At 38.4% G+C, this 144,179-nt stretch overlaps 2 protein-coding genes and 1 non-coding gene across 5 annotated transcripts; 1 reads left to right on the top strand and 2 right to left on the bottom strand.

Moving 5' to 3' along the window:
• The first annotated feature begins 35,976 nt into the window (after positions 1–35,976).
• LOC113926705 (cytochrome P450 2J2) lies at positions 35,977–69,839 on the top strand. Its single transcript, XM_027601999.2, has 8 exons — positions 35,977–36,211; positions 49,042–49,191; positions 49,592–49,752; positions 52,248–52,424; positions 54,464–54,605; positions 56,991–57,178; positions 63,192–63,330; positions 69,348–69,839. Exons 1-8 carry the CDS (start codon positions 35,986–35,988, stop codon positions 69,524–69,526), a joined length of 1,362 nt encoding a protein of 453 aa, XP_027457800.2. The 5' UTR covers positions 35,977–35,985; the 3' UTR covers positions 69,527–69,839.
• Positions 69,840–84,242: 14,403 nt separating this feature from the next.
• HOOK1 (hook microtubule tethering protein 1) lies at positions 84,243–143,929 on the bottom strand. Of its 3 annotated transcripts, none has more exons than XM_027613439.2 (23): positions 143,819–143,929; positions 143,285–143,428; positions 136,169–136,254; positions 129,594–129,666; positions 124,353–124,403; positions 123,030–123,162; positions 115,780–115,847; positions 114,553–114,615; positions 112,591–112,674; positions 107,839–108,005; positions 101,753–101,893; positions 100,224–100,425; positions 99,550–99,660; positions 98,859–98,946; positions 98,720–98,780; positions 96,586–96,726; positions 94,703–94,796; positions 93,005–93,039; positions 92,150–92,232; positions 91,427–91,527; positions 88,306–88,407; positions 86,872–86,940; positions 84,263–84,433 (listed from the first exon to the last, which is right to left on the bottom strand). In XM_027613439.2, exons 2-23 carry the CDS (start codon positions 143,345–143,347, stop codon positions 84,263–84,265), a joined length of 2,187 nt encoding a protein of 728 aa, XP_027469240.2. In that variant the 5' UTR covers positions 143,348–143,428; positions 143,819–143,929. The 3 variants fall into 3 exon arrangements, with proteins under 3 accessions (XP_027469247.2, XP_027469240.2, XP_027469231.2); XM_027613430.2 differs by lacking the exon at positions 143,819–143,929 and adding an exon at positions 143,682–143,756; XM_027613446.2 differs by lacking the exon at positions 143,819–143,929 and having other exon boundaries at positions 84,243–84,433; positions 143,285–143,400.
• On the bottom strand, positions 113,722–113,852 carry LOC113917731. The gene has a single exon (XR_003518338.1). It is a non-coding gene; the product is annotated as a U6atac minor spliceosomal RNA (small nuclear RNA).
• Positions 143,930–144,179: the final 250 nt, after the last annotated feature.

The raw sequence follows: 144,179 nt of genomic DNA, 5'->3' as shown, positions 1-144,179 counted from the left end.
ACTTCATTATGTACTTCTGTCATTCACTCTGTCTCAAGCACAGTCTCATCAGGGACCAGGGTGGGCCCGGTTCAGGGCACCAGTTAGTTCAAAATACATAATACTTTTTAGAACTTTGTGCTGTGTAGTGAGTCAATGGTGAGCAAAACAGACACTGTCCCTGTTCTCATGGAGATTATAATGGAGTCATCGAAACCAAGGTTTCAATGACAGACATGGGAAACAAGGTAGGAGATCCAATCCAAAGTGGTTCTCAGAGGTCATTAAAGGTCAAGACCAAGAATGTCAAAACCATCACTTAAAAAATGAGCCAAAGCTAAGATACTAAGCTGAAGGCGAGATATTAGCTGGATATGGCACAGGAGAAGAGCGAGATTAGGGGAGAAGCCAAGAGTGTCCTGAATGACTAAGAAGAGTAGGGCCCAGGCTCTTAGAGCTTACTCCTAATGACTAAACATTTCCCAATGCACCCAGAATGGTGTTTAAGAAACAGGGTGGGCTCATTCACATGTTTCTTCATTCAGTATTGTTAATTAATTATGATACACTAGACCTCATGCTATATGATCCAGGAGATAGAGAGGCAAAGAAGAACCAAGCCCAGCCACAGGGTTCTTTCAGGTTTAAGTAAGAACTAAAGACACTAAAGTATTGAGACACTCAGAAGTTTCTGATTTAGTTATCTGAAATAGAGACTGGTTTTTTGCTTTATCTTTTTAATGAGAAGGACCTGAAAAGAAAGTCTGTCAAGGCTGTGTATTTATAATACACACTAAAAAAAATATGGCTGGGGGGGCATGCAAAGATGTTATCCAAGAACCAAATGAGGAAGAAATTGATTCTATTTATTTCAAGGTTAGAATAATAGATAAGATCGCATTTTTTTTTCTGGGCCTTGAAAGCCCCATGGAAATTGGACACACAAACACATAGTCAGGAAAAGGGAACTTGTAAGGCAGTATTGTATAATGTATAAAAGGGAACTTGTAAGGCAGTATTGTATAATGGTAAAGAACACAAACATGGGAGTCAAACTGATCAAGGTCAAATCTTGGCCCTGCCACTTCCAGTTGAGTGACCTTGGGCCAGTTATTTAACCTCTCTATGTCTCAGGTTTCTCAGCTAGTGTGGAGATTGTTTTCAAATGTGGCTGTAACATTCCCTCCCCTACTCCCTATAAAGTGTCTTTGCCACTCTTCCCTTCTTAAGGAGCCAATAGAATGTGGCAAAAGTGATGCTGTGCCAATCAAGGCTTAGGCTTTAAGAAGACTTGTGACTTCTGCTTTCTCCTCTTGGAAGCCAACCATCAGGGAAAGAAACTCAATCTGGACTACTGAGTGGTGGCAGACCATGTGGAGAGAGAGGCCATGTGGATGAGAATCTAGGTGCCCCAGCCGACAGCCAGCATCCAGGCCTCTGGTATTAAATGGCCCCATTTGGATCTTCCAGTCTCAATCAAGCCCAGGCAGCACCACATGGAATTGAGATGAACATCCTCATTGAGCTTGGAAAGTGCAAAATCCTGACCCACAGAATTGGGAATGATGAAACGCTGTTGTTCTAAACCCCTGTGTTTTGGGGTGATTTAGATGCCTGCTATGGCTGGTCAACAGCCCAACTATCTAACTCATTCTATATATCGCACTACCACAAGAGGTGGGAGAGTTTGGTCATTAAAACAGAAACAACTCCATGTATTCCAGCTATAAGGAATTCGATATGGGAGTCAGGACGTATACATCCACTGGAACAGCTAGAGGAGCAAATGTTACTGAAGACTCAGCCTTGGGAATTGTAGGGGTGGTTCTAAAGAGCTTGCCATAAAGTTGATAAAGATCTCTGGGAATTTCCCACTAACTGTGTCAGCCTGTAGCAGTATAGCAAATGGTGCCAAGAGCTTGCCCGAAAACCTCTAAGAATCCCTTATCTGCCCTTGCTTATGGCCGCAGCTGACCCTTGCTTCTCCTTTTGCTTCTCCTTCTCTTCCATCTTCCAAATCGCCTGCTAGTGCCACTCATTGGTCAGTTCTGATCAGAAACCCCCTAGGAAGAGGATTCCAGCAAATGGAGTCCATAGCTTCTTAGAGTCCTTCGATGGAGTGCTGGTGACATCAAGTTGACAACAGTACATGCAGCCCAAGATGCAGTTCCTTAATTGTTAGAAAGTCTTAATTCTCCTGTTTGGTTTCTTGAATTCGACCATGTACCTACCCTCTCCCTTCAAATCCTCTCAGGTTAGATGATAGAAAACAGGATGAAAGAAAGAGAAAGAAAGAAAGCAAGAAAGAAAGAAAGAGAGAGAGAGAGGGAAAGAAAGAAAGAGAGAGGAAGGTAGGGAGGGAGAGAGGGAGGAAGGAGGAAGGAAAGAAGGAAGGAAGAAGGAAGGAAGGAAGGAAGGAAGGAAGAAGGAAGGAAGGAAGGGAAATGAAGGGAGTAGGGAAGGGGGGAGAGAGGAAAGGAGGGAGGGAAAGAGGGAATGAGAGAGGTAGGGGGAGAGAGAGGGAGAGAGAGAGAAAGGAATACAGCACAGATAATAGCAGCAGTCCTAGGGCAGAACATAGACAATGGAGCAGAATAATCCTGGTGACTAGGGCCACTGTGAAAAGTCCTTAACAGGAAATCTCCTGCAAAGGAACAGTAATGAAGGCTTTTGGCCATGGGAGATCAAGGTATCCCACTACAGAGATTAGGACCTGCCTCCCTCGTGATTGGAGGTGACTGAAGTTTATTCATGATGGAATTATTTGGGAGACATAGGCAGTCTGCAGACTTCATGGTAGTTATTGGCATTCACTCGTTCACTATAAAACCATTTTCTGAACTCCTCCCATGAACTAGGAAGGTTGTCAAAGATAAACAGTTTCTTCCCTCGTCTTGCAGAAAATTGGGCACATAAATCAAATATCTATAATACACACTAAAAAAATATGACTGGGGGGGCATGTAAAGATGTTATCCAAGCACCAAACAAGGAAGCAATTGATTCTAGGCTTTAGGGAATTTGGAATTTGGAAAAGCTCAAAGACAAATGACTTTTCCATGCATACTTTTGAAAGACGTCTAGAAATTCACCACAGACAAAAGAGGTCAAGGGCACTTCATGCATATGCAAAAGCACAGAAATGTGCAAGTGTACAGTGCCGCTTGGGACCCATAAGTTGTCCAGAAGGTCTGAGATCAAGTATTTCAGAGGAGACAATGCTCAGAGCCAGGGCAGAAGAGTGGGTTGTGTCAAGCTTTAAAGACTCCGGAAAGCCATTTGGGAGAGTTCGGATCCCATTCTTTAGGTCAGTAGTTTCCAAGTGGATTTTCATTTGTACCAAGTGTTGCGCAAGGCTCTCCACTGGGATATTGAAAAAACTGTTTGAACTTCTATTATTTTGCTAACAATAGCCATGAAATGGAGTACCCAAATAAACCAAAACAGAATAATGGTGTTGAGTAAAAAAATTTCAAAAATAATCAAGTACATTCAATCATATTGCTCTCACAATAAAATGTGATTAATACAGTAAGAAGCCTTATACTGCTAATTAAAACATTGTAAGAAGTGTTCTTATTTTAAAATTTTATTTTTATGTGTTTTATAACATACATGATTTATGACTGTAGTTGTACCTAATAGGATTTATAAATATGTAAATAAATCTATGTTTTGGGTGCACACTGAAAAGCATTTTACTAATAAATGTGCATAATCAGCACATTCGAAGGGCACTCCAGCAAGTAACGGAAAGCCAGCAGAGAGTTTCATGTAACTTAGTAGCCTATTAATGTCAATTTTTGGACATTTCACTCTGGCTGAAGGAGAAAAAGAAAAGAAACAGGGAAACCATTTAAGAGGATATTTCAGTAGTCGAGGGGGAAAGTAAGGGTGGCTGAATTATTCTTTTTCCATGGTTTAAAACTCTTAGGATAAAATGCAGTTAAGAATATTTGAAAGTGAGGGCACCAATTTGCTTAGTGGGTTATGTGGCACTAGGGTCTAGGGTATGCAAGGTCAAAGAAGTACTCCATCCCTTAAAAATAACTCAGGCTCTTGGTAACAGGGACATAGGGGTCCCATGGAATTTTTTAGCTGGGTTTTTAAAGGTTATGGAGACTTCCTCTAGTATAAAGGGAGGCAAAGGGCATTCCAGGCCCTGGGATCATACATTTAAAAGCCCAGAGTGAGGAGTATGCCTGGCATGGGCAGAGAACACAGAGAAATACCCTTAGATGGAACCGAGGATAGAAAGGTTAGCTGGCCTCAGATCACAAAAGGCTAGGAATACTAAGCTCCCTAAGGAAGTTTTATCCTTAAACTTTACCCTTAAACAAGGGACGTTCTCTGAAAGAATACTGGCATGGCTAGATTCTCACCAATAGCCTTAGATCAGGGGACTTGGTGGTTGGAAGGAGACAAGGACAGAGCAAGAGTTCTCCCAGCAACTAAGCTTCTGTAATTTCACCTTATGACCACATGGGGGCGGACTCCACCCATTGCATGTCAGAAGTGCTCTGGCTCAGCTCAGAAGTTCGATGAGATTTCACCTGAGCTCCCCAATAATCACACACTCTGGTGCTGTTCTGTGTTGCCTGTCTTTGGGAGAATGCACTTTTCAGAAATTATGGGTGTTTTAGGATTTTCGTTAATAGTCCCTGGGATTCCCCAGGTCAAATTCTTATCTGTTCTTTTAATGTTCGAAGTGCACAGATGGCATCCCGTAAGACTAGACAGTGTGGCCACGGACAGACCTCGTAAACACCACTTGCTTTACAAGATTCAGGACACCATGTAACCTCACCCCATTCCCTCCACCTTATAGATAAGAAAGTTAAGTCCCAAGCAGGTCCATGGCCAGAGAAAACAGTACAGTTGGGAAATGCAAGTACCTGGAGAGGCAGAGCAATAAGAAAGATAAAGGGCACAGGTCATCTGGGTCCAATCCTGTCTTCACCTCTTACGGATGAATAACCTTAGACAAGCTGCTTCTCCTCTGTGCCTCAGCCTCCCCATCTCACCTTCCTCGGATTAAATTAGTTTTGACAACTCTTTTTAAAATGCTTCCAATGATGCCAGTACTTAACAAGTACCACGTGTATTAGATGTTACTAAGTCAAAGATTATGTTTTTGTATTTAGAAATTCTGCAGGTGCTAAGGTAAATATAACTGTTATTTTATTTTGCTATGTATGAGAAATCTTATTTCTACGTTATGAGAGCTAGTCTTTTCACCATCTTTTTGAATATTTGACCTACCTACCTTAATGTCTCCTTCAGATTGCTTTATTTTCTCTACTTCCAAGAATGTGAATTCCTCTTCTTCTTCTTCACTACCACCAGCTCCTCCTCCTTCTTCTTCTTCTTCCTCATCTGCTGACGCAGTCAACACATACTCATTGAGCATCTACTATGTGCTTGTCACTGGTGATATCACAGTGAATGAAACAAACTAACATTCTAGTTGGGAGGAGAGGGAGAGAGAATAAGCACAAATCAGAGCATGTAGCACACAGAATGAGAATTTGTGCTTTAAAGAAAAATGAAACAGGAAGGAGAGAAGTTGTCATTTTACATAGGGTGGTCAGAAAAATCTTTTTTGAAATAGTCTCTGAGCAAAGACCAGAAGGATGTTAGGGACAGAGCCATGCAGGTATCTTGGGGAAGAGCTTTGCAGGCAGAGAAAAGAGCAGGTGCAAAGGCCCTGAGTCAGGAGTGTGCCTGGCACATTCACAGATGTTAGCATGACTGCAGCAGAATGAAAGAAGGGGTGTAACAGAGAAGGTCAGGGAGATGACAAGACCCGGATGACACTGGGCCTTTCAGGACATCATGAGACTTGAAGCCAGTCAGCAGCTATCTGAGCAGCGGATTGACATGACCTGATCTTGTTTTTTAAAGAACCACTCTGGGCAGACAGTCTCTCCCTTGCTGTCCCGCCCACTACTCCCTTGCGGTGTATTCAAAAAACTTCCATCTCCTTTGCTCTGCCCTGAGTGAGTTATTTCGCTGCCCACACCACGGGCCTCCACCCAATCAGGTCCCCCCACATTTGGTGGCCCTCACAGGGAACTTCTGCCTTGCCCCAGACTGTGGGGATTCGCCAGGAATTTCTCAGGACTTTCCCTCAGTGGACCGGCTCTAGGATTCCTTGGGGAACTGACTCCCTCCTGCCAAGCTTACTCTTCGGTGAGGATCTAAAGCCCCAGGGGGGAACAGCCTGACCACCCTTGCTGGAAAGGGTGAGGGATTTCACCTCTTGCCCTTCAGAGGGATCCTTCCCTCCTTCTCCTTTCTGTTTTCGGCCCTTTAGAGGCCTAACCCTAGTACTCTGCAGACAATTGAAGATCTCTGGCCAGGGTGGCTCCCTGGTGTGGTCAGAAGCTCTGAGGACCAACAGGCCAGACTGCCCGTGCCTATGAGGGCGAAGGACCCCTTTCCTCTCCTCTCACACTCTGTCCCCACTGAGGCCTCCATTCCCAATGTGCAGCACAATTGGCAGTAGAAACTCATCCAGGGTGAATCTGCACACGTTATGGACTTGACTGGGACCTTTTCCTGACCCTGGCTGACTCCCAGCCCCCTTGCTTCTTGCACAACCCTCCCTTTTTACTTTGTGCCTTTGGATCCAGTGGCCACCTTGATCTGCAGCCAAAATGCGTTTCTACACATTTGAGCAGCTTCCTTCTCTGGGACCATGCAACACAGCAATGGTTTTCCTGGAAAGAAACCTGGTCGTGTGTCTCCTGGCTTCTTCCCTTCTTAGGACCCCTGGCCTCAATACTCCTGCTCCTAGTTATTAGTCCCCTTCTCTCCAATCTCTCTGTTAAATCTGTCTCTTCCAGAGTCTAACAATTCCATATACAAATGATGGTTCAATAAGGATCCAAGCCCATAACATTGGAGGGTCCCTTCCCCCAAATCCCTTGGACCTGGCCACCAGGGAATTTCACTCAAATCACCTATGGGCATGTTAATACAATACCATGCTCTGGTCTGCAACTGCACAGAACCCCTGATGGGCCGACAGGTCTAGGCAGGGACAGCACACTGCACCCTGCCTGCATGAAGTGGTTACTAAAGATGAGACTTCCATCCAAATGCCAAAGAAATGTCATTATGGATCTGTCAGGGGGGAACACAGAGGCCACTCTTAGGCAACAGGCTTGAGCCATGGAAACCTGAGTAAGGTAGAAGGGTCCACAGCGACCGTGGAGCTGAATGCAAACAGGCTTCTTAGGTGATCCACCTCAAAATAGCCATAAGCCCCAGCTGACCAAGGGGCTGCTTAAAACCAGGCATGGGTACCAAAGAAGGAAAATTCCATGCATCCTCATACCTCCTCATCCCCCCCCTTTAACTACAGCCCCCCACCACTGCCTCCTGGCAGTCTCTCCTTTGCTCTCCTGCTTGCTGCTCCTTTGCGTTGTATTCAATAAACTTCTAGCTCCTTAAAAAAAAAAAAAAAACCTTTCTGAAAGGATGTTAGCAGTGGAGGCACCGAGAAATGGTTGCATTCTGGATGTATTGTGAAGATTGACTCAACTGGATATCCTGATTTACATCTGAAGCATAAGAAAGAGAGAAAATAAGTATTATTCAAAAGCTCTTTGCCTGAGAACCTGGAAGGATGGACTTCTCACTCCTGAGAGTCAGGAAGACTATAAGAGGTGTGGCTCAATATGTAACCGGCTAGGTCAGCTGACTCCCAAGTCCATAATCAAAATCAAAATGAAAATAATAGCCAGAAAAATAAGAAATAAAGGAAAGTTTGTGGAGTAGGGGGAATAAGACTAAAACTTTATTGAAGAAAATAAATAAGCTTCCATAATTTCAAAAACAAAGGCTTCCATTAGCACGTGAGTGCTAATTCTATCATTCTATCATGAGTGATCATTCTATCTAGAATGAACAACAGATGGAGGGCCCACATAGTCTTAGATAGTCACAGGTAGACACAGAAATAAAAGAGAGGGAGGGAGAAACAGTATTTTACTTTTTTAAAAAAAGAGTATTTCAAATTGGTAGGAAGAAGATAAATTAATTAGCAAATTGGATAGCCATTCCAGGGAAACATGAAGTGAGAGCTACACCTCCTTCTCATAGCAAAATAAGTGTAAGATGGATCAAAAATGTTAAAGTAAAAATCAAACCACAGCAGAATTCAAAGAAAAAGTGGGGAAATTATATTATATTATTGCAGTTGGGATGGTTTTTCTAAGAATGACATGAAGCTGTGAAGCCCTGAAAAAAAAGATTGGTAATTCTGACTGTGTACATTAAAAAAACAAACATTTCTATATGATAAAAAAAAAAAAAATACTATAACCAAAATCAAAAGACCAGGAAAAATGTGAGGAAAATATTAACAATGAAAATAAGAGATAAAAGTCTACTTCCCTTACTGCATTTTGGTATATACAAGTTAGTTAGAACCAACTAACCAATAAGAAAAAAAACTGGGTGAAGGTCATGATTTCAGAGAAAAATTAAGGTAAATGTCTCTTACAAAGATAGGTACATCACTTTCAAGGTTAAAAATAATAAATAATAGGGGTGCCTGGGTGGCTCAGTCTGTTGAGCATCTGACTCTTGATTTCGGCTCAGGTCATGACCTCGGGGTCATGAGATCAAGTCCCGCATCAGTGTGGAGTCTTCTTGAGGATTCTCTCTCTCTTCCTCTGCCTCTGCCCCTCCCACCCTATGCTCTCCTTCTCTCTCTCTCTCTGTCTAAAATAAAATAAAATCTTTAAAAAATAATAAATAATAAAATTGAAGTCAAATGCAATCATTCCTCATTAATTCAATTAGCAAATAACAATTAGCTCCACGTTGGCAAGTCAATAGGTAAACTGACACCCTTGTACAAAGGTGGAGGAGACTGGAAAAACTGGTCTTATCAGTATTTAAATGAACATACTCTGATCCAATTAGTTTACTTTTACGAGTTTATCCCCTAGACATATTCACACAAGAATGTTTAAAACGCAACCACAAGCACCTTCCCTGAAGCATTGTTTATAATTAAACTGCTAGAAACAACACCAATGTTCATTGGAGTAATTTTTAAAAACTACTTAGATCTACACATACTTAGATTAAATGATTGCTGAGACATGTTAGTACCTGAAAATTACAAGTACTGTCTATGGTAAGCGACAATATGTACATTAAAAGGAGACAAGTATGCACCAGGAACACAGATGCATGGACATATGCAACTTCACTCTGAACACTGAACACTGCCTCCTCTCCTCCAGCTCCACCATAATCAGGCTTTCTTGCCCCTCCCCGGGGACACGCTGCAATGAGCAATGATTTCCACAATGACTACTCCAAGTATCACTTCTCTGTTGACCTCCATGGATTCAATACACTGACAATTCCCTCCTTATGGAAAATCTTTCCTCTCAGGTCCTCTTGAGGCCAATCTCCTCTTCCTCCTCCCACCTCTTGTGTAGGTTTAGGATCTCTGCTGCCACACATTGGCAGAAGCCTACAAACTTTTCATGCTAAACCTGAAATCATGGAATGAAGTCCAGACTTGCTGACACACTGTCTGGCTACTTACTAAACTTCACCTTCTGCATGTGCTTTCCCAGATTTGTTTACCCTACTTCTAAGAATTACTAGCTCCCCTCTCTATTGCCCCAATCTCGTATCCCTCTTCCTCCATGCCTATTTTCTCATGACCAGCCTATGGGCTGGTAAAATATCTCTTAACCACCATTTGCACTTTCAGACTTTCCCTCATGCTAGCAATTATGAAAGCCTTTCTCTGTTTCTCCACGTGGCTGGTCTTTACTCTGGGACGCTGGTTTGCTCCTTCTCTCTTCCACTCCTAAGCATTGGCATCCCCAAGACTCTCTCTTGGGACCTCTTAATTCCTCCAGAGATATTCTTCCTCAGTGATATCATCCAATCCCACAATTTAAATACACTTCTTCACAGAACACCAGACCTGAACATTCAACTGTCTATTTGACATGTCTACTTGGATAGTCAATGAATACATCAAATTTAACATGACCAAAAGGGAACTCTTTATAAACCTGTTCTTCCTTGAGTTTTCCCCATCTTAACAAATAATACCACTACCTACAATCAAAACATTAAGCTAGTTTTACTTAATTGTTAAAAATTAGATATTTTACCTTTCTGTGTCTCCATCTCTTCATTTGTAAAATGGGGTTCATAACAGCATGTATTTCAGGGTGTGGCAATGTGGACTGAGGACCGAGTAAAATACCAAAAGATATTGTCATCATTATTTTGGATTATTCTTTTTCCACCACCAAGCTCATCTTATCAACTCTACTTCCAGAAAATATACCCTGGATCCTAAGTGCTTCTCTTCATCCCCTCTACAACTCCATGCTAAGCCATTATCCCCCAGTTTGCTTACCACAATGATTTCCGAGCCAGTCTCCCTTCTTCTCTCTTACACTTACAACCCATTTTCTTCAAGGGTTAGTATAGGGTCATTTAACAGGAAAAAAAAATCAGATCACGTCACTTTTTTTTTATGTTATGATAATCACTATACATCATTAGTTTTTGATGTAGTGTTCCATGATTCATGGTTTGCATATAACACCCAGGGCTCCGTGCAGAATGTGCCCTCTTTAATACCCATCACCAGGCTAACCCATCCTCCCACACCCCGCCTCTCTAGAACCCTGTTTGTTTTTCAGAGTCCATCGTCTCTCATGGTTCATCTCCCCCTCCGATTTCCCCACCTTCGTTCTTCCCCTCCTGCTATCTTCTCCTTTTTCTTTTTATTTTAAAATATAATGTATTATTTGCTTCAGAGGCACTGTGTGATTCAACAGTCTTGCACACTTCACAGCACTCACCATAGCACATACCCTCCCCAATGTCTATCACCCAGCCACCCCCTCCCTCCCACCCCCCACCAATCCAGCAAAACTCAGTTTGTTTCCTGAGATTAAGAATTCCTCATATCATTGAGGTCATATGATACATGTCTTTCTCTGATTGACTTATTTCACTCAGCATAATACCCTCCAGTTCCATCCACATCGTTGCAAATGGCAAGATTTCATTCTTTTTGATGGCTGCATAATATTCCACTGTGTGTGTCTGTGTGTGTGTGTGTATACATACATACATATATATATATATATATATACCACTCTTCTTTATGCATTCTTCTGTCAATGGACATCTTGGCTCTCCACAGTTTGGCTATTGTGGACGTTGCTGCTATAAACGTTGGGGTGCACGTACCCCTTCGGATCCCTACATTTGTATCTTTGGGGTAAATAGCCAGTAATGCAATTGCTGGATCGTATGGTAGCTCTATTTTCAACTTTTTGAAGAACCTCTGTACTGTTTCCCAGAGTGGCTGCACCAGCTTGCATTCCCACCAACAGTGTAGGAGGGTTCCCCTTTCTCCGCATCCCCGCCAACATCTGTCGTTTCCTGACTTGTTCATTTTAGCCATTCTGACTGGTGTGAGGTGATATCTCATTGAGGTTTTGATTTGGATTTCCTTGGTGCCGAGTGATGTTGAGCACTTTTTCACGTGTCTGTTGGCCATTTGAATGTCTTCTTTGGAAAAATGTCTGTTCATGTCTTCTGCCCATTTCTTGATTGGATCAGTTGTTCTTTGGGTGTTGAGTTTAAGAAGTTTTTATAGATTTTGGATACTAGCCCTTTATCTGATATGTCATTTGCAAATATCTTCTCCCATTCTGTCAGTTGTCTTTTGGTTTTGTGGACTGTTTCTTTTGCTGTGCAAAAGCTTTTTATCTTGATGAGGTCCCAATAGTTCATTTTTGCCCTTGCTTCCCTTGCCTTTGGCGATGTTTCTAGGAAGAAGTTGCCGTGGCTGAGGTCGAAGAGGTTGCTGCCTGTGTTCTGCTTTAGGATGTTGATGGACTCCTGTCTCACATTTAGGTCTTTAATCCATTTTGAGTCTATTTTTGTGTGTGGTGTAAGGAAATGGTCCAGTTTCATTCTTCTACATGTGGCTATCCAATTTTCCCAACACCATTTGTTGAAGAGACTGTCTTTTTTCCATTGGACATTCTTTCCTGCTTTGTCGAAGATTAGTTAACCATAGAGTTGAGGGTCCATTTCTGGGCTCTCGATTCTGTTCCATTGATCCATGTGTCTGTTTTTGTGCCAGTACCATACTGTCTTGATGATGACAGCTTTGTAATAGAACTGGAAGTCCGGAATTGTGACACCACCAGCTTTGCTTTTCTTTTGCAACATCCCTCTGGCTATTTGAGGTCTTTCCTGGTTCCATACAAATTTTAGGGTTATTTGTTCCATGTCTTTGAAAAAAGTGGATGGTATTTTGATGGGGACTGCATTGAATGTGTAGATTGCTCTGGGTAGCATGGACATCTTCACAATATTTGTTCTTCCAATCCATGAGCATGGAACGTTTTTCCATTTCTTTGTGTCTTCCTCAATTTCTTTCATGAGTATTTTATAGTTTTCTGAGTACAGATCCTTTGCCTCTTTGGTTAGATTTATTCCTAGGTATCTTATGGTTTTGGGTGCAATTGTAAATGGGATCGACTCCTTGATTTCTCTTTTTTCTGTCTTGTTGTTGGTGTATAGGAATGCCACTGATTTCTGTGCATTGACTTTGTATCCTGCCACTTTATTGAATTCCTGTATGAGTTCTAGCAGTTTTGGGGTGGAGTATTTTGGGTTTTCCACATAGAGTATCATATCATCTGCAAACAGTGAGAGTTTGACTTCTTCTTTGCCGATTTGGATGCCTTTGATTTCTTTTTGTTGTCTGATTGCTGTGGCTAGGACTTCTCATACTGTGTTGAATAGCAGTGGTGATAGTGGACATCCCTGCCGCATTCCTGACCTTAGGGGGAAAGCTCTCAGCTTTTCCCCATTGAGAATGATATTCGCCATGAGTTTTTCATAGATGGCTTTTATGATATTGAGGTATGTACCCTCTACGCCTATACTCTGAAGAGTTTTGATCAAGAAAGGATGCAGTACTTTGTCAAATGCTTTTTCTGCATCTATTGAGAGGGTCATATGGTTCTTGTTCTTTCTTTTATTAACGTATTGTATCACGTTGATTGATTTGCAAATATTGAACCAGCCTTGCAGCCCAGGGATAAATCCCACGTGGTCATGGTGAATAATCCTTTTAATGTACTGTTGGATCCTATTGGCTAGTATTTTGGTGAGAATTTTTGCATCTGTGTTCATCAAGGGTATTGGTCTGTAATTCTTTTTGTTGGGGTCTTTGGTGTGGGGATCAAGGTAATAGTGGTGTCATAAAACGAGTTTGGAAGTTTTCCTTCCATTTCTATTTTTTGGAACAGTGTCAAGAGAATAGGTATTAATTCTTCTTTAAATGTTTGGTAGAATTCCCCTGGGAAGCCATCTGGCCTTGGGCTTTTGTTTGTTGGAAGATTTTTGATGACTGCTTCAATTTCCTTGGTGGTTATAGGTCTGTTCAGGTTTTCATTTCTTCCTGGTTCAGTTTTGGTAGTTGATACATCTCTAGGAATGCATCCATTCCTTCCAGATTATCTAATTTGCTGGCATAGAGTTGCTCATAATATATTCTTATAATTGTTTGTATTTCTTTGGTGTTGGTTGTGATCTCTCCTCTTTCATTCATGATTTTGTTGATTTGGGTCATTTATCTTTTTGATAAGTCTGGCTAGGGGTTTATCAATCTTGTTAATTCTTTCAAAGAACCAGCTCCTTGTTTCGTTGATCTGTTCTACTGTTCTTTTGGTTTCTAGTTCATTAATTTCTGCTCTGATCTTTATTATTTCTCTTCTCCTGCTGGGTTTAGGCTATATTTGCTGTTTTCTCTCCAGCTCCTTTAGGTGTAGGGTTAGGTTGTGTATTTGAGACCTTTCTTGTTTCTTGAGAAAGGCTTGTATTGCTATATACTTGCCTCTCAGGACTTCCTTTGTTGTATCCCAAAGATTTTGAACAGTTGTGTTTTCATTTTCATTGGTTTCCATGAATTTTTTAAATTCTTCTTTAATTTCCTGGTTGACCCATTCATTCTTTTTTAAAATTTTTTATTGTTATGTTAATCACCATATATTACATCATTAGTTTTTCTATTTTTATTGTTATGTTAATCACCATATATTACATCATTAGTTTTTGATGTAGTGTTCCATGATTCATTGTTTGTGCATAACACCCAGTGCTCCATGCAGAATGAGCCCTCTTTAATACCCATCACCAGGCTAACCCATCCCCCTACCCTCCTCCCCTCTAGAACCCTCAGTTTGTTTTTCAGAGTCCATCGTCTCTCATGGTTTGTCTCCCCCTCCGACTTACTCCCCTTCATTCTTCCCCTCCTGCTATATTCTTTTCTTTTTTCTTAACGTATGTTGCATTATTTGTTTCAGAAGTACACATCTGTGATTCAACAGTCTTGCACACTTCACAGCGCTCACCATAGCACATACCCTACCCAATGTCTATCACCCAGACACCCCATCCTTCCCACCCCCCACCAATCCAGCAACACTCGTTTGTTTCCTGAGATTAAGAATTCCTCCTATCAGTGAGGTCATATGATACATGTCTTTCTCTGATTGACTTATTTCACTCAGCATAACAACCCCCAGTTCCATCCACATCGTTGCAAATGGCAAGATCTCATTCCTTTTGATGGCTGCATAATATTCCATTGTGTATATATACCACTTCTTCTTTATCCATTCATCTGTCGATGGACATCTTGGCTCTTTCCATAGTTTGGCTATTGTGGACGTTGCTGCTATAAACGTTGGGATGCACGTACCCCTTCGGATCCCTACATTTGTATCTTTGGGGTAAACACCCAGTAGTGCAATTGCTGGATCGTATGGTAGCTCTATTTTCAACTGTTTGAGGAACCTCCATCCTGTTTTCCAGAGTGGTTGCACCAGCTTGCATTCCCACCAACAGTGTAGGAGGGTTCCCCTTTCTCCACATCCCCGCCAACAGCTGTCGTTTCCTGACTTGTTCATTTTAGCCATTCTGACGGGTGTGAGGTGGTATCTCATTGAGGTTTTGATTTGGATTTCCCTGATGCCGAGCGATGTTGAGCACTTTTTCACGTGTCTGTTGGCCATTTGGATGTCTTCTTTGGAAAAATGTCTGTTCATGTCTTCTACCCATTCCTTGATTGGGTTATTTGTTCTTTGGGTGTTGAGTTTGAGAAGTTCTTTATAGATTTTGGATACTAGCCCTTTATCTGATATGTCATTTGCAAATATCTTCTCCCATTCTGTCAGTTGTCTTTTGGTTTTGTGGACTGTTTCTTTTGCTGTGCAAAAGCTTTTTATCTTGATGAAATCCCAATAGTTCATTTTTGCCCTGGCTTCCCGTGCCTTTGTTGATGTTACTAGGAAGAAGTTGCTGTGGCTGAGGTCGAAGAGGTTGCTGCCTGTGTTCTGCTTTAGGATGTTGATGGACTCCTGTCTCACATTTAGGTCTTTCAACCATTTGGAGTCTATTTTTTGTGTGTGGTGTAAGGAAATGGTCCAGTTTCATTCTTCTGCATGTGGCTGTCCAATTTTCCCAACACCATTTGTTGAAGAGACTGTCTTTTTTCCATTGGACATTCTTTCCTGCTTTGTCAAAGATGAGTTGACCATAGAGTTGAGGGTCCATTTCTGGGCTCTCGATTCTGTTCCATTGATCCATGTGTCTGTTTTTGTGCCAGTACCATACTGTCTTGATGATGACAGCTTTGTAATAGAGCTGGAAGTCCGGAATTGTGGTGCCACCAGCTTTGCTTTTCATTTTCAATATTCCTCTGGCTATTCGGGGTCTCTTCTGGTTCCATACAAATTTTAGGATTATTTCTTTCATTTCTTTGAAAAAGGTGGATGGTATTTTGATGGGGATTGCATTGAACGTGTAGATTGCTCTAGGTAGCATTGACATCTTCATAATGTTGGTTCTCCCAATCCATGAGCATGGAATGTTTTTCCATTTCTTTGTGTCTTCTTCAATTTCTTTCATGAGTATTTTATAATTTTCTGAGTACAGATCCTTTGCCTCTTTGGTTAGATTTATTCCTAGGTATCTTATGGTTTTGGGTGCAATTGTAAATGGCATCAACTCCTTGATTTGTCTCTCTTCCGTCTTGTTGTTGGTGTATAGGAATGCCACTGATTTCTGTGCTTTGATTTTATATCCTGCTACTTTACTGAATTCCTGGATGAGTTGTACCAGTTTTGGGGTGGAGTGTTTTGGGTTTTCCACATAGAGTATCATATCATCTGCAAACAGTGAGAGTTTGGCTTCTTCTTTGCCGATTTGGATGCCTTTGACTACTTTTTGTTGTCTGATTGCTGTGGTTAGGACTTCTAATACTATGTTGAATAGCAGTGGTGATAGTGGACATCCTGCCGCATTCCTGACCTTAGGGGGAAAGCTCTGTTTTTCCCCATTGAGAATGATATTCGCTGTAGGTTTTTCATAGATGGCTTTTATGATATTGAGGTATGTACCCTCTATCCCTGTACTCTGAAGAGTTTTGATCAAGAAAGGATGCTGTACTTTGTCAAATGCTTTTTCTGCATCTATTGAGAGGATCATATGATTCTTGTTGTTTCTTTTGTTAATGTATTGTATCACGTTGATTTATTTGCAGATGTTGAACCATCCTTGTAGCCCAGGGATAAATCCCACTTGGTCGTGGTGAATAATCCTTTTAATGTACTGTTGGATCCTATTGGCTAGTATTTTGGTGAGAATTTTTGCATCCATGTTCATCAAGGCTATTGGTCTGTAATTCTCCTTTTTGATGGGGTCTTTTTCTGGTTTTGGGATCAAGGTAATGCTGCCCTCATAAAATGAGTTTTGAAATTTTCCTTCCATTTCTATTTTTTGGAGCAGTTTCAGGAGAATAGGTATTAATTCTTCTTTAAATGTCCGATTGAATTCCCCTGGGAAGGCTTCTGGCCCTGGGCTTTTGTTTCTTGGGAGATTTTTGATGACTGCTTCAATTTCCATTGTGGCTATAGGTGTGTTCAGGTTTTCTATTTCTTCCTGGTTCCATTTTGGTAGTTGATACATCTCTAGGAATGCATTCATTTCTTCCAGGTTATCTAATTTGCTGGCATATTGTTGCTCATGATATGTTCTCATAATTATTTGTATTTCTTTGGTGTTGGTTGTGATCTCTCCTCTTTCATTCATGATTTTGTTGATTTGGGTCCTTTCTCTTTTCTTTTGGATAAGTCTGGCCTGGGGCTTATCAATCTTGTTAATTCAAAGAACCAGCTCCTAGTTTCGTTGCTCTGTTCTACTGTTCTTTTGGTTTCTAGTTCATTGATTTCTGCTCTGATCTTTATTATATCTCTTCTCCTGCTGGGTTTAGGCTTTATTTGCTGTTCTTTCTCCAGCTCCTTTAAGTGTAGGGTTAGGTTGTGTATTTGAGACCTTTCTTGTTTCTTGAGAAAGGCTTGTATTGCTATATACTTTCCTCTCAGGACTGCCTTTGCTGTATCCCAAAGATTTTGAACAGTTGTGTTTTCATTTTCATTGGTTTCCATGAATTTTTTAAATTCTTCTTTAATTTCCTGGTTGACGCATTCATTCTTCAGTAGGATGCTCTTTAGCCTCCGTGTATTTGAGTTCTTTCTGACTTTCCTCTTGTGATTGAGTTCTAGTTTCAAAGCATTGTGGTCTGAAAATATGCAGGGAATTATCCCAATCTTTTGGTACCGGTTGAGACCTGATTTGTGACCTAGGATGTGATCTATTCTGGAGAATGTTCTATGGGCACTAGAGAAGAATGTGTATTCCGTTGCTTTGGGATGGAATGTTCTGAATATGTCTGTGAAGTCCATTTGGTCCAGTGTGTCAGTTAAAGTCTTTATTTCCTTGTTGATCTTTTGCTTAGATGATCTGTCCATTTCAGTGAGGGGGGGTGTTAAAGTCCCCCACTATTATTGTATTGTTGTCAATGTGTTTCTTTGCTTTTGTTATTAATTGCCTTATATAATTGGCTGCTCCCACGTTAGGGGCATAGATATTTACAATTGTTAGATCTTCTTGTTGGATAGACCTTTTAAGTAGGATATAGTGTCCTTCCTCATCTCTTATTACACTCTTTGATTTAAAATCTAATTTGTCTGATATAAGGATTGCCACCCCAGCTTTCTTTTGGTGTCCATGAGCATGGTAAATGGTTTTCCACCCCCTCACTTTCAACCTGGGGGTGTCTTTGGGTCTAAAATGAGTCTCTTGCAGACAGCATATCGATGGGTCTTGTTTTTTAATCCCATCTGATAGCCTGTGTCTTTGGATTGGGGCATTGAGCCCATTTACATGCAGGATAACTATTGAAAGGTATGAATTTAGTACCATTGTATTGCCTGTAAGGTGACTGTTACTGTATATTGTCTGTGTTCCTTTCTGATCTATGCTGCTTTTAGGCTCTCTCTTTGCTTAGGGGACCCCTTTCAATATTTCTTGGAGGGCTGGTTTCATGTTTGCAAATTCCTTTAGTTTTTGTTTGTCCTGGCAGCTTTTTATCTCTCCTTCTATTTTCAATGACAGCCTAGCTGGGTATGGTATTCTTGGCTGCATATTTTTCTCGTTTAGTGCTCTGAAGATATCTTGCCAGTCCTTTCTGGCCTGCCAGGTCTGTGGATAGTTCTGTTGCCAATCTAATGTTTCCACCATTGTAGGTTACCTATCTCTTCTCCCGAGCTGCTTTCGGGATTTTCTCTTTGTCTCTGGGACTCATAAGTTTTACTATTAGATGTCAGGTTGTTGACCTATTTTTAGTGATTTTGAGAGGGGTTCTCTGTGCTGTCTCTTTCCCCAAATTAGGGAAGTTCTCTGCTATAATTTACTCCAATATACCTTCTGCCCCTCATTCTCTTTCTTCTTCTTCTGGGATCCCAATTATTCTAATGTTGTTTTGTCTTATGGTATCACTTATCTCTCCAATTCTACCCTAGTGATCAGTAGTTGTTTATCTTTTCCTCAGCTTCTTTATTTTCCATCATTTGTTCTTCTCTATCGCTAATTCTCTGTTCTGCCTCATTTATCCTAGCAGTTAGAGCCCCCATTTTTTATTGCACCTCATTAATAGTCTTTTTGATTTCGACTTGGTTAGATTTTAGTTCTTTTTTTCTCCAGAAAGCGTTTCTCTAATAACTTCTATGCTTTTTTCAAGCCCAGCTAGTATCTTTAAAATCATTGTTCTGAACTCTAGTTCTGACATCGTACTAATGTCTGTATTGAGTAGGTCCCTGGCAGTCGGTACTGCCTCTTGTTCTTTTTGTTGAGGTGATTTTTTCCATCTTGTCATTATGTCCAGAGGAGAACAGATGAATGAGAGAAAAAATGCTAACTGGGTAACAATGTCCCCAGAAAATATACTCTAAACAAATCAGATAAGACCTAAAACTGGGGGAAAAGAAAGGGAAAGAAAGGAAAAAGAAAAAGATAAAAACAAACAAAACAGAACAAAACAAAACAAAAAAAACAGAATATGATCAAATATGATCAGGCTGTGCATAGATCAGTGCCACACATTAGATTTTGGGTGTATTTTGGTCTGTTAGAAGAAAGTGCCTCCCAAAATTTTAAAGAAAGAAAGACTTATATATGTACAAAAATAAGGGTTAATACAATGAAGGGATGGAATATGATTGTAAAGATGAAAATTATAAGATTTTATAAAAGGAATTGATAAGAAGTTGTTTGAAAATGAAAGAGGAGGTTTAAAAAAAAAAGGAGAGAATGTGATCAGGCAGGAGACTAGAACAAAGCCATACACTAGAGATTTAGGGTATATTTTGATCTGTTAGAAGGAACTATCTCAAAATTTTAAAGAGAGAACAACTTACATGTATGTGCCAAAAATAAGGGTAATTACTATGAAGGGATAGAATATGACTCTAAAAATGAAAAACAAAAGTGTTCTTTAAAAAAGGGATTGATAAGATGTTGGTTGAAAAAGGGAAAAAGAAAAATTCAAAAAAAAAAAGACAGTTAAAAAAATTAACCTTGAAAGACTAGAGAATCATTGTAAAAAAGGCATGAATTCTATGTGCAGTATTCCCCTAGCGCTGGAGTTCTGCCATTCTCATGGATCAGTAAACCTGGGCTTGGCTTGCTGGCTGTTCTTGCTGATCTTCTGGGGGAGGGGCCTGTTGCCATGGTTCCCAAATGTCTTTGCTGGAGGTGGAATTGCCCCGCCCTTGCCAGTCCGGGCTAAGGAATCTGCTCGGGTTTGCTCTCGGGAGCTTTTGTTCCCTGCAAGCTTTCCATTCGGCTTTGGAGGACAAGAGTGAAAATGGCGGCCTCCCAATCTCCGCCCGGAGGAGCTGAGAACTCGGGGCCTGCTCCTCAGTGCGCCCCCAGAGAAAAGCAGTCAATCACTCCCATCTCCCCGGTCTCCGGCCGCACTCCGTGCTCACCCGGCCTGTGACTGAGCGTTTCTATTTCTGGCACCTGACCCCGTGTGGAGTCTCCAAACCCAGCAGATCCCTGCGGTGCGCTCCCGCGCCGCTCCTCCCAGGGGAGGAAGGGGAGTCTCCCCGGCTCTGCCACTTGTTGGGTCCCTGCTGGAGGAGCAGTGGCCCGACTGGGCCGCGGATCACAGTTTATGGCAACCCCGAGCTGAGAGCCTGCGCCTCGGCTCCGTCTCTGCAGCCGGCTTCCCCGCTCCGATACCTGGGAGCTCTGCCGCACTCAGGCACCCCCGGTCTTTCTGTGACCCCGAGGGTCCTGAGACCACACTGTCCCAGCAAGGGTTCCACCCCCTGCTTAGCCACTGGAGCGACGTCCCTCAGCGGAGCCGACTTCTAAAAGTTCCGATTGTGTGCTCCGCGGCTCTATCACTTGCCAGAAGTGGCCAACGGAGGCCCCCTCCCCCGCCATCTATCCTCCCGAATACTGCCTCGGATTCACTTCTCCGCACGTCCTACCTTCCAGAAAGTGGTCGCTTTTCTGTTCAGAGAGTTGAGTTGTTGCTATTCTTTTCTTCGATCTCCTGTTGAGTTCGTAGGTGTTCAGAATGGTTTGATCCCCGTTCAGCTGAATTCCTGAGACAAGACGAAATCCAGGTCTCCTACTCCTCCGCCATCTTGCTCCGCCCCCTATCACGTCACTTTTTGATTAAAAAACTCCAATGCAGGGCGCCTGGGCGGCTCAAATGGTTAAGTGTCTGCCTTCAGCTCAAATCATGATCCCACAGTCATGGGATCAAGCCCTATGTCGGGTTCCCAGCTCCGCAGTGAGTCTCCTTCTCCTTCTCCCTCTGCCTCTGCCTCTCCCTCTGCTTGTGCTCTCTCTCTCTCTCAAATAAAATCTTTAGGAAAAAAAAAACTCCAATGCCTTCTAATCAAAACTAACATAAAATCCAAACCTCTTACCCTGACAAATTCCTTGCCTGACATAATCTCCCTCCTCCTCCCTTCCCTACCCCCTCTTTCTTCTTCAGCCTCTTCACTCTGCTCTGGACACACAAATATACCAAGATTCTTCCCATCATAGAGTCATTAGTCCTTCTACATGGATTCTGCTCCTGTCCTCAACAACACTAGCATTTTGGGCTCCTTCTTATCATTCAGATATAAGCTCCCTGCTCAGGGAGATCTTCCTAGACCACCAAGCCTCAGGGAACCACTAGTCCTGTTCTTCCGCATCATTGTATCTTATTTTTTCTGAATTTTGCTTCAGGCTATCTGATTTTTTTTTTATTGGCTTATTATCAGCTGCCTTCAACCAGAATATAACATCCATGTGAGCTGGGGTCTTGTCTGTCTTCTTCCCCCATTGTATCTCCAGTGCCCAGAATAGATACTAACCCATGATAAATGTTCAATAAATGGTTGTTGAGCAATAAATGAATAAAATTCCTCAGCACCTGCAGGGCTCACACGCATCACCTCACCATGCTCAGCAGTCTGGGGCAGGTTTAAGGGTCCCTAGTACCTGATCACTGTCTGTGGTTTCTAACAAGTTTCATCAGCAGCCATCTTGTCAGACCTCACCTTGTCGATCTTCCAGAAAGCGTACAAATTAAGCCAGATCAGCAAATTAGTATTAAGAGTTCATTGTGCACATAATAACAGTTCACAGATGGGGAGCTTTCCAACCCAAAGCTGATGTGAAGCTCAGAAACATGTCTTTTGAGAACGGTTTATAAAGTCAAAATGAGGAGGCCGTTTAACCATTACAAATGATCGGGTACTGCAGTGGGGGTTTGCAGACAGTAGGGATCAGTAAAGGGGTTTATCTTATAGCATTTCAGGAAGATGACTTAAGTTTCTTTTAGGAGTATCAGAGGCATTTACAAAGAATAATCCAAGTAAACTTTTGCTTACGTTCATGAAATAAGCTAGATTTTGTGTTGCTCACATGGCTCGAATGGTATTGTCTGCTCAGGGAGTTTTCAAGTTTGGGCTTCATTTTGTATTTTACTTTAACAACCTTTGAATGTAACTCCTAACCTTTTCTGGACCAACATTAGGGTAAAATTGGCATCAGACACTGATGCCAATCCTCTAATCACACCCACCTGTGTCATTTTATCCATCCCATTTTGCCATCTCTTGTTGATTCTTATCACCTGTAAACATTTGTCATATGTTGCATGATGCAATGTGTGTACAGTAATATGTATGTATAGATACATGTGTATGTCAATGTGAATATGTGTGTATATTTATATACCTTTTATATATACTACACATATAATGTGTATATATGTATATATGTGTATATGTATATGTAAATCATTATATACATATCTCTCTTATATAGATAACACATATATCTTTGGACCTTTTAGCATCCATTAACACTTATATCTTAATAGCACCTGATTTTCTTTCAGGAAATTACAGCTTCCCCACTATGCGGCATCATAATAGGATTATAAATCAAGGCACGTGATCTCCTAGATGAGGAGCAAGCTCAGGATCTAAACCAGGCCAGCAGGACTCTCCAATTTTGAAGCACTGAAAGATTAGGGGGAAAGGAGGTAGAGCTCATTCTTTCCAGTAGTAGCACTAAATGGGATGGTGGAATGATTCCTGCATCCTAGATGCCTCGAGATGTCTTAATGGGGTTCAGTCAGGATGGGCTGCCCTAAAGTGGGCCACTTTGTTATATTGATTATTTTGAATTAAAATTACTTAAGAAACAGCCAGTGCAAGAAGGACACTCTGACTCTCCTTTGGCCTCCTGAAAGCAGGAAATAAATTTCCCATGTGAAGGGTACTCTCCCTGCACCTGGAGGGTAGAAGGCATTCTTAGTGCCAGCCATAGGAAATTCAGGACAAAGAAGGCTGTATAAATAAACTTTGTAACCTCTTCATTAATTTGCTATCCCAAATGCAAACACTTTTGCTTTGTCAATTCTTCACAAATTATTGTTTCTTTGTCTAAAAGGTATAAAAGCTGCCTGCTTTGGTCACTTCTTTGAGCTTCATATCTTTGGGGTTCTCCTGTGTACAAAATTAAATTTGCTTTTCTCCTGTTAATCTGTCTTCTGTCAATTTAATTATGAGGCCAGCCAAAGAAACTGAAAGGGAAGAAGGGACATATTTTCTTCCCCTAGAGGCTTTAATCGACTCCCAGATCTTGTCCTGTTTTGAAGCCTCCTCTCTGAATCTTCAATTAGTTCTCCAATCCTGTCCCTTTGTAAGTTTTCTAGAATTGATTTTTGGGTTTTTGTTTTTGTTTTTTGCTTCCATGATTGTTTCTTTACTCTTAAGGATCAAATATTTTATTATATTTATATATGCAATACACATAGTTTTTTATCATTTCAGTTTTTATCTCCAATAGCTACTGAAATAATACATTTATCATATTAGCACTGCCATCCTGCCCCCCAACTCTTCTGTATTTATCAGATACAGTGGATTAATAATATTTGTAAGTCATTTCAGAACTAAGTGGAACAAAGCAAAGAACCCTAAAATAATAAAGCAAAGGTAGGCAACAACCTAAAAGTGCATGCAATCAATAATATCATTCACATGTGCACGCGCGTGTGTTTGTGTAACGGGATGAATTGGTACGGTTGTTCTGGAGCATAGCAGTAGTCGAATTTATGAAAGTTTCAAATTGCATAATTTTAATATATACAGAATGTCAACTAAGTGATGCAGAAAGTAAATGCTAAAGAGAGAAACTTTCTAAAGAATGTAGGATTGTAAGATAAAATAATAAAGATACTTCACAGGTCATCTTCACCCTCTTTATCTCACTGGAGTTGCCCTACAATTTCAAGGAAGATGATTAAGAATTGCTGGTCTCCCTTTTAGTACGAAAGAAAGTACAGTTCAGAAAGGCTAAAGGATTTCCTGGAAACCCTAGAGTCCTTAACCTCTCACCTAATTCTCTTTTCTTTACATTATAGTCTCCTTTTATTTTTCTCCAAAAAATTTCAATCTTACGGAAGAATCGTTCATAATCCTCCCTTAGAATCTTCGCTAGTTTTTCACTTCTTACTGCGTTTGTGTTCCTGCTTTCTCCCCTGCTCCACCTCCCCCCTCCCCTCTCCATACCCCCCTCCCCCTCCCCCCTCCCTCCCACCATTTCTTTTCCTCTGAACCTTTTGAGAGTTAATTACAGGCATCATAATATCGAAACCTTAAACACTTTGGCATGTATGTACTAAAAAGAAAGATGTTCCTACATAATCATAATAAATTATCACATTTAGAAAATTTAGCACTGACACAGTGAAAAGGTCTGCATTTTGAAAAGACTGTTTTCTTAGAGCAGTTTTAAGTTTACAGAAAACTGAGTAGATACTACAGAGTTTCCTTATATCCCTTCTCTCCCTCACTCAGTGTCCCCTATTACTAACATCTTCACATCTTGAATTAGTGTGGTTCATTTGTTATAGTTGATGAACCAGTATTGATACATTATGATTAGCTGAAGTCCAAAGTTTACATTAGGGTTTACTCCTTGTGTTGTATAGTTCTATGGGTTTTGACAAATACACAATATCATGTATCCACCATGACAATATCATACAGAATAATTTCACTGCCCTAAATCCCCTGCACTCCACCTGTTCATTTCCCACTTCTATCCCCACAAACTCCTGGGAAACTTTGATCTTGTTACTGTCTCCATACTTTTGCCTTTTCCAGAATGTCATGCAGTATCTAGCCTTTCAGACTGGCTTCTTTCACCAAGCAAATTTAAGTTTCTTCCATGTCTTCTTTGGCTTGATAGCTAATTTCTTTTTATTGCTGAATAATACTTCATTGTATCCATGTATCACAATTTGCTTATCATTCACCTTCGAAAGACATTTTAGTTGCTTTTTGTGTTTGGCAATTATGATAAGGATGCTATAAACATGTGTGGACAGGCTTTTGTGTTCACATAAGTTTTCAGCTCATGTGGACAGATACCTAGGAGTATAACTGCTGGATCGTATGGTAAGACTATCTTTAGCTTTGTAAGAAACTGCCAAATTGTCTTCCACAGTGGCTGTACTATTTTGTACTACCACCAGCAATGAATGAGTGTTCCTGTTGCTCCACATCCTTCCCACCACTTGGTATTGTAGTTTTTTGTTTTAGTGGGGGTTTTTTTGTTTCGTTTGTTTGTTTTTTTGTTTTGGGGGATTTGTTTTGTTTGCTTTGCAGTAGGTTTGTGGTGGTGTCTTTTGTTTGTTTTTTTTAAGATTTATTTATTTGAGAGAGAGAGAGAGAGTGTGTGTGTGTGTGCGCGCTTGGGGGGAGGGGCAGAGGGAGAAAGAGAGAATCTCAAGCCGACTCTGCAGGGCTTGATCCCACAACCCTGAGATCACCACCTGAGCCGAAACCAAGAGTTGGATGCCTAACTGACTGAACCACTCAGGTGCCCTGATATCTTATTGTTTAAATGTGCAATTCCCTCATGTACTATACAGTGGCTAACTGAACATAATAAAAAAATAATAAAACCAACTCATCCAGAAAAAAAATGTGCAATTCCCTAGTGACATATAATGTTAAGGATCTTTTCATAAGCTTATTTGCAAACTGTATATCTTCTTTGGTGACGGGTCTATTCAGATCTTTTGCCCATTTTGTAATTGGGTTGTATTGTTAAGTTTTATGAATTCTTTTGTATATTTTGGATACATTTGGATATATTTGGATATACATTTGGGTATGTTTTGTGCAAATATTTTCTCCAAGTCTGTGGCTTGCCTTTCCATTCTCTTAAGAATATCTATCACAGTGCTGTTTTTAAGTTTTAATGAAGTACAACTTAGTTTTCTTTCATGGATTGTGCTTTTGCTGTTGTATCTAAAACAGCATCGCCTTTGGTAGCTACAGGATGATTAGGTTTCCACACCCACCTGCCAAATCTTAAAAGTATATATAGAGGCCTTAACTAGTTTCAGTCATGTATACCATCCAGATAATCTCAGCACCACATTTCTTTTAAGGTTGTCTTCTTGGGGCAGCTGCTGGGAACAGGGAAGGCAATCAGGGTGTATATTCCAAGGACAGGGGAGGAGACATAGAATCTCCAATTGCCTGGATCGATCCAGCTCCAGGGTCAACCGACACTCACATCTTCTTGATGACCTACCCCAAAAATCCTTGAGGGAAGATTTAATCCCATGTCCTGAAACAATTGCTCTTTGGCCTGGCCCTTGATGTTAGGGCAGAATTTCAGTATATATTCCAGGCAGAGAAATTGGCAAAAAAATACAAAAGTAAATGGTAGGGTAGAGCATGATACAAAAATATAGAAAGTCACGGAGCAAGTAGGACTTAAATTGAGCCTTGAAAGATGAACAGGGTGTTTAGAAGAAGTAGGTAGGGCACTCCAGGCAGGAGGTAAGGAGTGAGTGTGTCCAAAGGTGAAAATAAATACGGTTTGTCAAGGAAAGTGTGAAGCCAGGCTTGCTTGGAACCAAAGTGCATTTTTGCAGATAACTGGACACTAAATCAGATGGCTTAGGTTGGAGAGGAAGGAGGCTGGCAAGAAGTTTGGAGGCTTTGGAAGCTGAGAAAGAGTGTTTACAGGTGACACAGGGAAGAGGAACTCCATCCTGACTTACAGTTCAGGATAACAGCACTCATTTTGCTCTCAAGCAGAGCTGGGTTTGATTTTTTGCTTTGCTACGCACTGGCATTTTGAACTTGAACAAGCAATTTCACATCGATAAACTTCAGTTTCCTAATCTGAAAAGTTGGACAATAGCACCTACATCTCAAGTCTGTTAGAAGGATTCAATAAAATTATAATGTAAAATGTCCTAGTAAGGTGCTTTGCATATAGGAAACTGGAGTATTAAAATTCTCATCTCATCTCAACTATAAGGAGAGTTAAATGCCAAGGGTATGCTGTGCTCCTTTACTCCAATCACAAGATTGGAGTCACCATGTTGTTGTTGTTGTTGTTGTTGTTGTTGTGTGTGTGTGTGTGTGTGTGTGTGTGTGTGTGTGTGAAGGTGTTTAATATTCTCAGGCCCTGCCAGTGAGGAGTGAAGGAGCCAAGCTGAACATCCAGAGTCGGAAGGAATTATGTGAAAAGTGACAAGGAGGCAGACACTGAAGATGATATAGTTAGTAAGATGATCAAAAGTAAGAACAAAACTAGATCCAAAAACAGCTATCTAAATCTTTCTTGGAATTCTCATTCCTGAGTAAGGCCATGAAGAGTGCAGCTTGGTTCAAAACGCATTAGACAATCCAGAGTTTTATAAACCAGGGCAATATTTACCCCTGGATAAGGGATAATGTCTGGAAAGTGGCAGAGGACAGATTGCTGGTAATATTTTATTTCCTGTTTTATGTGTTAATTATACTGGATGTGTTAACTTTATGCAAATTCATTGATGCACTTTTCTGTGTGTATGATAGACTTCAAAAAGTAGTTTAAATGCTTTTTACACTATAATCTTAGGGCAAAAGGGTCTACTCACCACACATTTACATAAATAAGAGAGGCATTTTAACTGTGCCTTACTGTAGAAAAATGATCAGTTTTTCTGGAATTAAAAAATTGAACTTCAATGCATTAGAAAGTTGTGTGTAAATTAGAATATCATGTAATCCTGGATGGTTTTATCTTTTATGAAATGGAAACTACCCATCACCTGCAAAGAACAGAAAATAAGAACAATTTTTTAAATAGTATGTATCTATATTCCTAACCCTGTGTTTTCCTTGGAGGACCCATAAAATCATAGAATCTCAGAGCTGGAGAGTCTGAAAGCCCTTTTTAATCCAGCATTCCACCTGACATTTATATTTCCTCTCCAGCAATCCTATTCTAATTCTCTTTGAATGACTCCCGTGAAAAACAACTCATTAGTCCCTGTTCCATAGTTACTATAGTCTATTTTCTTATAGGTTATATTCGAAAATAATGAGTACAGGTCTTATGAATAAAGACTAGGGTTCTTATTTCGACTGTGTCACTTATTCTGCCTTTGTAAGCTCTGGCAAAACACTTCACTGCTCTAAACTTACTGGACCATCTGTAAAAAGGGAATAATAATTTCACTTTATTTTTTTAAAGATTTTATTTATTTATTTGAGAGAGAGAGAGAGAGCACAAACAAGGGGGAGCTGCAGGCAGAGGGAGAAGCAGACTCCCTGCTGAGCAGGGAGCCCAATGCAGGGCTCGATCCCAGGACCCTGGGATCATAACTTGAGCCAAAGGCAGATGCTTAAACAACTGAGCCACCCAGGTGTCCCATAATTTCACTTTATATAGAGAGGGTTGTGAAAATTAAGTCCGATTCAGCCACAAGTTTCCAAATATCTAATACCTACCAGGTTTTCAGTAAAAGTGTGGAATTTTATCTGTACTGATCAGTCTCCTCTGGACACATTCCATTGAAGTTCTTAACTATAATTATCTGAACACCAACAATGTGAAAGGAATATTTCATGCATTTTTTCTAATTCTCAAAAGTGCACTTTCAGGTGAGTATGAAGATTTCCCACCTGTTTTCTCCTAGAAGTTTTATAGTTTCAGGTCTTATGTTTAATTCTTTAGTACATTTTGGGTTGATTTTTGTATATGATGTCAGATAAGGGTCCAATTTCATTCTTTTACAGGTAGATCGTTTTCCCAATGCCATTTATTGAAGAACTGAAGAGACTATCCTTTTCCTCATTGTGTAATCTTGGCACCCCTGTTGAAGATCATTTGAACATATGCATGTGGGTTTGTTCTGGGCTATGATGTGCCATTGGGCAATATGTCCTGTTTCTATGCCACTAGCATACTATTTTGATTACTTCGTAATATGTTTTTAAAATCAAGAAATGTGACAGGCCACCAGCCTTTGCTCTTCTTTCTCAAGATTGTTTTGGCTACTTGGGGTCCATATGAACTGTGGTATTGTATTTTCTGTTTCTGTAAAAAAAGATTATTGGGATTTTGATAAGAATTGCATTGAATCACTTTAGGTATTATGAACATTTTAACAATATTAAGTCTTCCCATCCATAAACATGGGATGTCTTTCATTTATTTGTGTCTTTCTTTAATTTCTTTCAACAGTGTTTTATAGTCCTTAGTGTATAAGTCTTTTGCTTCCTTGCTTTATTCCTGTTTTATTCTTTTTTAAGCAAAACTAATATATCTCTGTTCATGATGGTGTAATCTTATGTATAGAACACCCTAAAGATTCCACACAAAAAACTCTTAGAACTAATAAATGAATTCTTTTTTTTTTTCAGCAAAGTTGCAGGATACAAAATCAACATACAAAAATCAGTTTCATTTCCATACACTGACAAGAACAATCTAAAAGAGGTCTTTTTTTTTAATCCACTCTGACACTCTATTGATTAATGCATTTAGACCATTGACATTTAAAGTGGTTATTGATACAGTTGGATCAATATCTATCATATTTATTACTGTTTTCTACTCATTGCTCTTGTTTCTTTTATCTTCAACTCTCTTTCTGCCTTTTCTGTTTTTTTTAATAATTTTTATTATGTTAATCACCATACATTACATCATTAGTTTTTGATGTAGTGTTCCGTGATTCGTTGTTTGTGCATGACACCCAGTGCTCCACGCAGAATGAGCCCTCTTTAATACCCATCACCAGGCTAACCCATCCCCCACCCCCCTCCCCTCTAGAACCCTCAGTTTGTTTTTCAGAGTCCATCGTCTCTCATGGTTCGTCTCCCCCTCCGACTTACTCCCCTTCATTCTTCCCCTCCTGCTATCTTCTTCTTTTTCTTTTTTCTTAACATATGTTGCATTATTTGTTTCAGAAGTACAGATCTGTGATTCAACAGTCTTGCACACTTCACAGCGCTCACCATAGCACATATCCTCCCCAATGCCTATCACCCAGCCACCCCATCCTTCCCACCCCCCACCACTCCAGCAACCCTCAGTTTGTTTCCTGAGATTAAGAATTCCTCATATCAGTGAGGTCATATGATACATGTCTTTCTCTCATTGACTTATTTCACTCAGCATAACACCCTCCAGTTCCATCCACGTCATGGCAAATGGCAAGATCTCATTTCTTTTGATGGCTGCATAATATTCCATTGTGTATATATACCACTTCTTCTTTATCCATTCATCTGTCGATGGACATCTTGGCTCTTTCCACAGTTTGGCTATTGTGGACATTGCTGCTATAAACATTGGGATGCACGTACCCCTTTGGGTCCCTACATTTGTATCTTTGGGGTAAACACCCAGTAGTGCAATTGCTGGATCGTATGGTAGCTCTATTTTCAACTGTTTGAGGAACCTCCATCCTGTTTCCCAGAGTGGTTGCACCATCTTGCATTCCCACCAACAGTGTAGGAGGGTTCCCCTTTCTCCGCATCCCCGCCAACATCTGTCGTTTCCTGACTTGTTCATTTTAGCCATTCTGACGGGTGTGAGGTGGTATCTCATTGAGGTTTTGATTTGGATTTCCCTGATGCCGAGCGATGTTGAGCACTTTTTCACGTGTCTGTTGGCCATTTGGATGTCTTCTTTGGAAAAATGTCTGTTCATGTCTTCTACCCATTTCTTGATTGGATTATTTGTTCTTTGGGTGTTGAGTTTGATAAGTTCTTTATAGATTTTGGATACTAGCCCTTTATCTGATATGTCATTTGCAAATATTTTCTCCCATTCTGTCGGTTGTCTTTTGGTTTTGTGGACTGTTTCTTTTGCTATGCAAAAGCTTTTTATCTTGATGAAATCCCAAGAGTTCATTTTTGCCCTGGCTTCCCTTGCCTTTGGTGATGTTTCTAGGAAGAAGTTGCTGTGGCTGAGGTCGAAGAGGTTGCTGCCTGTGTTCTGCTTTAGGATTTTGATGGACTCCTGTCTCACGTTTAGGTCTTTCAACCATTTGGAGTCTATTTTTGTGTGTGGTGTAAGGAAATGGTCCAGTTTCATTCTTCTGCATGTGGCTGTCCAATTTTCCCAACACCATTTGTTGAAGAGACTGTCTTTTTTCCATTGGACATTCTTTCCTGCTTTGTCAAAGATGAGTTGACCCTAGAGTTGAGGGTCCATCTCTGGGGTCTCGATTCTGTTCCATTGATCCATGTGTCTGTTTTTGTGCCAGTACCATACTGTCTTGATGATGACAGCTTTGTAATAGAGCTGGAAGTCCGGAATTGTGGTGCCGCCAGCTTTGCTTTTCTTTTTCAATATTCTTCTGGCTATTCGGGGTCTCTTCTGGTTCCATAGAAATTTTAGGATTATTTGTTCCATTTCTTTGAAAAAGGTGGATGGTATTTTGATGGGGATTGCATTGAATGTGTAAATTGCTCTAGGTAGCACTGACATCCTCACAATGTTTGTTCTTCCAATCCATGAGCATGGAATGTTTTTCCATTTCTTTGTGTCTTCTTCAATTTCTTTCATGAGTATTTAATAGTTTTCTGAGTACAGATCCTTTGCCTCTTTGGTTAGATTTATTCCTAGGTATCTTATCGTTTTGGGTGCAATTGTAAATGGGATCGACTCCTTGATTTTTCTCTCTTCCATCTTGTTGTTGGTGTATAGGAATGCCACTGATTTCTGTGCATTGATTTTATAGCCTGCTACTTGACTGAATTCCTGGATGAGTTCTAGCAGTTTTGGGGTGGAGTCTTTTGGGTTTTCTGCCTTTTCTGTTTTTAATTGATCATTTTATATAATTCCATTTTCTCTTTCATTTTAGCATATCAATTATAGTTTTTTATTAATTGGCTGCTCTAGAGTTTACAATATACATGTCCAACTGATCCAAACCCACTTTTAAACACTGCACTTGCTTCATTTAATAGTTTTCTTACTTCCTTCCCTTACAACATTTCATTATTCATATCACTTACTTATAAGCTATAATCACTGAATACATTGTTATTTTTATTTTGATCTGTTATTAGATCAATTAAGAATAAGAAAAACAAAAGTGTTATTTTACCTTCATTTATTTCTTCCCTGATGCTCTTCCTTTCTTTATGTAGACCTGAGTTTCTGACCTCTATCTTTTCCCTTTTTACTAGAGAATTTATTTTAACATTTCTTGTAAGGCTGTTCTAAAGATTTTTTATTTATTTATTTTTGAGAGAGAGAGAATGAGAGAGAGAGAAAGCACATGGGGGGGAGGGTCAGAGGGAGAAGCAGACTCCCCGCCGAGCAGGGAGCCCGATGCGGGACTCGATCCAGGGACTCCAGGATCATGACCTGAGCCGAAGGCAGTCGCTTAACCAACTGAGCCACCCAGGCGCCCTCTTGTAAGGCTGTTCTATTGGCAGCAAATTCCTTCAATTTTTTTTTGAAAAAATCATTACTTCTTCACTAGAAAAGCTTAATAATTTAGGATTCACTTTCAAAAAAGCATATTAGCAAATATTAAAATGTTATACTTATAATTTGAATACTATAATATAAACACAAGACACAAACTATCCAATGTTAAATACTGATCTCCTTTGCTTGACTCTATGTAAATATTGAGTATTTTGTATTTTATAGAAAGGAATTTCTAGAGTTTTATCAATACTTATATTATGTACTATTATTCCTCATCAAAATCTCCATGAAATCTAAAAGGCTGGTATTAAGGTAGTTATTTTTTTCTTCTTGAATATTCTAAAACATGCCAGTTTATATTAGCCTTCAGATTTCCAGGGCGCTACAGATATACTAATACAGGACACACGAGTTTTGTTTTTGTTTTTTTTTTTGCGCATTTAAGTTTGCTTTCAGTATGACAGAAATGCCTTCAACTTTCAGATAATAGGAAAAAACATCCTAAGTAAATAAAAAAGATAAGATGGGTCAAGTTATTTCTTAGTAAAACAATGCATCACATGAATCAATTTTTAAACTAAATCCTTAAAAGCATTTGAAAAACATTTGTGTCTTCTAATTGTCAATGTAATCATGTAGTGGAAGAAGATATAAGAAAAGTAATAGAAATTGTAAAAATCTCAAACCATTCTAATTCCTAAAATAAGGAATTTGCAAATTAAGAAATTATCATTGTTGTTAAAAACTAAGCCTTACTCAATCTCAAATGCACTTTAAATGCTTGACATGTAATTTAATATCTAAAAATTCTCTAGCTAAATTATTTGTTAATGCTCATAGAGTGTTACTTCTCTGGATAGACAGGATTCAACAACAGTTTTCAACTAAATGCTGAAAAAATCACTTGATAGCTGTTATCATAATTACTGATTAACTTATTAGTGGCTTACCACTTAATTCAGGAATTTATTGGCATAGGTCCAATGAAGGGAATAACTTGATAATTTCTCATTGTGCAATTCTGCCCATTAGTAAAATTAAGAATTTGATATATATTCCACTTAGTTGCTTTACATGTTTCCATGTGTGTGATTTGACCAACTAAAAAAATGATTTGATCAATAACAACAAAAACCACATGTCAAGCTTTTTCCTTTTTCTTGCTTTCTTTCCTTTTCTTTTTTTTAAGAGCAACTCAATGATTTGGGAGACTGGTTAGTACAAGACAGAGAACATAGGAGAAAAGCACAAAGTGACACTGAACACCAAAGTCCAATATTTATCTCATATGGTTAAAACTAAGGATATTAATAATGTTTGTGCTATTCACTATTCTTTAGAACAAAATCAAAGCCATTAACTTGAGCCTGAGGTATACACAACCTTATGCAAAATACTTTTCACAAGTCATGTTATATATATATATATATATATATATATATATTAAAGATTTTATTTATTTATTTGACAGAGAGAGACACAGCGAGAGAGGGAACACAAGCAGGGGGAGTGGGAGAGGGAGAAGCAGGCTTCCCGCCGAGCAGGGAGCCCGATGCGGGGCTCGATCCCAGGACCCCGGGATCATGACCTGAGCCAAAGGCAGACGCCTAATGGCTGAGCCACCCAGGCGCCCAGTCATGTTATATTTTAAAATAGTAGGAACCAAATACCTGTACTGATTTGTGTTTTGACTTAATGGAACAAGAAGAGAACAATATTCAGCTAGGGAAGGTTATATTAATAGTGATAAGTTCTTAAAGTAAAAAAAAAGTCTTCCTTTTCCTTTATACTTGCCACATGCTACACAATGCCCTGGAAGTATTCATGATGGGAAAACAATGTCAATCACAGCATTTAAACTTTGCTTTGGAAGGGACTAATGAGAAGCAAATTAGAAGGTGAGGCTTCATTGTTGTTTTTGAATAAGTGGTCTTCATTTTTCTTCTTTATAGAAGTTTAAATCAGCTTATTATAAATATAACTAAACATCAATTTTTGTGGCTTTCAGGTAAAGTCCAACACACTTCATTTATACAGTTTGTGAGAAGAGGTCCTGATTTTGGAAAGACAGAAAAGAGACTTCAATTCTGTTCTGTTCTATTTTTATTTTATGTAGACTGTGTATTTGTATGTTAAGCACATAAGTGTGTGCTATGCTACCTCAAAACGATGCTTCATGATTTGAGTATCTCACAAATGGGGAGACACAGGATGGCATGGAAGGCTGGAACCTGGGGCCCGAACCCTGTCTTGGGGCTTCAAAGGAGGAATCTCGCACAGCAAACCAAAAAGGAGAAGGACTAAGACATCTCCTTTCAATGTTAATTAAGCACCTGCTAAAGACTAGGCTCAGTGCTAGGGGCTTTGATGTCATGCTTTTTTTTTTAATTAAAATTTTTTTACATTATTATTATTATTTTAGAGGGCAGGGGCAGAGGAAGAGGGAGGGAGGGACTCTTAAGCAGGCTCCACGCCCAGCCCTGATATCAGGACCTGAGGGGAAATCAAGAGTCAGTGGTTTAACCGACTGAGCCACCCAAGCGCCCCTTGATGTAAATAATGCCTTTCAATCTTCAAAAAGTTACAAACACAGAATCTTGTTAAGATGTGTTGCAGACTGGTGGATTTATTTATTCACCACCTACTTGCCACTTAACCTCTAGGTCTCAGTTTCCTCAACTGCGAGATGGAGCTAAGAAGAGCATTTCCTGCATAATTTTATCAGAATGAAATGATTCATGCACAGAGGCGAGTTTAGGTAAGGGCCTGAGAAACACCTGGCGCTGCTGCTAGCATCACTGTTTACCTGGCAAGATTCCAACTGTTGGATGAGAGGGTGATTGAAAAACACAGAGCTCCAATGCTTGTGGTGCTCTCGGAGATGCACCGAAACCATAAACCCAAGAGCCCCAGTGGCCTCAGAGACAAGCTTTCTAAACAGAAAAGAACAACGCTTCTAGCCTGGCCTTTTCCAAGACCCGTACGGGCCCTCCCAAGAATTCAGAGCCAGGCTTCTGGAGGGCAGCCTGGCTGGCGTGGGGTTTGGGGTCCAGGAAAGGAAGGAGGGAAAAGGGAGGCTCACTCGGCGCTGCGAGAGGCGGGCGGGGCGAACAGCTGGGACAGAGTTCCCACCCGGTGTGCAGTGGGGAAGGCGGCAGGGGCGGGGCGGAGTGGGGACTACAGGGGCGGGGCGAGTTGGGCGGGGCAGGTGGGCGGTCCTGCGAGCTCAGCTGCAGGGACAGGCAGGGACAGGCAGGGACGTCGCCCACTCAGAGCACAGCCGAGGAAGAGGACCGAAGAGCCATGCCTGCGGCGGTGGGCTCCCTGACGGCCGCCGTCTGGGCAGTGCTCCATCTCCGCACCCTTCTGCTGGGTGCCGTCGCCTTTCTGTTCTTTGCTGATTTCCTCAAAAGACGGCGCCCAAAGAACTACCCGCCAGGTCCCCTACCCCTGCCCTTCGTGGGCAACTTCTTCCATCTGGACTTTGAGCAGTCGCACCTGACGATTCAGAGGGTAGGAGCGGGCGAAGGTGCAGGGCTGTGCCCTGACCCTGACCTGCAGGACAGGGGCCATCCCGGGGATCGAGGGCCGGAGGCTGGGTGGCTGTGCAGCTAACGCAGGTTCCTTGATAAACCCTGGATTGAGCCTCAGTTTTTCACTGTCAACTGGCATGATTACACCCGCCCTTTCTAGAAGTGAAATATTATTCACTATTTACTATTTAAGGGTGCCAGACATGTTACATTCTTTAACCCATTTAATTGTGTATCTTGTTAAATGTTATTGGAACATCCTATTGATAATATGATCACTTTGTCCTCTTTAATATTTTTGTCGGGGGGGGGGTTGTTGGGAAGCTGTACTTACCTTCTCGGCTGTATTTCCTGAGTGTAAAATGGTTAACAGTACTACCCAAATCCTCACCACTTTTCAGTAGCTGAGCCCCTCCCTTTCAGTCTCCTCTCCCTGCTATCTGCTCTCACTAAAGTAATTTGTTTTAAAAGTCCCTCTTCTTAAATTTTCTTAGTGCTTTCCCACTGCCTTCCAGAGTTAGGGATCCACTTGGAATTCTTCTTAACTCAGCCTCTTTCCACCTTTTTATAATCATGTCCCACCAGGGTTTCCCAACTCTGGCCCCTCTGATTTTCTTAAAATTCCCTCCAACATCCAACCCTCTCTTAAAAATCCTCAGCTGGCTTCCTGTCACTCAGCTAGGTACCTCTGCTACCTGTCACTACCTAGCTGAGTGACAACACGGTGGTAGGTGTCTGTGAAGGTTAAATAAAACCATCAATGGTCAAACATGGCTTTTAGTGGGTGCGCAACAAATATTAGTTCCCCTTTTCCTAGACGTACCTAGAGCACTTTAAAAACATGCTTCTATACTCAAGTACAGATGGAGAAGGTTTTATCACTTGTTTGGAGAAACCCCCAGTTGGTAACACTAAATGACAGGATTAGTCACAGAATTTTAAAGCTAGGCTCCTAAACCTATACCCTTGTTTAAGAAATATGTTGTTTAGGGGCTTCTGGCTGGCTCTGTTGGGGGAGTGTGCGACTCTTGATGTCGGGGTTGTGAGTTCGAGCCCCAGGTTGGGTGTAGAGATTACTTAAAAATAAAATCTTTAAAAAAAAAGAAAGAAATATGTTGTTTAATTTCCAAGTATTTGGAAATTTTCCTGCATTCCTTCAATTAATGATTTCCAGTTTGATGTCGCTGTGGTGAAACGACATATTCTGTATAATTTCAGGTCTTTGAAATTTGTTAAGGTTTGTTTTATGACCCAGGATACAGTTCCATGCATACTTGAAAAAATGTATGTGTTCTGCTATTGTTGGGCTGAGTGTTCTATATATATCAATTAGATCTCATTGGATGATCCTGCTGTTTTGGTTCTATACCCTTCTATATCTGACCTCTTATCTGTTGATTCTGTCAATCACTAGGAGAGGCATGTTGAAATCTCCAACTGTAATTGCAGGTTTGTCTATTTCTCAATTCAGTTCTGGTAGTTTTTCCTTTGTGTATTTGTCATCTCTGTTATTTGGAAGATACACATTAAAATTATTATATCATCTTGGTGAATTGACTCTTTTGTTACTACATATTGTCTCTCCTTATCCCTGGTGATTTTCATTGCCTGAACTTTAGCTGATGTGATACAGCCACACCAGCTCTTCTTTGATGATTATCTGCATGGTATATACTTTATTCTTTCACTTTTAACCTATTTTTATCATTATATTTGAAACAAAATTCTTGCAGACAGCATATAGGTGGATCATGTATTTTTATTTTTATTATTTATTTATTTTTAAGATTTTATTTATTTATTTGAGAGAGAGAATGAGAGATAGAGAGCACGAGAGGGAAGAGGGTCAGAGGAAGAAGCAGGCTCCCTGCTCAGCAGGGAGCCCAATGTGGGACTCGATCCCGGGACTCCAGGATCATGACCCGAGCCGAAAGCAGTCGCTCAACCAACTGAGCCACCCAGGCGCCCCAGGATCATTTTTTTTTTAATTCTGCCAATCTCTTTTATTTTTTTAAGATTTTATTTATTTATTTGAAAGAGAGAGAGAGAGAGAACAAGCAAGGAGAGCAGTAGGTGGAGGAAGAGGCACGCTCCCCACTGAGCAAGTCTCAATGTGGGACTCGATCCCCAGACCCCAGGATCATGACCCGAGCTGAAGGCAGATGCTTAACCGACTGAGCCACCCTGACATCCCAATCTCTGTCTTTTAATTGGTGGATTTAGATCATTATATTTAATGTAATTATCAATAAGTTAATACTTAAGTCTGCCATTTTATTATTTATTTTCTATTTTTCTCCTCTGTTTTTTATTCTCCTATTTCTCCTTTTCTGTCTTCCTGTGGGTCACTTGAACATTTTTTTAAGAATTCCATTTTATTTATAATGTTTTTTAGTATATCTCTCCATTGTGTTTAAGTGTCTGCCTAAGGATTATAAGAGGCACACATAGCTTAACGCAATCTACTAGTATCACCATTTTACCATGTCAAGTACAATATAGATACTTTACAACCATTACGTACTTTTATCCTCTCCTCCCTGCTTAAATATCATGTCTACATATATTGAGAACCACATCAGACAATATTATAAACTTGCTTTTAACTGTTAAACACTTTTTTTAATTCAAGAGGAAAATAATCTATTGTATTTATCCATTTACCCTTTATGTTGCTCTTCCTTCATGCCCAAAGTTCCACATTTTCTACCAATATCACTTCCTTTCTACCTGAGGAACTTTCTTTAGCCCTTCTTTTAGAGCTGGTCTGCTGGCAAAAACTTTTCTTAACTTTCCTTTACCTAAGAATGTCTTTATTTTGCCTTCATTTCTGAAGTATATTTTCACTTAATATAGAATTCTAGATTGACAGTTTCTTTCATTCAACATTTTAAAATGTTGTACCACTTCTTTCTGGCCTCTGTAGTTTCAAATGAGAAATTTGCTGTGATTTGAATTGTTGCTCCCCATAAGTAATAAGTTGTTTTTCTCTGCCTGATGTCAAGACTTTTTTGCCTTTTTTTTTTTTTTTAGATTTTATTTAGTTATTTGAAAGAGAGAGAGAGAATCTGAAGCAGAAACGTGCTGAGTGCAGAGTCTGACCTGGGGCTTGATATCATGACCAAGAAATCATGACCTGGGCTGAAACCAAGAGTCGGACACTTAACGGACTGAGCCACCCAGGTGCCCCAGGTTTTTTTAGTTTTCAAAGATTTGATTATGGTATGTCTTGGTGTTGATTTCTTTGAGCTTATTGGGTTATTAGATCTGTAGTTTGATCTCTTACCAAATTTGAGAAGTTTTCAGCCGTTATTTCTTCAAATATTTTTTCAATTCCACATCCTTTTTCCTCTCTTTCTGGGACTCTTGTTCAGTGATGGTGCAAATGTTGGATCTTTTGTTATTCTAATATAGATCCCTGAGGCTCAGTTTTGTTTTTTTCAATCTATTTTCTCTGTGTTGTTCAGATTGGATACAGTCTATTGATCTGTCTTCAGTTTCATTGGTTCCTTTGTCATTCCTATTCTGCTGTTGAGTTGCTCCATTAAGTTTTTTCTTTGGGTTATTATATTTTTAAGTTTTAATTTTTCCCTTTGGTTCTTATATATATTTTTATTTCTTTGGTAAGATTTTCTATTTTTTTTAATTTTTTAAAGATTTATTTTATTTATTTGAGAGTGGGGAGAAGCAGAGGGAGCAGAGAGCGGGGGGAGAGAGAGAGAGAGAGAATCCTAAGCAGACTCTGCGGTGAGTGTGGAACTTACTGCAGGGCTCAATCTCATGACTCTGAGATCATGACCTGAGCAGAAATCAAGAGTCAGATGCTTAACCAACTGAGCCACCAAGGTGCCCCCAACTATTTTCAAATTTTTTGAGAATATTTGTAATTGTTTATTGAAACATGTTATAGCTGATTTAAAATCTTATTCCTATAATCCCAAATCTGTGTCATCTCAGTATTGGTATCAACTCATTCAAACTGAGATTTTCTTGGCTCCTGGTAAGGTGAGTAATTCTGGAATATATCCTGGACATTTTGTGTTTTATATGACTTGGGACATATAAATTCTTCCATTTTGGCAGAGAGTCAACCTGTTTGTGGTCAGAAGCTTACTTTTGTGGATAGTGGTTCAAATGTCAGTTTAAGTTATAAAGCCTCTGTAGCACTTCTGGTCTTCCCCACTTATGTGTTATCCAGCCACGGAGGACTCCATCCTGCATTCTCATCAGTGCAGGCTGGGGAGAATGAGAATGGGGACAAAAGACAACTCCCACCAGCCCTGGGTACAGTAGCCTCTTCCTTACTGCAGGGAGGATGGAAGTCAGAGATCTATCCATATCTGCTCCATGGGGAAGAAACGTCTCCTTATTTCTGTAGAAGGGTAGAAATTAGAATTGCCCCTCTTAACTCCTCCAGTTTGGGGGTGATGGTTACAGTTCAGCTCACAGACTGGGCAGGCAAGGGGCATCACCTTGTTGCTACAAAGGTAAGGTAAAGACAAGTTCCCACCCATGTTTTCCACTGATGCAGCCCCCATTAGGGTGGGGGAGAATCATCTTTTTTCACGGTGTTGCCTCCAGAACAGGGAAGTAGAAAGGTTAAAAAGTCTCTGTCCTATTAGGCCAGGCTTTTTCTGGCACTTCAGCTAGAGAAAACAGGACTTTCTTGTTATTTTTGCCTGTGCTAATTAGGGTCGTGATTAGTAGAAGGAGTAAGATGGAAATGCTTTTACTCAATCTTGTCTGGAATCAGAAATTTGATCTGTGCCTTTGTTTTACCATTAAGATAGAGCTAATTAGAAAGGGTAAATGATTTGCCTGTCATAAAACTGGCTAGTAATGAAACTGAGGCTAGGATCTTCTCTGTGGCCTGATGTTTTCTCAAGTCAGACTGTTAAATTTTGCTCCGTATAGGTTTGCATTTTTTAAATTTTTGGTTGTAAAACAAATGGAGTCAAATGGTTCATTCAGTTATAATGAAATTTATATTCTAGCAATTTGGAAACATTAAGTACCAACTATTTGCTAGGTCTTGTATCAGGATTTATATGTTCATTTTCATCTAATCTTCACAAAGGACACAGAAGCTAGGTATTATCTGGTGGTGGTTCCATTTTGCCACTGAGGAAACTGGCTGAAAACAATAAAGTCATTTGCTTGAGTTACTCAGCATAGACAATAGCAAAAGAAGGACTGGAATCCGGGACTCTTTGACTCTTAGACCTATTCTCTACTTATGCCACTTGACTTTTCATGATAGAGGATAATTGATTTCTTCATGAATTCATTTATTTAACACACATTTATGAAGTGTTTACCACAGGACAGTCACAGTGCAAAACAGTGTATGATGAAATGTGTGGTGTAGACTCATGGTAACTAAATGAGGTATCAGGAGATAGGATCATGGAGAATGGGAAGCCCTCGAGATAACCTCTTGTAGAATATTGGAATAAATTGGACTGAGCTTTAAATGACTGTTAGGCAAGTGGCTAAGTGGAGTTAAGGGAACAGGATATTTTAAATTTTTTATTTTAAATACTTTAAATACCCACGCACAAGTGGCATGACTACAACACGGCAGCAGCACAGTGAAGAACCGAGCGTGTTTAAATGGCATGAAGGGAACGTTCTTGTGTTATTTCCCCTATTTTCTAAACTCTCTCTATCATAGCTATATGACCTATTTATCTAAGTAAGAGAAAACTTTATGGGACCGAAGTGGGAAAATGGTAGATAAGGTGGAGAAATGTATTAGTTAGGATACACATTAAGCGCTTATAACAGAGACCCCAAAATGCAATGGTGTAAAAAACTGTTGAAATTTACCTTTCTCCCACAAATGAGCTCAGACGTAGGCAGGAAGTCCAGGACCGAGAAGCTGCTTTATACCTTGAGGTCATCCAAAAACTCCAGTTCTTTCTATGTTGGAGCTCTGGTCCTGCAACACCTTCGTGTGTGAGTTCTGCTCCACAGAAAGAGCAATAGGGAAGGTGGTGAGCAAGCAGCTTACATTTAAGGCTGAGACCCAGAAGGTGCACACATCGCCACTACTCCTGTACCATTGGCTACACCTGGAGAAGCTGGGAATGAGGTTTTTTTTTTTTGATTGGGAAGTCATGTGGCTCGTTAATATTTAGGGAGTGCTGTCAGAAGAAGAGCGAGTATCTTCATCCTTTCATTTAAGGATGAAACCTAAAGAGTTAGAAAGAGCCCAAACTTTATGTGCCCAAGCTATGTGCTAAATCTCTGTGCCTCCTTTTCTGAAAACTGAAAATGCTTTCAGGATTGTTAAAAGAATCAAATAACCCCATGAATATCAATTTGTTGCCAGGATGCCTAGCACATATTTGATGCTTATTTCTATATCTATACCACTCTTCCCTCTTCTTTAAAAGTTGATAGCAAGAAATTCAAGGAAAGCCACTGTTGTTGCATATGAGGCATCCCCTGTCTGGCCTCCTTGCTGGATGGGCTCCATTATCCCACTCTCTGGCCTCTTCCCCTTCATTCCTTTGTCAATATCTTACCAGAGTCCCTTTGCTAAAATATGCTCCCAAATATATCAATAACAATAAATAACTTTATGATTAATATTAGTGTTAGGGCTAATCCTGCCATAACCTCCATTTTATAGATTTGGAAACTGAGACACAGGGAAGGCAAATAACTTGCCCCCCAATCACACAGAAAGTCACAAGTGGATTCAAACGGATTTGTAGGACTTCACAATCCAAGCTCTTAAATACTCACTTACATTATGTCTCCTAGTCAAACATCTCCAGACTTCTAATTACAAACAAAACAGGAATTTCAGAAACTATTTCACCTGGCATGAAGACTCTCCTCAATCTAGCTCAGATTACCTTGCCAGCCTTGTCTCCCATCTCCTTACTCAAAGGAGGAGATACTTTTCCCAGGAACCCGTCCTAGCGCCTGGTCCCCCTTTGTGCTTCTGAACTTGCCTTCCCATTGAATGATTTATTGTACAGAATAGTAAAAATAAGAACTGATTATTTTTCCATATACTCCATTAGACTGTGAGCGGCTTTTTTTTTTTTTAAAGATTTTATTTATTTATTGGGATCACTATCCTTCTGTTTGAAGTACATCATTTAGGATTTCCTTTAGAGAGGGTCTAGGGGTAACAGAGAGAGAGAGAGAGAGAGAGACAGGGAGAGAGGGAACACAAGGAGGCGAAGTGAGAGAGGGAGAAGCAGGACTCCCACCGAGAAGGGAGCCCGATGCGGAGCTCGATGCGGGGCTTGATTCCAGGACCCCAGGATCATGACCTGAGCTGAAGGCAGACGCTTAATGACTGAGCCACCCAGGCGCCCCAGACTGTGAGCTTCTTTAAGAGCAGATCCATGCCATACACTAGATTTTCAAAGGATTCTGTGATCAGAAAAGAGTAGGAACCATTGTTAATGATGCTTTATTCCTTATTTCCTTAGGTCTGTTTTCTTTCCCTTCCCTTCCCCTTTCCCTTCCTTTCCTTTCCCCCTTCCCTTCCTTTCTTCTTTCTTTTTCTGTTTCTTTCTTTCTTTCTTTTTTCTTTTCTTTTTCTTTCTTCTTTCTCTTTCTTTCTTTCCTTTCTTTCCTTCCTTCCTTTCTTTCTTTCTTTCTTTCTTTCTTTCTTTCTTTCTTTCTTTCTTTCTTTCTTTCTTTCTTTCTTCCTTCCTTCCTTCCTTCCTTCCTTCCTTCCTTCCTTTTTCTTTCTTTCTTTCTTTCTTTCTTTCTTTTCTCTTTCTTTCTTTCTTTCTTTCTTTCTTTCTTTCTCTTTCTTTCTTCTTTCTTTCTTTCTTTCTTTTTCTTTCTTCTTTCTCTCCTTTCTTCATCAGATAGAAATACTTTTGAACTATAAAAGCAATACAGGGGCACCTGGGTGGCTCAGCCAGTTAAGCGTCTGCCTTTGACTCAGGTCATGATCCTGGGATCAAGCCCCATATCAGGCTCCTTGCTCAGCAGGGAGCCTGCTTCTCCCTCTGCCTGCCGTTCCCCCTGCTTCTGCTCTCTCTCTCTCTCTGACAAATAAATAAAATATTTAAAAAAGAAAAAAGTAAATAAAAGAAATAAAAGCAATACAAACACATTAAGAAAACATTTAAGAATACAACTAGTGAGTGAGAGGGAGAAAATCTTGCCCCTCCTTGTGCCAACCCAGCCCCCCAAACATGCTGAGCAATTCCTCTATAGGATTTGGTATATATCTCTCCAGACTCCTGTGTAATAAAATAAAAATATTCCCATTCATAACTTTTTATTAGAGCTTCTACCTACCAGTGAGTAAAAAGTTGAACTTCCCAATTAAAAAATAGAAGACATAAACAGACAATTTTTAAAATATATTATACATATATATTAGGGAAAAGATGTTAAATCCTAGTAACATATAGAAACGGCATGCATTTTTTTGTCTATTAGAATGATATGTGCACGCATACACACACACACACACACACACACACACACACACACACACACACACACACACACACACACTGCTCAGGGCTGGTCAGAGTTCAGAGGACCAAACCTTCTCCCCTCCTGCCCAGGAAATGAGAATTGCTACACTTTTCCTCTTTTCCTTTTCCTCTCTTTGTGTCTTTGTTCTGTGGGTTTTTGAGTTTAAGAACTTAGAAGTGGAATGTCTCCCAGTTGTCTGTCTCTTGGGTATCATGGTTCAAGCTCTTGTCTCACTAACCCTCCCTTCTAATTTTTCTTTATTCTCAAGATTAATTTTGTTCCCTTATTATGTAAGTACTTAATCCCACATTTGGAATTTTGACCATTTGTCTTAAATTTCCTGTCTCCTATTACTTTTGTCCACCTTTTATAGTTCCTGTGTGAATTCTTTTCTCTTTATTTTTCTATTTTCCTTTCTGATATTAAGCCTATTTTAGCCTCCTGAATCATCGTATTTTTAACCTCTTTTGGTCTCTTGCTCTCTCATTTTTGTAGTGACTTGGGTTATTGTTGTACATTGGACAGTATGCTCTACTTTATGACGTCTTCAGATGCCTGGTGTGTCACATTTACATCCTGTAAAGTGATCGGCAGGATGATGAGCACAGTGCATGCGAGAACTGTTAGACACCACCATAGTCAATGAGGGTGCTCTGGGAGGTCATTTGACCTATCTCTGTTTACAGTTGACTATGCTGTGAGAGTTTCGGGTCCAGTTCTTCTGGACTAGAAACGTACCTGGGCAGAGAGCTGGTAGAGCTGAAACTCTGAAAGAGTTCATTTCAGTAAATACTAGTGGAGTGCTATGTCCCTGCCAAGTACAAGATTCTAGGTTGTATATGCACATTGTCATATATTCTGAGATTCTAGGTTGTATATGCACATCGTCAGTTAGGAGTCATTTAGCTTAACCTGAGATTTTTAATCATTCAAAAAAAATCCTTTCTGAATATTCAAAATTAGTCAAGAAATCCTTTTTATAAAGCCCTAAGAAATTCATCCAGGCAGTCAGCAAGATGAAACAAACAAACAAACAAAAAGCTTTTGCTTGATTTTCATGGGCCCATTCCTGCCATTTCTAAGCAAATCTTGGCTCCACCCTTTCCAGCAAGATAGGACATACTGTGCTAGAGATGAACAAAGATTGATGGAAGACTCTGGGCTAAAAGGACAAGGGAAGGATTGAGTTCAGGCTTGGTTTTTAATGTGGGAGCAGGGTGGTGGAAGGAGACTGGTGTGATCCATTGCATTTGCTCTGATGAGGGTCCAAGGCCCTGAGAGTAGCAAAGGGGAGCGTGAATGCATAGGGATTGGGAAGGAGGGGCCACAGACATGTGGAGGAAATGGAACCCTTCTGCTTGGTACCACTGCCTGCAACTAGCCACAGCCTGGGTAGACGAGAGGCAGGGGTAGGATCTACTCAGAGTCATCTCTTGAATGAACAAGTCAGGAAATACCTTGATTAGTAGCCATTCACTCATCCAACCCACTTGCACATACCTGCATATTTGTGCATACTTGTGACACACTACACACTTTTCCATTCTTCCCCTCCCACTCCCTCCCTCCCTCCCTTTCTTTCCCTCCCACTAAACTCTAAGGGCCTGGTGCCCTCTCAGGCTCATGTCTTTGTCCACAACTCACACATAATGCCTGACAAATTCCCTCCACCACTCAATAGCTTGTCACCTTGGTGACATTACTTGGGCTACGACTCAGTTTCCTTTCTGAAAGACAAGGAAAATCATAATACCACTGGGTGGTTGTGAGCTTAAATGAAATAAACAGTGAAAGGTGCTTCACATGGCACCCAGTGTCCATGTGCCTTCCTCCAGCACATCACCTATGTGCTCTCATCCTCTCTGTTGCCATAAGCCCAATCATTCCTCAGGGACTCAAGCAGCTGTGTGCCAGGTACCAGAAAACCAAGTGCCTTTCACACTGTTGCTTTTATTATTCCTCACCAAACCCTTTGAGGGAGGAATAATTCTTTTCTTTCTGTAGCTGGGGCTCAAAAAAAAAAAAAAAAAAGTGAAGCAACTTTCCCAAGAACCCACAGCTAGCGAACCATAGAGCTAAAGTGCCCACATAGCTCCAGAACTAGAGTGCTTTTCTGCGTAACTGGCCCCAACTATGACATGAATTTTCAGTCATCTAACACATGTTGAGGAAGGGGACATTCTTTTCTACTTCAACAGTTATGATTTGCTAAAAAGTCCATGCTTGCAACCCCATTTACAAATAAACAAACAAATAAATAAATAAATGTAAACATTTAAAAATCTAAATGGATAACTCAAATCTAGTACTCTACCCAAGCACCGTTTTTTCAGGTGCTTCCCAATTCCTTTTTGAAATAGTTTACCTTCCAACTCTACATCCACTCACTCCATTTATTATGTGAAGCACAGTGCTAGGCACTCTACCCACACAACCATGAGTAGTGCAGATAAAATCCATGTCCTCAGGTAACTTATATTCTATTCAGAAAAACAGTATCAGTTAGCTCTAATAACTTAAAGCATTAGTCTTATTAAGATATGTGCAGGATGCATTTATTAGGGGGAATCTAATCTAGTCCTGGGATTCAAAGAAAGCTAATGTAAATAAATGGCAATCAATTTAACAAAGTGAAGAGGCAATCGGGCAGATGGAATAGAACAGGAAAAGTCCCTGAGGTGGGAAAAAGGACAACGAACTTGAGGAAGTAAAAGGTGGCCAGTGTGGCAAGTACAGGCATTAAATGGAGATAACTAAAGGAAGATAAAGCTGCTGAGCTTGCCAAGAATTGTTCATGCAAGTTCTTGTTAAGGGTGTTGGGTTTTATGTTAATAACAATGGAACCTCTTAAATGATTTTAAGGAGAGAAAGGAATCACCACATTTACATTGTACATTTTAAAAACTTATGTAGGTTGCAGTGCAGAAGATGGTATACAGGGAACAAGAGACTATGGTAGCATTTTAGGTTAGAGAAGGTTGTAACTTAGACTAGGGAGATGGCAAGAAATGACAATAGAGTAGACTAGACCAGGCTAGTAGCAGTGAAGGTACATGAATTTAAAGTATCCAGGGGGGTAAATCCAATAAGATATGATGACCCAAATAGAGGGAGAAGGAAAGCAGAATGAGGTACTGAGGGAGACACCCAAGTGGGTAGATGATGGAAGGAGGAATATTTGGAGGAGCACAGGTTTTAGCGTTTGGCTTGGGTGTGGAGTTGTATGGAGAACATCATGAGTCCAATCATGGGTATACTGAGTTTGAAAGGCGTTTAAGTGGGCAAAGTCAGGCAAACAGTTGTGTATATGTGTCTGGAGCTCAGGGACAGAAATAAGTTGTCACTATCAATAGATGTTATTTAAAACTTTAGGAGTTGAGATTTCCCAGGAATGGGGTTTCAGGGAAGAAGAGAAGAGGCTTTATACCTTATCTTGAAGAACTCCATCATTTTAAAATTTGATAGAAGAAGATGAGCCCGCAAAAGATATGAGAAGGAGGAAAATCTGGAGGGTGTGCTGTCCTGAGCACCGCTGGAAGGGAGGGCTTCAGGAGAGAAATGCCTCGTGCTGCTGAAAGATCAAGAAAGATAAGGTTGAACAGTTTCCCTGGATTTGACAAAGATGGCCATCTCACGGAGATGGGGGAGGCCAAAGCCAGGCACTAAAAGGAGTTGGAGAGTACTCTGGAGATGAAGAAAAGAAAGGAGGGTGGCCTTATCTGTGTTGTAAAACAAATGATGAATTGTTGAACATAACAAGTTGTTGTTGTTGTTGTTTTTTCCTTTGCCTTTCCATGTGCTCTGCTTTCTGCATGGAATAGTCACTCTTCCCTGCTTTCTTGAGTCATTCCTTCATCTTTCAAGGTCCAGTTTAGATAAGACTCTCCTAGAAAGCTTTGCCTCCTTTTGAGTTGTGATTTGTCTTATCCATGAGTGCATTCTTAGTATGCAGCATAAAACAAGTATTTCAGTATACTTATGTGACTAGTAATCAAAGCATGGGCTTTGGAGCCCGGCAAACCTGAATTTGAATGCCTCTCCAGCTGCTGTGACCCTGAAAAGTTTATCTTTTGTGCCTCAGTTTTCTCGTCAGCAAAATGGGAGAGGGAAGTAAGGATTATACCTATCTCATAGAGTTTCTGTAAGTGCTAACTTACATAATGCAGTAAAAACACTCAAGTCCCTGCACTAAAAGCAATAATGCTAGCCACTCTATCCACTACCTTGGGATTATTTCCCTGAATAGTTTAAAGTGGCGTAATGCCCTTCTTCTTCCCACCAATACGTATTTCCATACCATTTGCCAGATATTTACATAATAGAATAAGAATACCATAATGTTGGCTTTTTTTTTTTCCAGGATTGATCATGTCCAGTGGCCAAACATGGAAGGAGCAAAGAAGGTTCACCCTGGCGACCCTAAGGAATTTTGGTCTAGGAAGGAAGAGCTTAGAGGAACGCGTTCAGGAGGAAGCCCATCACCTCATCCAGGCGGTAGAAGAAGAGAATGGTGAGTTGTTTCCTAGGACAGGTGCAGGAGATTGTGACTCATTCATTCACTGAACAGATACTTATTAAGTGCCTAAGGACTTAACCTGTGCCCAGCACTATGCCAGCCACTGAGAATATTACAGTGAGCAACTAACCATGACCCTGCCTTCATGGAGCTCTAGGATTAAGCACAAGAAGACTGGTATTAAACACATTACTGATTTTAAACCCTGGTCGTCAGTTTGACTCCCCAGGTATTGACCGAGTACTTGCTACGTGTTAGACCCTGTGTAGCGGGCTGTGGCCAGAGCCTCACAGGCAGTACTATACTCAGTATGGTAAATGTCATGTAGAGCAGACTCTCAGGAGAAAATAGAAACAAACTAATCTAAAGGTTCCGTCTCTTGTTTCACCTCCAGGACAGCCTTTCAACCCTCGCTTCAAGATGAACAATGCAGTTTCCAATATTATTTGCTCTATCACCTTTGGGAAGCGCTTTGAGTACGAGGATGAACAGTTTCAGGAATTGCTGAGGTGGCTGGATGACGTCACGTGTCTGGAGGCATCAGTGAGATGCCAGGTAAGGGGTTTTCTCTCTACATCTTGGGTAAGAATATTGGAGCTGATGTCAGACACAGATGAGTTCTTACTAAAATATCACTTTTTTTGTTTAAGCTGAAGTATCACCTTTTACAAATGACTTCAACTCAAACCTATTTAAAATCAATCTGTTGACTTTAGTGTTTTTTGATAATATTATTGGATATTTACTACATACAAAGAACATTTCTAACATGCATGAGAAGTGTAAAACTTGACATGCCATACACCTAGACACCCGTGTTGTTTCTTCTAAAAGCACGATGTTGCCGTTGCCCTTGAGCCCCGCTCCTCTGTGTCCTTCCTTAACCCAGCCACTCTGCTGCCCCAGAAGCACTCTTCTGCGATTGGCTTCTCCCTCAGCAGATTATCCGCAGATTTATCTGTGTCAGTTGCTCCTTTCTTTTTGAAATTCTGAACAGTTTTTCATTGTATGACTACGCCACTGTTTGTTGCTCTATTCTCTATTGATGAACATTTGGGTTGTTTCCAGTTTGGGATGTTATGAATAGCTGCCATGAACATTCTTGTACAGTTGTTCATCTGTGGACATGCCCACTCATTTCTCTTGAATTTATACCTGGACACAAAAGACGCCTAAAGGTTTCAAAAGCAGTTACACTGCTTACATGCCCACATCCACACTTGACATTATCAATCTTCCTATTCCATAGGGTATAGACCTTTGGGGTTCAAACTTCACCCCTTCCTTTGGTGGACCCTGCTCTCCATTTTGTCCCGCTGGGCCTGTGAGTCTGTCAGAAACTCCACTCTTCTTGGTGTCTCAACCACTTTCCTGGATTTGGAGACACTTCTATGGGAAGAGTGGCGCTATTAGTGCCACCTCCCTAGTATCTAGAAGTGGATTTATTTTTATTTATTCCTGACAAGCATCTTTGCCTGGAACTTTATGGACCCATCGCATCAAAACCAATAAACCAGTTAGCGTGAGTCCTGGCACATTTAAAGGGTGTAATGAATGTGAGCTATTATTATTATGATTATTGTCAGAGGTATTTTTGAATTCCTTGTTCTCATCTCTAGTCACAGTAATTACCAATTCAATAATTCCATGTTCTTCAGCCCTATTAAGACAGGAAGTCATGAGAGTTCAGTGGGTACCCAGCTGATTTTCCCAGGGAAAAGTAATTCCTGACAGCGTAAGAAGGGGCAGTAAGGTAAGGTTATTAAGCATTTCTTGGAGTCCCAAGCATCTCAATGGACAAATATACATTCTTTATCTCAGTTAATTTTTACCAAAAACCCCTTTAAAGATGAAATGAAGCATCATGGTGTGTACAAGCAGATATGGGAGTGTGTAAGCAAATCCAGATAGTGGTCCACTGGCTCTGTGCTAGGTGCTGTATGGATCTCATGTCATTCAGTCACCGGAATAATCCCAGAGCCCCATTGGCAGCTAGTTAAAATAAGAAGCAACAAATTGTATCATCATCATCATCATCATCATCACCACCACCACCACCACCACCACCACCAAACTATTATAGCTAGAAAACAGCAGAGCTAACAGAACTGTATCTGTCTCATTTTAAGTCTAGGTGACTTTCCATTATGTCATGCTTCTTTCTACCAGATATTATTAGAGAAGATATTTTTAAAAATACTTTATTTCAGTAAAATATGTCTTACCTACATGAGGATTGCATCATAGCGGGGCAAATACATATACATAAGACATGTATATATATATCTTACACACACACATATATTAGTGGTAATTACCATGAAGGAAAATGAAACAGGATAAGGGAATGGAGAGAGGGTGGCAGGGGTCCTTACAGGATCATCAGGTTAAGACCACACCAAGGTGGTGACATTTGAGCAGCACTTTAATGAAATGAAGGGCTGGAGTTATACAGATTTCAGAGGAAGAGCGTTCTAGGGAGAAGGAATAGCAAATGCAAAGGCCCAAACAAGAACATCCTTGATGTCATCACAGAGGCCTGTGGGTGAGTGAGAGAGATTAAGATGGCGGGGAGTAATAGCAAAGGAGGTGACAGGTGTGGGGTGGGGAGCTGGTGCATGCAGAGCTTGTATGTCAGGAGAATGATGCAGAGCTTTGTCTGAGAGTCATAGAAAGTCATTGGAGGATTGAGAGCCAAGGAGTGAAATGAGCTGATTAAACTATTAAATGATGCCCCTGGCAGCTCTGTGGAAAACAGACTGGGAGTGGGTTAAGAATGGAATCAGTGAAGCTGATGGAGGCTATCACAGCCTCCAGGTAAGAAATGCTGCTGGTTTGTACTAGGGGACAACACGGCGGGGGGGTGAGATGTGGTGTGAAACTGGATACACTGTGGATGGAGTGCTGAAATGCTTTGCTAGCAGGAGAGAAGAGTCAAGGCTATCCAAGGCTTAAGAGCAAGTAAATGAAAGATAGAGAATATCGATAATTTTGTCTTGAAAAACGGGCATCCAATTGTCTCTATGAGTGTTTTGTTTTTCCTCAATTAGCTCTACAACATCTGTCCATGGATTATGAAATTTCTTCCTGGACCTCATCAAACACTCTTTAGCAACTGGGAGAAACTGAAATTGTTCATTGCTCATATGACTGAAAACCACAGGAGAGACTGGAATCCTGCTGAACCAAGAGATTTTATTGACGCTTACCTCAGGGAAATGGAAAAGGTAAGGGAACCAAAGTTGTTCCTTTGTTCTTTCTTTTTTTTTTTTTAAATCATGACCTGAGCCAAAGGCAGACGCTTTACAACTGAGCCACCCAGGTGCCCCTGTTTCTTTGTTCTTAAAGAGCAAATGGGGGTATACTAGTGTCCCATTGCTGCCGTAATAAATTACCACAAACCTGGGGTTTCTAAACAACACAGATTTATTCTCTTACAGTTCTGGAGGTCCCAAATCCAAAATCAGTTTCACTGGGCTAAAATCAAGGTGTTGGCAGGGCTGGTTCCTTCTGGAGACTCTAAGAAAGAATCTGTTTCCTTGATTTTTCCTTTAGAGGCTGCCTTGGCTTATGGCCCCTTTTTCCATCTTCAAAGCCAGTATGTAGCATTTTCTCTGCTTTCATCTTTACATCTTCTCTTTATGACCCCCTTGCCTCCCTCTTATAAAGACTCTTGTAATTACTTTGAATTATCCAGAATAATCTTCCCACATCAAGATTCTTACTCATACCTACAAAGTCCCTTTTGCCATATAAGGTGATATCCACGGGTTTCAGAGATTAAGATATGGACATCTTGGTGGGTCATTATTTAGTTTATCACAGGGGAGTCAAAATAGAGGCAGCATTTCATAGAGTATAGGAGCAGCATTAACTCAGGATTGACAAGGTAAGTAGAAATAAAGATAGGGGTTGATGGGCACTGGGTGTTATATGCAATGGATAAATAACTGAACTCTACATCTGAAACTAATAATACACTAGATGTTGACTAATTGAATTTAAATTAAAAAAAATAAGTTAAAAAAAAAAAAAGACAAGGGTTGAATGGTATTTGGCTTGAGGCCTTGGGGATGCCCAAATACTGCCTGTTCATCTTCTGTTCTCTGCCCTTTACCTGTATCTGAAGGAGCTATATACAAAAGGAAAACTAACAAATGAGCTTCAAAGGACTCTTTCATTTTTAGTTGGACCTGTGCCCAGTTGCCTGCCGCTTCCCTCAACCCCCAGCACAGAACACAAGAAAATGCTGATTTGAATGCCAGAGTTCAGGCTTAGGGGCCCGAGAGGAACTTTTCCTTTCCTCCCTGATCTTCCTACCATCCACTTTCCAACATTATCGGAAAGGTGCAGGGAAAAGCCAAATTGGTTGTATATAGCCTTTAGCACAGTACCCCTGTGGTCAATATACATCCATGCATCAGTGTCAGTGTCATAATCTTTCATCACATTAGTTGAGCCTCCTCTTGGAATTGACAGGATGGTGGATTTCTATCCATCCCCTCTTTTATTTCACTGTATTGGATAACATTAGTAGAAGCATTGATCTCTCCACAGAGGAAGAGACTTCACTTGCTAAATGTTGTGCAGGTATGGGGGCCACGCATTGAGAGGACTGTTGACAAACTCAAGCTTCCAGGGGAAGGTGATAAAGATGATGGAGTGCTGTGAGGAGTGGTTGATGGAATCAGAGTGGTTTCACCTAGAAAGGAAGAGATTAACAGGGAGATATGAAAATTGTTTTACATAAGAGGAATTCAGTTTATTCTTCCTGGTATCAGTACAAACATGTGTTGAGTATTTGTAACGTGCTCTTTATATCTCATGTAACTCATAATGCCATCTTAAAGGGCATGTGTATTTCATTTCTATTTTCTGAAACAGGAAACTGAGGTGCAGAGAGATTAAGTGACTTGCCGTAGGTCATGCAGATAGTGAACGACGTAGCTAACACTGGAGTCCAGGCCTGTCTTTCTACCAAACTGTTTCTCTTTCCACTGTACTAATAGATTCTCCTAAATTTAGGCATAAACTAAAGAATTGTCTTGATTTTTCACCCACCAAAGCTAACAAAAGCTTCCACTACTTGGGGCAGGAGGATGCTAGTGATATCGCTGTAACAAGCCTCTACCTCTTAAGATGGCCAAAGGGAAAGATATTTTTCCTGAGGATCTTTTGTTCCAAGTTCTCGCCCTAGGATGAAGCCCCTGTGTATTGTAGCAACCAAGAACCAACTGAATAAACCAGTAAACATTGTGCTTTCTAGAATAGGGGCAATGCTACTTCAAGTTTCCATGAAGAAAACCTCATCTATAGCACCCTGGACCTCTTCTTTGCTGGAACCGAGACAACTTCAACGACACTGCACTGGGGTCTGCTTTACTTGGCCCTCAACCCAGAAATCCAAGGTGAGCACATCAGTGAGTGTGCCTGGGCCAGGACAGAATGGTGCCTCCTGGAGCATACTGCCCCCAAGTTGGGGCTAGAAGATAGCGTGGTAGAATGAAAAGATAGGACAGTCATGAAGTGATGTGGACTTAACGGGTACCTTCTTCGGTTTTTCTGTTAGGATTCTGATGGGTTCACATCATACCAATATAACAGAGTCCCTGCCCTCAGAAACTCAGAGTCTAGAGGGGAAACAATGAAGTCAATTGACATTGTGGTGAGTTCCAGGAAAAGACTTATATTCTTACATGAAATCTAGTTACAGCCTTCCATCCTTTTAAGTAATGTCTTTCGTTGCCCTGTGGATAATGTTCAAACTCCTTAGTCTGGCATTATCATGCTCTCTGATGTGCCTCCTTCTGTCTGTCCAGCCTCAGCTCCACCCATCCTGCATAGTGGTCTCACTAAATTACATGTTGTTTCCTTTCCACTGTCCTTATTTATGCCTCTGCCATCAGGCCTGCTCCTCCCTCTACCAATTGCGTAGTTCCCCAATTTATCTACATGGTCAGTCACCAGGTGCACTTGAAGAATCTGCTCAAATACAACCTCCTCTAAGATGTCCCCCCATGCTTGTAGGAAACTCCTTCCTCTGAAGATGACTTTATTATTTGGATTATTTTCCTCCTCTAGAGATGACCTAACATACCTCCACTACTGTACTGATTGCACATTATTCGTATGTCTTCCCCAAAGACTGTTGTCCATTCAAAGACAGTGACTGTTATAATCTTTTTTTTTCCCTCTAGGATCCAGAACAGTTTGAGCATATGAGAGATGGGATATTAGGATACAATTTTTCAAACTGTGGGTAACAGTTTATTAATGGGACATAAAATCAATTTAGTAGATCAAGACCAACATTTTTTCCTAAAATAAAAATAGAAGAGAAAATATCAGAGTACTTCCCATGTACTAAGGGTAAGTTTGTTCATGAAACTTTATTTCTTTCCATAATTATAAATAGAAGTATGTTTTATATGTGTGTATATTTATGTTTATGTGTCTTGAATCATGAGGTAAAATGCTTTCGGAACTATGAATTACATTTTCTAAAAAGTTGAAAAGCTACCTCATTTTAGAATACAGATTTGGCTTCTGTAACAGGGTCTCTAAAATAAGAAGAGCTTAAAATTACAGATGTTTATACCCATCTTCATAGCAACTTCCATCAATGGAAGAATGGATAAACAAAATATGGAATACCGTGGAATATTATTCAGCCTTAAACAGGAAGTAAATTCTGACGCATGCTCTAACATGGATGAACCTTGAGGACATTATGCTAAGTTAAATAATACAGTCACAAAAAGACATATACTGTATAATTCCATTTATATGAGATTTCTAGAGTAGACAAATTCATAGAAACAGAAAGTAGAATGTTGGTTTCCAAGGGCTTGGGGTAGGAGAAAATGAGAAGTTATGGTTTAAAGGATGTACAGTTTCAGTTTTTCAAGATAAAAAGTTCTGGAGATTGGTTGCACAATGTGAATATATATATAACATCATTAAACGGTATGCTTAAATATGGTTACCATGGTAAATTTTGTGTCACGTATGTTTTACCAGAATTTTAAAAATGTTTTAAATGGCCAGTAAAAAAAAAATTCTCCTCTATTTCTCTCTAAAGTTAAGAAACCTAAGCTGGACTCTGCAGAGCCCTTTGGGTTCTAAGCTCCTTCCAATATGTTGCTCTGTTGTGTCTAGAATGATGCCCTTGTTTGCAAGCTCAAAGATGGCTCACCTCAAGGGCTGCCTTTCCACGAGTAGGAAGGGAAGAAGAAAGAAACGCACACCCTTCCTTTAAGAACATGTTTTAAGTATTAAACATCCCTTCTACAGATATTCTGTTGACCAGAACTTAGTCACATGGTCATACTTAGTCACAAGGGAATCTGGGAAATGTAATCTGTAGCTGGGCAACCGGGTATACAGCTAAAATCCCTATTATTGTAGAACAAAAGAGGAAAAGAGGTATATTGGGGCACAATTAGAAATTTCTTTGATTTGTTGGGTGCTCACCTAAATCAGTTCATGTAAATCTCAAGACGTAAGAGGAATGTAGATTATCCTCACAAATAAGAGAAAACTGAGGCTCAAAGAGTTTAACTTTCAGGAGTAATGTTTCAGAGCAAGAGTTCGCAACCAGATATGTCTAAAACCCAGGTCCACTTTTCACTCTGAAATACCTCCTGAGAAACCAGTCTATAGTGCCTGCTATAGGTTTAGCCTTTTTTTCTTTTTTTTTTTTTGCCACTTTGATCCTGATTATTCCATTCTTCAGCTTAATCAGGCTTAAGGAAGGTTGTGGAATAATAGAATAATAGAACCTTCTTTTCCAGAAAAAGTCCACGCTGAGATCGACAGGGTGATTGGCCAGTCACAGCTGCCAAGTATAGCCGCTCGAGAGTCCGTGCCCTATACCAAAGCCGTCATTCATGAGGTGCAGAGAATGGGAAACATCATCCCCCCGAATGTGCCCAGGGAAGTGACAGGTGATACCACGTTTGCTGGATACTACCTGCCTAAGGTAACCAGGGACTCCCAGCCTCAGATCTTCAAGCCCATCTTTTTAGATAGTAGAAACTCTGAACTGAAAGGGTAACCCATGACTCTTGTCCTAGGGAATCACTTAAATGGGAAGAGAGATATATTACACCTGAGATAATATTAGCTTTTTTCCCTATTTGTGGTCTTTGGAACATTAATTCAACTAGACATTAATAGGTATTATGGAGGGGAAGGAGGATTCCTTGGTCAAATATGTTTAGGCAAAGACTGGTTTTTCTTTGCTGTGGGATGTCTCAGTTTTTTTTTTTTTTAACCATGTGATGTACATTATGGATCTTTGTGGGGCTACAGCAAGCAGCTGTTCTCAGTCAGACTTTGCCACAGGGCCCTTTACTTTGCCAGGGTGGAGCTTCTCACAGCACTAGGGACCTGCCAGACCTGGAAAATTCTGCTTCATAATCATGGGGTTATAGAATATTAAAATATGAAGGAACATTTGAGACTACCTAGGCCAATATCACATTAAGGCTGGTGTTTCTAGCATGCTATTCCCCACAAGTATTTTTCCAGCTTTTACCTGCAACCCTGTAGTGGGACTATCGCACAAGGGAAACCAACAGGTGTGTGCAATATTAATTATTTGAAAATGAGAGAAGGGAACCAATGCTTATTAAGCAAGGAGTATGTGCCATGGACTCCATAGGTTCTTTCAAAAGGTCTGAATCAGTCCTGAGAATAAATGTTATTTCCATTTCATAAATTTGGAAGTCAAGGCTCAGGAGTGATTAAGCTTGCATAAGATAGCTCAGCTACAAAGTGACAAGAGTTGAGTTCCAGAAGCAGATCTATTTTGTTTCCCAGGCTCATCTTTTCTGTACTGCACCATGTTCTCTCCACAGGAGTTGCTTTACTGGCACATTAAAAGAGTCTCTCTGCAATTGCTTTCAGTTGGTCTCTGTTAAATTCCTGTCCTCACAAAGGAAATTCTTTTTTTTTAATTACTTATTTAAATTCAATTAAGTTAAAATATACTGTAGTATTAGTTCCAGGGGTAGAATTTAGTGATTCATCAGTTGCATATAACACCCAATGCTCATTACACATCAAGTGCCCTCCTTAATGTCCATCACCCAATTACCCCATCCCCCCACCCCCCACCCCTCCAGCAGCCCTGTTTATTTCCTAGAGTTTACCATCTCTTATGGTTTGCCTCCCTCTTTATTTTCATCTTATTTTTCCTTCCCTTCCCCTATGTTCATCGGTTTTGCTTCATGAATTCCACATGAGTGAAATCATATGATGTTTGTCTTTCTCTGACTGACTTATTTCACTTAGCATAATACCCTCTAGTTCCATCCACATTGTTGCAAATGGCAAGATGTTATTCTTTTTGATGACTGAGTAATATTCTGTTGTTTATAATATACCACATCTTATCCATTCATCTGTTGATCAACATCTGGGCTCTTTCCATATTTTGGCTATTGTGGACATGGCTGCTATAAACATTGGGGTGCATGTGCCCCTTCAAATCACTAGGTTTGTATCGTTTGTAGAAATATCAAGCAGTACAATTGCTGGGTCATAGGGTAGCTCTATTTTCAACTTTTAAAGGAATTTCCATACTGTTTTCCAGAGTGGTTGCACCAGCTTGCCCTCCCACCAACGTGTAAGAGGGTTCTCCTTTCTCCGCATCCTCATGAACATCTGTTGTTTCCTGAGTTGTTCATTTTAGCCATTCTGACTGGTGTGAGGTGCTATCTCATTGTGGTTTTGATCTGTATTTCCCTGATGCTTAGTGATGTTAAGCATTTTTACATGTGTCTGTTGGCCAATTGTATGTCTTCTTTGGAGAAATGTCTGTTCATGTCTTCTGCCCATCTCTTGATTGGATTATTTGTTCTTTGGCTGTTAAGTTTGATAAGTTTTTTATAGATTTTGGGTTAATCTTTATCTGATAAGACATTGGCGAATATCTTCTCCCATTCGGTAGGTTGCCATTTAGTTTTGTTGACTGTTTCCTTTGTTGCACAAAGTTTTTATCTTGATAAAGTCCCCATAGTTCATTTTTGCTTTTGTTTCCCTTGCCTTGCTGCCTCTGAGGTCAAAGAGTTGCTACCTATGTTCTCCTCTAGGATTTTCATGGATTTGTGTCTCACATTTAAGTCTTTCATCCATTTTGAGTTTATCTTTGTGTATGGTGTAAGAAAATGGTCCAGTGTCATTCTTCTGCATGTGGCTGTCCAATTTTCCCAGCACATTTATTGAAGAGACTGTCCTTTTTCCATTGAACATTCTTTCCTGCTTTGTCAAAGCTTGGTTGACCACAGAGTTGAGGGTCCATTTCTGGGTTCTCTATTCTGTTCCATTGATCTATGTGTCTGTTTTTGTGCCAGTACCATACTGTCTTGATGATTACAGCTTTGTAATAGAGCTGGAAGTCTGACATTGTGATGCCCCCAGGTTTGGTTTTCTTTTCAACATTCCTCTGGCTATTTGGGGTCTTTTCTGGTTCCATACAAATTTTAGGATTGTTTGTTCCAGCCCTGTGAAAAATGCTGATGGCATTTTGATAGGTATTGCATTGAATGTGTAGATTGCTTTGGGTAGCATAGACATTTTAACAATATTTGTTCTTCTAATCCATGAGCATGGAATGTTTTTCCATTTCTTTGTGTCTTCCTCGATTTCTTTCATAAGTGTTCTACAGTTTTCAGAGTACAGATCCTTTACCTCTTTGGTAAGGTTTATTCCTAGGGAAGTTATGGGTTTTGGTGCAATTGTAAATGGGATCGAATCCTTGATTTCTCTTTCTTCTGCCTCATTGTTAGTGTATAGAAAGGCAACTGACTTCTGTGCATTGATTTTATATCCTATGACTTTGCTGAATTCCTATATCAGTTCTAGCAATTTTGGGGTAGAGTTGTTTGGGTTTTTTTTTATTTTTTATTGTTATGTTAATCACTATATATTACATAATTTGTTTTGGTGTAGTGTTCCATGATTCATTGTTTGTTCATAACACCCAGTGCTCAGAGTTGTTTGGGTTTTCTACATAAAGTTACATGTCATCTGTGAAGAGTGAAAGTTTGACTTATTCTTTGCTGATTTGGATGCCTTTTATTTTTTTTTTAAGATTTTATTTATTTATTTGACAAAGAGAGACACCGCGAGAGAGGGAACACAAGCAGGAGCAGTGGGAGAGGGAGAAGCAGGCTTCCTGCAGAGCAGGGAGCCCAATGCGGGGCTTGATCCCAGGACCCTGGGATCATGACCTGAGCCAAAAGCAGACGCTTAACGACTGAGCCATCCAGGCGCCCTGCCTTTTATTTCTTTTTGTTGTCTGATTGCTGAGGGTAGGACTTCCAGTACTATGTTGAACAGTAGTAGTGAGAGTGGACATCCCTGTCGTGTTCCTGATCTTAGAGGAAAGCTCTCAGTTTTTCCCCCTTGAGGATGTTTGCTGTAGGTTTTTCGTATATGGCTTTTATGCTATTAAGGTATGTTCCCTCTATCCCTACATGGCAGAGAGTTTTTATCAAGAAAGGATGCTGTATTTTGTCAAATGTTTTTTTCTGCATCTATTGAGAGGATCACGTGGCTCTTGTCCTTTCTTTTATTAATGTGGTGTATCACACTGATTGATTTGCAGATGTTGAACCCCCCTTGCAGCCCAGGAATAAATCCAACTTCATCGTGGTGAATAATCCTTTTAATGTACTGTTGGATCCTATTACTAGTATCTTGGTGAGAATTTTTGCATCCATGTTCATCAGGGATATTGGTCTGTAATTCTCCTTTTTATTGTGGTCTTTATCTGGTTTTGGGATCAAGGTAATCCTGGCTTCATAGAATGAGTTCAAAAAATTTCTATTTTTTGAAAAAGTTTCAGAAGAATGGGTATTAATTCTTCTTTAAATGTTTGGTAGAATTCTGCTGGGAGACCATTCGGCCCTTGACTCTTGTTTGTTGGGAGATTTTTGATTACTGATTCAGTTTCCTCACAAAGGAAATTTTGTTCTCAAGAGGCCCACCGTCTGCGGCCATACCACCCTGAACGCGCCCGATCTCGTCTCAAGAGGCCCACCAGTCTTAAGATCTCGGCAGACAGCTCTCCTCTGCCCCCTAGGGTCCTCTCTGCACATTGCACATTTACAGTTCCTTTTCTTTTTCAAGGCCTTGGTCAGCCTCTGTGGATCAAATCCAATTTGTCTAGGTCCCTCTGTGTGTGTCTTACCTGGAGTCTCTCTCAACAGGCAGAACCAGAGGGGTTTACCCATTCTATACCTATTCCTACAGCTGTTCCCATTCACTGTTTTCTTACTGATTGACATCTTGTGGTTGAAGGCTGAGGTCTAAATTATTTCACAGGTGCTGTTTGCACTTTTCCAGCAATTCATTTAGCTCAACAGACTCATTCTACCACTGATTTTTACTATTAACTTTAATAAAGACCCTGGGAACTGAGATATCTAATTGACTGTATCTTGTAGAGGCAAGGAGCCATGGCTCTGAAATGAACTAGACCTTGTACTAATCATTACTCTATCTCCTCCCACTGCACGACTCTGGGCATGTCACTTAATGTCTCAGAGCTTTGATTTATTTATCTGTAAACTTCTTCACAGGTGGAGATAAAATGAGATCATTCATGTAGTGTTTAGTATAGAAAGTGCTCAAAATAGCAGTTCTTTATTAATTTAATAAATGTCCATTAAGCATATAAAATGCCCCCATCTGGGAAAACAACTCTGAATAAAATAATCATGCAAGTATATAGTCACAAACCATGATAAAGGCTCAGCTGGGAGAACTTGCTGGTTTCCATAAAGACATAGGCCAGCTGGAATGGGGAGGAGGAGCAGGAGTGGTCGGAGAGGGCTTCCAGAGGGAAGTGTTGTTTGAGCTATGGATTGAAGGGTGCTGAAGAATTAGCTCAGTGACAGAGTAGAGAAGAAGGGCGTTCCAGGCAAGGTGAACGGCTTGTAAAAAGGCCTGGGGATGAGCGGAAACATAGCATTTTTGAGAAGCTGAAAGCAGGCCCCTGTCGTGTGAGTACAGGCAGAAGGAGAGTGGTCTAGACGGGGTTTCAGGGGATGGGTCTCTCCCCTAAAGGTGGTGGGAAGCTATTGAAAGTTCAGTATTCAACTTGTGGGGGGGTGGATGGGTGTGGCATCAGTAAATCATATTCAAACCTCACCCTGCTTTTGAACTGTGGAGCAGATTGAAAGGCAAGAGGCTGTGGGCACAGTTGGCAGCTCTTGCAGGAGGATAGGCAAGGCAGCTGGTAGCCTGGACCAAGAGGCAGGGTGGACGTAGAATGGAGGTGACAGAATCAAGAGACATTTAAAGAAAAATTGAGCAGCCTCACTGAAGGATTGGATGAAGGCAGAAAGAGGGAGAGGGAGACAATACGGGGGACTGCTGGGTTTCCTTCTACACACCTGGATGGTACACACCTGGATGGAGAGTGGTTCCTTCTACACACCTGGATGGTACACACCTGGATGGAGAGTAGTTCCTTTCCTTCTACACACCTGGATGGAGAGTGGTTCCTTTCACGGAGGTACCTGACTCTATTATTCAGCCTCCTAGGGAGTATACCAGACCCCGGAGGGAAGAGAATGGGAGAAGAAGAGAGGAATGAGAGGAATGAGAGATCTTTTACCTGGGCACAGCTGCCATAGTTACCACTTCACGGAGCAGCTGGGTGGGTTTTGGTACAACGGTACTGACTAGCCAGCTGTCGTGTTATTCTCTCCTTCATGTAGATATGTCCCTGTGGAGAGACCCATTCTGCAGTCAACGGAAGCTACATTTCCCTGGTCAAATCCCTGCAAGCCCATCATTTTAAGCTGTCCCATCACAAAGAGCAGGCGCCTGGGTGGGTGGGTAGGGGATTGGGCTAAGAAGACAGTGAGTTGGAGTGGGGTGTGGTCAGGCCCTGGCCTAGGAGTCAGGGAACTGCCACTCTTCTGAGTAGGTGTGTTGTGTGGGTCAAGCCTTGCCTGAGTCTTTGCTGCCTTCTCTATGGGACCATGATCCTGACCAATCTGACTGCACTGCACAGGGACCCTGCAGAATGGGCCACCCCTGACACGTTCAATCCGGAGCATTTTCTGGAGAATGGACAGTTTAAGGAAAAGGAAACCTTTCTGCCTTTCTCAGTAGGTGAGTTCTAACTAATAGGAGTGTCAGAATCCAGAGTCCCTCCCCCTGGTCTTCTCCCTGCTACACAAGCTACACAGAGCCCACACTGTGGAATACATGATAGTCTGCTTATCATTAACTTAAAAATAAATATAGATTGGTTGTCTGATCCACTATCATTTTGCTGATGACTCTAAGGCTCAGAAGGGGAGGAACTGGAATTTGATGACCTGAAGCCCGAGGAGCACACCCGCCCTGAGTGTATCTGGGCTGATTCTGATTAGATCTTCTTTGTTTTACCTTCACTTCATTCTATGTCATCATTGTTCACATTGGACAAGTCCCTTCATAATAGGAAAGCTGCTATGAGATGTAGGAATACCTTTCAGTCTTCTGTCTGCAGTAGCTTCAAGTTTTGTATTTCAGTACCAAGTCCCAGCCATATATTTCAAGGATTGTAATTATTCTTGCCTCACTGGTGCTTTGCTATTGAGAATTTTATCATACCCTCTTAATTACAGACTTCATTTGCAAGCACATTATCTCATTTAATCTTTGCAGCAACCCAGTTATTAATAATTAGACAGGAAAGTGATCAGTTATTTCCATTCTTAATATAAGGAAACTAAGAATAAGAGAATTGTTTCTTATCCAAGATCCTGCGCTCAAGGAATTGGCAGAACAGGGCCTAAGACTCAAGGCTTTATACTTCTAGTCCACTGCTCTCTTTACCACAACCAGAATGTAACTCATCTTCCCACTTAAAGGCCCTTCCACTTTGATTCAGAATTCGTTCCATAGGCATCAGTTAGCATATGCATGCATAACAGGCAGTCCACAAACTCAGTGGCGTAGAGCACTATCATTGCTTACAAGTCTATAGTTCAGCTACAGGTAGCTCTGCTGGTCTTAGCTGGGCTTGTTTATGTGTTTAGGAGGTCAGCTGGTTGAAAAGCTGATCTAGGATGACCCCCGCTGGAACAACAAAGCTTTCCACGTTCTCGCTCATCCTCTAGCAAACTAGTCTGGTTTGTTTACATGTTAGTGTTAAGATCCCAAGAGACAGAATGGAAACACACAATGTCTCTTAAGGCTCAGGCTGCAAACTGACATTCTATCACTTCCACTGCATTCTGTTGGCCAGTGCAAGTCATAAGGTCAGACCCAATTAAGGGAGGGGAAAATACTATAATTTTTGGTGGGAAAGGGTATGAAGTCACATTGCAAATGATGTGCGCACGAGGAGAAGAGGGAAAATGGAGTTGTTTTTGCAGTCTTATCGCTGTGATTGAGAAGAATGAAATTCAAAGAAGGCAAACAATTTGGGGATTCCCACAGGAGGTGTGACAGAATGAGGATTAAATAAAAGAAATAGAAATCTAAAAAATCCAATGAGTTAAGATAATGTCAACACACTGTTTTTTTCCCACCCTACTCCCATCTTTGGAACACAGTTGCTTCTCCTTGTTCTTGGTCTAGCACCTTCTGAAGACAGCCTCCCTGAAAGAATGAGATATGGACGGCTCCTTCTCTTTTCTTGGGAAAAGATGACCATGTGTGAAATCACTACTTCTGCATAGCCAGGGCATATTGTGAAGCTATTATTGCAAATTTATATTTTCTTTTCCTCACTGAAGTCCTTCCAGGTTGACCTGATATAGCAGCAGGCAGCTTTATGAAAGGCAAGAGTTTGGTTCCTTATTTTTCAAATAAAACCATTTGGTCATAGAGGAACACCTAGGTCATCTCTCATTTTACCAATGGAAGAATTGACCTTGTTAGATGGTGATAGCCAGGTGGTGGGAGTACTAAGAAGATACCAGTTTCCTGTGATCCAGGTGGAAGCTTAGAAAGCAAGTAGTCTTCATTTTCATGCTCTGGAAAGTAAATTCCTACTTGTCATCTTCTTGGTATCATTACCCAGCCGGCCACATGAATCAGTTCGAAGAGAGATTATTTCATGGATTTGACAGGTGGGAAAAATTTAGCTCTGTAAGATGAATTTGCTCACTACCCACAGCTGGTTACTGATGGAACCAGTACTTTAACCCTGGTTCCTGACTCTCTGGGTCCAGTTTTGTCATCATACATGGATTCTTCTAGGAGAATCTTAGTATTTACAGGACAGCCAACTAGGTACCATTTTAACAAATTTCCTCCTCGTGCTATGTGTGATGGGTAAAGAGATAAAGACGGAGGGAACAGAGATGAATGAGACACACGCTGGTAGGAAACAGAGGCCCCCCAAAAAGTCATAGCAGCATAATTGTGCAACACGTTTACTAAACACTTCTGCAAGTGTTACCTAATTTTACTTCCTCAACAGCCCCTTATAGGCAAAGGACAAAATGGAGGCATGTATACATTAATGAGTTTTCAAGAGTATTTAATTACAAGGGAAAATACAAAGTAACACATGCAGCACACAGAATTAACTACAGAGAATTATACCAGTTACAGTGTCCAGGGGAATCCCCACAAGGACAGTGAGGAAATATGTCAGAATGTTAACAAGGGCTCTTGTCTGGAATTACAACCATCTTTTACATTTTTTATTGTCTTCTTTATACTTTTTCACGCATTTAAAAAAAATGTCTGCCGGTGAATACGTATTACTTAAGGAGAAAGTAAGTTATCACAAACACACACACACAAAAGAGATGGTGGTAGTGAAACTGTGGGAGGTTGTTGCAAGGGAGGGGATAACAGAAGCCTAGAGCAGGTGTCAGAGCACAAGTGAGATGAGGTGGGGTCTGCACAGGTCGGCTGTGGCAGCGATGAGAGAGAAGTTATATACAAGGGATACTGGTCCAATAAGTAAACCCACTGACAATAATGGGAGGAAGTTACAAATAGGGAAAGAGAGAAGATAAAATGAATTCTGTGGTGTTGAATTGGAATCAGAGGTTATCAATATGAACTCAGATTTCTGATAGGTAGGTAGGTATAGAAATAAATATAGACGTACACATGGATGCATATATATAATTTAAATATATCCTCACATTATATACATACAGATTCCCCAGCTCTAGCCACTGATTCACTGAGAGCAACACTACCCTGATATCAACAAGCATGTCAAATGCCCAGATCTTGGTTTCTAGATATCATTACCCACTAAAAGGAACTTGGGACTTCTAGAAAGATGGCTAATTCTAGGGTTGGGGAAGGGAAAGTGTAAGATGATCCTGAAACACACTGTTGTGCCCAAAAGTTAAGGAAATACCAGCTTGAGTGGTCATCTAATGGCCAAATCTGGAACATCTTGAGCATCAAAACGAATAATAATAACAAATTATAACCCTCTGAATAAAAATAGGAATCTCTGAACTCATACTGATATAAATAAATGAGTGGGAAAATGGGGATGAGGGAAAGCATTTCCTTTAGTAGAATTCTAGCTAAAAGATGTGGAAGGAATGACAGAATTTTAAAGCTCACGATTTGGCAACCATCAGAGTAATAAATAATTTAGCCAAGAAATAGCAATGGAAACTAGTGGATGAAAGGTCTATGAGGAATGGTTTATTAACATAGTCTTAAAGTATTTATTAGTTACAAAGAGAAAAAGAATCATTTTATAGGGGAGAATTTGGTAAACACCACCTTAATCAAGTGATCAAAGTTAACATCACCAAAAATGGGACAAATCAAAATTCTGGACCACCCAATAGGATGAAATGAGAACACAGCCTCACTTTGGTGCTATTCTTTTCTTTTTTTTTTTTTTTAAGATTTATTTATTTATTTGAGAGAGAGAGAATGAGAGAGAGAGCACGAGAGGGAAGAGGGTCAGAGGGAGAAGCAGACTCCCTGCTGAGCAGGGAGCCCGATGTGGGCCTCGATCCTGGGACTCCAGGATCATGACCTGAGCCAAAGGCAGTCGCTTAACCAACTGAGCCACCCAGGTGCCCCTTGGTGCTATTCCTATCAGAAATGCATGACCCCCCAACCTGAATCTAATCATGAGGAAACATGAGAGGCATTTATCAAGTAATTTGTCATCTTCAAAAAAGCCAGTCATATAGACCTGGTGTGGATACACACACACAAACACACACACAATGGAATAGTATTCAGCCATAAAAAAAGAATGGAATCTTGCCATTTACAACAGCATGGATGTAGCTAGAGAGTATTATGCTAAGTGAAATAGGTTAGAGAGAGACAAATACCATATGATTTCACTCATATGTGGAATTTAAGAAACAAAACAAATGAGCAAACAAAAAAAAAGAGAGAAGCAAACCAAGAAACAGACTCTTAACTAAAGAGAACAAACTCATGGCTACCAGGGGGTGGGGAGCAGATGGGTGAAACAGTTGATGGGGATTACGGAGTACACTTGTGTGATGAGTACCGAGTAATGTATAGAATTGTTGAATCGCTATATTGTACATCTGAAACTAATATAAAACTGTATGGAATTAAAATGAAAAGCTCAGTTAAAAAAAAAAATGCCAGTCATGGAAGCTGAGGAGTCACTTGCATGACAGCCAAATGCAAACAGTTGATACTCAACTGGTCCTTTTCCAATAAAGGGCATTATTGGGACAACTGGTAAAACCTGATTGAGGATCTCCGGGGCGAAATGATGGTAATGCATCATTGTTTTCCTGAATTGGTGGTTATACTGTAGTTATGTTAGAGAATGTCCTTGCTTTTAGGAAATACATACTAAAGATTTCATAGGTAATGTAGACAATGTACTTTCAAATAAATAACTCGGAAGAAACAAGTTCTATGTATTATTCTTACAAGTCTTCTGTACTTTGAAAGTATTTCAGAATAAAACGCATGATATGGAAAGTATCACAGTAAAGAACTATAATATACAGAAAGCTATTTTAGTAATGCTGCCACTGAAAACATTTTATTTAAAGGTAGTCTTAAATTTTATTCTTCCATTTTTTGAGAATTAACTAGATGAAGTTAATGCTAAGCTATTTTACAGCTAGAATGTTTATTATTATCCAGGTAATGTGTTAAAATACTTTGTTTTGCTATTTAAGTTATTAAATTCTTTGGTCTATTTGGATTCAGTGTGTAGCCCACACAATATATAAAATAAGGTTCCCATTTTATTTTTAGGTTTTTTTTTTAAGGAGTAGGGGACAGAGGGAGAGAGAGAGAATCTTAAGCAGACTCCACGACCAGCACAGAGCCCAACACCGAACTCTATCTCATGACCCTGAGATTATGACCTGAGCCAAAATCAGGAGTCAAACACTTAACTGACTGAGCCACCCAGGAGCCCCTAAAATAAGGTTCCCATTTTAAACACATGCTCACACACACTCACACACACACACACACACACTTCCCCTGATGCCCAAATCACATGGCTAGAAAGTGGGAGGATTCAAATTGGATGTCCCTTCTGCCTCCAGTTCCTCCCTAACAGGGCGTGGGATGTGGCTAGGATGGTGCCAACTGTGGGCAAACGGATGCAGCAAGGGCCCCCCTGGGGGAAGGACCGCTCTGTGTAAGACTATTCAAGCAGAGAGCCTGAGATAATTCCAATGCAGAGAGCCATCCATGGCCGTGAGATCCGCAGTCATTAGGGAGGAAAACATGACATAAGGGAAAGCAATCTTGCATTTTAGAAACCCTGCTCTGACATTTATTGGCTTATACTTTCCTACAATTTTAAGGAATGAAAAAAATCAATCAACACAGAGTTTTTTGTTTTGCTGGCTAATGTTGTTGTTTGCTGATTGATTTTGAAAAGCCTTTCAGCTATACATCCACTTTTGAGGTCAACCCAGGCCTCCCTCATCTTTTGTCCTACACCCTGTAGGGTGTAGCTGTCTGAGGGTCAGCTGTCTGACCCCTGAAAGCATTGGCGTTTTCGAGTCCAGACTTACACTTTGGCCTGGGTAATTGTCAGATTAAATGAGCCTCTGTACATAAAGCTATGGGGCCTACCAGCCCCTTCTTCTGCTTAGGTTTTGTAAGAAGTTGAAGATGTCGGTCCCAGGCTGGGCACCCACACCAGTTGGGAAGATGACTTGTCTTATGCTTTTGTCTTTTAGGAAAGCGGGTATGCCTTGGAGAACAGTTGGCCAAGTCTGAGCTGTTTATTTTCTTCACTTCCCTTGTGCAAAAATTTACCTTCAGGACCCCCAACAATGAAAAGCTGAGCCTGAAGTTCAGAACAGGCCTCACCATCTCCCCAGTCAATCACCAACTCTGTGCAGTCCCTCAGTCCTGAAGTTGTCGGGAGGGAGAGGAGAAAGGAACGCAAGAAGTGCCATGTCCTCTGAAGACACTGGTGCCTGCTCAGAAAGGAGGTGATGGAATGGAAAGTGACTCTGAGGGACGATCATAGGAACTGAACTCAGGAAGCATGATCCAAATCCCAGCCTTGCTAGCAGATCTTTTATGTTGTGAATGATTTACCTTTTCATCCAAGAGATGAAAAGCAGATAATGATTCCTCCTCTGAAGAAAGAGCTGCTGTGAGAATCAGAGGGAATAATGGACTTTGAGTGGTTTGGGAAACCATACAGCTTATCATAAAAATTTTAGCTGAAATCGGCCTCTTTCCTGCTTGCTTCTTTAGACAGGGATTTGCTTCTAGCCTGTGGAGGTGGCTCAGGTCACAGTGGTGCCAAATGATTGGTAAGAGTTAGAATTTGGACCCTGGGACAGCCAGAGGCTGACCACAAATGCTCTCACACTTGGTGGCACTGTGCAGGCTTTATCTTGCTCCCACCTTAGAATGGCTCTCTGGGAAGTCAGCCAGGCAGCTATCACTCCCTATTTGTATTCAGGTTTCTATGAGAAAGCAGTTTCTGTGGTTTACCTAACCTAAGGAAACACTACCTTGGCTTTGGAATCAGAACCAAGCAGAGTGTGACCACTACCAACTAAACACGGGGAACAGGTTTGGGAAACAATGTGGAAATATGTTCTGCCCTTAAGGGTACCTCTTTGTCTTAATTCCTCTATCAGGCATCTCTTCTCAAGCTGTTCACATTGGATTTAACTATGGGGTAGATGTAAACTTTTCTTGCAAATAGATGGTCAGCTTTTGAATGGTTAAGTATTACCAGCCTAAATTCAACTGGGCCGTGGTGCAGTATTTTATAGCAGGGAACCAGAAATGCCAGAATCCTGCCCAATCCTTCTGCATGTACTTGCTGAGGGGAGACAATGGCCAGAAAATTGAAGGCCAGGTAACACTGATGGTCCACAGAGTTTTGACGCCAACCCCAATGCAAACAAACACAAAAACGCCTGCTAAACTGGACTAAACCATATGGAAGATCTTTTTTCCTAAGGTAGAGACCTTGTATGCTTCTGCCTGCTCTTCTGGAACTCTGCTACCACCATTTAAACAGGCCCATGTAACCCCAATGAATGATGAGAAATACATGGCCCGGTCATTGCTGTTGCAACCCTAGCTGACATCTTGCTGACCACCAGAGCTGTTCTAAGACCATCTGAGATGAGCTGGACCCAAGCATATCCAGCAGCTGAACGCAGACGCATGAATGATCCCAGCTGAGATGAGAATTGCCCACCTGAACCCAGCCTAAACTGCCAACCTTAGATTTATGAGTTAAATGGTTATTGTTTTCAGATGCACTGTTACACAGAAATTGCTAACTAATACATTCCTTGAGGGTAGGAACAGTATCTTATTCAAGAACAATGCCTGAAACATGATAGGGCTCAAAAAAATAGTGAATTAGTAAATAAAATAAGGTAGAATAATTATGGGCTGGTGCTAGATTGGACCTATCACTCCAAATCAGATCTCTGCCACTACCCCTCTGTCCTTGTCACCTCATTCCAATGACCTATTTCTCAGTCCTCATGCCAATTTCTCTAAAATCCTTCAGGAACACAGTGGAGGAATGCAAGCTTGTTCTTACCTCACTGTTCCATTTCCCAGGTGGCTGTTCCATTTCCCAGGTGGCTGTTCCATTTCCCAGGTGGCTTTCTGGAATGGGGCCACCTATTCCTTTTCCCGGTGCTTACTTCTCAAGAATAGGCTGATGTCCCTGGATGGGTATTTTGTACTATCTGTGTTTTTGTGCATTCACCATAAGCTATGTGTTCTGCTGCGAAAAGCTAAGAACTTTTCCCTCTGCTTTTGAAGCAGATAAGAAATTAAGCAAGAATAAAGGGTCAAATGCAAAGGGCCACTTTCAGGGGCTGGCATGGAGTCATTGATGATGCCGTTGCAACAGTCAGGGTCAGAACAGAGGCCTCTCTCAGTCCAAATATTTCAAAGGTCCAAAAATATCACAGAGCTCTGATGTACATAAAACAACATTAAAAGATTCAAGGGGGTGGAGGAGTGTAGCACAGAGAGTCAGATGAATGGGGGGCCAGGCCTGAATTCAGTTCCAGGTTTTACCATTTATTAACTTCCATCTGTGAACTAAACAGGCTACTTTACTTTCCTGAACTCATACCCTAATCTGCAAAATAGAAATAAATGATACCTACTCTGGTAAATTAGGAAACTGATCAAAAGAGCCACTATCCCTCTCTGGGTCGCTTTTCTTTGTGGTACTCCTCCCGGTGGGACAATTATGTATAATTGCCCTAATACATCCAAGAATGAGCATGTCAGTTGCTCAATAAAATGAACAAAAGTTCCACAGATTCAACATGTTTCTTTTTCCTCTGCCCCGAGACCAGCAATGTCCCAGATAAAGGTCTGTCAGCCTACAACCAGTTGACAAAGACATAAAGCCGAGTCACAGCTGATTCAAGATGGACAGGCAATAAGACAAACCTATTTTTTTGTGAGCCACTAAGACTTTGGGATTGTTGATTATGCAGCATAAGTTATCCTAAACTGTCTGATATATCAGCATTTTAATTGAGAGGACCATATATATTTATGTTTGTAGTTACCGTGAACACCAAATATGCATGTGTCTCTCTATATATTATTATATATATATTATATACTATATATAATGTTACTTTAATACATATTAAACATATAAATTTATATATCAGATATATTATATAATTATTACATGTTATATTAAACAAAGTCAGTGTTTGGCATAGAATAAATTGTAGTTGTAATGCTGTTACAGTTATTTTAGACAAAAATTTTAGTTATTTCTACACCTTTTTTCTAGACAATTTGATCTTTTCCTCACTGGGTTCACAGAACAATATATTCTCCCTATTGATGACAGGATCATCATAAATCCTTTGATGGGCTGCTGTACTCTGAAATCCCAGTGTGCCATCACGGGTAGTCTAGGAGAATGGCACCCTCTGCATTTGGACTGTGCACGGCCATATGTGTGGGCCTGCTTCTTGGCTGGGTGTATGATAATTTTTGTGATCTGAAACTTGCTCACTTCATCAATTACATCTTTTAGTATTTCTGCCAAACAAGTGAACTCCTATCAATTCCCTACACAGACTAGGTCCTCTGTCATCTTCATGTTTTTAGATGAGCAATTTTTTTTCTGTAAGAAGTATCTCATGACACATGGCAGACCCAGCCTAAACGTCAACTCTCCAGTGACATTTTTCTTGACTCTCAGCCAGCTGGTTGCTCCCTCCTTCATTCTCTGAGGATTTTATTCAAAAGTTTTCATTTCCTTTATCCATGTAATCTCCCAGTTACACTGAGCTTTTTGGAGGCAGTTGTGCCTTGCTCACACAGGCTCAGTCCCTAACAGTTTTGGTGCATAGTAGATGCTCAGTAAATGTTTGTTGGACCTATAGGATGGGGGAGAGGAGCCGAGTGACTAAGGCAGAGCAGGGGCACTAAAGGTGCATGGTGTCAGACATTTCCTGCTGCTATGTAGCAAGTTTCTGAGCTCTATGTGCCTTAACTTCACATTCAAAGACTGTACGCTAAGGTCCCTTCTAGTTCTAGAAATCTGACCTGTGGAGGGATCTTCTGAAATGGCAAAGCAAGGACCTTCAAAAAGCCACTCCTCCATAAAAGCACTAGGAAACTAACAAAAGTTATCAAAATCCACATTTCCACAACTCTGAAAAGTAACCAAAGTCTTGCAACAATCTGAGCATTGAAGGTGGAAAAAAAAATAAAAATAAAGGAGCTGGATCTCAGTAAGAACAGCAAGCTCTGTGGCATTTTAACTTACCCTATTCCCATTCTCTTCTCCCCAGCTCTGCAGTCTCCTTAAAAAGCAGCAGCCTCACAGCCGCGGGGCTGAGAACACCGAGCACCAAGTAACCGCGGGAGGAAGTAGGACGGGTTTGGAGCACCAGATGGCCTTCACTACTTGACCCGTGTGGCAGTTCCCTGAAAAGCCCCATTCTCAGGGCTGGTCTTTATTTGACCTGACTCAAGTTGAGTCTGTGTGAACTACACTGTAAGGCATTTGTGGAAAAACATCGGTAACAATTGTGCAACACTGCAGTAACCAAGGTGGTGATACCAGTTGGTGCTCACAAGAGGATTAAAAGGGAAAACTGGGGAAGGAGATGTCCATGGGAGCTTCAAACAGCTCTGACACATTTCTGGGAACCTAAAAGGCCAGGCACATGTAAGGACTGTGTGCCTGGCCAGGAAGGACCTGAGAAGGCCCTAATCTCTCATTCTGGCTGACCTTGAGGCTCTGCATAAGCAGGACATTAAAGCTAAGACAGAGTTGTAAACTACCTGCTAGTGTGTCCAAGATGTAACCCAACTCATATGCAGAGCCTTGAGACATTTACTGGTTCAAGGCACTTAAGGAAACCTCTGTCCAAACATGACTAACGCAGTACTAACAGAGCAGAACATCCAGTGGCTGCACATGATGGGGAATAGAAATTTTACAGAATTCGTTCCAGAAAGTCACCAAACAAGAAGCAACAAAACCGGCAACAGTAACAGACCTGGGTGGTTCCTGATTTCCAGAGTTTCCACATCATATCATCTAAAATGTCAAATTTTTAACAAACCAATTATGAACCAGGTAAAGAAATAGCAAACTATGGCCAACACACAGGATACAAAGCAAACAACAGAAATTCCCTGAGGACACCTAGACATTGGATTTATGATACAAAAAACAGGGTAAGCTATTTTTTAACAACTTTAAAGTATTAATAAATTCTAATTAATATTTATTTCAATTTAAGAGACTTTAATATGAGACATTTTTGCATATATTTATAGTGTATCACTTGTTTTTATATGTAAGTATGCATTTTGAAAAATATCACTACAATCAAGCTACATAATTTATCCATCATCTCTATAGTTAACTTTGTGTGGGGGGGAGGGTGGGCAGGGGGTTAAGATCTAGCCTCTTAGAAATTTCAAGTATGAAATGCAATATTGTTAACTGTCATCACCATGATGTACATTAGATCTCCAGAACTTATTCATCCCACATAACTGAAACTTTGTGCCCTTTAACAAATACCACCCCATTTCCCCCACCCTCCAGCCCCTGGGGAACCAGTTTTACTCCCTGTTTTTATGAGTTCGGCATTTTATTTATTTTTTTTTAAGATTTTTATTTATTTATTGAGAGAGAGAGAGAATGGTAGAGAGAGAGCATGAGATGGAGGAAGGTCAGAGGGAGAAGCAGACTCCCTGCTGAGCAGGGAGCCCGACGCGGGACTCGATCCCGGGACCCCAGGATCACGACCCGAGCTGAAGGCAGTCGCCCAACCAACTGAGCCACCCAGGCGCCCATGAGTTCGGCATTTTAGATTTCACATTTAAGTGATATCATGCAGTATTTGTCTTTCACTGTCTGTCTTATTTCACTTAGCATGATGTCCTCCAGGTTCACCCTTGTTGCAAACGGCAGTGTTTCCTTCTTTTTTAAAAGCTAAAAAATACTCCTGATTTCTTCTGGTTGCCATAGGAAAGGACTGTCTTCCAGTTCTAATAGCCCTTTACTTTCTAGCCTGCTTTATTCTTTCTTATGGATAGCACATAGTCCCGGGTTTTTTAATCCATTCAGCTGCTCTGTATCTTTTGATTGAAAAGTTAAATCAATTTTCATTTAAAATAACTACTGATACAGAAGAATTTATTACCCTTTTGTTAAATGATGTGTTTTGTAGTTTTCTTCTTCTCTCCTGTTGTCTTCCTTTGTGTATTTTTTTTTTCTATTGATAGGCTTTGGTTTTTTCCTCATTTTCTTTTATGTAACTTCTGAAAGTATTTTTCTATGAAGCTTACATAAACTATCATAACAGACAATCTCAAGTGGGTAACCTCACTTATTAACAAATGTCTACACTTCAACCTCTCTTTTCCCCCAACATTATGTTAATGATGTCACAATTTAGATCTATTTATATTGTGTATCCATTAATATCATTTATAGTTGCTGTTAATACTTTGTCATCTACCCACCACTGTAAAGTAATATAGTATTATATTTACCTTGGCCAATGACTTCCATACTTCCTATACTCTTGTGTTGCTGTTTAGCATTCTTTCATTTCAACTTGAAGAACTCCCTTTAGTATTTCATTTCGGGCAGGTCTAGTGGTAATGAATTCCTTCAGCTTTTGTTTATCTAACAATCTTTACCATTCCCTTATTTTTGAAGGACAGGTTTGTCAGGATAAGTATTCATGGTTGGCAGGATTTTTTTTTCTTTCAGCTTTCTGAATATATCATCCCATTCCCTTCTGGACTGTAAGATTTCTGCTGAAAAATCTACGCATAGTCTTAAGGGAGTTCCCTTGTGTGTAACATGTCATTTTTCTCTTGCTGTTTCAAAATTCTGTCATTCACTTTTGACAATTTGATTATAATGTGTCTTGGTGTGAGTCCCTTTCATCTTATTTGGTATCCTTTGGGCCTCGTGGATCTGGATTTCTATTTTTTCTTCCAGGTTTGGAAAGTTTTCAGATATTATTTCTTTGAATAAGCTTTCTGCCCATTTCTCTTTCTCTTTCTGGGACTCCCATAATGAGTATCCTCTAAGTCTCATAAGCTCTCTTCACTTTTTCATTCTTTTTTTCCATTTTACCAAATGATTTCCAATGACCTTTTAGTTTGTTGATCCTTTCTTCTGCTTAATCTAGTCTGTCACTAAAGCTTATTTTTGAATTTTTCATTTCAGTTATTGTGTTCTTCAACTCTATGATTTCTGTTCGGTACTTTTAAATATTTTCTTTTTGTTGACATTCTCACTTAGCTCATGCATTGTTCTCCTGCATGAGATGTTCAGTGAACATCTTTATGATCGTTATTTTTAATTCTGTTAGGTAAATCAGAAAACTCCATTTCATCAGGGTCAGTTTCTGGAGATTTACCTTGTTCTTTTATCTAGAACAGATTATCCTCTTTCTTCATTTTCCTTGACATTCTGTGTTGGTTTCTGCACATTAGATAAAACACCCACCTCTTCCAGTCTTCACAGACTGGCCTTGTATAGGAGATGAGCCTCACAAATCAGCTTGGCCAGAGATTCTGAATGCCTCTCAAACCTGTGTGCTTGTCCAAGCTGCCATCTTTGCTTTTAGTGGCCCCCAAGAGAATAGAGTATGCCAAGTACTGTCAGTGCCTCAAGAAAGGTGAGATAAAAGCCAATTCCTCACATAGCAGCTAGAAAAGTTTGGAGCATTAGGTGTGTGGTCCAATTCCTTCTCTCCTCAGGGAGAAGCTGAGAGCAAGAGTTTATCACTCATTTGCTCTACATTGAGCTGGGGAGTGGAGTTGTGGCAAATTCCTGCTCCCTCGTTTAGACCACACACTTTTTTTTCTTTAAATTTTTTATTGTTATGTTAGTCACCATATATTACATCATTAGTTTTTTAAAATAATTTTTTATTGTTATGTTAATCACCATACATTAGTTTTTGATGTAGTGTTCCATGATTGTTTGTGCATAACACCCAGAGCTCCACGCAGAACGTGCCCTCTTTAATACTCATCACCAGGCTAACCCATCCCCCCACCCCCTCCCCTCTAGAACCCTCAGTTTGTTTTTCAGAGTCCATCGTCTCTCATGGTTCGTCTCCCCCTCTGATTTTCTCCCCTTCATTCTTCCCCTCCTGCTATCTTCTTCTTTTTTTTTTCTTAACATATATTGCATTATTTGTTGCAGAGGTACAGATCTGTGATTCAACAGTCTTGCACAATTCACAGCGCTCACCATAGCACATACCCTCCCCAATGTCTATCACCCAGACACCCCATCCCTCCCACCCCACCCCCACTCCAGCAAACCTGTTTGTTTCCTGAGATTAAGAATTCCTCATATCAGTGAGGTCATATGATACATGTCTTTCTCTGATTGACTTATTTCACTCAGCATAACACCCTCTAGACCACACACTCTTTCAAATGGCTGTTTTGTTTTCTGTGCCCCTAGGGTCCTAGCAAGTGCTGGGTCATGCTAGCTCTCACAGATGGCTGGGTTAGAAGCCAGTCCCTTGGGTAGCAGCTGAAAAGGCTGGGGGGAGGGAGGTTAGGTGTGAAGTTGAACTCCTTCGAGGGAGAAGCTGAGGACTTGGTTTTATTGCTGTATCATGCTGGATATAGGAGCTGTGTGAAGTGCCCATACACCTGTTCAAAAATCCCAAAAGATTAGTCATTACCTGTGCAGTCAGCTCCCAGAAACAGGCAAGTTAGAAGCCAAATTATCAGGCAGCAATTGGAAAAGTCAGGGCAGTAGTATAGTCTCCCTTCCAGAGAGATGCTGGATTTTATTGTGGAATGAGCTGAGATGAGGAGTCATAACAAGAGCCTGCAGGGCCATTCAAAACTGTTGCTTTCTCTATAGACCCAAAGGGACTAGTGAAGGCTGCCCCTTGCCAACTCCTAGAGACAAGAAAGTTAGAAGTTAGACCATCAGGCAACAGCTGGAAAAGTCAGGGTAGTAGATGTATAGTTCAACTCCTTCCAGGGAGAAGCTGAAAGCTTGGTTTTTTCACTAGAGTGAGCCAGGGGGAGAAGCTATATGAAGTGCTCATGAGCCTGCTCAAGCTCCAGAGGACTGGTAATTGCCTACCTCATCAGCTTCTACATGCAGGCTAGTTAGTGGGTAAATCCTCAGGCAGCAGGGAAAATTAAGAGTGCTAGATGTGCGGTCAAACCTCTCCAGGGAGAAACTCAGAGCTGAGCTTTATTGCCTATCACTCAGCACTGAGCCAGGGGAAGAGCCCCAGGAAGTGTTTGTGCACCCGTTTAAAACCACATCCTTGTACCTGGAAGGGATTATGCTAAGTGAAGTAAGTCAATCAGAGAAAGACAATTATATGGTTTTATCACTCATATGTGGAACAAAAGAAATAGTGCAGAGGATCATAGGGGAAGGGAGGGAAAACTGAAGGGGAAGATATCAGAGAGGGAGACAAACCATGAGGGACTCTGGACTCTGGGAAACAAACTGAGGGTTGTGGAAGAGGAGATGGGTGGGGGGATGGGGTAACTGGGTGATGGGCATTAAGGAGGACACATGACATGATGAACACTGGGTATTATACACAACTAATGAATCACTGAACACTACATCAAAAACTAATGATGTAGTGTATGGTGATTAACATAACAATAAAAAATTATTTTAAAAAAACTAATGATGAATTATATGTTGGTTAAATTTAAATAAATACAAAATAAAAAAAAATAAAACCACATCCTTGTTCTTTGAGGTCCTAGGAGATTAGCAAATACCAGGCCCCATCAGCAACCAGAGATGGCTTAGTTAGAACCTCATTCTTCAGGTAGCAGCCATAAAAGTTGGCATGCTGGATGTATGGTCCATACCTTTCCCTCCCCAGGGAGAAACTGGTTGCTGGGGGCAGGATTTATGGTGAGAGTATGTTTCAGCTTTTCCTACCTGTTTCCATATGGTTATTTCCTTAGTCACCTAGTATGCACAAGTCTCTCATAACGGTTTTTCTGGATTTCTCTCAGAAGTATGGATCCATGTGTGGCAGTTTATTCACTGAGTCCATGGATGGAGCATTTCTTAATTTCTTGTCTATTCAGATGCTCCTTCAGCGCACTTCCCTTATCTCTTCAGAGCGTCTTGAGACTGGATTTCTAAAGAAAACATTCTGCACATCATTAGCAAGTCTATTTCAGCTAGTACATATATACTGACTTGTAGAAGATACTGTGCCAAGTACTGTGGGGAAAACAGATGAACCAGATATGGCCAACGATCTCAAGAAACAGTGTAGTGAGACAGACATTTGAGGGAAAAAAAAAAAAAGTAGATCACAGTAAGGTCACAAAGACAGAGTTGGAAATTTTCAGAACAATAGCTCTCATCTTGTTTGAGGAACCCTGGAAGGATTTATGGAAGAGGGAAATATTTGAGCTGAAGCAAGAGGCAAGACATCTAAATTGCAGCTTTTACTACTTACCGATAGCAAGTTGCTGCAGCCCAGGTGACAAGGAAGTGGAGTGCTTCGCCATCAAAACCATAGCCAGCTTAAGAATCCAACTGCAGCTCTATCCCTGAGCATGTCATTGTGTACAGGAAGAGGTCTGAAAGTTTTACTTCACTACATTTCTGTGATCACAAATCACCTGAAACTTCAGAGATGCAGAATGTATACATTCAACCTACGCATCTAAAACAGAGCTGTCCAATTCAATTTTCTGTGACGATTGCTATTTCCTTACTTGCACTGTCCAATACTGTAGCCACAAGGCATGTGTGGCTGTGAGGGAATAAAATTTATGTTTCAATACCCATTGTGGCTAGCAGCCACCATATTGGTCAGTGCAGGTCAAGAACCTTTAGTTGCTCTTAGTGGACTAATCACAAAATAATGTGATGATGTTGGGCCAGAATTTATTGCTAAGTTCAGAAAGTTAGATTTATAGAAGCATGTTGTTTTGGGATAATGGGATCAATCTAGAGTAAGATGGGATTTCACTTTTTTCTCCATTTTTGCATATCTGGCACATGAACTTCATTCATGATAAAACAAGTATTTACCGAGCATCCCTTAACAGCAACAGAATTAAACCTTTCCAAGACATGTTCCAAGAACGTGGTACACCTGCATTTTCCTAAAAATTTCACAACTCATTTTAACAAACATGTAGAGATTAGGAAATAAGTAGGATGCTGGAAAAAAAATAAAGTAGCTTTAAAAAAAATTGCTTAAGAGAAATTTGGGCTGGAAGTGACAGCTGATATGACTCAATGGCAGTATCAGACATCCAAGTGCCTTCTTCCTTGTTGTTCTACTGTCCCTGAGGTTGCCCCTCACTACTATTCACATCTTTTTGGCCAGAACCTAGTTAAATGGCCTCACCTAGTTACAACGGAGTCTGGGAAATAGTTATTCTCCCTACCCCACTCCTCCATCACAGGATGGCAAATGTAACAAACTAAAAATATGGCATTCTGTTACTAAAGAAAGGGAGAATGGTTGTGGAGAGATAAGTAGCAATCTCTGCCAAAGAAAACCCAGAAATATTCTGGATTTCATGATAATGCAAAATGTCTAGATCACAGTGATGAAACCAGAGACATAAAAGGGAACACCAGCAAATGACTTTTACACATCTTCTTATTCACCAAAAAATTCAAATAAAAAACAAAATTAGATGAATTAAATTAATGCAATTATTTTTCTTTAACAAACTAAATATTTGAAGTCCTTTATTTAAAGCAGCAAATAAACGTGCACTCGTACCCACTAAAAAATCCACTGTAATTGTCAGACACAGAAATCAGGAAATTTAAAATCTTTCACAACTATTATAGTTATTGGACAATCATTTATTTAAAATAATATCCTAAATACTTACAAAAATAAATCAAGTATTGCTTCTATTTTTCAAGTGTCAAAGTCTTTGCCATAGAAAATAGAAAGAACCTTTTTTAAACTAAATGTAACATTTAAGATACATCAAGTTTAATAACTGCACACTATTTTCTTTAATGGTTGTGCTTTACAAATTTCCAAACTACTTCTTTGCAATGTACAGGTTCACAACAGGCATGTATGCATACAACCATACACACACATTTTTACATAGGAATGTTTCTCATCAAATATGCATACGGAGAACCTAACACACTACTGTGGCCTAAAAGCCACCCCCACAGAGCCAAATGTGCCAAAATACAGAAAGAGGTGTAGATGTAGAAACATTATCTAACATTCAAATTAGCAATCCAGTTACCAAAGATGATGACATTTTAATGAAGGACATTCAGTTTAATGTTTCTATATAAGACATTAATTCTTAATCTATACTAAATCATCAGTTCAATAGCCTTACTCACTGAAAAAATAGAATGAACTTCAAATATTTCTCAATACATTAAGTGATCACTGTCATTTGTATACACACAATTTTATTTTAAAAAGAGGAATATTAACCTTAGAGCAAATGCTCGAAATTAAGGATCATTTCCAAATTGGTCTGTTGTTTAATCTTTTATCACTGGGACATTCAATTCCTTATCAAACAGAGAAATGCTGGATTTCTCTTCCCTGGCATATGCACTCAAGCCTCACAACACAGACGTGTATAAATCATGGTTCATGATGAATATTTATAATGCTGCACCACCCACAGGGTGTCAATCTCACTACATTAACCAGATGTGGAAAATAATCTCACTTCTGATCAGTTCCTGAATTTCTGTACGGTTAATCACAATAATACAGAACTTTACATTACTCTTGTATAAATACTTCTATATTGAGCATCTTAAATTCTACTTATCAACTAGAAAAGTGATAAATCACAAAATTTGTTTTTCTCTCTATTAAAAAAAAGAATCTAGCCTTCTGTCCTAATTCAGAAATTGCATGAATTATTTAGAAATTCCAAATATAATTGAAAATTTATGAGCAATTGACTGTGAAAATACTCATTTATTGAAATTGATGTTTTACAATAAATTCCAATAAAAGGGAGCTTGAAGAGCTTGTAAAATCTCAATTATAAGCAAGTAGTAAACACCAAAGGAGCAGATGTCTTACACTGACCAAAATATACCAAAATGCCATAATATCTGGAAAATTTTTATTAGCATGCTAAAATATTTTCAAAGGGCTATTTCATTTCACTAAAAGTTGCAGGCAAGCAGACTCTAAGAATATACAAAAATGCAAACCAACAATATAACTGCACCAATAAAAAAACATCAAAATCTAAGAGGTAGTCAACAGAAGTAACCCTGATGCGAAAACACATCCTGGTAGCTGCTCCCTAAATCTTAAGAGACCTAACTGCAATAGGAAATTCTTGTATTGTCAATGATTAGAAAAAATGTATTGGTAGAGAATCTACAAATCAAGTATTTAAATGAATAATACTGTAAATGGAACAATACTCATATATGCAAAGAAAGGCTGACAATAAAATCCAGATCAGGGTCTACAGCCTGCAGGCCAAATCTGTCCTACTGTCAGTTTTTGTAAATAAAATTGTATTGAAACACAATAACATCCATTTTGCTCATATACATTGTTTATGGTTTCTGCTCTCACACCATCTGTCACAAGTCCAGTACTTGGGGCAGATCATATGGCTCAAAAAGCCTACAATATTTCCTAAAATATTTACCATCTCTCTCTTTACAAAAAGTTTGCTGACCCCTGGTCCAGACATCCGCTGAGAGAGATGCAGTTGTTGAATGGCTGGAAAGATTAACAACGAATGTCAGAACATAAGGTATTCAACTCTAAGGAATGCAAACTGCTCTTTATGTCACAATTCAATTCCATTTCATATCTGAAACAGTTCTAACATTTTTCTACTTTTTATTTTTGTCGTCAAATATCAAAGAGTATTTCCAAGTTACTATAAAAAGGTTTAGCAGAGCACTGTCCAATAGAACTTTTTGCAATGATGGACTTTTCTTATATCTGCACTTTCCAATACTGTAGCCACCAGCCCCACGTGGCTCTCAAGCATCGGGAAACGTGGCTGATGTGACCAAGAAACTGAATTTTTCATCTTAATTATTTTTATTGAAATTGCCACACATGGCTTGTGGCTATAATACCGGACAGCAGAGATTTAACTCAACTAAAGTTCTAAAGTGTGACTCTTAAAAATGGCCAAAAGAATTAGAAAATAAAACCTCTGAAAAGAAGAGGTTTGGACAGAAGTGGACTGAAGACCATAAACGGAGTCCCAGACAGATTCCTTAATTCATAAACAAAAGTCAAACGGATTCCAGACTGTTTCCTCACTGCAACATCTCCTTGCAGTGCAAGGAAAAAACTATTACAGTATGTTTTTCAGCAAAAGCCCTGATAATCTTATGCTTAAAAGCAATAATTACAATCATATTAAAACAGGTGTGGACGTGCCACACAAATTATATTTTTTGCCTTGCTTCCCACCAGAAAAATCACCTTTTATAAAAGTCAGTTCATTCCATACCGTTAGCATGTCAACCATGCTGTACAGAAGCCCTTGTTTATAACAGGTACACTGAAGAACTATGAAGTCTCCTGAATCTGCAAAATCTCCAATTAGTCACTTTTACTATGGCAGAAGTCACTGCAATGGTCCAATCTTCCAAATGCTATATCTTCCATTACATGATAGAATAGACCCATCTGATGACAGATTTGAGGATAGAGGTAAAACCTTATACATATATAAAGTCAAAAAATATAGCTCTTGTATAGTTCTCCACGTACCTACCTCAAGACTATTTTTATATGGACCGAAACAATAAAACAAATATATATTTTTAAATTACTTATTACTGATTATACATTGTAAATTAACCAAGTTACTGGTACCACTGAAGACATTAAACTAAAATATACCAAGTCAATATGAACTTATAACACTCTCAGAAGACAAATGTTTGAGATGTGTGCCTAATGACATCTTCTACTCAAATGTGCTCCCTTCGAGAAATAGCAAATTTTATACTTTGTTTCCAAAGTCAGCTGACAAAATTAATTTTATGCATACTGATTTTTAAATAGCTGACATCCACCATCATAAATTTCTTTTTTAACCTGGCAGTTAACTGAAGGATACAAACTATTTTAAGGGCACTTCTGTTTATGGTTTCTTTTGTAGTTTAATCAGGTGTTGTAGCAGGAACTTTGACAGAGAGATTTCTCCTGGTGCTGGTGATGTGCCGCTGCTGCGCTAAGAAAGACCGGGCGGGGGTACACGCACCAGTGTCTTTGCCAGCACCACTGCCGCTCACAAGTCTAGACTCCATCCCCAGTTTCTGGAATGCTAGACTCTGAACAAAAATAAGCAAACAAATAACAAGACTATTTAGAGTCTGTAAAATGCTTTTCACATTTATTAAGTCACTTAATCCCCCAAATTCTATAAAGCTGTTGTTTTCCTCATTTTATAGAAAAAGGAAAGGGTTCAGAAGCTAATTAATCTGTGCATCGTCATGTTAGCAAGGAAGAGGAAACGAAGGCATAAAATCCAGTTTCTCTATTTTAACCTACCGAATTCGAAACCATAAAAAACATTCTAAACTTCAGCTTAATTGTAACAATAAAAAAAGGTTCCAAAGTAAATCTTTGTGTTTGGGCCTTCACTCTATGAGCATACACAGCACAAGAGAAAAGCTCAGATCAACGGTTCTCAAATGTGGTCCCCAGATTATCATTTGCACCACTGGGAATTTGTTAAAAATGCAAGTTCTACCTTGTAGACTCTAGCCAGACCTACTAAATCAGAAGTTCTGCAGATGAGTCCAACAACTTGTGTTCTAACAGGTCTTCTGATTCATGCATCACAGTTTACATTCACTATCGTCTATCTACATACTGATGGATACATGATGAATTACTGTGGTTATAGATGGTGGGTTTCGTAGTAAGAGAAATCATTACTTTCTCTCACTAGACCATATAACAGAATTTTACTAAGCTTAGAACAGTGAGTTACTAGTATAATGCATAAAATATAGTAAATGCTCAAAAGACATGGGTGGTGGGGGGTGGGAGGGATGGGGTGGCTGGGTGATAGACATTGGGGAGGGTATGTGCTATGGTGAGTGCTGTGAATTGTGCAAGACTGTTGAATCACAGACCTGTACCTCTGAAACAAATAATACATTATATGTTAAAAAAAAAAGAAGAAGAAGAAGATAGCAGGAAGGGAAGAATGAAGGGAGGGAAATCGGAGGGGGAGACAAACCATGAGAGATGATGGACTCTGAAAAACAAACTGAGGGTTCTAGAGGGGAGGGTGGTGGGGGGATGGGTTAGTCCGGTGATGGGTATTAAAGAGGGCATGTACTGCATGGAGCACTGGGTGTTATATGAAAACAATGAATCGTGGATCACTACATCAAAAACTAATGATGTAATGTATGGTGATTAACATAACATAATAAAAAAATTAAAGAAAAAACAAAAACAAACAAAAAACAAATCCTTTAAAAAAAAAGACACGGGTAGAAAATGAATAAATAATGTGTTATTTGGCTCTAATATCTTTAATAATTTATGTATCAAGAGGCTACAGAGGAACAAAGAAATAATGTTCCTGGTCTTAACTAGGATGACTGACTCATGCGGGAAGGTTCCGGGAACACTTCACCTATAGTTTCCTTCATGGCCTTGCTAAATTAAGCCAGATTTTACCAAATAGAGAAGGGAAGGAAAGAGCACAGAAAAAAGTAGAGCGACATAGAAGAGCAGGCATGTTTGAAGCAGGGCACCCAGTTCTATGTGGTAAAGCACAGGGTCCACACATGGACAGAGTCCATAAAGTGATATTCTCTCATACTAAATAAGCAGCAGCTAAAGTAGATAATGGCTGTGTGTTACTCTCTCTGTGGATTAAAATAATCCAAAAGAACCATATATATCACGAAATGCTTGAAAACATCTTGCTGAGAGTAAGGATGACAAAATAAAATAACTTCAAATAATTTTATACTACTCTCTCATTGTTAAGACAGATAATACTGAAGAGTATTCCTGATTTTATTTTATTTTTTTAAGATTTTATTTATTTATTTGACAGAGAGAGACACAGCGAGAGAGGGAACACAAACAGGAGGAGTGGCAGAGGGAGAAGCAGGCTTTCCACCGAGCAGGGAACCGGATGTGGGGCTTGATCCCAGGACCCTGGGATTATAACCTAAGCCAAAGGCAGATGCTTAACAACTGTGCCACCCAGGCGGCCTGAGTATTCCTGATTTTAAAAAAAACAGTGAAAGACACACTTAGAGGCTTTATGGGATGTTAAAATAAATGCTGAGTACTAGAAGCACTTAATTTTGCATTGCGCAGATATTCCTGCTTCTACAGAAACACATATGAAGCTCAAATTAAATATTTTCACTCAAATAAGACAATTTTTGAAATATTTATGAACTGTTGTATGTGTGCTTCATGTGTATCAACTAAGGTTGATGAGTCACAAAATCAATTTCTTTATTTTGAGAAGATCAAAATCAACCAAAAACATTAAATTAAAATATACAATTTTAAGTATGACCAAAGTTAAAAAAAAAAAAAGAGAGAGAGAGAGAGACTATGACAGGAGATACCTGAGTACAATGCACACAGTCAGGGTAACTTCTGTTCAGTTACATATGTAAACATGTACAGGTACTGATTTATGGTATAAATTATATTTCCTCCTATGGTTCCTGGTCAAAATGTTTGATAAGCACAACATCCAATCACTGGCTGAATGTCAACTCACCTTATTGTACCAGGCAGAAACAATGAGTTTTTCTTCATAATCACGGAATTTTGCTACCTTACATTCACTCTGCAAAAAGATACAAGGACTATCAAGATCCCAGAAATAAACCGAAACTACCAAAAATGGAATCATTTTTTCCTGTGCTCACTTAGAGAATTTTAAAAAATGCACAGTGTGGCATAAAGCAGTCAAAATCTGAGCAGAATCAATGGAGAATGCAAGCACAATGCCTTTAAGAAAGAATAAGACCATGACTAGTAAATATTTATTTCAAACACTTTACTGGGAGATGTTCAGTAACAACAATAAACATGACACTGGTGATTCTCATGCTACCGTCCCACCATCTAGAGAAGAACACCTGGCTCAGATGACAGAACAGAGCTGCACCTGTGGGGGTCAGAACTAAGGAGAAAGAGGATACAGAACATGTACCCCAGAAAATCCAAGACAAATTTTAATCTTTTAATTCCTGGTGATCTGTATACTAGACTGCCTGTGGCCATATTTGCACACTTCCCTCGACATCTATTTAATTCCTCGAATATAGCAAATTTTGTAATTTCACTGGGCACCAGATACAGTTGACTCATTATAAACTAAACCATTTGAATGTTCCTACAGCAAGATGCTCATGTGCCTCCCTCATACCTTGTATGCTTTTTGTATCATGAGCATCTTGCTATAATATATATAAAACACTTTGCAAAGGAAACTAGAACATGTCCAATTATAAAATCTATGAACATACAATTCCAGACTGATATAATTAACCCAAGTAGTAAAAATGATACCATCATTAGCACAAAAATAACTTCTAAAATTTGAGGACTCAGCTAGTTAATGAGATGTCATCACTAACAGAGCTATGCATGATTAGTAACCAATACTGCCATTTTAGTGCAAGGGCTTACTGGATTCTGTGAGCACCTTCTTCCCCCCTTAGGAATTGCAACTAAGCAGCTTTACTTAGGTTCAAGTGAGGAACATGGAGAAGAGAAAGAAAATCTGGTTAACTGAGTACGGTACCTTTTTTAAAAGGTGAGTTTGGTTTCTTCCTTCCTTTCCCTTTCTTTCTTTCTTTCTTTTCTTTCTTTCACATTTTCTGAATGAACTCTAATCCACATAATTTTAAAAGGAGCTAATATTATAGCAGAACTCTATTAGACACTAAGGGATATCCACATGATTGGCTGTTGTGGGAAGAGAGATACAAAGCAGCAGAGTACACACACTCGCAGAGACCAATCTCATGGGCTAGCGAGACTCTGTAATAAACACCGAGTGCTAAAACATGACATCTCTAACTTCTGACCTCAACCAACCTCTTGTGAGACTTGATCATTTACGGCAGATATATGACAGCAATTAATCACCAGGGAGGGTTACAGAGGATAATTAAAAGGAGATGTGTGAATATGAAAATTTTACCTCCAGAATCTCAATTCTTCTCTCTTTCTCTGCCAACTGCTTTCTAAGTAGCATTATTTCAGCTGATGCTGGATTTAATTTGGGATCTAAAGTTTTTATTACCTGTTTAAAGAAAAAAAATATTTTACATTTACTTTATTTTATCAAGTATTGAAATAAAACATCGTCTATAGTATCTCTGTAAATAAAGTGGAAAATTATCCAGAAAGTAAAATTATCCAGGTGCTAACTATGGCTTATTTGGCAATTAAATTTGAATAACAAAAACAGCATTCTATAAAGGTACAATGGTATCCAACTTCAGTACAAAAATGGAAAGATCCCTCTTCCAAAATAAAATTTCCTTTCTCACAGGCTTGGTACTCAGACAGTAATTTAGTCTTATTAAGCTTTGAGCACTAAGGTCTTGAAATAACACTTTTCATATTTATATGATGAGTATTTTTTTAAATTAAAATGAATTTGATAATTATATGGGCACTTACTGATTATACAGAGTAACAAAAAATTCATAGCAACAATCTTTTTACTACCATTATCTAGTTAAATGTAATTCAATATATGAGAGCAATATAATAGAATCTGGTGATTTTATCTGAAAACCAGAGGGTGGCTCAATCACATTTATGGAAATTACTAACATTTAGGTAAAAGATATTCAATTAGAATGTTGTTCAGAGACTCAACCAAACTATGTAGCCAGCAGTATAACAAGAAATTAACTCAGAAATATCAGGTGTATGTCAGGAACAGAAACAAATTTCCAATAATAAGATCATCTGTATGATGTAATTATGAATCTATTAACAAAGATTTAAAATGATTTAAAGAGGAAGATTTCACCTATATTTATAGCGGTAAAGGAAAAAGTCTAAAAGGTAATATGCTAAACATTCCTGCAGTTCATTCAAAACAATTTGCTGAATGCCGAATATGGCAGGCACTGATGGGGGCACACGGGGATATAGGAGACTCAGTGCCTGCCCTCATGGAGTTCACATTATAAAAGCAGAGTTTAAATCATAATTTAACTACAAAGACACATCATAATTTGTTACCTCTAGGTGATAAAAAGTATGGTTGTGACTTTTCACTATTTTCTGAATTTTCTATCATGGACATTATGTTACTATAATTAACTCTCCCTCCAAATAACGTAAAGGGAAAAAAATTAAATCATATTTATTATACAAGCAATTTTCTTTTAAATGATAGTGCTTAATTATGACAAGAATATGATATTCATTGTCAGTGCTTTGTCTATTGTAATCCTTTTAGAATATCATTTAGAAATAAGTATCAAGCATCTTAAAATTTTCTTATCCTTTGACCTAGAACTTCCATTTGACCCATTAACCTAGGAACAAGGCTAAGATAATAAACCAAAATAAGGGGCAAGGTTTCTTTCTTTTTTTTTTTTTTTAAAGATTTTATTTATTTATTTGAGAGAGAGAGAATGAGAGATAGAGAGCACGAGAGGGAAGAGGGTCTGAGGGAGAAGCAGACTCCCCGCCGAGCAGAGAGCCCGATGCGGGACTCGAGCCCGGGACTCCAGGATCATGACCTGAGCCAAAGGCAGTCGCTTAACCAACTGAGCCACCCAGGCGCCCAAGGGGCAAGCTTTCTATATAAATATGTTACCTAGAGTCTTATTTCTAGAAGAAGAAAAAAGAAATGGAAATGAACTATTTCCAACAATGGGATGATGATGACTAAGTCAATTATGATATACCCCACTCAACTGAGTATCATACAGCCATTCTTTTATTTTGCAAAGTCTGCTCCGTAAGTGTCTGTCTTGCTTACTGCTGTATTCCCAGTGCTTAGTGTAACAGGTGTTCAATAATTATTAAATTACATTTATATAACATGAGAAAATTATTATTTTCACTTTTAAAATGTGTTTTAACTTTTAAAATCATATGTGCTATGATCATACAAATTGTGTGTGGGTGTGCGTGTGTGTGCGTGTGCGTGTGTGTGTGTGTGTGTGTGTGTGTGTGTGGTATTGTGGTCAGCAATCACGGAGACAATATACATTGAAAAAAATGCTCTGGTAAGAAAATACACCAAAAAGTTAATAGTAGTTATCTCTGAGAACCTTTCTATGTTTTATGTTTTCTACTGAGAACATTTATACTTTTGTATACTTTTATAGTTGAGAGAAACTGGACTGTAGCAGAGACTGATTGCCTTTGTTTACCAGGGCTCTCTAGAAGCTGCGTGCCTGAGTGCTGCCCACTGAAATGAGGGTGAAAGTGGTTCATGGCTCCCAGGCCTGCCCCATCACGAATCTCCTCCAGTGCAGTCTAGCCTGGCCTCCCTCGTCTACTGGCTGGACTATCTCGAGTGAGCTTGGGAATACCACGTTCAAGAAGGCAAAGCCTCTGTCAGCTGGGGGCTCTGGCAGATTGCATGGAGCAGTGCCCCTCCCCCACTGAAAGATGGGCTTCCTGTGATCAAGAAGTAACTTCTACCTTTTAAGCCCTGAGATCGTGAGGTTTATCTGTTGCTGTAGGTACTATTTACAACTTAATAAATATAAAACTTAAACATAAAAAGAACAGACACATTAGCAGCATTTTTAAGCTTCATCATATAATCCTTTTATTCAATAACTAGAAAAAAGTATATTAACATTCTCTAAGCGAGAATACTTATAGTTAATTAGGAAAATATGCAGTATTCATGGAAATAAAAGATTTTATGAGAATAGTACTTACAGATATTTAAGTTTGAAATAAGGAAAAAAAAATTAATCTGGTAAACATCAGAATAGCGCCCTAGACGGAAGGCTAGAACAATTTTAAACAAGTTTGAAGAGCTAAATTTTCACAAAAGGCAAATGTTCACTTTAAGAGCTAAAGGTTCCATACTTCATAACAGTCATCTCCTCTAATGAGGTCACTCCAGTCCCCACTGAAACTGTCCCAATAAAGCCCTGTGTTTGTTTTACCTGCTGCTCATGAGTGAGAGTGAGAGAGTGTGAGAACTGGCCCGCAAGGCAGGGAAGAGGGAGCAAAGTCACATGACACAGAGAGGAGGAACAGTCCCACAGGCAGAACTGGCTTAATAAGAACCTGAGTCAGAAGAGTTGGGTTCCAAAAGATCAGTCACTCACATTTCTTGCTTTCTCCAAGTACATTTTATATCTCTCCTCCATCGCTTTCATATCTTCATCTTTCTTCTGAAGAGCAACTTCAAGTTCATTGATCTTTTGTGCTGTTATTGAAAAGGAAATGAAACATGACCAATTTAAAATACTCCCTCTTCACACAAAAATTGTACTTATCGTATTTTTTCTAAAGACTGATGAGAGAACTTAAAAAATGTTTATTTCTTCTTTGTAATGAATTCTTATCTAAAACTTTTGAACTATAACCAATACATCCTTGATCATTTCATATTATTCTTTCTTAAAAAATATCTATAATCTGCTTTATCCAGCTATTTTTCTCCTTTCTCTCAAGTGTTTCAATGAGCAAATACACTTTACAATGTAATCACAATCATCATTAGAAGATAAAGCATTCCTTCTACACAATGTTTAAAGGTTACTTTGATTATACATTATTTTATTTACATTTCCACAGTATTAATTCTACTATATTTTACAATGTTTGATACTCCTATATATCAATCAGTTCATTTTATTAGATTTTTTTTTTTTTTGCTTTAAGATTAGATCATTTATTACTTAAATCACTAAAAAATTACCATGGTTCTTATTTGCAATGTATGTATTTATGGAATGTCCAGAAACTTATACACAGTTCTTGCATCTTTCAACTAAAAAGGGCAAGTCCTTAGATGTAGTCTGATCCAGGTTTTTACAAATACCTACCATTCTGGTTTACATCTGGCTGAAGATCTTCAATGAGTTCTTGTTTCTTCTGTAATTCTTCCTGGACCTCAGTTAGTTTTTCCCTAAGTAGTGGAAAGAGCATGGAGTTTTGGAGACAAACAGACCTAAGAATGAAAACTGATTTCTGCCACATAACATTTGTGGACTGTGGGCAAATCACTTTCTGATCCTGAATCTCCTCACCTGTGAAATGGGAGTAATACCTGCCAAATATTATAGGGGTTGCTGTGAGAAGGTAAACTGCCTAGCACATGATGGGTGCTAAAAATGTTAATTTTTTCCCCTTGCCATCCTTGCTTCCTAAGAAAGCCAAAGGAAATATTTTATTGGTTAAACATCCCACATCCCCACACAGTCAAGTTGTGACAGCTGTCTGCTTTGTAAACCCTTCAAATGACATTAGTGATTGAAAAATGTAGGATCTGGGATCACTGGCAGGCAGGCTGAACATTTTAGAACATTTTTCTTTTCACTTCTTGGTGGCAGTGGTGAACACTCAATTGCCATCAGGGGATTTTTCTTTTTCTTTCTTTTTTTTTTAAAGATCTTTGTTTTTATTTATTTGAGAGAGAGAGAATGAGAGATAGAGAGCACGAGAGGGAAGAGGGTCAGAGGGAGAAGCAGACTCCCTGCTGAGCAGGGAGCCCGATGTGGGACTCAATCCTGGGACTCCAGGATCATGACCTGAGCTGAAGGCAGTCGCTTAACCAACTGAGCTACCCAGGCGCCCCAGGGGATTTTTCTTATAAACAAAATCAGACAAGGATACTAACTTTAAAAGTTTTTAAAACCCTTCCCCTTGCATATTTGAAATGAAATGTCAGTTTTACTTACATATGAGCTTCCAACTTCTGCTTTAGTTTGCTGGACTATAAAAATTAAAAAAAGTTGCTGTAAGATAACTTTTGTGACAAAGATAAATTTTCCAGACATCACAATCTCTTTACCTCCTTTTGAAGTGTATTATTTAAAATTATAAATGTTTCAAAAATTTGTATTTCTAATAACATACTCGTAAAAACGTAAAATTTTAGGTATTTTTTACTTCAAAGGGAAAGGAAAGGAGGTTAGGAAATGAAAGAAGGATGAGTACAAGAGTAAAAAGAAAAATGCTTCAAATTTCTGAATACCATGAAAATAAAATTTAAACTTGAAGAAAAATAGCAAATGCAAGCTGAATGTGATATACTGAGGAGTATCAAACATTTAAAAATCATTATATAAGATTTTAGGCCTTTAAATGAAGAATAAACTTAAATAATTATCTTTATAATAAAGTGTTATCATAAAAATGCAAGCACTTTAATATTAACAACAAAATGGAGCAAGTGGATTTTGTTAAAAAATAAAATTTAAGACATAAAACTTCCTCTTTAAAAAGCAGGAGTTTAAATTGCAATACTGGTTCAAGATCATCTACTGAATAGATAAATGAAGGGTTTAAAATATATAATCTGAAATATAACTCAGACACTAATACATTTTAAAAAGAGAAACATAAAACCTTTAAAAATACTGCAATCCAAAAATGTACTCCCCAAATTGATCCCATTTTAAAAGTATTCCCTAATGTGGCTTAGAAAAAATATTTGTATTTGAGAGGTTACAATACCGTATATATGCACATACGAGATGCCGCCACGCATGAGACGATTTCTATTTTCCAAGCCCCCGAGGAAAAAAGAGAAAATCATATAAAGCATATAAAAGAGAGAGGAAACACAACCTTTCAGTCTTCTTTCTCATCTCTTTACTTACTCTTTATAGCTCTCTCCCCCGTCAACACAGGTACAACCACCTCACATTGTATCTACCCAGTATCTAATGTACATTGAGCCCTATTTTTTTGTTGTTGTTATAGTTAAATGCCTCCCTCCCTCCACTGTTACTTCTTTTCCCCTCTGCATACAGAGATGCAACTACAGACACATGGCTAGGTATATTAGATTTGGGCTGTTCAAGGTCTGCTGAGTCCTCTTATCCATCCCCTACAATGTTTGCCATCAAAGCCCATTAGAAAGGGCGAGGCCATAAGTCCACTTGCAAGGAGAGAAGAAATAAGGGGTGACTCATGTCTTCAAAACTGCATTAAGGTTTCTGTCCTTTGGAGGCTGGTATGATCCACTTCTTTGACGCTCTTTGGTAGAAATCATTGTCTTACTCTCTCCTTCCTGTTAGAAGATTTCCTCAATTCTGACTGCTGACTACACTTACTAGGACTTTTCTCAAGCCTGAGAAAAGAGCTGTGAAGACCTCACTCGTAGCATGCTCTCAAGCAGGAATTACCATGAATTTACGTGTAGCTGTTGAAGTAGGACAGATAGAAATCACCTTCCAATACATACGATTAATTTATAGGCTCCAAGTTGGCAAAATCACTGCATCGTTATGCAGATATATACGGTATTCGGTATTCGAGGGTACCCCCAAAGATAAGGGTAGCACTTTCAAATACAGGACTAATTTGGGCATCAGGACCTATCGGGGAGAGTCCACACACAGCAGAATTATTACAATGTTTAAGTTACTTACACTTTCTCCTTCAGACCTGGAGCCTTGTTCCTGTAAAGATTTCTGGAGATCCTCAATCTGCTGCTGCAATTCTCGGATACGCTCTTTGCTCAGCCTATTGTTAAGATGAATCATATGTATTTACTTGTATTGAAAGTCAAAGTAGTTATGGATCTATAAAGGTACATTTGTGCAATTTAATTCATGAAGTCTGCATTTAACAGCAGTGACGAATGCCCAACAATTGTCTGTGGCTAGGTATAATATATAGTGTGAGTACAGTAGGCTACTTGCAAGAAAATATTTTTTAAAAAAGAAGACATTTTATCATGGACGTATGTATGCCCACATTTAAAAATTTCAGGTACTTGTGTGCCAGCTGCAAAAGCACATCAATTCTGCACTGTCCTCGCTGGTACGAAAATCAGAAAAGTAGTTCAGTTTTCCTATAATTGTATCTTTAATGAATGGGAACTAGGTTTCTTCTTCTTGTTTCAGATTTCATAGTGTATTGACCAAGGCCACCATTTCCCAACCATTTCTTCATAAAACTTTTTATTTAAATTAAAGAGACTAACACTAGAAACTAGGGCACATTTCTAACTTGGCAAAATCTTGTACTTTAAAACCCTGCTTAAGAGTTACCTCCGCTGAGGTTACCAGCAAGAGAAAGTATCTGTCTCTTTTCATGTATATATGACCTAACACACCTGCCTATTATAACACTCCACTGTTCCACTATTGCAGGTATCACATAATATAATCATTATTCATATGTCTATTTTCCTATAGTAACTCTTTAAAAGCTGAAACTTTGTATCTCCAGTGCTGATATTGAACTGGATAGGATAGTAAAATCTGATGGTCCCTTCAGAAAGCTAAAATGTTGATGTAATACAATATATACAAGTTTGACAGAGAAGGTTCAAGTGTATCTAAAATTCCTGGTGGTCTCTAAGATCTAATAAAGTTTGGTCAAATAAAATCAAATAGTTTTATAGCAAAATATGCTATTTATAAGAGGCAAGTTAGCACAGTGGTTAAGAGTCCGGACTCAGGAATCACTGACAGAAAGTTCAAATGTGGGATTGAAAATTTACTAGCTTGTAACTCTGGACAAGTTACTTAGCCTCCTTGGACTTCAGCTTCCTTATCCATAAAAAAGAGATAATTACAATTCTCACTTCATAGAGTTTTTGTGAGGATTTCTGAGTGAATACCAAAAAAGTGCTTAGAAAAGTGCCTGGCATATAGTGAACACTATATCAAATGTTATATATTTTTACTACTCTAATTCTTGAGCTCCTCATTGCTATCAGATGAGTACACCATTTGCTTTTATAGCTGAAGACACCAAGTGTGAGTTTAACTTGCCCAGGACAGAACAGCTAATAAATTTAAATAGAGGTGGGGCTCAAATTTGACTGCATGGTCTATGTTCCATCCATGTACAGACTGCAACCCAAAGCCAGCTTGTCATTTATCCATTTGTTAAATTTTCTGTGGATTGTGAAGACATATAAATGAAATTCAAGAAAAAGCAGCCAGGTTAATAAAGTCTGCTAAAGGGGTGCATGGGTGGCTCAGTCGTTAAGCGTCTGCCTTTGGCTCAGGTCATGATCCCGGGGTCCTGGGACTGAGCCCCGCATTGGGCTCCCTGCTCTGCAGGAAGGCTGCTTCTCCCTCTCCCACTCCCCCTGCTTGTGTTCCCTCTCTCGCTGTGTCTCTCTCTGTCAAATAAATAAATAAAATCTTTAAAAAATAAAAAAAAATAAAGTCTGCTAAAATAATGTAAGTGAGAGGCTGAAAACAAACAATTTAAACTTCTTTAAATTCTACTTATTTTAACTACGTGGCTAGCTAATGCAATCACTATGAACGTCAATTACAAAAGAGTGTGTCACCTTTGCTCGGTTTCCAGTTCATTCATCTTGCGGTGCTTCTGTTCCAGCTGCTCCTGAAGTTCCTCAATACGCTCGTTCTCAGTACCTTCCTGTTGCAAGCGGAGCATCTTATTTTCATGTTGCAGTCGGATAAACACTTCCCTGATGTTGAAAATCAAAGTTTGTTTTTAAATTTTTAAATGTACATTTTACATTTTTTTTATATTGTGAACTTCTGGAAAATTCCTGTTCATTCAATAGCTGTCATTTAAAAATGTTACCAATGTTTCTGAAATTTTTTAAGAAAAAACTATGTACATTGTAGGACTATCTCAAAAAACAAGTAATAAATTTTTCAGAGCATAGGTATTATATTATATTATATATCACTAAATATTATGCAAGTTCCAAAAGAAACAGGAGTTATTTTACTGCTAACTTAGATGCTATTCACTATAGCATAATCTCAGAAAATATATGCATTAAAAGCAATAGATTTAAGAAATCAGTTTGTTTAATATTTTTTAAATAAACTCTTATGATGACAGTCATATGACTGCTTCTAGGTTTTTTTGTTTTCAAAATACAATTTTTCTTAAAAGTTTACAAATACACACTTTCTAAAATGCAAATGATAGGAATCATATTAAATAAAAAAGTAATGTTCTCCTACCTGCTGCCTCCCTAAATGCATTTTTTAAGATTTTATGTATTTATTTGACAGAGAGAGAGAGACAGCACAAGCAGGGGGAGCGGCAGGTAGAAGGAGAAGCAGGCTTCCCACTGAGCAGGGAGCCCGATGCGGGGCTCAATTCCAGGACCCTGGGATCATGACCTGAGCCGAAGGCAGACGCTTAACTGACTAAGTCACCCAGGCGCCCCTAAATGCAATTTCTGAAAAGCAACTAATTTCAATTAATCTCAATTTATGTTCTTCTGAATGGCAACATCATGACTTCAAAAATACAGCTCATATGGCTATTTTTTTCCAAATGGCTATTTTTAAAGTGACATTAATATCACTGGATATTAACAACTAAAAAGTTGCTTGCCAGTCCAGCATGTAAGGAGCTCTACCTTAACAAGAAAAAATTGAACAAAATGAAAATTAACATATTTGCAAACTATATGCTGAGTGAAAGCAGTCACAAAAGGCTGCCTATTGTAGGACTCACGTATGTTAAATTCCGTTAACAGGCAACTCGACAAAGAATTGATTCTCTGCTGCCCAGTGCTGGAGCCTGGGGGGAGGCAGGACTGAGGAATGACTGCTAAGAAGCACAGGCGATTTTTTGGGGGGAATGGAATGTTCTCAAATTAGACAGCTGCACAACTCTATGACTACACTAAACACCACTGAGCCATACGGTTTTAAATGGGTGAATTATATCTCAATAAATCTGCTTAAGAGTAGAGTCTGAAGTAGTAAATAGAACTGTTACCACAAAAAGGAAAACCATAAAAAAATATCAGATTAGTCAAATACCTAGAAGCAAACATAGCAGTAAGACACCATGATAAAAGTTGGTTAAGAGGAAACTCTAAAATTTGTATTTTATTTAACTTCTGTTTAATCCTTCTGCTATTATTCATAGCTCCTCTCCTATTAGTTTCACTCGTGTGGATGTGAATGCCAGGTATAAAAAAGTTTTTCCATTGAGTTTATAGGTAGGAAAAGAAGTTCAACACAATAAAAGTCATATTATAAAAACCAGAATATTTTATTCATCTAGTTTGTGAAATTTTACTTCTAATAAATTCTAAAACGGCTGTAGTAGCAGTAACAATCTAAGAAGTTCAGGGGCACCTGAGTGGCTCAGTCATTAAGCGGCTGCCTTCGGGTCAGGTCATGATCCCAGGGTCCTGGGATCGAGCCCCACATCGGGCTCCCTGCTCTGCAGGAAGCCTGCTTCTCCCTCTCACACTCCCCCTGCTTGTGTTTCCTCTCTCGCTGTCTCTCTGTCAAAAAATAAAATAAAATCTTAAAAAAAAAATTAAAAAAAAAACAATCTAAGGACTTCAAGCAGATGAAACAAAGTAATTTTGAGCTCCATGACTCATAAAATGGAACACTCGAAAGGCTAATAATTTTTTTAGAAAGAAATCATATTTCTAATATTAAGTATAGATTATCAATTAATAAAAACAAATTTACCTATATTCCACTGGCATAATCTCAGCAGCAAGATTCTCATAACTTTTTGTAGCAGATGCATCTAAACAACAACAACAAAAGATTAACATTTCAGTATTTCTACCATTAAAAAAACTTTTCTAAATCCAACAAAATTCACCTGTTTGGTTTAGATGATCTTGTTGTACTTGTGAACATCGAAGCTCTTCATTTGTTTCTTTCAGAGTATCACGTTGTTCTATTAGTCTCTAAAAAAGAATTGTATATAAGCATTAATTTACATGAAGGTATCTAGCCACAAAACTGATACAGTGTATGATGGCATATCCTGGACAGACTGGGCAAATCTGTAGAGAGAGAAAATGGATGAATGGTTGCGAAGGCCATGGAGAGGGGAGCAGAATGCAGGGCAGCCACCAGTAGGCACACTAACGGGCTGATGACAGTGCTCTAAAATCCGACTGTGGTGATGGCCGCACAACTGGAAATACACTAACAACTACTCCACTGTACACTTCAAGTGGGCAACATTTATGGTATACAAATTATATCTCAACAAAGCCATTAAAAGATAAAATCTATGGTCCTTGCTTTCAAGAAGCTGACGGTCTAGAATGGGAAAACGTGCAATGAGACATATGGCCTCGCCTCTGTGACTTCATCTTCCCTTGTGAAGGCAATTAACAATACTGCACATTAAATTTCTACTACTTTCTTTTATACCAACACTTGAATTTGGATAAAGACAGAAGATCTGATTGACGTGACTTCCATTCTTAGAACAGCAAGGATAATATTAAACACTAAAAGAGAAGACAGACGTATTACTCATCTATTATATTCATGTGTACCTCTTTTTCCTTAAGTAAAGCTTCATGTTTTTCTTCAAGCCGCTTCATTTCAAATGCTAGTTTATCTGCCCTTTTGGATTCAGAGGAAAGTTTATTGTGAAGATCCTGAACCTTTTGTCAGAAACAAAAGTAGATAACAAGAGTATATAATATTAATAGTTTTTCAGAGTTTAATAAATGAGAAACTGATTGGAAATAAAATTTATAGTAAGAATATAATCAAGTAATCCTAAATAGTTGTGAAAATAGCATGTAAATAAGAGTTAACATAAATTTTAAAATACCCAAATAATAATTTAGTAAAAAAAAAAAAATCAGCCTTCTATTACTAAAATAATTTAGTAAAAAAAATTGCCTGATAAATAGCAAAACAGAATATTATCAGTTATAGCTCCATTCTCTAGGCAATTATTACTGGTTACCAGAAATGCTAATGAACAATTAAATGCCCAAAAATATATATAAGCTCAGAAGACAATAAAAAGGGAAAGACCTAGATAAGTCAAATTCAATTATCAACCCTGGAATTAAAATTACAGGTAGAAGAATTCTATCATAAGTTCACAGCCAACTATAGGCAATGTTTCTTCACATCTCTATCATTCTTAAAGTATCAAAAGGAATCAAAAGGAAGTTGAGCTCTTTTATTTAAAAAAATTAAGATATTTTCTTACCTGCCTCTTGTATGTTTCTAACTGCGTACGTGCTGCATTTGCCTTCTTTAATTCTTCTTCTAAGCTGACTGTATTATGCATATACATCATGTTTGTTTCTTGTAAAGTTTTCACCTGCTTGCGAAGGTCGTTCAGATCTTGTAGCTTCTGACGATATATCTCGACTGTTGACTCTAGTTTATTTGCTTTATCAGAGGTAGCCCTATGATAATAAAGACTGTACATTACTGGGTAAGAACTAGTAAATGCACATAACAATTTTATTCTGTCTGTAAAATTAGTCAACCAGATAATCAATTGGCTGAAACAAAAGGAAGGAAGGAAGGAAGGAAGGAAGGAAGGAAATGAGAAAGACAGACAAAAGAAATAAACTTTGTGGGAATTTTGGAAAAAGACTCAAATCCAGCATTGAGCTTTTTTGTTGTAAAGGCATCAAAACAAAAATGCCTTAAATTTGACACACTAAATTATCAAACCACTTCATAGAGCACAATGTGTAAAAAAGAATGGTTTTGCAAATGCAACTGAACAATTCTAAGCTTCTCTGTAGCTTATAGACCAATTTTGCTTTGTGTATAGTATTTAGTACGGTTTTGTTCTAAGTATTTGATATACTTAGGAAGTTGACTCAACTTACAATTTGTCTGACAAAGAACTTTGCTTTAGAGTTGTGCTTACCTGACCAACTGGGCTAGAGCAAAAGTAAATACATAAACCAAATCACTTTCCATCACATACAGGTTCAAACGAATGGGTATAAAGATTTTGTTTCAAATGGATATAAAACCTGTGCAACAAAATGGCCCATTAAGAAAATTTAACAGAAAATATAAAGAGCATATGGATAGTCTGTTTGCTTGATTAACATTTCACAGGCAAAAGCCAAATAAAAATTTTATACATTGTCAAAGACAATAAGAGAACCTTGGGATAACCCTAAAATAAATGTTAAGATACTTAATTATACCTATTTTATATCAAATGCCAAAACATGGATTGAGAATGCTTTCCCTTATGTAAAAAGTTCACAAGATACACTAATGAGTACAAGGAGGTCAAGCTAAATGTATCTAAAAGTAATTCAGCTCACACAGTTTTAAGAAAAAGGTATCATTTTGGGTTTACGAATTCTAATATGAAATTGTGCTAACACAGGTGGCTCAGTCGGTTGGGTGTGTCCAACTCTTGATTTCGGATCAGGTCATGACCTCAGGGTTGTGGGATTGGGCCCTACATCTGGCTCTGCACTAACAGTGGAGCCTGCTTGGGATTCTCTCTCTCCCTCTTCCTCTGCTCCTACCCTCCCCCCATCCTCCCTCTCTTAAAAAAAAAAAAATGAGCTAACAAGATTTGAATATTCTCCTTAAACTACAATTACCATCAACAAGCATAAAATAAGTAAAGACTAGGAGCCCGGATAAAAACTAATACACAGGAATAACCCTAAGAATCCCTGATTAGAACATGGTATACCAAAATGACTAAGGAATAACTTAGAAGTGACATAATTATATTTAGATATGCCATACCTAAGAACATCTATTTCATCTTTCAGGGCTCTTGTTTCTTCAGCAAGACTAGTCAGTTCATCATTCCTATGCTGAAATTCAATTAGTTGCTTTTCAAGTTCTTCACAGTGAACACGGTAATCATCTTTTGCAGCTTCAAGCCTTGAGTAAAGAAAACAAGTACTTCTAATGTAATTTCCATCATTTGTTTTCTTACTGAGACATGTGCAAGACATACTTTAATTTTTTTTTTTAATTCCACTCAAAAGAAAGGCTCCTGGATTTGAAACTGGCTGAGAATAAACTTAATGGTCTGAATTTTCCCATTTTCACTTCTGAAACACTGTGCTTCATTATCTCTAGCTCTAATAAGAGTTTTAATTTCAAAAGATGAAGAGAAAATATATATTTATTAAAATTACTCAAAAATACATATCACATGCAAAGTAGTAAAATATTAACTCTAAGTAGACTATAAATTAAGGATAAATACTTAAACTCTATAGCAACAACAAAAAGTAAAAAGACAACATAGTGAATAAAGTCAAATACTAAAAAAAAATTTCATTTACCCAAAGGAATGCAGAAAAGAAAAACAAAAGGATGTGACAAATGAAAAACAGCAAACTGACAGACCTAAATACAACCATAACAAAAATTACATAAAAGGCAAAAAGACTAACACACCAATTAAAAAGGCAGAGACCATCAGACTAGATAACAAAACAAGGCTCAAATATATGCTAATAACAAGAGCTGGTTTAAATATAAAGGCACAGATAGATTAAAAGTAAAAAGACTAAAAAACCACGCAAACAGTAAGCAAAAGAAATTGGGGTAGTTATGTTGACATCAAACAAAATAAATTTTAAGACAGAGTATTATCAGAGATAGAGATATTTCATAATTATAAAAGGGTCAATTCATTAGAAAGCCTTATCATAAACGTGTATATACCTAAAAACAGTTTAAAAATACATGAAGCAAAAACTGACAGAATCAAAGGCAGAAATCCACAAATCCACAATCACTGCTTAATACCAGTCTCCAATAAATGACAGAAACAAAAATATCAGTAAAAATACAGACGAGCTCTGAACACCACCATTAACCAACTTGATTTGACATGTATATAACATGTCAGGCAAAAATTACAGAATACACATCCTTCACAAGCACACAGGGAACACTCATCACAATGAAACAGGCCGAGCAATAAAATAAGTATTAGTAAGTATCAAAAGACTGAAATCTTGTGAAGTATGCTCTCTAACCACAAGAGACTTAAATTAGAAACTAGTCACAATAAGAAGTCTAGAAAGCCTTAAATACTTGGAAATTAAACAACACATTTCTGAATAACCCACAAGTCAAGGAAGAAATCACAAACGAAATTAGAAAATACTTCAGAACGAATAACAACAGAAAGACAACCAGTCAAACTTTGGGGACCCAGCTAAACCAGTGCTTAGAGGAAAACTTACAATTTTAAAGGCTTATATTAGAAATGAAGAAAGGCTTAAAATCAATCATCCAAGTTTCAACCTTAAGAGTCCAGGAAAAGAACAGCAAATTAAATCCAAAGTAAAAGGAAAGAAAGAACAGAGGTCTAAAACCAGTAATATGGAAAGCTAATAAAGTGTTTGAAAAGATTAATAAAATTGATAAAACCCTAGTTAAGAGTGATCAAGAAAAATGAGAAAAAACACAAATTAACCAATATCAGGAATGAAAAAGTGAGTATCAGTATAGCTCCTACAGTCATTAAAAGGATAATAAAAGAATACTATGAACAACTTTATGCCAATAAATTCAACAACTTAAATGAAATAAACATACACCTTGAAAAGCACAACTTATCAAACTGACAGAGATAAAACAGAAAACCTGTGAAGCAGAGATTAAACAGAAAACCTGTGAAGCCTTTTGACCACGAACAAAATTGTATTTGTCATTAAAAGCCCTTCACAAAGAAAACCATAGGTCCAGATTGTTTCACTGATAAATTCTATCAAACATTTAAGGAAGAAATAATATCATTCTTACATAAACTCTTTCAGAAAATAGAGGAGGAGAGAATACTTCCCAATTATTCTATGAGACTAGCAGAACTCTGACAACAAAACCTGAAAAAGACATTACAAGAGAAAAAAGTTATAGACCAGTATCTATATGAAGACAATCAAAAAATTCTTTCAACATATTAGCAAACTGAATCCAGACATATATATGCAGAATAATAAGGATGACCAAACTGGTCTAACCCTGAAATATAAGACTGTTCAACATTTGAAAAATTAAACAATCATAATAAAAGAATGAAAAAGAAAAAAAACCACACTGTCCTTTCAAGATGTAGAAAAATCATTTGTCAAAAATCAATACCAATTAATGATAAAAACTCTTAGCAAGCCAGAAATAAAGGGGAATTCCTGCAAAATGCAAAAAAAAGCACATTAAAAAATTCTACAGCAAGCATCATACTTGATGGTACACTTAATTGAATGTTTTCCCCCTAAGACCTGGAACAAAGTAAGATGTCTGTTCTTGCTCAATACAAGAAAAATAGAGGGCAGAAATAATAAAAGGAAGATGTAAAGCTCTATTAATAGATTAGATGATTGTAGTTGCCTTAGATTTTCTATATAAACAAATTACTAGAGTCAATAAGTGAATTAAGAAACTTTATAAGACATAAGTTTCAAAATATAAGATCAGTTTCAACATATAAAGATCACCTGTAAATAATTAGCAGCCACTTTTCAGAATAACTTTAATTGTATTTGTGATAGCATCTACTTGGGAATAAAGTTAATAAAACACATACAAGACTTCTCTGCCAGAAACAACACAACATTGCTGAGAGAAATTAAAGACTTAAATAAATGAAGATACCATATTAGCAGAAATTCTCAATATAGTTAAGGTATCAATTTTATACAATCTAAATCATGATCACAAAAGGTTTTTTAAACAGAAACTGACTAGCTGACTCTCAATTTTAAGTAATAATGCAGAAGACTTGGAACAGCCAAAGCAAATTTTGAAAAGAAAGAACAAAGTTGGAATACTCACACTACCTGATTGTACGCTTACCTTAGAGCTAAAGTAATCAAGACTATACCATATAGGTATAAAGACAAAGGGATCAATGGAAAAGAATTAAGGAGTCCAGAAAATGACCCAAATTTTATGGTTATATCATTTTTCACAAAGGTACAAAGCAATTTAGAGTAAAACTAAAATCTTTTCAAATTATGATACTGTAACAAGTAGATACCCGTATGGAAAATAAAAATACAAATAAAGCTTGACCATACACTATTTTTAAAAAAATCAATTCAAGATGGACCACAGACTTACATGTAAAAGATAACACTGTGAAGGTTCTAGAAGAGAACAGTAGAGAGTAACTTCATGGCATGGAAGTAGACAAAGATTTCTTGGGTAATACACAAAAACACTAATATTAAAAATACTGATAAAGTAGACTTTTAACATCTAAGTTAAGAACTTCTCCCCTTTGAAAGACATCATTTAAAAATGCAAAGGCAAGCCACAGAGTGAGTGAAATATTACTATGCACATATCTGACAAAGGATTTGCATCCAAATTCTTAAAAATTCCTACAACTAATTGATAATGACAAATAACCCAATGTAAAAACAGGTCAACAGTATGAAGAGACAATTCACAAAGTAAGATATATTTCCAATAAGCACATGAAAAGGGGCTTATCACATCACTGGTTATCAGGAAAATGCCAATTAAAGCCATAAGGAGATACTACTACACTCTTCCTGAACTATTTAGTTAAAAAGATGGATAAGAATTATGCTATGCAGGCAGAACAACTAGAGCAATGAGTGCAGACTCTGCTCATGGAAGTATAAGATGTTATGACCACTTTGGAAAATGGTTTGGCAGTGTCTTTTAAATTAAACACAGAGCTACTGCATAACTCAGCAATACCACTCTACATATTTACCAATGAGAAATAAGAAAAAATATATCTACAAAAAGTCTTGTATTACAATGTTCAGACTAGTTTTACTTACAAAATCTGAAAACCCAAATGCCCATCATCTGAAGGAAAATGGATAAATAAGTATATAATGTGGAATAATTCCAAAAATTTGACTACTCAGCCATAAAAAATAACAAATTACAGATACATTCAAAACATAGATGAATCTCACAAACATGCTGAGCAAGGGAAGCCATTCACCAAGGAGTTCATACTGCATGATTCAATTTATGTGACATTCTAGATGAGAGAAAACTGTTTTTTGGTAAAAAATAATCAGAAGAGTAATTAATTAGCCTCTGGGAGGTAGACATTGGGAAGAAGCATAAAGGAACTTTCTTCAGTGATTGAAATGAATTGTATTTTGATAAAAGTGTGAAATTACACAGACGTATGCATTTGTTAAAACATGTCAAATTGTACTTAGTATTACTCATCTCACAATATATAAATGTTACCTTGCAAAAGAACTGTAAACATACTGAAGTCTTATTAATAGTTTGCTTAATACAAAGGTAAGGTTAGCAATTCTTAAATTACTTTGTGTGTTTTGGGATTGAGTATATGAGTAAATATATTGAGGAAAATGGGAGCCAGGTTTCTCATCATTGGAGAAGGGGTTTACAATATGGAAATGGAGAAGATCAGAATGAACCCCAAAAACACAGAACTAAAATGAAAGATGTCAAAATGAACTCATTGTTCACAGTGAGAGACATAAAAACCAACGCAGACATGTGTATATACAGGCGTATGAACACAGGCAAGTGTGAATATGGGCAAGTATATTTCCTAGCTCTGTACACCAAAGGGGCCTAGAAGCAATGACAGAAAAACTCATCTGGAGCACTAGATCTTTGTTTCTAAATAACATTGTCCACTAAAAGGAAGTAGGGATCCTTGGAGAAATGGCTGATTGCAGAGTCAGGAAAGGACGAGATGAGTCTAGAATATTTTGTTGTTCCAGAAAGTAAGAAAGTGCTCAAAGGCTAGTAACAGGTTGAAAGGACACAGAGGCCAACTGAAAGGCTTCCCAGTGGTGGAATCTGGGACAATTTCTCCATTAAATAAAAGATGATAGCTACTGATTTATAGACCATTGAATAAGAATCAATTACTAAATGCAAATGCATGATCCTGGATTGGATGCTGACCCAGGAAAAAAAAAATAGCCATAAAGGACAACGAGACAACTAATGGAATTTGAGTATGATCTGTGGATTAGATAATAATATTGTATCAATGACAAATTCCCTAATTTTAATCACTATACTGTGGTTTATAAGAGAGTGTTTTTGTTTTAGGAAATACATGCCAAAGTATATAGGGATAAAGGTACATGGCTGCTGCTTACTCTCAAGTGGTTCAGAAAAAAATATGAGAATCCATAAGAATATGTATAGAGACTGCTAAAGCAAATGGAAAAAACTGCAGAACAACTGTGGAATCTGAGTAAACGGTATAAAGGAGTTCTTTGCACTATTCTTGCAACTGTATTTGTGTTTAAGTTTGATATTAAAACAAAAAAAGGAACAAAAACCATAGAGTACAATTAGAGTGCCTACTCTCAAGGCCTTATAGTTCCAGGCTCAACAGCAAGCACACAAGAGACAATGTTTATTAAAGGCAAGATGTATAACACTTTTTTTTTTCAAAGAAGAAACATAAAAGTTAAAGAAGAAAGCATCTCTTTAGCTTAAAATTTCCATTTTTTCCATTTATTATCAAGTTCCCTCTCCTTTATAATAAACACCCCATTCTCCCCAGGCCTCAGCAGTCACTCCCCTTAACTGCTATTGGACTTACACATGGCCTTCATTTGGCCCTTATCACAAGTTATTTTGAACTGTTTTGATTTTATAGACATAACCCACTTGCCTAATTAGATTGCAAGCACTGTGAAGGAAGGAACCACTTATACCATTTTGTATTTTCAGAGCTTACTCAGTGTCCTAAGCATGCTATGAAGCTCCAGGATGCTACAGCATACTATAAAATGCTTAATAATTAGTTGTTGATAGGAATTTTTAGCTCTTAGTTTAACAGAACTCTATGGAAGGATTTTTACTAAAAATGCTACCTGAAGTTTTCTTCCTGTAATTGTTCTAGTTGTAACTGTGCATGAAAATACTTTTTTGCAACCACTGTATTTGGATCATCAAAAGATCCATCCAACTGGTCAAGTTTTTCATTCATCATCTCATTCTCAGAAACTAATGAATTCTTTTCATCTTGAAGTGCAGTCACCTGAAAAACAAATATACAAACATAAGCATCAACAGCAAAAAAGCTTAGAGTCCAGAGTTCACATTATAATCGTGACTAAGCCATTAAATTAATTTGGTCAATCAGACTAGATAATTTTTAAGGCTCCTCCTCCTTGAATTTTGGGTCTAGAAGGTTTGAGTCAAACAAAAGAAATCAAAATAATTTATTTTTATTATTAATATACCTTATTAATTAATGTATTAATTAATACAGAGAAAACAGTTAATTCATATAAGGAGAGTATCTTCAAAAATGTTATGCTTGGGGGCGCCTGGGTGGCTCAGTCATTAAGCGTCTGCCTTCGGCTCAGGTCATATCTCAGGGTCCTGGGATCGAGCCCCGCATCGCGCTCCCTGCTCAGCTGGGAGCCTGCTTCTCCCTCTCCCACTCCCCCTGCTTGTGTTCCCTCTCTCTTGCTGTGTCTCTCTCTGTCAAATAAATAAAATCTTTAAAAAAAAAGTTATGCTTGTCCTAGTTTTGGGAAGAAAATGTTTCCAAGTCTCTAAAATTACATACGGATAAACTTCAAAAAATTAATTTGTTCCTCGTTTAGTTATAAACTTACTATTAGGATGCTGTTATCTAGTAGAAAATTATCAGTTACATATCATTCCTTCAGGGATAAGCACATTATTTCGTTAATGAATCAATAACAAAAAGCTGAATTGAATCTATTTGCACATTAAGACTGTTCACATTTTAAAATGGATAAATGTAATTTTAGAACCACATCAATATCAGTACCTGATTCCTTGTTATTTTACTTACATATTTATGCAACTCCTTTTTCTTTTCCTTTTAAAAATATCTTCAAAAATTTACAGCTAGGCTGTAACCTTTTATAAGACCAGAACTTTATATATGATTTTATTAAAATTTGTTTGAAAAACATGAATCTTTGACCTCTTATGACTTTCAACATATTACTACGTAGGTTTGCGATTACTTATTTTTTCAATAGATGTAATAAAATCAACCCAGTTATGTGAATGGGACTATATACTGACACGGTGAGCTAGTAATAGGAAATTAAAGTCGAGTGAGTGCCTTTAAATACAGTATAGGCAGGTTACAAACACTGTCCTCCAAATGAGCAACACAAAGGCTCGGAAAACTGTCCCCAGGCAGACCGCAGGAGAAAGAAATTTCTCTTCCTAAATTTAAGGCATGCATCCATCCTTGCCATGCAAGCCGTTTAGTGTCTATTACCTGCCATGTACAATCCTAAATGACTGACATACACAAAAGAATGGGAGTTTGAACCTTCAGTATCCTTATGGTAGAAATGTAAATAATTGTGCAACAGAAAATGTTCAAGGTGCTTTGATGTAGTGGGTTCTAGACATCTCCTTTAGCAAGCTCCCATGGTGATATTTTCTTTAGGTTTATAATGTACCTGCCTTTATCCCTCTCTGGTTTTTTCTCTATTTCTTTGTTTCTCTCTCCTTTGTTGCTATCTTTCTCTCCCTCTCTCTCTCCCTCTCGCCCCCCTTCTGAGTTAAGAGACAGAAAAATTTTAAAAGCTAAAAAAAAAAAAAAATACTCATTTTCTCATATCACCCAGATTTAACTTAATTCTTGTATACCACTTGCATATTTAAGAACAATGAAATATAAAATTCTATAGCTGGAGTCCCCCTTTATCACATTAGAATCAGAAAACCACCGCCTCAGACAGAAACTTATCTTGTACAACGGTGGGCAGGAGTATGTTTTCTCTAACATACCGTGGGCAAGAATGACTGGCCACTGCTCCCGCAGTAAGTGAAGGATTGCTTCCTATTGCTGCCAGGTGGTAGGAAGAATGGCTGGGAAAGGCAGAATAAAAGCCACTGGCAAACATGTCATAACTTGCCTGAAGGCCCCATAATAATCCTGACTGGAACAGAACTAGAAGACTACATCAGTTTCTCAAAACTTCCCATCAAAATATCACGTGGAGGTTTTTCTCTCTCTCTTTTTTTAAAGTACACATTATTGGGCCTGCCTCCTGATTTCCTGAATCAGAATTTCGCTTGCCCCAATATTTAAAACCATAATTTGCACAGAACCAACATAATTCTTATTTAAAAGGATTCAAGTTTCACCAGATCTTTCACCAGAGAATCTCCACTTTTTCATTCTTTATTTCGATTAAAACATGTTTGCTAGCTGAACTGTGTCAACAAGTAGTTTCTCCAAGAAGGGCCCATGAGTCTGCATCTGAGCTCTGTCTGGGTATAGGGCTGCTTCCCTGCCGAGGCAGTCTGCAGATACCATGCTTCCATATTCTGGCATGCATGTTGTAGGGGAGCCTGATTTTGTCTTTGTGGGTGATCTGCCTTATCTATCTGAACGACTTAGTACTTGTTTTTCCTTTATTCTTGAAGTTCAATAGCTTACCTAGGATAAAGTCTGGTGTTAAAAATTATTCACTGATTTGTTTCTATAGATCTGCAATTTCCTTTTAAACCTCACTTTGTTGTCCTATTACCTAGTCTATTTTACTGATGTGTTCCTATGAAATTGTTATACATGAAGCAAAGGTTATTTTCTAAGCGTGGCTAAAGTCTTTCATATGCTCTTTAACCTGCAATGTTTGCAGAGATGTCATGCTTTTATTCTTTTCATCTAAATCATGCTTTACTGGCACTTAAGATACCCTATATTTTCCAGTGTAGTTGAAGACTTCCTGGACACCCTCTCCACTGTACTGAAGACCCAGTGTGTCTTCCCTTCTAAGTCATGGTTGGGACTGTTTTCCCTCCACACCATTCTACAGCCTTGTGAAGGGTTAGGGAAGCATGGGTTGAGGGGAGGCAATGGGCGGTGTTTTTGTAACGCCTGGGCTATGCTCTCATGTCTGAGGTTTAAATACCTTTAACCAGGGTGTGAGAAGTGTATCCCATTCCCAGGGAGGAATTCCTTTGGGCATCAGACCATTCCCCCAATGCAGTGTGTAGCTCTACAGCCTTTGTTTCTAACAGAAGGAGTCAGGCTGAGGGGGCCTGGGTGGCTCAGTCGGTTAAGCGTCTGTCTTCGGCTCAGGTCATGATCCCGGAGTCCTGGGATCAAGCCCCACATTGGGCTCCCTGCTCAGCCGAGAGCCCGTTTCTCCCTCTCCCTTGCCTGCCACTCTCCCTGCTTGTGCTCTCTCTCTCTTTCTCTCTGTCAAATAAATAAATAAAATCTTTAAGAAAAAAAAAAAGGAGTCAGGCCCCCTAGGCTCTTAGTCACCCCTCCCCAGTCCAGTGAAAGAAGGGTGACTTCCCTCCTGATTGGGTAGACTGCAGTGAAAAGCATCAAGATTTCTGTGGATCTCCTCTCCCACCCCACCCCCTGCATGGGCTAGGGATAAGGGTCGTGAGATCAAGCCCCATGTTCCTCCTCGAGGAGTCTGAGATTCTCTCCTGCTCCCTCTGCCCCTCCCCCTACTCATGCACGCACGCCTCTCTCTCACTCTAAAGTGAATAAATAAAATCTTAAACATTAGCTTTATTCAAGCACAGGACTGATTTTGTAAAGATGAAGTTAAAAGACTAGGATTCCAGTGCTGTCACTGCCTTAGGTAGCTGAGTCACCTTGACCTGAGTCACTTCTCTTTTCCTATCTGCAAGCCCTTAAGGGTTAGAAATATTACTCAGCCCTATCATTATAGATATTTATCCCATCAAGTAAGGATAATACTACCACAACCCTTGTTCCTTGTCTTCATACTTTTCAGAGAGTATTATTTATGTAACTCATTATTTGAACAAAAACATGCAATTTACATATAGCATACTATGATGGTACATTTACCCTTTTGCATAATTTTTCAAGACTTACTGCGTAACTTTTGCATTTGCATTTTCATATAACAATAACAACACATGCAAACACACATAGAGTTTATGCGTGTCAGGTCCTGCTCTAAGTGCTTAATGTATATTAACTCATTTAATCCTCATAATCACTCTGGAAATATATACTATTATCACATCATTTCTCAAAAGAGAAAATTGAACTATAAAGAAATTAAGTAATTTGCCTGAGAGGACACAACCAGCTAGTAACATGGCTTGAGTCTGAATATAGGTGGACTGGTTTAACAATCTACCTCACTAACCATTAACTACTATCTCTCATACCAAGTTATACTGTCTCTCATATGAACTCAAGAATTATATACACATGTGTTCAGATACATGCGTGTTAGCAAAACTCACTTGGTACTCACATTTATGGGCGGGGGGGGGGTCAAGCACTTCTAAATACTTCCATAAATGACCTCACTTAAATATTTACACTCTATGCAGTAGATACTTTAATTTCTTCTTTCTACAAAAGCAACTACAGGCTCATCTAAATACTTGAAATTCTACAATTAAAATGATTTTCTCAAAGAAGTTAGCAATTTTCAACTTGAAGAGAAAAATAATTATGAAATTCATGCTTGAATATTCAAGCCTGTAACAAATACTTTAAATATGCCCTCCATGAAATGAAACCCAACCTCCAAAACACTTTACCAGTGAATTATTTACAATAAAACCCTTTGTAAACTTAAAGAGGACATTTTTCTCAGGCTGGTTCTTTTCCACACCTGCATATCTAGTTCTTGGCATCTTTGCCTCAGTTCTTCTTTTTCTGCTAGTGCTTCTTGAAGTTCTTCCAAGGCCCTTTTAAGCTGAAACACAAAATGTCCTGATTCTTAGTAAGACGTGTTTTGACACAGATTGAAAAATACATGTATATACACATAAACACTGATATTAAAAATGGTTATTAAAATTTATTAACAAGCTTACTCTCTTTGGGTCTTTGAAACTTTGAAACTTTCTAGGGTTACCAAGCCAATTACACAATATAGGAAAAGCACTAGCACAGTGTCTCTGGCACATAGTGGACACTCAGTAAATAACTGACTACTCAGGGTGAGTGGGAAGATTTTAAGGTAGTGACCTTATGCAAATGGACAGTTGTGTGAAATAGTTGTTTCGGTAATGGGAGAAGATGTTGATTAGTACAGAACAATGATGAAGGACCTAACTGTGGGTGGAAGTCATGCATTTATATGACCCCAATTCAAATAAATAGCTGTGCTTTTCTCTAACAGTGCTCAACTGCACGGATGTAGCAGTAAAGAAAGCACTCATTGTAGTTTTGATTTGCATTTCCCTGATGATCAGTCATGTTGAGCATCTTCTCATGTGTCTGCCAGCCATCTGTATGTCTTCTTTGGAAAAATGTCTATTCAGGTCTCCTGCCCATTTTTTAATTGGATTATTTGTTCTTTGAATTTTATACGTTAACTCTAGAGAACAAACTGATGGTTACCAGAAGGGAAATGGGTGGGGGGGGGAAGGGTGAAGTAGGTGATGGGGATTAAGGAGAGCACTTGTCATGATGAGCACCGGGTGATGTATGGAAGTGCTGAATCACTATACTGTAAACCCGAGACTAGTATTACACAGTATGTTAACTAACTGGAATTTAAATAAAAACTTTAAAAAAATTTATCTATTAAAAAATAAGTCTCAATGTTGTTTTTCTGTGAATAGTATTCACACAGTCGCATTAATGTTTAAGGCTCTGGTCCCACAGAAATAAAATTTTATGTAAATCTTTATGAAAAAAATATTTTGGCTCAATGTGCATTTTTTAAAAATTGAAATATCATTAACATACAGTATCGTATTAGTTTCAAGTGTACAATATAACGATTCAATAAACAATAAAACAATGGTTAGATGCCATGAAGTAGGTGGCAATGCCTTAACTATGTTGTGTGCTGTCAGGCCCAAGGGCCTCTTCCATCCTTGTCAAAGTAAGTGCTTGCTAACCTTCTCTCCTTTCATAGAATACTCCTTATGAAATATTTAAACAACAGAGTATTAGAGGATGTTGTTTAATTACAAAAAATTTAGAAAAAATGCAGTATGTTTAAATTCAAATAAAAATTTCATAGAAAAAGTTTTAATTTGAAATATTTCGTGAGATGACTGGTGACATTCATGATAAACAGATGTTCAACAATATAACAGAAAAAGTACTAGTTGCATTTGCCTGTCCTTGTACCCTTTCCCCTACAACCCAGGTCGGGTTACATGTCAGAGAAGAGTGCCTTTTTCTCCATGTGAAACAGTCATGTCATAGAATCAGGGAAAACAGCCTGAGCACAGGGTCTTGGAGCTGTTTCTTCAACATGACAAAAATTATATTAATTTATTAGATAAATCAGAAGTAAGCAGAATTTTTATATTGTCTACTATTAACAGTGTAACCATCTAGAATGAGCCATATATGTATTATAAGTTTCAGAAGAAAAGTTCAATGTCACTCAACTCTTTGAACATGAGCATAAAAATTTCTGGAGACCAACACTACTTGCATTCATGAAGGAATGCATAATAATATTCAGCTGAGATATTACAGAATAAACAACCTAAATTTCATGGAAAAAATATTCTTGTATATGTTCTCCAATGAAAGCCTTATGATACTAATTGGCCAAGGAACTGTAATGACTGTTTTCAACATTTTCCCCAATTACTGAGATACTCACCTGTTGCTCTAATTCTCCAACAGCATCATTTGTAGGAGAGCTCAATATTTCTTTACTCATCAACTAGGAAATTAAAATAGTAAACTTAAGTACAATAAAGAGATGTTATGAAGTAAAAATAGGTTTACTTGAGAGTAAAATGCTTTATATTTAGTTTTCCTTTGCCATAATTTGATGATCCTTAGAATATTATTCAAATAAAAATTTTATTAGAGGCTTAGGCTAAATAACACAATATTCAACCATTACATCAGTGAGGACATCAGAAGTAAAGTGTACTTGAAATACACTGATATTTTTAAAATACCTGTATACTGAAAAATTACAATCCAAGTTCTAAAAGATGAACTACTAAATAAAACTGATAATAATAACTAATAATAATAAGATTCTTCCATGAAATAAATTAACACTTTTAAAATACAGCCTTTAAATGAGTGATACGGTAAAATTCCTAATTTGAGAAGTCATTTTAAAAAGTAGGAGTTACAATTCTATGAAAAAAAAAAAGGATATGATAAAAAGTAACTTTTTTGCATCTGAAAGGCAGATTTATTGTTGTGATGCTTTAAATTCAAGCCCACAATGCAAACTCAGAGCACACAAAAGAACTTCTTGTGAGAGGTCTCCCTCCAAATCATGCCCCTGCCAAACTCTGTTTGCCCTCACTAATCCCTGGGCCTCCTTTGCATTCCACATCATCTTAGCCCTTCAGGCTGATGTTAAGAATCAACATGTACCATATGAATTCTGAATTTTTCTGGTTGACTTTACACAACTAGAATGGCTTGAACCCAGGCTACGTGGCTCCCAAACCTATCACCATATTTGTTCACAGTACTAACATTCTGAAAATGAACATAAGATATATTTCCACACATGCTTTAAAATTTTGAGAAAGACTGTTCTAATTGGCAGGGAAAAAAGAAGAAATAAAAATTCTTATCTGGTGAGAGGTTGTTTATCCTGCTTAGGTGAAGTTATCAAAGGGAACTGACAATATTATCTTTTTTAAAATACAGAAGTACTAAAATTGAGCTTGAAGTCTTTTTAAGATATTTTGGGTAAAGAAAAGAAGGGAAGACACACTAGCTTAAGGTAAGTAAACCTGCTGCAAAGGGCAAGTTTATACAAATAGAAAAATATACATCCATAAGATTTATGTGAAAATTTTTGTGTCATTTGGTTAAGGATTTTCATATATATGTGAATATAATAAAAACTTACCTCTTGAATAGCAGTCATGACCACATGTTGAACAGACTCTTCTAGTGTCATTATATTTTGAATATGTTCTGTGATTCAAAAAAAAAAGATGGATCTGACAAAAATCTACTCTTTACCCATGGAACTTCAGCCATTCAATTAACTAGCATAAAAGTTCATTTACCATACATACTTCTTTATGCAAGTATTTTTCCACAAGAAATATGTCCACTAAAATCAGATAAGCAGAATTGAAAATATTCATATTTTTAAATGTTTTCTTTTTCCTAAAGAAGAAAACCTCTAATTTCCTTGTAAGGAAGAGAAAGAGAAGAAATTATAATCTTAAAACAATTATTACAATTTCCTACCTGTTGTTAAATATTCAGTATTATAGGATGAATCCATACATATTAAATGAATTCCTAAAATCTTCAGCCTAGAAAGTTACATTTTATCACCTACTTAGCTCATTTCAGGAAGGCTTTTAAAAAATGGACTTATAAAAGCCTCCTGTAAATGTGTGCTCAACATTCATCAAGTCTCATCTCAAGGAGATACTTACGCCTTACCACAAACACACAGGCAGTAAGTTGATTCTGTCCCAGTAAGAAATGAGGAACCATAAGAAAAAGTGTTTCATATTTTTGCATATTTCATATATTTGCATAATCCACTTCAAGTTCTCCAGCTAAAACAATTATCTAAAAAATTCCAAACTTCAAAAAAAAACCTTACTATTTTCAAAACTTTTATCGTTTTAATGATTCTTCTGGAAAACTTCTGAAAAAGTTCTCTCAATCTTTTATTTGTAAAGCCAAGAACTGGACAAAGACTCTGATAGATTCTGGTATGCACCAGAAGTAGGGAGTGGGTGGGAAAGGGGAAGAATTAAGTAGAGAAAGCACAAGCGACGCAATGGTTTCCTTTAACTGGATTTTCTGGATAATGGAGTGTTTCAAGTCTGCTGAAACCTGCAAAAAAACTATCTTTTTTCCCCACCAAGATAAACAGGGTACTACTAACCAAACAAGGTCATTCTTTCCAGACTGAGACTATTGCTATACCTTGGAATCATTTTAAAATCAATTCTCCCTGCAAAGTATAAAGATGTATAAGCTGTTTTACATTTTGTATGTGTTTTGTTTTTAAGTTTTAATTAATTTACTCCATTTTTCTTTCATTTATTTGCTCAATCCTACAAGTTGAGAGCCCACATACCTCCAAAAATAAATCCAATTAAGAAACACTATGTTTTTAATAATGACAATGAAACTATTTTATATTTACTACTTGCTAAATTTTTATTTATGTATGTGGAAACTTAATTTCCTTTTAAAATTCTGAGGACAAAATTGCTAAGTAATGCTTGGAACTAAATAATGAAAATAATACTAAAATACACGGAAGATAATAAATCATAACTTAGGGGAAAATTACAGCTTAAAATGTCAATTATAACTTGGAATAGAAAGAACTGATTCACAAGAAAATAGATGAAATGAGATAAAAGATAAGAATAGATATTAAATAGTACAAACAGAGTCAAAGCCAAAAGTTGGTTTTTTGAAAAAGACTACTAAAACTGACAAACATGGGAGAGGGAAGATGTGAGGGTTGCTGGAGGGGCCATCAAAGGATACAAAAAAATAAAAAGATGTAAAATATGACATCATATACATAAAACGTGGAGAAGGAAGTCTATTTAAGTGCTTTCAGAACCTGAGCAACCATCAACTTAATACAAATCACTATACAGGATGTTATGTATCAACTCACTGGCAATCAAAGATCAAAAGCCTATAATAGATACACAAGAAATAAACAGAAAAGAATCCAACCATAACCCTAAGAAAAGCCATCAAACCACAAGGGAAGAGAGCAAGACAAGAAAGGAATGCAGAACTGCAAAAACAACCAGAAAATAATTAACAAAATGGTAATAAGTACATACTTACCAATAATTACTTTAAATGCAAATGGACTAAATTCTCCAATCAAAAGACACAGGGTGAGGTAATAGATAAAAAAACAAGACCTATCTATATGCTACACCTGTATGAACCTACAAGAGACTCACTTCAGACCTACAGATACAAATAGAGTAAAAGTGAAGGGATGGAAAAAATTATTCCATGAAAACAGAAGAAGAAAAAAAAAGCCAGAGTAGCAATACTTTTATCAGACAAAACAGACTTTAAAACAAAGACTGTAGCAAGAGACAAAGAAGGGCACTGCATAATAATAAAGGGGTCACCCCAACAAGAGGATGTAACAACTGTAAATATGCACTCAACACAGGCGTCACCTAAATAAAATATTAACAGCCATAAAGGGAGAAATTGATAGTAATATAGAGTAGAAGACTTAACAACCCACTTACATCATTGGATAGAACATCTAGACAGAAAATCAATAAGGAAATAGTAGCTTTGAATGACACATTCGATCAGATGAACCTAACATATATATAGAACATTCCATCCAAAACAGCAGAGTACACATTCTTTTCAAGTGCACACGGAACATTCTACAGGATAGATCACATGTTAGGACACAAAACAAGCCTCAATAAATTTAAGATGATGGAAATCATATCAAGCATCTTTTCCAACTACAACAATATGAAACTAGAAATCAAATACAAAAAAAAACTGGAAAAGAACACACATACAAAAACGTTAAATAACATGCTACTATATTATCAGTGTGTTAACAAAGAAATCAGAGGAAATAAAAAAAAATACATGGAGACACAACAGTAATGAAAACACAACAGTCCAAAATCTTTGGGATGCAGCAAAAGCAGCTCTAACAGGGAATTTTATAGTGAACCAGGCCTACGTCAAGAAACAAGAGAAATCTCAAACAACGTAACCATATACCTAAAGAAACTAGGAAAGGAAGAATAAAACAAAGGCCAAAGTTAGTTGAAGAAAGGAAATAATAAAGATTAGAGTGAAAATAAATGAGAAAGACTAAAAAACCATAGAAAAGATCAATGAAACCAAGAACTGATTATTTAAAAACATAAAACTGGTAAGCCTTTAACTAGTTTCATCAAGAAAAACAGAATCAACTCAAATAAAATCAGAAATAAAGGAGGAGAAATAATAACTGACAACCACAGAAATACAAAGGATTATAAGAGAATATTTTGGGAAAAATTATACAACAAATTGGACAACCTGTAAGAAATGGATAAATTCCTAGAAACATACAATTTTTCAAAATGGAATCAGGAAGAAATAAAAAAATCTAAACAGATCTATTACAAGTAATGAAACTGAATCAGTAATAAAAAACAGCTTCCAATAAACAAACATCCAGGACTAGCTGGCTTCACAGGTAAATTCTACCAAACATTTAAAGAATAGTTAATACCTATTCTTATCAAACTATTCCAAAAAAAATAGAAGCAGGAAAACTTCCAAATTCATTCTATGAGGCATGACTTTGATATCAAAACCAGACAGAGACACTACAAAAAAAGAAAATTGCAGGTCAATGTCTCTGATGATTACAGATGCAAAAATCCTCAACAAAATATTAGCAAACCTCATTAAAACACATTAAAAGGATCATTCACCATGATCAAGTGAGATTTATTCCAGGGATGCAAAGGTGGTTCAATATTCACAAATCAATCAATGTGATACATCATATCAACAAGAGGAAGGATAAAAACCATGTGATCATCTCAATAGATGCAGAAAAGCATGTGACACAAAGTACAATATTCATTCATGATAAAAACCCTCAATAAAGTAGATTTAGAGAGAATATATCTCAACATAATAAAGGACATATCTAAAAATCTCACAGGTAACATCATGCTTAATGGTAAAAAAAAAAATGAAAGTTTTTCCTCAAAATCAGTATCAAGATAAGGATTGCCATTCTCACTACTTTTATTCGACATAGTACTGGAAGTCCTCACTGCAACAAGAGGACAAGAAAGGAAATAAAAGGCACCCAAAATGGTAAGGAAGAAGTTAAACTGTTACTATTTGCAGATGACATGCTACTATATATAGAAAACACAAACGACTCCACCAAAAAACTATCAGAACTAATAAATGAATTCAGTAAAGTTGCAGGATACAAAATTAATATACAGAAATCTGTTGTGTTTCTATACTAATAATGGAGTAGCGGGAACAGATATTAAGAAAACAATGCCACTTGCAACTACACCAAAATAAAATACCTAGGAATAAATTTAACCAAGGAAGTGAAAGACCTATACTCTGAAATCTTTAAGAAATTGATGAAAGAAATTGAAGATGACACAAACAAATAGAAAGATATACCACACTCACAGACTGAACTAATACTGTTAAAATGTCCATAATACCCAAAGTCATCTACAGATTCACTGCAATCCCTATCAAAATACCAACAGCATTTTTCACAGAAGTAGAACAAATAATCCTAAAATTCTATGGAACCACAAGAAACCCTGAATATCCAAAGCAATCTGGAGAAAGAACAAGGCTGGAGGTATCAGAACTCCAGATTTCAAGATATAATACAGTGATGTAGTAATCAAAATCGTCTGGTACTGGCTTAACAACAGACACATAGATCAATGCAACAGGATACAGAGCCTAGAAATAAACCCACACCTACATGGTCAATTAATCTATGACAGAGGAGGCAAGAACATACAATGGAGTAAAGACAGTTTCTTCAATAAATGGTGCTGGGAAAACTGGACAGCTACATGCAAAACAATGAAACTAGACCCCTTTCTTACACCATACACAAAAATAAACTCAAAATGGACTGAAGACCTAAAGGTGAGACCTAAAACCATAAAATTCCTAACAGAAAATATAGGCAGTAATCTCTTGAACATCAGCCTTAGCAATGTATTTATGGATATGTCTCCTCAGCCAAGGGAAACATAAGCAAAAATAAACTACCGGGACTATACAAAAATAAAAAAGCATTTGCATAGCAAAGGAAACCATCAACAAAACAAAAGGCAACCTACTAAACAAAAGAAGATATTTGCAAGTGATACATCCAATAAGGGGTTGTATACAAAATATATAAAGAACTACTACGCCTCAACACCAAAAGTACAAACAATCTCATTAAAGAATAAGCAGAGGGCCTGAACATTTTTCCAGAAAATAAATACAAATGGCCATCAGATACATGAAAAGATGATCAACAACCCTAGTCATCATGGAAATGTCAATCAAAACCACAATGAGATACCACCTCACACCAGTCAGAATGGCTAAAATAAAAAACACAAGGAACAACAAGTGTTGGCGAGGATGTGGAGAAAAAGGAACATTCGTGTGCTGTTGATAGGAATATAAATTGGGGCAGCCACTGTAGAAGACAGTATGGAGGTTTCTCAAAAACATAGAGAAATACCATATGATCCGGTAATTCCACTGCTGGGTATTTACCCAAAGAAAACCAAAACACTAAATCAAAAAGATATATGCACCCCTATGTTTATTGCAGCATTATTTATAATAGCCAAGATATGAAAGCAACCCAAATGTCTGTCAACAGATGAATGGAGATGTAGTATATGTGTGTATATATATATATATATATACACATATACATACAATGGAATATTACTCAGCCATAAAAAAGAATGAGATCTGCCATTTTCAACCACACAGAGGGACCTAAAAGGTATAATGATAAGTGAGATAAGTCAGATAAAGACAAATACCACATGATTTCACTTACATGTGAAATCTAAAACAAAATAAAATAGAACAGAACAAAACAAACAAACAGACTCTTAAATACAGAGAACAAGCTGGGGGTTGTCAGAGAAGGGGTGAGTAGGAGGATGAGTTAAACAGATAAAAGGGATTAAGAAGTACAAACTCCCACTCATAAAATAAATGAGTCACAGTGATGAAAAGTACAGCATAGGCAATATAGTAAATAATATTGCAATAACATTGTATGGTGATAGATGGTAACGAAACTTATCTTGGTGAGCTTTGAGTAATGTACAGAATTGTCAAATCAATTTGTTGTACGCCTGAAACTAATGAATATCAATTATACTTCAATAAAAATAAAAAATAAATTATAAATAACCAGTAACTGAAATAGAAATGAAGCATTAATCAAATAAAAAATAAAGAGGATAACAGAAAAATTCTAGATCTATAAATTAATTGCTATTTGTCAATTTGTAATTAAACATTTATGGAAGTTTTCCATGAGCAAATTTTCCTTATTTTGTGAAAAAAACCCAATATATAGATCTTTGACATTTTCTCTAAGTGAGAAATAAAAGTCTATGGAGAAACACTCACTTGCCCTAGAAAAAAAAATAGCTAGTTGATGATAGAGATGGACTAATACCAAAGTTTTCTGATACCCAATCCTTATTCTTTTTTATTAATAAGCAATTAATTTCATATATTTTATTTTTCTCCTTCCTTCCTAAATTTGTTCTTATTGAATTTAACCTGTTTCATATTCTTACTTCATTACATAGATAAGACTGAATTTGTCTTCTCAGGTCCTGGTTTAAAGTACTATACACACTAAAGTACCCAACATATTCTTATAAAGGTGACGTACTAAGACCAAGTTTGGATGAATCATACAAAAAACATCAGCATCAAAAGCTCACTACCCAGACTGATGCAAGCCCTGAGGAGAGTAAATCTTGGTCTGTTCAGTTCATCATTTCATTCACTACATGCATCCAAAAATGATCTCTTGTACTTATTAGGATATGGATCACAGTGTTTGTATATACCAATATCAAATACCAATTCCATTTATGTCATCAGACTGCTTAACTGGAGGATACACTAGACAGGCATTCTTCTGAAAAGAGCCGAATATCACTTGAAGAAGCTGGGATTATAATTTAGTATCTGCATATTTATTTATAAAAATCTGAATCAATCTAAACTTCTATCTTACATATGAAACAGAAAATGTATCAGATGAGTAAGTACAATTTTTACTGAATATCCACTAAGTCCTAAGCACTGAATATGCAAATTAAATTAATTAAACTAAAATACATTTAATGTAGTCACTGACTGTAAATCTCAGAATCCAGGCACAAATAGGATACTCAAGATTTGCCGCTTTTTAATGGCAAAACTGGGCTAGCCTTAAGACCTCCTGGGTTACATTTCCAGGTGCTTTGTGACAAAGATGTAGTAGTAAATTTTTATGCTACTTTGTATAACAATGTAGGTTGTTTCTAGAAAGTAAACTTTCCCAAATTAACTTTGAATTTATTGAAATTCACTTACCTTGCTTCTTTTCACAGTTGACTGCACAACCTAAAATAAGCTGGAGCAATCTCCCAAGCTCCACAGAATCTGAACATTCAATTATTTGGTTTAAATCAGGGATAAGTTCTTCAGAAATCTGCTGCCCCAAAAACTGCAGTATTGAAACAATAAATTAGATCACTCATTTCTGTAGACTACAAAGAATTTATTACATTTAATTATTACAAGGAAAACAAACTATAAATAGGATTGTGAAATGACTCAGATAAACTAACAAAATGATAAATCCGTAATAACTGACTGAAACCAGTTAGCAAAGTTCAAGCAACATCCCCAAATTTTGAGTAACCAACCAACAGCAACTAAAATGGTTTTACATAAAATAACTTGGTTCCCACTGTCTGAGGGATTAAGAAACCCCTAGACTGATCTTTTATGACAAAACTTATGCCTTTCCAAAAATGAACAGATTTATGGTAAGCTGAAAGATAACCATATTTTGATGCATGACTGATTAATAGTAAACCACAGTATAAACCATCATCACACTTGCAAATGAACAGCAAATCTAACAAATCTAATGGATTAATCTTTCTGGCCTTATCTTTATTTTTTTTTAGCTCATTAAAAAGTTTTCTTGGCATTAAAAAAGCTCTAAAATGAGTTTGAGGCATTAACAGGTTGAAAAATTTCAGTCTTAAAATTACTGGAAAAAATTACAAGTATAAATATGTGACAACTTTAAAAAATAGAAACCAAGTCTTTTAACGGCAAAACCAAACCAAAAGTTTTCAAACATAAGCAATAAGCTTTCTTAGATCAAATAATCCTACTAGAGAACTTGTTACTGTACTAAGAAAAATAAAACCTACTTGAATAATGTACTATCTAAAGTGACTTTAATACTACTTTCATTTTGCTTTTTTCCCCAATTTACTTGCACAAAAGCATAATTTCACAGTATACCTTTGTTGCTGTTTGCACTGAGAAGGTCAAAATAATACTTTACATAGGAAATACTTCAATTTAATTATAAAGTCTACTTTATAGCATTGCATAAAATCAAATCATTTAGAGATGATGGTAATTCTCTTGGAGGAAATAACAAATTTCAAGAGTATCAATATAGAAGCAACATTATTTTACAAATCAATATATTACATTTAAGCCTGTTCATGTTCACAAAATTTGAGTGTTCTGAAAATGGCAAAAAAAAATACATTCTAATTATGAATTACATTTTAGTAAGATGTTATAAACAAAAATCCAGGTTATTTTTTGGTGTCAATATAAATATCATATAGGATTTTATATTTAAACAAAGTCAGATGTTTTTCATACCTCACTGTAATAACTCATAATTCCTTGAAGTACCTTCTTTAAATTACTAGCCTAATGGGGAAAAAAAGAATAACAGTTCAATAAATTATTTCGAATTAGCAATGAAAGAAAATTTATGCCAAGGTGAAAGACAATAAAAACTCTGGCCTCATAAAAATTACAACAAAAAAAATATATTAGAGTTTTATAAATACAAGTATATGATATTTTTTAAACATGAAAGCTTTAATTAGAGTTTGATTAAAAGTATCTTCATGCTTACATAGATTAACCAGAGTGGTTCTATTTATTTATTTATTAAAGATTTTATTTATTTATTTGACAGCGAGAGAGGGAACACAAGCAGGAAGAGTGGGAGAGGGAGAAGCAGGCTTCCCATGGAGCAGGGAGCCCGATGCGGGGTTGATCCCAGGACCCTGGGATCACGACCTGAGCCGAAAACAGATCCTTAACGACTGAGCCACCCAGGTGCCCTGACTGGTTCTATTTAAAGTGAGCTGTAATGAATCAAATAAAGGGCTAGTATCCAAAATCTATAAAGAACTTACCAACTCAACACCCAAAGAACAAATAATCCAATCAAGAAATGGGCAGAAGACATGAACAGACATTTTTCCAAAGAAGACATCCAAATGGCCCACAGGCACATGAAAAAGTGCTCAACATCGCTCAGCATCAGGGAAATCCAAATCAAAACCTCAATGAGATACCACCTCACACCCGTCAGAATGGCTAAAATGAACAAGTCAGGGAACGACAGATGTTGGCGGGGATGTGGAGAAAGGGGAACCCTCCTACACTGTTGGTGGGAATGCAAGCTGGTGCAACCACTCTGGAAAACAGTATGGAGGTTCCTCAAACAGTTGAAATTAGAGCTACCGTTCGATCCAGCAATTGCACTACTGGGTATTTATCACAAAGATACAAATGTAGGGACCCGAAGGGGTACGTGCACCCCAATGTTTATAGCAGCAATGTCCACAATAGCCAAACTGTGGAAAGAGCCAAGATGTCCATCGACAGATGAATGGATAAAGAAGATGTGGTATATATACACAATGGAATATTATGCAGCCATCAAAAGGAATGAGATCTTGCCATTTGCAACAACGTGCATGGAACTGGAGGGTCTTATGCTTAGTGAAATAAGTCAATGAGAGAAAGACATGTATCATATGACCTCACTGATACGAGGAATTCTTAATCTCAGGAAACAAACTGAGTGTTACTGGAGTGGTTGGGGGTGGGAGGGATGGGGTGGCTGGGTGATAGACATTGGGGAGGGTATGTGCTACGGTGAGTGCTGTGAATTGTGCAAGACTGTTGAATCGCAGATCTGTACTTCTTAAACAAATAACGCAACATATTTTAAGAAAAAAGAAAAAGAAGAAGATAACAGGAGAGGAAGAATGAAGGGGAGTAAGTCAGAGGGGGAGACGAACCATGAGAGATGATGGACTCTGAAAAACAAACTGAGGGTTCTAGAGGGGAGGAGGGTAGGGGGATGGGTTAGCCTGGTGATTGGTATTAAAGAGGGCACATTCTGCATGGAGCACTGGGTGTTATGAACAAACAATGAATCATGGAACACTACATCAAAAACTAATGATGTAATATATGGTGATTAACATAACAATAAAAAAATTAAAAAAAAATAAAGTGAGCTGTAATGAAGTACCAACTTCAAAGATTTAGCTATGAGCATGTCAACCTCCAGTCACAAGTGGGTAATAGGGTTTCTATTTATTCTCCTGCCACAAACAACAGACAATAGGACAAAATTCAAGGAACAACGTTTTCCAAGCTTTAGCCACTGGACAATATGGAGGAGGAAAACAAAAAAAGATGAGCCCAGCTCTAGTCCAAGATTTCTCTCTGGAGGCAATTTTCATTCCATGAAATAAAGTGGTAGAAACTAAACAAAGCCTGATGTTCTCACTGAGTTGAGGAGATAGACATCAGAAGTTCAGGAAGGTCAAGGGAGTTAGAATTTGCAGGGCAAAGAGGTGAGCCCTACAGTTAGAAAATGTTTCAGAAATCTGCACAGTGGTTTGTCACTTTCAGCTGAATACCAATTTGCATGTGCATGGGTGAAACTCACTGAGATTAAACAAAAATAATTTCACCTTTTTTTCTCCCCCAGTCAAAAATAACTTCCGGAGCGCCTGCGTGGCTCAGTCCTTAAGCGCCTGCCTTCGGCTCAGGTCATATCCCAGGGTCCTGGGATCGAGCCCCACCTTGGGTTCCCTGCTCCGCGGGAAGCCTGCTTCTCCCTCTCCCACTCCCCCTGCTTGTGTTCCCTCTCTTGCTGTGTCTGTCTCTGTCAAATAAATAAACAAACAAACAAATAAATAAATAAATAAAATCTTTAAAAAAAAATAACTTCCAAGGAAAAAACAATCCAAGGAGCTTTAAGCTGAACAATTCCCAGAGCTTACACATGGCCAGAAATTGTTGAAATTCCCACCAGCCAGAGTGAAGAGACTATCTGCATCGACAAGCAGTCACTAAAGACCCTGAAAAGGTCACTCCTTAGTAATGGTCTAACCTAGCCCTAGAGGAAAAATAATTCCAGATCTATCTCCTAACCCCCAAAGCTTTGGAAGGATCAAACTGATTCACAAGTATCTTAACTGCCTGCAAGAACAAAGTCCAACACTCTTTAAAGGAAAACAAAAAATCCAGCACTCAACAATGAAATTCATACTGTCTAACATCCAATAAAAAACTACTACATATGTGAAGAAGCGGGAAAATGTGGATCATAATCAGGAGAAAATTCAGTCAATAGAAATGGGCCAAGAAATGAGAGATGAAAGAAGAAGACAATAATGTTAAAACTGTTAGCTTCAATTTGTTCACGGATTTAAATGAAAACAGGAATATAAGAACAGAAATGGAAGGGCGTCTGGGTGGCTCAGTTGGTTGGGCGACTGCCTTCGGCTCGGGTCATGATCCTGGAGTTCCAGGATCGAGTCCCGCATCAGGCTCCCTGCTCGGCGGGGAGTCTGCTTCTCCCTCTGACCCTCCCTCCTCTCATGTGCTCTCTCTCTCTCTCATTCTCTCTCTCAAATAAATAAATAAAATCTTTATTAAAAAAAGAACAGAAACGGAAGAGTTTCTTTTTTTTCTTAAAGAACAAAATAAAGAGATGGTCTCTAGATTAAAAAAAGGAAGACTCAACTGTTAGGTGTCTCCATGAAAGACCTAATATGAAGACAGATTAAAAGAATAAAAAAAGATATACTAAAGCAAAAAATAATCATAAAACTGGAGTGGTTACTTTAATGACTGCCGGGGATAACAAAAGGCCTTTCATAATGATAAATAGAATCATTCATCAAGAAGACGTTTAAAAACTGATGTATATAAACTTAATAACAGAATTCAAATTACATGATTTAAAAGTTAACCAGAACTGAGAGAAATCAACAAATCCACAATCACTGTTAGAGATTTAAGCACTCCTCTTCCATAACTGATAGAATAATCAGACAGAAAATCAATAAAGATATAAAAGATGCAATAGTACTATCAATACATTTGATATAATCCATCTGCAGAATACATGTTGTTTTCAGGTGTACATAGAACATTCACCAAGACAGACCATATGTTAGGTCATAAAATAAGTCTCAATAAATGTAAAAGAATTTCTCAATACAGAGTTATGTTCTCAAACAAAAATGGAATTAAATTAGAAATCAATAAATACAAGAAAGGTACCTTAAAAATCCTCAAATATTTACAATTTGAAATACCTATTTCTTTTTTAAAATTTTTTATTGTTATGTTAATCACCATACATTACATCATTAGTTTTTGATGCAGTGTTCCATGATTCATTGTTTGTGCATAACACCCAGTGCTCCATGCAGAACATGCCCTCTTTAATACCCGTGACCAGGCTAACCCATCCCCCCACGCCCCTCCCTTCTGTAACCCTCAGTTTGTTTTTCAGAGTCCATTGTCTTTCATGGTTTGTCTCCCCCTCCGATTTCCCCCCCTTCATTCTTCCCTTCCTGCTATCTTCTTCTTTTTTTTTTTTTTAACATATATTGTATTATTTGTTTCAGAGGTACAGATCTGTGATTTAACAGTCTTGCCTATTTCTAATCTACCTGTGGGTCAAAAGAAACCACATGGGAAATGAATGAATATTTTGAACTGAATGAAAATAGGAACACAGTATGTCAAAATGTGTGGGATGTGTAAGGCAATGTTTAATATTAGGAAAATAAAAGACCTAAAACTTATGATTTAATTTTCCACTTTAAGACACAAGAAAAAGAAGAGAATATGTTAAGTAGAGGAAAGGAAATAATAGAGAGGAAATCTATAAAATAGAAAACAAAAGCAAGTTCTTAAAAAGAAACCAATAAACTTGATAAATGTCAAGCCAAACTTATCAAGAAAAAAAGAAAAGACATAAAATGCCAACATCAGCAGAGAAAGAGGATACATCACTAAAGATCAGAGTCATCAACATATTTTTAGCAAAACAATTAAGAACAACTATATGCCAACAAATTGGATAACCTAAATGAAACCCAGTCAAGAACAATTGTATGCCAACAAATTGGGTAACCTAAATGATACACACAAATGCCCTACAAGACACAACAAAACTGACCTAAGAAGAAATGGAAAATCAGTCTGGTAGTTTCTTAGAAGGTTAAATATATACCTACACAATGGGATACAATCACATTCAGGAATTTACCCAAGAAAAATTAGATATATGTCACTGCAATTGTACCCAAAGTAGGTAAACACAGAAACAATTCCAATATCCATCAACAGGTGAATGGTAAGCAAATTATGGTGTATCAATGTAATGAAACACTACTCAGGGAAAAAAAAAAAGAAAGAATTAATACAGGCAACATGGATGAATCTCAAAAACATCACAGTGAATGAAAAATGCCAGACACAAAGAGTAACAGAGTATATAACGTCTGATTCCATTTATATGAAACTCTAAAAATCTACAGTGACAGAAAGCAGATCCATGGGGCCAAGCAAGGAGTGGGGATTAACTGGGAAGAGGCATGTAAGTGCATGTTTTGGGTTAATGGAAATGTTCCACATCTAATTATGATGGTAGTTACATAAGAACATACATAACAAACTGTACACAATAAAATGCACCCTTAATTCTAAAAAATGATTTAATTGAGTTTAGTGTTAATTTTAAAATCACTGTTTGGATTAAGTGCTTCTACTACTTATTCTGTATACCTTTATTCTCCAGTTGTCACCAATATCCTCTTTAATTCGGCTTAACCAAGATTCATTGAACCAAGCTACATCACTGAAACAAAAATACAAATGAAAAACATTAAGATGTTTTTGTTACACAGAAATCATCAAATTAAATCAATATATTTTATCAATATTTTATATCCTAAAGCCTGCCCTTAATAAGAGTAGTAAATATTTAAATGAACCCACTGAATTTTTAGTAATTCCTAAGGATTTCTTTTGTAATTTCTCATAATAAATTACTTAATTCATTAACATCTTCAATTTAATAAACATTTACTAAGTATCTCATACTAGATACTCTGGTAGCAGGAAGATGTAAAAGTCCCAATCCTAAAGGAGGAAAAAAAAAAAGAAGAAAACTAACATTTTAATGTGTCTACTCTGTATCAAGCACTGTGCTTGCTGTTTTTCCATAGTGCAACATTTCGGTATCATAGTAATTGGCAAAGGATTGATTATGATTATCCTCCATCTTACTCTTCAGGGAACTGAGGATGAGAGAAGATAAGTGATTTTCCCAAAGTGACACTAGTACATGGCAAAGCCCAAAATAAATCTATTTGATTGTAATTGAGTAGAATGAGTGTAACGAGAAGTCTACAAGGACAAACTTAGTTTTAAACTTGTAAAGTTAAGTCATATTAATATGGAAGGCCAAGACAAAGAATTGCTATATCTATTTTTTAGGTTTCAAAGAATAACATTTGACTATAGTGAACTGTGTTAATAGATCGTACATATTCTAAACAAATATTTGGATGCTTGCTCTGAGTAAGGAATTGAGCAAGATTAATATGAAGATGAATAATCTACTACATGACTCTTAGGGAAATAACTATTAAAGTGGGAAAGAAAAGAGCATAAAAACATACTCAAAGGAGAATGTGAGAAATGCTGTAATCGTTAAACAAACACTACAAACTAACAGAATAATAGTACTAGCGGAGGTCTTCAAAGTCTCATCTAAATTTTTACTTTACACATAAGCCAACAAAAGTGAGGTAAGAGGGGTGCCTGGGTGGCTCAGTCGGTGAAGCGTCTGCCTTAGGCTCAGGTCAGGATCCCAGGGTCCTGGGATCGAGCCCCACTTTGGGCTCCTTGCTCAGTGGGGAGTCTGCTTCTCCCTCTCGCTCTGCCTACTTGTGCTCTCTCCTCCTCTCTCTCTGCCAAATAAATAAAATCTTTAAAAAAAAAAAAAAAGTGAGGGCAGAAATCAAAGGGATTCTTTTCCAAGGCCTGAAGTTAAAAATGTAAAGCTGAAACTAGAACACAGTGCTTAGCTTTTCAGAAATCATTCTGCCTCAGATGCTCTAATATAGAAGATACCACTTCTGACTGGGGTAACCAAAAATGACTTAGCCATTTCTAATTCATCTATGTGGAATCTGTAGCCATTTTCTTCTGAGTGAATTAATGTTAATTTTATTCAACCTTTCCCAGATGCTAAGGCTACAATTACCAAAATAATTTGGCTAGATGTATAAATGGTATATTTCTAACCAAGTATTTACCTAAAAAGTCTGATCCATTTAGTAACGAGTCAAAACTGTATCAAAGCAAATTCACTTTCTTTTGACATCAGATTAAGTAAAATAGGTAAACCAGTTGTGATGGTTACTTTTATGTATCACCTTGGCTAGGTTATTTGTTTCTCAAACATGCTTGGATGTGGCTATGAAAGTATTTTTTAGATAAGATTATCATTCACATCAGTGGACTTTAAATAAAACACATTACCCTTGATAACGTGGGTGGACTTCATCCAATCAGCTGAAGAAAAAGAATAACCTCCCTCAAGAAAGAGTGAACTCTGCCAACAGATTGTCTGTGGACTCTAGTTACAACATCAGCTCTTCTCTAAATCTCTGGCCTGCAGGCCTGACCTGTGAATTTTGAACTTGCCGGCCTCCACAATCACGTGAGCCAATTCCTAAAAACAAACCTCTCTCCCCACGGTGTATGTGTACACATCCTATTGTATATGCCCACGTCTTATTGATTCTATTCCTCTGGAGAACAACTGACTACTAAACCAGTCTTCTAACTGACCCTAAAGATATCTTGATATATGATTCTTTAATTACCTCTAGAAAATGGATCTCAACATAACCTCTTCTAGCTTTGCTCCTTTTATCTTGTGTTCCTCCTTGTCTGTCTTTCTACTCCAAATCAACTCCAGCCCTGTGTCTTAGTCTGCTCAAACTTCTATAACAAAAGACCACAAACTGGGTGGCTTACACAACCGAAATTTATATCCCACAGTTCCGGAAGCTGGAAGTTCAAGATCAAGATGCTGGCAAAGTAGGTTTCACTCTCAGGTCTCTCCTCTAAGCTTGTAGGTGGCTGCCATCTCACTGTGTGATCACATGACCTCTTCTCGGTATGCTCGAGTGAGCTCTCTAATGTCTCTAAGGATCATAATCCTATCAGATCAGGGCCCCACTCTTATGACCTTATTTAACCTTAATTATTTTTCAGAGGCCCCATCTCCAATATAGCTACACTGGGGGTTAGGGCTTCAACATATACATTTGGAATGGATACAAACATTCAGTCTATAATACCCTGAGAAATCCTTTCTAACTTCTCCATAAAAATATATCTCCTGCTTTCTTTTCTTATAAACAATTCATCCTTCTTAAACAATTGTAATGGCAGCCAATCTTTCCCAATATTAAACTTGATATGCAACCTCCTAACTCTCTGGACATATCCTTCTTTTATTTTTTTGCACTGTCACATCTACATGTCTCAACTAGACTCTTGGCTCTAACAATTAACTCCTTTTCTCATATTTCCCATAACTTCAGTGAAACTCAAGGGACACCAAATTAGGGGACATAAGACTGAGAAAGGAAAATATGGATAAACTATTTTCTAAAAAGAGGTAAGAATCAGTATAAAATTATTTTTTAACTCCACCCATGGTGTTTGTCTTCAACAGTTTTACCAACTAAATACAGGCAGTAATTAACACCTACAGGTTACTATACACAACATAGTTGTTTTGCTTCAACAGACACCCTGACACTCTTCTTCTTGAATAATCAAAAGGCTTACCTGCTTAACACATCAGATTGTGATCTGTACTTTGAGCATGTGCATCTGGCCTTCTATGTATTAAGACCCCAAAGTAAAAATCTATCAGGAGAGGTTCAAGATACTAGATTTCAATGATTACAGTTGACTGCAAGCACTGGTGTTAGAGTCAGGCCAAAGCTATGCAAATCCGGGCTTTCAAGTAATTAACTCATTATTTGACTTTAACCTCTGCTTCATGTATAGATTGAGGAATATCTACCTCACAGAACAGTAAGAACCAAATGAAATAACATATGTGTAGGGTATATAACAATGTTTTATGGTTTAGTAAATATTCAGATGTTGGCTATAATGATTTATCATTCAAATGCTCGAATATCTGCTGAATGAATGAACAAATAAGTACATGGTACTTGAGGTCTCTGGGTTTCTATATTCTTGGTCTCACTCTTTTTCCTTTAGCAAAAATGTCTAGTCAAAGGCAAAAGAAACAAGCAGAGAAGTTACCTGTTGTTTAAAATGGCCAAATTAAGCCCTTCTTTTAGGGGAAGTCACATGTAAATTATATTTACAGTTGTAGTGGGTTGAACTGTGTCTCCAAAAAGATATGTTCATCTCCTAACCCTTGATACCTGTGAATGTGACCTTATTTGGGAATAGGGTCACTGCAGATGTAATCAAATTAAGATGAGGTCAAACTAAATTAGGGTAGGCCCTAATCCAATATGACTGGTGTCCTTCTAAGAAGAGGAGAGGACATACAGACAGAGAGGGAAGACAGCCACATGGAGAAGAGACAGAGATTGGAGCTTTGCTGGGGCGGGGGCACCAGAAGCTGGAAGAAGGAATGATCCTCTCCTATAGGCTTTGGAGAGAAGATGGCCCAGCCAATACATTGATTTAGGACTTCTAGCCTCCAGAATTATGACAACAAATTTTTGTTGTTTTAAGCCATCCACTCTGTGGTACTTTGTTATGGAAACCCTAGGAAACCAATGCAGTTGTAGTTATAATTTTTCCCCGTTTTTTAAATATCTACATATATTTTAAAAATACATATATATATAGTATGTATTCAGACCAGAGATAATAATTAGGAACTTGCAGAACCCTAACAATAAGTCCGTGACTCCCCATGTCTAAGTTATACGCTTTGGGCACTGATTTTCTTTTTTTTGAAGATTGATTTATTTATTTTTTAGAGAGAGTAAGTGAGCACAGGGCTGTGAGGAGGGGAGTAGGGGCAGAGAGGGAGAGAGAATCTTAAACAGATCCCATGCTGAGTGCGGAGCCTAATGTGGGGCTGGATCTCACAACCCTGAGATCAGGACCCGAACTGAAACCAAGAGTTAGACACTTAACCAAGTGCACCACCCAGGTGCCCTGGGCATTGATTTTTACGATCTTATTCTTTAACATATTTGCCCCAGGTAAATAATAAAAGACTTATTCATTTAATTTTACTACTTCCTTAGAAAGCAAAATTTCCCTTTTCATCTTCAGTAACAACTCTGATGTGATTTGATATGAGTCACAATAGCAATCAATGCAGTACATAATAGACTGTAACGTATACAAAGTGCTTTGAAGTGTTCAAAGAATTATGGTAAAATGTGCTCTTTTAGCAGGAATATGATATACTGATCCAACTAGGAAAAAAATGTATGCTTCTAAGTTTCACTGACAAATCCAGACCTCTGGAAAGCTACAAAACAAGAAAGGGATTCAAAAAGAAAAATTAATTTTAAATAATCCTTAGATGATAAGGAGGCTTAGATAGCTAAGTACATGCAAAAACAGGCAAAGCAAAAAAGAGGTTTCGATCCAATTTTAGTCAGTCTTATGTTTTATGAAGAAAGAGAGCTTTCTGATTGGTTAGCTATTATATTATTCTTGCAGAAAAGTATTAGAAGACAGTAAGAGACAAAAAAGAAAACAAAAAAGAAGAGGAAAATCAGAGAGACAGAGGATCAGCAGTGACAGCAGAATCCAACAGATTATGGAAAATAAGTTGGTGATAAAGGGTAGAGTTGAGCTAAATTTGAATTGGCCCTACTCTAAACATCAGGTACAGTGCTAAAGTACAGGGAGTTAATTTTGTATCCTTGTATCACATCATGGTAAAAACAGGTATCATCCATTGTGTTATAGTATAAAAGCTACCAGAGCTACCACAACACATATAAATAAGAGCCTTGGATGGCACTGTTGAATTAATGAACGCATACCAGCCTTACAATCCATACCAACTACAATGTAGCTGCATCCACACCAATACCCACAACATATGGCAATGAGAAAAGGCAAGGCATACATTCTAACGACAAAAAACAATGAGGACTTTTCCCAAATCAATATCGAGAATGCTTGCTTCTGACCAATGAAATCACTTTGAAACTAAACAGGGTATAAATAAAAAAATGTTTAAGAACCATTTTAAGAAAACAGGAGAGGGAAGGCGTATTTTAGAAGACTACCAAAAAAAATGTTAACATGTTAAGTTTGTCTCTTAACGTGTTAATCTTGAGTTAACCATAAAATCTGTCTATTCAAATTACATCATGTTGAAGATGACAAGTAACCAGAATTTTGACATTTTAAGTTGTCTGAGGGTGAGAAGGAATTTTGGCAAATCCATCTACAGGGTTTTCAACGTCAATCACAACAAACCTTGACAAAATGATGGCAATAGTTAAATAAACAATCTCTGGCTATAAAATAAGTGGCAGAGGTAGGATTCTGGTCTCATTGAAGAATTATTATCATAAAAGTAAGCAAATACAAAATCAATATGACTATCAACTAATAAATTGGCTCCATTTGTTCCTACTAAGGGTAGAGCTCATATTGTAGATGTTATAATCATAATCCTTACACAATGTTTGGCAAAAATTGGGAAATAATGGATTTAGGAGCTTTTGATACTATATAATTATACCTAATGGGTCTAACCCAAACAGAATTATTAGTTAAGATTTCCCAATATTTGTGACTTCAAATTTCTTTTATACTTCATTTCATTATTAGTGGAGTTATAGAAGTTCTACGTGTAATTCAAATGTAGATTTTAAAATTTAATATTTTTCCAAATCCAGTATTTATATTTCAGTTATCTCTAAAGTAATAATCTCCATGCATTGATACCTTCCAATGACAGTAATATAACTGGGGGAAAAAACGTTATAAACAATTATACCGTTCATTTAAACTGTTTCTTTTCCAGTTACTCTAACTTGTGAATGTGACCAGAACAAACTTAAAATTAAAATCTCTTAAATAGATAAGAATCCTGTTTGCTCATTTAGTTAAGATCTATCTCTGTGAATAAGCGAGGAATAATCAAGTGGTAAACTTTTTTGTTCCCCAGATGCAATAGTGCCTTGGTACCATATGGCTGTCAGGACGTCACAGGATACAGTTTCAGTGACTTTTAGAATATGAGTCTAAGCTTTCTTCCTTGGTAAGGGTTTACAATTCTTTCAAAATCAGTCTAGACCACTACTTACATTTGATGAAGAACTTGTGCCATGGCAACTCCGCTAGTCAGCTGTGCGACATCCTGACAAGGTGCATCAGTATTGAATGTCTGCAGCTAAAATGACATAGAGCAGATGACTTTACTGCCTCTTTATACTTACAGGGTAGTGTTACCAACCCCCCCAAACACACACACACACACACACACACACACACACACACACACACACACGAACGAACATCACCAAGCTAAAAATTGTCCTGTTTTGTTTAAATTCAGACCGTGCCAAACCAACAAAACTATATTAATAAGTTTCTATGGCTATGTAATATTTTTATAAAAGTAAACACTTAATACATAAAATCATGAATAATCATACCTAAAATAGTTAAATACACTGACGTAATGTATGAAGTACTTCAGAATTTCTGAAAGCCGCATGTAATGCTCTTAAGATAGACAGCACTGTGTTCATTTTTAGAATAACATCAGAAAAAGCTTTAGGAAAACCTATTATTTCAAATTAAAACTTCATTCACATCATGTGGTAGGACAACAAAGGCTAGAAATGTCAAGTCTAAAGCTACTTAATTGACCAGTGAGCTCTGAAATAAGGCAGGGTCTTAGCCTGCCATCTAACAATTAGTCTCAGGGCATGAATGGTCCAGGGCCCACCCATCACATCAAGTTGTTTCTATCTACTTTGGCTTTAGATATTACTCTTTTCAAATCTGTATTTGTTAAACATTCATGTACCTATTAAAAAGAGAAGTGGGGTTGCCTGGGTGGCACAGTCGGTTAGGTGTGCGACTCCTGTTTTGGTTCAGGTCGTGATCTCTGGGCTGTGAGACCAAGCCCTGTATCGGGCTCCGCGCTCAGTGCAGCATCTGCTTAACTCTCTCTCTCTCTCCTTCTGCCCCCCCAATAAATAAATAAATCTTAAAAAGAGAGAGAGAGAGAAGTGGAACTGTGGCATCTTTTTCTAATAAGCAAATACAAGACAGAAGAATTTTTGAAAAGCAAATTACAACAGAGCTACAATGGTTCATATACTTCCTAGAAATCTCACCTGAATCCATAATGATCTTAAATTAAATACACTATGATTCTCTTTTCCTATACATAATCATCCCCTTTACTATTCAATTATTATTCTTTAGTTTACCACTTAACTATCTTAATCTGATACAATTCTCTCCCCATGATTCACTTTTAGTGATTGTTCATTTTGAGATTCTACAAATCTATCTCCATTATCCTAATACAACATAGAAGGATGACACAGACAAATAAATCTAGACATAGTTACTTTCAAAGTATACACACAAAGATACTTTACTGAGCTCCTTACTCTATGTGGGCATTGTACTATACGATGGGGTTACAAAGGAAAATCACCAGTTTTGTACCCTCAAGCAGTCTGAGTCAAGAGTTAAGGAGAGGAGAAAAAGACATAAATTATTTCTAGAAAATGCCATTCCCAGTCTTATGACTACATTATGCACAAACTGTTCTGAAATAGATGGGAGTTAACTAATTTAATTAGGGCTTGTATTTAGGAAAGACTTCTTCGAGATGATTCCTGAACAGAAGGTCTTGAGTAAAGAAAGGGCCAAGAAAAGGAAGCTTCAGGAAATAGAAACATTATAAGAGCACAAATACATGAAAAGAAATGGTATTTTTACGCAGCATACAGTTCAGTATTACTGGATTTCCAGTGCAAAGAGGAAAGAGAAGTGGTGACAACCAAGGGGGGTGGGGTAAGAAAACAGACATGGGTCAGGACTCTGGAGGCCATGACAAGCCTGGACTTACCCTTGATGGTATCATCCTTATAATAGGAAACAGTAGAACCGTTTCTACCTCAAAAGATGGTTGTGAGAATTAAATGAATCAGGAAACATAGCAAATTTAGATCAGCACCTGGCACATGATACAAGCTCAACAGCTGTTAGCAATTAACTATGATTCAGGGTTTCTCAAAGTTTGGGGTGGAAGAACAATAAGTATCAGAATCTCTAGACATATTAAACCAGAAAATCCCTAAGAGATTGTTATGCACATCAGTTTTTTAGAACCATCGTTTTGGGTGATGATGAATCACTGAAGAGTAGTAGTAAGGAAGAGAGTGACACCTTTAGCATATTTTGAATAGCAGCAATAGTGACAGAGAAAGGAACAGAGTAATTTTACACCTGAGTCGGTTAGAAGGTTCCTGCAATGGTCTTGTTGATAAAATGGATGGCTTAGAGCTAATTAAGGTAATGCTAACTAAGAAGACAAAAGGAATTGATGGAATTTAAAATATAAAATAATAAGGATTTTGCAATTAAGTGGATGTACAGGGAAGAAAAACCCCAGGGCATCTTTAAAAAGAAGACAATCATGGGGTGCCTGGGTGGCTCAGTCGTTAAGCATCTGCTTTCGGCTCAGGTCATGATCCCAGGGTCCTGGGATCGAGCCCCGCATCAGACTCCCTGCTCGGCGGGAAGCCTGCTTCTCCCTCTCCCACTCCCCCTGCTTGTGTTCCCTCTCTCGCTGTCTCTCTCTGTCAAATAAATAAATAAAATCTTTAAAAAATAAAAAATAAATAAAAAGAAGACAATCATATACTTTCAGGTAAAATGTGGCTCTCACTTTTCAACCCTTCCTACTGACACTTTGCTTCATTAACTTTTTACAAAATGGATGTGGTTAGTTATCTAAAAAGGATGATTTCGGAAGCACAGAATACCAAGGAAAATAGTACAGAAATACGTAAAAGTAGTAGTAGTTGCCTTGTTGCCCACCACGTCCAGATTAAGATCATTTTTTCCTTTCTACAGACATGGAAATTGGAGTCTCCTGAAAGTTCAACTAGTTGCAAAATAAATTAGATAACATAGAATATAAATTCATTTGGCCAAATAGAAAGGCTTTATAACCAAGAAGAGTGAATAAATTAAAAAAGCTTGGTATGGGTAAGGAGGCCAAAACAGAGGGATGAAGGAAAAGTGTCTCCTCTCATAGTATTCTTCAGAGAGGTGAAGAAGCTAAAGTCTTTTAGTGAGTGGCCCAAAAGGGACAGACAGGGCTTCTATCAGTAACCACAGTGTTCTGGCAAATAACCATCTTAGTTTCTTCTTTATCTTTAAATAAAGCAAATAATCAGAACTGTGGAAATGTTGTTCCTGAATTGCTTCAATGTAAATGTCACCAAAATCAGGGAAAAAACAAGGATTTTCACTACTGACAACCAATGAAAACTCAACTTTGGGTCAGCTCTATTCTCATACTCTCTTCCTCCAAATGCTCATTTCAGAAAGAAGATTATTGTTTTGAGTTTCATGGTTTTCATAAAAATGATTCAGCCTTTAATATTTTTTGTTAATTTGGGCATATATTTGGCATGAGTTTTTCCTTCACCTGCTTTTCAAAGTCAAAAAACACAAGAACTAAGAAAGCCATTAAAATAAATATGGTTCAACTCTCATTTTATTGGTGAAATCAAAGTCCAAAAATTTTAAATTTCCAAATGTCACAGAACTGAGAGGCAGAATTAAAGTTATCTTCATATGAATACTTAAAACTCTTAAATACTCCCTCTACCTTGTAAATGGTGCCCAAATTTATCCTCCAGCCCTGAGTTTTTTTTTGCTGAGTAGCAGTATAACATTTCTAAGAATTATTTTAAGATGAGTTCCATATTATAAAATATAACTTAATAACTGCCAAAAAAGGCATCTCTTTACTAGCCAGCTTTTCTTTATGACTTCTCAAATTCTGTTAGTGTTGCTTCTACTGTCCCAGAACAGTCTAGTGCTGAAAGAACATAGTCTACTACCAACTGGTTCTCACCTCCATGATTTAACGCCATCATAACTTTTTAATCTTACATCTCCTACTACTTCCCCTCAACATGTAACATTACTCAATACGGTAGGAAGCACATTAAGAGATGAGAGATATCATGACAAGATGTGTATTCCACTACTTCTTTTTGATCTACTGCCAAAGGAGACCACTTACATTACCACCAGGGGTTCTTCCCTGTGTTTAGAAATTCATTTCCCTTGATTTCTACTTGTTGAAATCCATCAATCCTCTATAATAGTTAGAAGTTCATCCCTGGTATCTACAAGAACCTACTAAAGGGTGAAATACTGATCTCTGAGGTCAGGACTAAGACAAGGATATTGACTATCACCACTCTGATTCAATGTTGTACTGGAGATTCCAGCCAGTTTCTTGTTCCTGGGGACAGAGCAGAAAACTGGTCATACAAGGGCTCTGACCCCAAGGAGCAAATAGGATGACTTCAGAAAGTGTTACATGTTATAGACACAAAGGAAGTGGGTAGGTTACAGGTTACAAAGGATAGGAGTGGGAGGGGGGGAGCAGGTAGGTCATTCACTGTTACTGATTCTGAAAGATGACAACAGATCCAAGAACTGAACGGTGAAAAGAAGCCAGCTACTAGAAGAACTAGAAAGAGACTATTCTAGGCAGAGAAGAGAAAAGTTAAGAAAGACCTGATGTATTAAAAACAGCTTAACTTCCTCAAGAAATAGAAAGTCAGTGCAGCATAGTAGGCGTGGGGAGTGTGGCATCAGGAGAGTTTGGGGAAACTTGGGGAAGTGTAGTGACATCAACAATGCAGTGGCTGGCAAAGGCAAAAAAAGTGATACCAACGTTCACTGGGAATCATCTGGAGAGGTAAAGAGAAGCCAACAGACAGGTACCCTAGAAACCAAGGCAGAAAATCATTTCACAAAGGAAACATCAAGAAAGATAAGGATAATATATAATAGTTTGCCAAATCCAGGAGGTGAAGGCCTTAGAGAAAAGAAACTCAAGTGCAGTGGGTTGAGGAGGGAATGAAAGTTCAAGAAGTATAAAGGATGAGTATTAAAAAACTCAAATAATTTGCACAGGGAAGGGGAAATACTGTGTGGTTCTAATAGGGAGTGATGTCTCTTCGTTCTTTCTCTTTAAGATAGGGAAGATTTGAATAAGTTTTGAATAATATGTTGAGAGGAAGGAGCCAAAGTAGAGAAAGAAGTTGTAAATACAGAAAGAGGATAAATGATAGAGCAAAGTTTTAGAAGAGGTAGAACGGATGGGATCTAGAGCTAGAGCCAAAGATAAGGAGGAGGTCATTCTCCTGAGGGGAGAAAAGTTGGGGGCTCAAACAGGGACTGATAAAAGTTTGCAAAGAGAAACATGAGGGGAACTGTGTGGTTGTTCTTAGTCTTTATATGGCTGGGCATTTACCTGTTATGGGAACAGGTAGACTTGGCTGTAGCAGCATTTGTAAAGGCAACAATCTGCACAATAATTCCACTTTCTCTGCAGTGTTTCAGCAGCCTTAGAACTAGAGAGGCAAATAACCTATTACTCTCTGTCATCTATACCATTTTTGCAGTTTTTAAGGAATATTGCCTCTCATTGTAAAAATGCACAGCTGTGTCTACCACTCCAGCAAAAAAATGGAAAGTTCTTTGATTATTCTCAGTATCTTTCTCAGTGCCTTGAACAAAGTAGGAACTCAATAAAGACTGGTTCAAAGAATGGATATAGTCACATAACAGTTTAAAATACTGCAATACAATTCAAGAAAATCCTATACTTCACCACCACCTCATATAAGTCAATGACATCATAAAGACTAAGTTTACTACTTAAGTCAGATGTTTGGAGCAATAAAGTAACAGATTAGGATACACCCTTTAATTAGCCACTTGTTTTAACAAAACACATCATTAAAAGTAATGTTGCCTTATTTCATGACAGTCTTAAAATACAGCATCTAAATCCCAATACTTATTTTAAATGAAAATACAGATGAACAGTTAGCTAATTGCTTTTAACTCAGAAACCCTATATACTTGGATTCCACTTACAACAAAAGCTATTTACCTCTACGCTGTAAATGCTGCTTTAAATTATGGTTATTTCCAGTAGACTTCATACGTGGCCAGAAACCTTCTCTGATTTCTCTCATTCTTTTGAATTACTCGAATTAGGAGATTGCTAGGGAATCTCACCAACCAATTATCACCTCCTGATCCAGTCTGTATACATTCCATTATGCACACACCCCTCTACACACAACTAAACAACTAGCTTGGGGATGGGCACCTTGTGGATAGACGATTAAGCATCAAACTTGCCCAATAAGGGTTAGAAACTACACCTGAATGCCAGCTCTCTGATGGCTGAGCATCTCCAAAAGGTGAGACATCATTTTACTGAGGAGACTACTGGGGACAGATTCTGCCTGTCCAAACCTAACACAAATTAATTAGAAATACTTAACACGCACAGGGGCACCTGGGTGGCTCAGTGGGTTAAGCGTCAGGTCTTCATCTCAGGTTCCTGAGTTCAGGCCCTACTGGGCGCAGAGCCTACTTTAAAAACAAAAACAAAAACCTAAACACGCACAAAGTGCAAACGAAAATGCCAAGTCTTTTTCTTTAAAGAATATGCTGTCCACTGGAGGGCGGGGGGGGGGCAGCAAGAAAAGGGGAACACAAGCTCCCCACCCCCCAACATGTCTTTTTCTGCACACAGGAAATACGTGGAAATATCCCTTCTAAATGACTTCTACAAAATCGGGTGTCCTGGGATCCTGGAGGAGCTTTCATGATCCAGGACCCAAAACCACGTCTTGGCCACCTGTGTCCAAGCAGAGCAAAGTGGTTTGGGTGGGAGAGGAGTTTCGGAGGGGGCCTTCGCTCCCAAGTGGCACAAAGATCCGTATAAGAAGGCTGTTCAGCAGACAGAAGGCGAGAGAGTCGGTGGCCCAGAGGGAGAAAATAGGGCAGCAAGGAGTAAAGGGGATGGACACTTGGCTCCAGCCACAGCTGTCAGAAGCACGATCAGAGGGGAGTAAGAGGAGTCTCCTCCGTCCCTACCTCCAGAGCTCCCTTTACCCTTCCCTCCTCTCCAGACACAAACATACAAACACTCAAACACACACACACCTGCCTCGCAACCCGCAGGTGGCACTCTCGCGGTCAAGGGCGACAGGAGACGCGGAGGGCAAGGCACCCAGTCCGCGGCGCAGGTGGCCCGGCTTACTCCTCAGGCTCACCTGCGGAGAACCGGGGGCCCCGGGCACCTCGCCTCCGCCCCTCGGCCCCCCTCGCCCTCTCGTACTCACCCAGATGATAAGGCTGTCGCACAGCGGCAGCTCGGACTGCGGAAGCGGCTGCGTCTCTTCCATGACCGGGGCCGCCGTCGACTATGCCGCTGACACCGACACCTCCCTCCTCCCCGCGCTCCGCCAGGAGCCGGCGTCGACGACCTGCTCGCCGGCCGGGAAAGCTCGGTAGCCAGGCCCAGCCTGCGCGGCTCACGCGCGAAGCCTCGCGCTGCCGACGTCGCCGGCGTAACCCCCTCCTCGCCACCGCCCCCGTCCCCGCTCCGCCCCCCTCCGCTGTTCGCCCCCTCCTGGGTCTGGCCCGACTGCGCGGCTCAGCACCTGAGCCCCGCCCCCTCCCGCCCCTCCCCGTCCCCTCCCTCTCCTCCCCCCCCACCTCCCGCCCACTCCCGCACACCTCTCCCCGCCGCACTGAGTGACCAGAGCGCGCACCAGTCACAAAGGAAAGTAGGTGCCCGAGAGGGGCGTGCGGGGCGGCAGGGGGCGGGAAGAGCGGGGATAGGTTGCGCAGGAGGGATTGCTGATTGGACGCACCCTCTTGGCTCCGACCAATCAATGTGAGACAAGACAGCCTCCGGGAGGGAGCGCGAGAGGGTGGGAAGGGGTTTGTGACCTGGCAGGTGCGGTGAGGACGGGGGCGGGGAGCGCGCGTGCGCGGCGGGGCGTCGTAGAGGCTGAACTTCGCGCAAGCCCCAAGGGCAGAAGAGGCAGCCGGGCTCCAAGCGTAAGTAGGGCGGGCTCAGACATCTTCGCGCCTTCTTTCTCGAGGTAGGGCAGCTCCTGGCTACACCTGTGGAGACCCACGCTCTGCTGCCATTATGTCTTCAGAAATAGATCCTACCCAACAATAAAAAACACTCGCGATAGGGAGAGCTGATTTTCTCCTGGGCGCTCA

The sequence above is a fragment of the Zalophus californianus genome, chromosome 4 (assembly GCF_009762305.2).
Source record: "Zalophus californianus isolate mZalCal1 chromosome 4, mZalCal1.pri.v2, whole genome shotgun sequence".
NCBI lineage: Eukaryota > Metazoa > Chordata > Mammalia > Carnivora > Otariidae > Zalophus > Zalophus californianus.
The sequence above is the reverse complement of the archived record's forward strand: the minus strand, read 5'-3'. Positions and strand labels throughout refer to the sequence as shown.

Bases quoted from the DNA above. Each gene is read 5' to 3' on its own strand.
- LOC113926705 (XM_027601999.2), top strand. From the start codon at position 35,986: ATGCCTGCGGCGGTGGGCTCCCTGACGGCCGCCGTCTGGGCAGTGCTC. The intron at 57,179-63,191 runs GTAACCAGGGAC...TGCCTTCTCTAT, and splicing joins CTGGATACTACCTGCCTAAG to GGGACCATGATCCTGACCAA. The intron at 63,331-69,347 runs GTGAGTTCTAAC...TTTGTCTTTTAG, and splicing joins CTTTCTGCCTTTCTCAGTAG to GAAAGCGGGTATGCCTTGGA.
- HOOK1 (XM_027613439.2), bottom strand. From the start codon at position 143,347: ATGGAAGAGACGCAGCCGCTTCCGCAGTCCGAGCTGCCGCTGTGCGAC. The intron at 100,426-101,752 runs GTATGGCATATC...TTATTATCATAG, and splicing joins GATGAAATAGATGTTCTTAG to GGCTACCTCTGATAAAGCAA. The intron at 94,797-96,585 runs GTGACACACTCT...TCTTAACAATAG, and splicing joins GAACTGGAAACCGAGCAAAG to GCTGAGCAAAGAGCGTATCC.